Genomic DNA, 144,179 nt, shown 5'->3' on the forward strand with positions numbered 1-144,179 from the left:
ATATGATGCCTGGGATACTAAAGAAGCAGGAATCAAGCTAGTACAGCAGCCCTATATGAGTGTTGGGGAGAAAGGCAAGTCGCATCCTGCCCCCCATCCCTCTAGCCATCTTTTTTTAACCAGATGGCAAAGATGGTCTCTGAGTTCTTGGTAGTCTGAAAACGTACAGTACTAAGTCTTCTGTTTAAAATTCAACCCAGCTTTCTACACTAATAGGAAAAATGATAGATTTAGAACCGAACACGATCTTACAGGTCATTCCTCTAGCCCAGAACTGTCCATCGCTGGGCTTGCCGCTGAAACAGATTGGGACATATTTAACAAAATAATAAAAAAAACACAATAAAACAGATTAGGTTGCATTTAAAAAAAACATATCAATATTCAGTCTTCTGAAAGCCTTACATACGGATTAATGGCTTCCATTTCCATTTAATTTTGACATCACTGATCTAGTCCAACGCTTTCATTTTGCAGATAAGGAAATTAAGGACCAGAGAAGTTAGAGGATTTGCCCAGAGTCACACAAATAGTACTCAAAGGCAGGATTTCTATCTAGGTCCTTTATTCCAAAGCCAGGTTCTTTCCCTTGCACAACTCTGTTTCTCTAATATTTATTTACTGGGCATTTGCTATGTACAAGGCATCACCAGTGAGCATGTATAGTGCTGTAGAATGGTATCCAGTCCTAGTATATGGGTGGAGTTTCTAACATCTATTTAGACCTCTTGGCATGGTGCCCTGTAATAGATTCACATGTAGGGCCTAGGTAAAGAGTTTGTTGGTTTAGGCCACCCCCCCCCCCCACCATGCATGTTCCATATTATCTCACTCCTCTGTTAGGCTTTCTCTCTACTCCATTGTCTTTCTCCATCCCTTTATGTAGGGGCCCTTCAGCTGATCACCCAAAAAGCTGTCTAACCTGTGTATACAAGATGACATTACTGTTAGTAGTGATTATACTTTTCTTATAGTAATGAAATAGCACAGATCTATTTTTATCCAGTACCAGATGAAACAGAGCAAGATGTACTAAACTGTTTGGGGATGAAACCTATGACCCTTAACTCATTGACATAGTGCTGCAACCAAAAACTTCCCACTCTGGGGAGTATCAGCTGGTTTTCCCCTTTGTTGAAATCCCCTTTCTTGCCACACCTATGGAATGCATTTTCCCTGGGAGAAAAGGAGAAAATCAAGTACAGCCTTTCTTGTTCACAGACTGATTTCTTCACCTAAGCTAAGTTTCTCTCCCTTCAGTAAACACTTATGTGCTAGACTCAGCACTAGACCCTGAGATGAAAAATAGGATGGGACCATTCTTTATAGATTGAGAGCTGGAAGGGACCATGGAGACCATTTAGTCCAACTCCCTCCTTTTACAGGGAAGAAACCTAAATTGGGCAGCCTAGAATGGTGGATAGAGCACTAGATTTGGAGTTCAGATGATCTACATTCAAATCCTGCCTCGGTCTCTCTGATCCTGTGATTCTGTGTAAGTCACTGCCTCAGTTTCTTCATATGTAAAATGAGGATAATGATAGAACCTACCTGAAAGGGTTGTTGTGATTCAAATGAGACAAAATATATGAAATGCTTGGTAAACTTTGAAGTGCTACATATATGTTAGCTATCATCAGGAGATGAGGTAGCAGCATATAAACAAGATAGAATGAGATGGGGACCATGGAAAGATGGAAACAAAGTGAAATTTGAAGTAGGGTAGCAGGTTTTCAGGGTGCAAATTTCATGGAGTCACAGCTTCTCTTCTAACAAGGCCCATAGAAATGTGCATGGATTGGACAGAATTAAGCCCTGTGTAGGGCATTTGACAGACATACTAAATGCTGCTTATATTTCCATTAGTCCTAATTAGAGCTGAAATTTTGTAGGGTTAAAAAAATTCAAAATCATTTTTGTTGACCTCTTGCTTCTTAAAAAAATTAATGTTTCTTTTCAATTAGTAAAAATCTACCTTCTTCCTCTCCCCCTCCCAACTGAGAAAGAAAGGAAAAATAAAACCCCTGTTGCAAATACATATAGCCCAACAAAACAAATGATCTCTTTTGTTTTTATATCACCTTCATCTACAAACATCTCGCCCTGGGCTTCCTCATCTAGTGAGCTGACTCTTATAATAAATACTGAAAAAAGAAAAAGGAGGGGAGGGAATAAGGGAGGCATTTAGGCAAAACAAAACAGCCCATCAACAATATCTCCCCTGAAGTTATATGCAATATCCCACACCCCTTGTCACCCACCTCTACAAAGAAGGAAGGTGGTGCAAAATTATTCAATTACAAGGAAATTTTTTGTTGTCTGGAGGACTGAGCAGGAGACACACTACATCCTGGTCCCCACCTTTCCGTGTGACATTGGTTACCTAGGGCACTCTCAAAGTGACCTTTAGCTCTATTTTTAAATGGTCACATATAGCACACTTGTGAAATGAAGCCAACTGACTGCAAGCTTTTTAGTCTGTGGTAAATTAACTAGTTGAGAAGAGGGAAAATAATAAACCACAAACACTGACTGAACATCATGTGCCATTTGAGTTCCAGACCCCGTCACCATCTTGCTATGTGCCTTTGGGGAAATAGCTTCTCCCTTTCACAGTTTTCTCATGGGTAACAAGAAGATACCAATGTAACCTATATCCTACCTATGAGGACAAGTATGAGGATTAAATATGTATGAAAGTCCTTTTTAAAAGTGCTATTATTAATTTGGAAAGAACACTGAATTTAAAGTCAGAGGACCTGGGTTCGCATCCATTTTTTTTAATTAGTACCTTGGGTCAGTCACTTAACCTCCTTTGGCCTCAGTTTCCTCATCTCTAAAATGGTGGGGATGGACTAGGTGACCCCTGAGGGTGCATAGAGCTCTAGATTTATGATCTTATTATCCTACCATTTATTACTTGTTATTGTCATTACCTGTTCTGCACGTAGTTGGTGCAGTGGAAAGAGCCCTGGACTTGGAGTCAGGAAGACTTAAGTTCAAATCCAGTCTCATAGTTTCATTAGCTATGTGACCCTAGGCACTGTCTGCCTCAGTTTCCTCTTCTGTAAATTAGGGATTATAATAGCACCTACTCCCCATGATTGTTGGAAGGATAAAATGAGATGTTTGAAACATGTTTTGTAAACTGTAAAACACTATAAAAACATTAATTATCTTCTTCCTCCTCATTATTATTACTACTGTTGTGGTTTTAACATGGCTTTAATTCATCTGTAATTCACTTTTTCCTGTTGTTTGAATGAATATCATTATGTTCCTGGGTTTTGTTGCTATTGTTCACTCATTTCAGTCTTGTTAGACTCTTCTTGACCCTATTTGGAGTTTTCTTGGCAAAGATACTGTGGGAGTTTGCCATTTCTTTCTCCAGCTCATTTTACGGATGAGGAAACCAAGGCAAACAGGGTTAAGTGACTTGCCCAGGATCACACAGCTAGTAAGTGTTTGTGGTCAGATTTGAAGTCAAGAAGATGAGTCTTCTGGACTCCAGGCCTGGCCCTCTATCCGCTGTGCCACCTAGCTGCCCTACAAAATAAAATACAACATATTAAAAGGTAACTTTTAAAATACAGGTATCAAAATATTAAAAAAAAAAACAAGGTCATGAAGGCCACCTTAAGACCCAACCCCTGATCTCTGTTTTCAGGGTGGAGTAGTTGAAGAAGGATCTGAGCTTGATTTGAAAGGGATTTCTCCTTTTGCCCTTGTAAACATTTGTAGTAAAGTAGCTTCGGGCTGATGAATTCACCAAAGAAAGAGTTAGGAATCCTCCCTCTGTCAGGCTCTCAGTCTTAGGATCACCATTCCAGAGCTGGAAGGGACCTGGGAGACTCTCCAGTGAGCACAACTCCCTCATTAGACCAAAGAAGCATTTAGTGGTCAACTGCCCAAAGTCACATAGGTAATATCAGAGGTCACATTTGAACCCAAAGCCAGTGGGTTTTTCCCCCACTATATCTCACTGCTTCTGTCTTGCTTAGCTCTAGCAGATTATCCAGTGATTGAGGCCCTTGAATGGGGACTTGGTTCTGAAGACTCATCCAGATCCTTAACATTTGGGTGCTTGTTGCCACCCTCTGCTTTCCATGCCCTGTTGTTCATTAATTTCCGCATTGTGTGTGCTGGGATTGGCCATACAGTATGTTAGCCCAAGGGGTGGGTATATCAGAAGGCCAGACAGCAAATGCCTGGGTATAACCTGGGGATTACTTTTGCCCTTTCTGGCTGTATTTATGGTGACTCAAGCTAAGCAGTCTTCATTTCATCATTAAAAAATAAAAACATTCATATTTTTTTGGAAACTAAGCAAATTAACTATTATTTAAAGTCTTCTTTGGGGCCCTTCAGCTTCCCTCTTTTCAAAAACAGATTAAGATCAACAAATGCTTTTTATAGCTGCCACTATGTACAAGGCCCTGAGCCAGGCACTATGGGAATATATTTTTTAAAAATTGAGAAAGCCACAGTATGTGTCATCACAAAACTTAATAGGAGGATGATTAAGACTTATGCACATGTCAGTTTACTAGCTGTGTGACCCTGGGCAAGTCACTGAACCTGTTTGCCTCAGTTTACCTATCTGTAAAATGAGCTGGAGAAGAAAATGGCAAACTACTCCTGTATCTCTGCCAAGAAAATTCCAAATGGGGTCACTAAGAGTCAGAGATGATTGAAAAGGAACAAAACAATGACAGCATGTCAATTTAGTACAGAATAGAATAATAGCTACAATTTATATAATGCTTTAAGGCTTATAAAACCCTTTACAAATATTAACTCATTTCATTCTCACATTCTCACATTATTATCTCCATTTTACAGACGAGGGACCTAAGGCTGACATGAAATGATTTGACAAGACTCACACATTATTAAGTGTCTGATACTGGATTTGAACTCAGGTCTTTCTGAGTCCACATCCAGTACTGTGCCATCAAACTGCATGAGAAATATATAGAAAGGCTATGACAACTGAAAAGAGGGAAGAGTTATGTTTGGTTAGAAGATCAGGAAAAGCTATGTGTAGCTGGTTAGCATTTTGTCTTGAAAAAATGGGTGATGGAAAAGAGGGAGGAAATTTAAGGATGGATATATTCTAATATTGAGGTAGGAAAGTGTAGGACCACTTCAAAAATGCTGCATCAGGTGGTTTGGCTGGTGCACGAGAGGGGCCTAGTGAGAGATAGATCCAGAAAGAAGGTAAGGGTAAGATTATGGAAGGCCTTCTCTTCCAGGCTGAGGAAGTTGAATTTTTCTTAATAGTCCAGGGAGAGCCAGGGCAACTAGTTGGCCCAGTGGAAAGAGTGCCAGGCCTAGAGTCAGGAAGACTTCTCTTCCTGAGTTCAAATCTGACCCTCGGACACAGATGCCTAGCTGTGTGACTGTAGACAAGTCACTTCACCCTATTTGCCTCAGTGCCTCATCTATAAAATGAGCTGGAGAAGGAAATGGCAAACCACTCCAATATCTTTGCCAAGAAAACCCCAAATAGGGTCATGAAGAGTCAGACATAACTGAACAACACCTCAACAACCATGGAGAGCCACTGAAAACTTTTAAGGAGGAGAGTGATATGATCTCAGTTTTACATTAGGAAGTTTGAGAGAGAGAGAGAGAGAGAGGTGGGAGGCAGGGAGAGTTGTTAGGATGCTGTTGCAATAATCCAGGGAGAAGTCTAAGTGACAGATAAAGAGGGCCTTGCACCTCTAAGTTAACTTAGTGACTCTGGTCATTGGGTATGCTTGAACAAACAAATCATTAACATTCAACAGCCGCTTCAGGTGCTTGCCTGCCCTGGTATTGCTGGGAGCAAGATGTAAACCAGAAGAGCTCATAAGGCAATTCTTGGTCATTGGCATCATTTCAGCATCTGCTCGGCATTTATGATTTATACATTTAATATAATTTAATATATATGATATATATAATATTATGTATTATATATAACATAACATATTATATAATTTATACATATAATAGTATAATTTACATATACGATATATAATATGAATGCTCAGCATTTATAATTACACCAATTTTAACTTTTATATACAAAGATGACACACATGACTCTAACCCTCAACCCCCCATCAGAGGGTTGTTTTAACTTTTATATACAAAGATGACACATATGAGTCATCTCCCCGACCTTGACCTCAACCCCCAGTCAGAGGGACACATGCTTTTTCTTCATTTCCTGGTAGTGGGGACTTGTGGTCCCTCACAGTCCATACTCTCTTCCCTTAGTTCTATTTGCAAGACAGGTGAGTCAGTAAGTCAATAAACATTTACCAAACTCCCAATTTATACTAGACACTGTGCTGAGTAGTATAAAGGAGGAATCGCTAAAAGACCTAAGGTCTAGCCCTGGCTTGCCACAAACTGTGTGACCTTGGAGAAGTGACTCAGCCTATCTCAGTTTTCCAACCGGACTGCATGAACTCTAAGGTCCCATCCCGCTGTAACATTCTAGTTTTCAAAGCCGACACAAGAATTAAACTGATGAGTTGGCCTTTAGCATCATGCTTTATCCTAACCTACCGCACAACTGCTCACATTACGCAGCCCTGCTAGAAAACTCTCATCAGCACAGAATTTATTCATTCATGCGTTGCTGTATGTCCTTTTCCTATGTGTCTTCCTTGTTTCCTAGTCATCTTATGTAGTTCTTAAGGCTAGGGATTTTAAATTACAATTTATATTTTTAAAATTAATTTATTTTTCATTTTCAACATTCACTTTTATAAGAGTTTGAGTTCTAAATTTTTCCCACTCTCCCCCCACGCCCCAGCCATGGCATGCAATCTTGTAGAGGCTATACATCCATGTACAATCATATTAAACACATTTCCACATTAGTCATGTTGTGAAAGAAGAATCAGAACAAAAGGGAAAAGCCATGAGAAAGAAAAAAAAGAGAAAATAGTATGCTTTGATCTGCATTCAGACTCCATAGCTCTTTCTCTGGATGTGGATAGCATTTTCCATCATCAGTCTTTTGGACTTGTCTTAGATCATTGCATTGCTGAGAAGAGCTAAGTCTATCAGAGTTGGTCATTGTACGATATTGCTGTTACTGTGTACAGTGTTCTCCTGGTTCTGCTCATTTCACTCGGCATCAGTTCATGTAAGTCCTTCCAGGTTTTTCTGAAATCCACCTGCTCATTATTTCTTATGGAACAATAGTATTCCATTACATTCATCACCACAACTTGTTTAGCTATTCCCCAATTGATGGGAATCCCCTCAATTTCCAATTCTTTGCCTCCACAAAAGGCCTGTTGTCAATATTTTTGTACATGTGGGTCCTTTCCCCATTTGTATGATCTCTTTGGGACATAGACCTAGAAGTGGTATTGCCAGATCAAAGAGTATGCACAGCTTCATAGCCCTTTGGACATAGTTCCAAATTGCTCTACACAGGCATTTATTAAGCACCTATTATGTTCTAAAGGGGAAGCTAGTTGGTACACTGGAAGGAACACTGAGCTTAGGATCAGGAAGACTCCTCTTGAGTTCAAATCTAACCTCAGACACTTACTAGCTGTGTGACCCTGGGCAAGTCCCAACCCTGTTTGACTTAGTTTCCTCATCTGTAAAATGAGCTGAAGAAGGAAATGGCAAATGACCCCAGTAGCTTTGCAAAACAAACAAACCCAAATAGGGTCACAGAGAGTTGGACCTGACTGAAATGGCTGAACACAAGTTACATTCTAAACTCTGAGGATAGAAAGATTACCTAGGAAATGGTCCTTGAGCTCATGAAGCATACTTCTAGAATGACTGATTTTTTAAAAATTTCCCATCAGGGTAGATCATTTGAAGTGGAATGGGAAAGCATATTTTAAATGCTTACTATGTCACAAGCACAGCACTGAGCACTTGAGACACAAATAGAAAATCCAGCCAGTCCATGGTCCTAAAGAGTTCCTCTCTTGTTTCCTACTTGGTACTCCACTTTTCTGTTTGATGTTAAAGAGGTGGGTTAAAAAAAAACTTGTGAAGAAAATGTATAAAGGAGAGTTTGTGCGAATATTTAGTACAAGATGCAGACATCAAGGGAGAAGGGACCTTAGGGGCCAACTAAAGTAACTTTCTCATTTTTACAGTGGAGGCAACATGCCTAGAGAGGCAAAATGACTCAGCTGATGTCATACTTATAATAAGTGGCAAAGATGGACTTTGAAGTGGGGTCCTGTAACCCTTAGTTCAGCATCCTTTCCACTGCAACATAGATTATAGGATCATAGATTTAGGACTGGGAGACTTCAGAGGCTGTCTAGTTCAACCCCACACTTTATAGATTAAAAAAAATAAGCTGGTGCCCACATAAGTAATTTATCAAAAGAAACACAGGTAGTCAGTAGCAAAGACAGGATTAGAACACAGACTCCTTGACTCTATATCCAGGCCTATTTTCTCTGTATTATGGAGATAAATTAGAATATCCCTCCTCCCCAAGCCCTATTTTTTTTGTTTCACTGCAGCCTAGAAATTTCTATTTGATAGTAGTAAAAGCTATAGATCAAGGTAACCATCTGTGATATGGCGTAGGCTGCCAAATCAAGTCAGTTGAGTTGGACGTCACCATCAACCAGTTGGAAATCCTTGTCATAGTGGACTCCACCCTTGAGAAAATCCAATATAGGAAAAGCTCCACATTTACAAGAATGATAAATTGGGGAGGGGAGAGGAGAGGAAAGATGTGATTTGATTTCATAAAAGGAGCCTTTCATTTACAAAAAAAAAGTTTTATTTTATTATTCCTTTAAATTGCTAGACCCACTGGCTCATCATCGCTGCCACTTACACAAGCTGTTTACTACAGGTTTTCTGAAACATACCTCTTGCATAAATCAAGGCACACCCACAGAGAAGTTAAGAAGTGGATGGTAATTAAGTTGCCCATTGGGTGTCTTGTCTGTGAATGATTGCTACCTTTCTGCATTTGGTCTATTAAATCCAGACCTTACAAGGCAGTTAGCTATCCCCATGACTTGTTGGAAAATTTGAGTAGCATTTTAATTGATCCAGACCCTCTAAATCAGAAGGTCTTAACTTTTTCTTTATCATTATCCCTTTTGGTAGTCTGCTACAGCCTGTATGGACCCCTGCTTAGACTGTTTTTAAATGCATAAGATAAAATATATAGGATTACAAAGGAAGCGAATTATATTAAAAGTTTATAAGGACACACACATACACTTTCACAGAACTCCTGCCTAGGATATCATTTAGTAAATTTTTAGTATTCAACAGAGGTAAATGGTACCTTTAGCTCCCAAATGTGGGTTACAAGGAAGATGTGTATGAATTTATATGTATGTATGGATGTGTGTATATTTGTGTAATTTTTTTAAAAGAGTGAATCCTCTCTTGTTTCCTATTTGGTGTTCCACTTTTCTGTTTGATGTTGAAGAGATGGGTTAAAAAAAAACCTGCTGATGTGTCTCTAGTTGTTATGAATGTGCCAGATGCTGGTTCTCTTAACACTTATCCTGTAGCATCTCCCCCACTTCCCCTTCACCTCTCATCATGGAAATACACAATGCTGGAGCACATGAGATATGTGATTTCCCCATCTCCCTCAAAACAAACAAGTCCAGAAAAAAAGCCACCCTACGATTTTTCTACGCTGCCACCACCACCAAATAGCTGTTTGAGGGTCTGTAAGCTCCATATTCTGAAATACTTTCAGATCTACTTGGTGATGAGGATCACACACCCCTCTCTCCCCTCTTAGTGAGGGAGCAATCTGGCACCTGGAAGGCTAACAAGTACAGATGCCCAGGTGGCATCGGGAATCTTTGCATTGTTTTGTAAACGTTAAAAGTCTTCCAGTTGTCATTGCTCACGCCTTAGAAACTTTTAAAGTTAAAGTGTGCTTTGGTAGTTTGAGTTTAGAGGATTATCTGATTAGATTTTTGTTTTGCCCCAGATTTGCTCTGTAGAGCTAGGTTAACTGGGGAGGGAAGACAGGGTGGGGTGTAAAGGATGGGGACAGGAGTGTGCTGGAGTTAGCTCAAACCAGTTTGAGAGCTGATGGTTACATTTTCAGTTTGAGCATTTACACCCCCTGAAATTGGCAAATGCTACAAATCAAATCTTGATTTATTATTTGGTTGACAATTTAGACTTGAGAAAAACATGGAGAATATGTTAATGATGCAAATTAAACATTAAAGTATATTGTGGGTAGAGAGCTTTTGGTGGTTCTTTTTTTGAGAACCAGCTGTTGAACAATTACCAGCATGCCCATGCTCATGGGTGGAGTTGAGCATAACCCTAGGCACCTTAGGCTAATTGGCACATAATGGCAAACATGGATATTTGAAAACTAAAAGCAAATTGTGTGGCGTCAAGGCAGAAGCCCTGCATCTAGAGTCAGAGGACCTTCTGCTTGCCTTTTATTTCTACAGTGGCAAAACTTCTCATTTTGTTTTTCCTTCCTCCTGTGGTTCTTTGTTATTATTGTTAAGGTTGTAAATATTTTGACAAGCAGCTTTATCTGCTTTCCCACTATAAGATGTCCTAAACTTTTTTCTGTAGAAGTCATCTGAGGATATGTGGGCTAAGTTTCACATAGGCTCATAGTGAGGGGTATGTTAGAAAACAATAACTCACTCTCCTGGGGGTGGGGCAGACTTTTAGATTTATATAAATTTATATAAATAAATAGCATACTTTTAAATTATGTCATATTATAAATTTATTATATGAAATTAATTAAATAATATTATATTAAATTTAAATAAATGGCATACTTTTAAATTATATTATAAATTTATTATATCAAATTAATTAAATTAATATTATATTAAATTTATATAAATAAACGGCATATTTTAAAATTTACTTTAGATGATCAATATTTTCTCCATCACTTTCTTAAGTCTAGATAATCAGGTTAACAATAAATCAAGACCTGATTTGTAGTATCGCTGATTTCTCCGGAGGTGTGCTGAAAAATTTAACCATCTGATTCTCAGGAGCTGCTTTGAGTTTACCCTGCTAAGCCTCTAATTCATAGACCTATAGCTGGAAGGGACCCCAGAGATGGTAGAGCTCAAAATAATGTCATCTATCCATGACTTGGACTATGTTAGCCTTTTCTTTCCTCTTTAGGGTTTCCACATTGGTAAGTGTCAAACAGAAAGGTTAATGTATAAGAGATTTGTAAAAGATAGGGAGCTATAATCATCTTTAGCCCATTCTGAAATAAAGTAATCATGTTTATTGCTAGTGTTCATGGCAGGTCTCCAGGTGCTGGCAACATGAATTTTCTTGGCCATAGCCATGAATGAAGGATTTTTACTAAGGAATGGAGTTGTTGTAATATGTGGTGGTAGAACAGTCACACTGAGGAAATCATAGAGCTTTTGAAAGATTAAAGTTTATTAAAAGAACTACCATGATTACAACAATGTAAAAGGAAAAAGGAAGCCATACTCTGAGTAATTCCAATAGCCAGTCATGGTTCCAGAGATAGATAATGAAGCAGCAACCTCCCTCCTCTTGGCAGAGAGGCGAGGAACAATAGGGACAGAGTGTTGTACACATTGTTACACAATCACTGTGTATTACTTTTGCCAAATTGTTTTCCTTTGTTCCAAGGAAAGTTTCAATTTGTTGGGGGGATGGAGCATGAAGTGTTATATCAGAAAAGACTATTGTAAAAAGACATCAAATGATTTAAAAAATATATCTCTTAGTCCATGAAGCGGACCTGTTTGTTAGACTTTTGGTTATGTCAAAGTCAAATCTCTGCTACCTAGTATCAGAGTCCAAAGAGTCTGAATCCCAAATAGAGACCTGACACCAGATAGACAGGTCTCTGCTGCCTAGGCCAAGACTTCAGAAAGATGAAGGGGAGAGAAGAAGGAAAGGGAGCCTTGGCCATAAGTATACTCTTACGAGGTCTGAACTAGGGGTTTCATTTTCCCTATAAGAAATAGACACTTTATCGTTTAGTCATTTTCAGTTGTGACTCTGGTGACCTCTTTTGGGGCTTTCTTGGCAAAGATACTAGAGTGGTTTGCCATTTCCTTCTCCAGTTCATTTTACAGATGAGGAAACTAAGGCAAACAGGGTTAAGTGATTTGCTCGGGGTTACTCAGCTAATAAGCATCTCAGGCCCAGATCTGAGCTCAGGAAGAGGAGTCTTCCTGACTCCAGACCTAGCCAGCACTCTATCCACTGTGCCATCTAGCAGTACAGTTACACTATTAAAACTTAAAACTTCACTAAGACTTTTGGGGGCACCCTGTATATCAGTGTTTTAGCAACGGATAACATAAAGTTAGTTATTGGGTAATGATGACATTTCATATGAAATGAAGCCAAGATTCAATGAGGAGATCCTATTTAAGAGACTTCAGAGATAAAGGGGATGAAAAATACGAAAATGAACTGGCAATGGTATATGCTAAACTATCAAAGGGTTGAGGGTTTTGCCTTGCTTGGTCATTTTTTAGTCATGTCCAACTTCTTGTGACCCCATTTGGGGTTTTCTTGGCAAAGACACTGAAGTGGTTTGCCATTTTTTAGTTCTGGTTAGCAATGATATCTTAGTGCCATAGATCTAAAGCTTAAAGGAACCTCAGGATGTTTAAGAATTTGTTTTTTATTTTTTGCAGGCAGTTGGGGGTTAAGTTACTTGCATGTTTCACATAGCTGGTAAGTGTCTGAGGCCATATTTGAACTCAGGTCCTCCGGACTCCAGGGCTGGTGCTCTATCCACTGTGCCACCGAGCCATCCCGGGACATTTAATTTAACGTCTTTGACAGATGAATAAACTGAAGTCCAGGAAGATGAACTGACTTGTCCAAACTCACACAAGTAGCAATCATCAAAGGTAGGATTTGAACTCTAGAGCCAGTGACCTGTCTACTGTACTAAGATACCCACCAACAATATCTTCTTGGTCATTCAGAATAACATTCCTTCTTATAATCAGTGCAGACCACATTAAGGGGTTAACAATCTCACTTTAATCCAGCATACAAATGTCATTCACTTAGTTCAGGAGGAAAAGCCAGCACCCTGAACTTCAGAGCAAATACAAATGAATTACAAACATACACTATAAACAGACAAAATACAAACCAACATCTGGGTTAGCAAAGCCGGGGGGGGGGGGGGAGCAGTTACTACGGCTTGCCCAGAGTCACTTGCCACTCTTCCAGTGAGTGAGAGCCCCCAAACAAAACGCCTGAGTTTCTTCAAAGCTAGGGGGCTCTTACCAATGGCTGCCCAGAGTCTCCACATCAACACTTCTCCATGAGTGGGCCCCAGACAGAATGCTAACCTTTAAGTTTTTATATCTTGTTTAGGGCCCAAAGGATTCGCACCTAATCAGCAAGAGGGTGTGAGCCTGGGGCTTTGCACTTAGTAAGGCTTAATCAAAGGCATTTGATTACTTTAGCATTTCTAAAAGAGAAAACAGTAAAAAAAAGTCCCATCTTAACTACCAATACAATCAGTTATATTAACATTTTGTTGTTGATGGTGACTTTTCCATTATATAACACGTGTTCTTTTATGAAGCTTTATGACATGTGTGCCTGCTAATTTTTAGTGCTATCTTTGCCCCTTAACATATGAAAGAAAAATCAAGGCTTAGGGGATCCATTTCAGTGCATTTTCTAAAGATTATTGTATCAAATATGCCAAAATGAGAATTGTATTAACTTCCCAAGTTTTGGTTGCTTTTTTAAAAAAAAATTATTTATACTGTAGACATAGGTTCAAAGATCTAGACCTCAGAGACTATCTAGTGTAACCTCTTGATTTTTATAGTTAAGGAAACTGAGATGCATCAAGGTTTAGTGACTTGTCCAGGTTATACAAGGAATAAATGTCAGAGGCAGTATCTGAACCTAGGACTGCTGGCTCCCAGAGCCAGTCTTCTTTCCAGGCATCTGAATTGTCCAAATCCATAAATCTCTTTACAGGCACTCAGACTCTTCAGTGTTCCAACCTTCTCATTAAAAATAAATTTGTAATTGCCTTATGAGGCTGGTAAAAGTTTGGCAGAGGGCTATAACTTTTCTTCTAAGGAAAAGAAAGCCAACATTTAAGATTCCTTGTCTCTTAGGTCTTAGAGTTCAAGTCTGGAAATGCTAATTAGTAACTTCTCCCCAGAGATCTTAATTGCCCATATAACAAAGGAAGGTGGAATCTAAGGAAACAAGCATCTCTGACAATTTATAATAGAGCTTTGGTATGGAGTTTAGTCTCTCATTTGCATAAAATGGGAGGTGTTTAGTTAGGAGGCATTGCCTGGTCTCAGGGCACTGTGAAAATGAAAAAATGTGGTTAGAGACATTGTGTATTTCCTCAAACACTTTATAGTTTAGTTGGTTGAGGGTGGGGTGGGGGAAGATAATATAAAAATCAACTTGAGGAAATTTACATTGATAAATGTTTATGTGCGAGGAGTAGTCAGACCTAGGATTTCATCACCATCCTCCCCAGTGGAAACTCCTGATCCATAGATTAGTCTCATAGAATTGACTGGGGCATCAAATGGGCCAGTTTGTGTCAGAGGCTGCATTTAAACTCTGATCTTCTGCAGTCCCAGGCTTACCCTCTCTACCCTCTGTGAGCCTGTCTCTGCGAAATCATATATACTCAGCAATACTATGGAACACTTTTTTTTTCTTTTTTCGGCCTGGACCTATGATTTCCTTGATGAGAGAACTCCCTTTCCCAAAGTACATTGACAACAATTCTGCAACTCTTGGTCTCAAGTGTTGCGTTGAGAAATTAAGTGATGTCCAGCCAGGTAAGTGAAAGAGGCTGCACTTGAACCTTGAGGTTCCTGGCTATGAGGTGAGCTCTCTGTCTACTTCAAAACACTGCCTCTCTTTAGGGAAGAGACTCAGGGAAATCTCTGAGACAGGAAGAAAGGACAAGACCCCTAAAGGGCAGCGCTAAAAGCTTTTTTCCAGAGGAGCTCCTGCCTGTTCTATATTTTTCCATAAAAGTATGCTTTCAGGGCATCATTGGTAAGACTGAAAGCAGGCATTACAAGTTTATCAGGAGAGTAACACTGTAGATAGTTGCTGGGAGCAAAGTCATAATTGCACCTTGTACAGGGTGTCCCAAAAATCGTAGTGCAGTTTTTTAGCCTTAATAACTTAGAAGAAAAGACTCTGTTAAGCTTTGATAACTTAAAACTACACTAAGACTCTTGGGACAACCTGTAGCCTAGGAAACAAATATTTATTAGGTATCTGTTCCAATGTACTATACAGAGGTGAGAGACAGATATGTACCAGTCACTGTGCTAAGCACTTTTCAAATATTATCCCATTTGATCCTCTTACCAACCCTGGGAGGCAGATGCTATTTATTATGATCCCTATTTTACAGTTAAGGAAACTGAGGTAGCCAGAGATTAATTGACTTGCCCAGGCTCACGCAGCTAGTAAGTTCTGAGGTCAGATCTGTACTCAGGATTTCTCAGCTCCAAGTCCAGCACTCTATCTACTGTGCCACCTAATTGCTTCTAAAGGGAGAGCAAATGGTCACAAAGCAGGAATTCAATAAAGACTTGATCATCTCTCCAGCTCTGCCTTGGGCACACCAACTTTGGTGGGTAGAAGCATGCTCAAATAGATGCCATGACACAGAAGTGTGTCCTGGATCCTCTTCTGAGCTGTTTGGAAATGTTGATCAAGGCAGAAGAAGAAAGTTGAGGGGAAGGGAAGAAAATACATTAAGTTTACACCCTAACATAATACATTGGCCTGAATTACCATTCCTAGACAAATATTGTGGTCAAGATATTTTTTAAAAATGCTTCGTCGTGTGCTCTATTTCCACCCCCTCTCGATACCTATAGCATTTGACCTTATTCTTACAACCAGTCAAGAAGTCAGTAAGTATTTTTAGGTGCTTAATATGTACCAAGCACCATGCTAAGTGCTAGGGATAAAAAAGAAAAAGAAAGAAAGGCAAAGTCAAACTTCCAAAGGCTGAGGGGTTTTAATTCCCAACCTTTTTTGTTTGTCTGAATTTTTGTCCTAATCTCCCAGGGAAAGGTTTCTAAAACCCTATCTATGCTCCCAAGCATGGGAACTGCAGCTGATATTTCATTGGCAAATGGCTGAGTTTCAGATTGAATTCCTCTGGTTAGTTGCTTTCATTTCTTCTTCTTCTTGGGGTTGTTATTGTATTTTTCTTGTTATTGTTATTTATTTTGCTTTTTGTAACCACTATCACTACCCCCCCCATGATTTTTCTGCACTACCCCCAAAATAAAAGCCCTTTCTTGTAAAAGAGAAGTATAATCAAACAAAAAAAATCCCATATTGACAATATTTGAAAATGTATTCCTCATCCTCCACCTCTACTCTGTCATCTCTCTGCCAACAGGAGGAAGAGATCCTTCATCATTAATCTTCTGGAATTGTGATCATTCGTTGCTTTAATCAGACAGTCACTTTCTTGATATCCAGTCCAAGAAACGTTTCTTTAAAATGCCTTCAGTGTGCTAGGCACTGTGAATAGAAAGATAAAATGAGAAGTAGTTTATGCCTTCTATTCTTCCCGGTGGAACTGAAGGATAAGCTTAAGTGATCATTTGAGGTAGACAAGGGAAGATTAACAGTTAAAGGAATCAGCATAGCCTGAGAGCTTGAAACTTGAAAAAAAAACAACCTAGGGATTCTTTTTTCCCCCACATTTATTTTATTTTATTTCATTTATTTATGGAATAAAAGAAGCATTTCCATAACATAGTATAATAAATGAAAGAGATTACACATGAAACTGCAAAACTATTTTGTACAACTTGCTATTCCTTTAAAATATATACTAAAATTAGCATTTAATTTTTTTCTTTTTTTTCCCTCCCCATCCTAGAGAGGGCTACCATTAGACATAAGTAGGTGTATGTACATAAAATTATTCTATACATGCTTCTAGGGAGTCTAAGTGGTGGAAGTGAAGGTAGAATGCATTACACACATGGAAGATACTATGTGCAAAGGTATTATACAGAGGTGAGAGACAGAGGACAACTTCAGGTATTAGTAAGTAGAGTAGTTTGGCTGGAATTGAGAGAAGAACCTGGAAAGATAGACTGGGGTGAGGTTGTAAAGAGTTTTAAATATCAAGCCGAGAGTTTGTATTTTATCCTAGAGACAATCAGTAGCCACTGAAGAAGGTCCTTGAGTATGGAAGCCCATGTCATGGTCAGGAAGCAGAGAATGGAACAAAATGGAACTGAGACCAAAAGAACCAAGCTAAGAACAAGCCAAACAACTGAGACCAAAACCCAAGGAAACACACTGATATTCAGGTGGTGAGCCCTCCACTGAAGTGAATCCAAGTAATAAGTTTCTTTTTTGTTTTGTTTTAACAGAGTCATAAACCAAAGCAGAGTTCTAGAGTGGGAGTGTAGGCATTGAGTGAAAATGATTGTCATAGAAAAACAAAAGGCAATTTTAAAGTTTAAAAAAACTTTTAAAAAAAGAGCTTGCTTTGTTCTTCATTTGGGAAGGGAGAGAGGAGAGTGAAAGAAAGCAGATTTTCATTCATTGAAAAAAACCCTTAGTTTTTCTTTTAAAAAGAGCCTACCCCTGCAAGTCCAAATTCAAATGCTGCTTCTTTGATTTGCTCTCTTTCCTTCCCATACTCAGAAACTCTCTTTCCTTTCTTGAGCCTCACAGAGCCCTATCTTATGCTCTCATATACTATTTTACATTCTAGTTGTTGCATACTTATTTTGTAGAATTCTATATTTTTCCATATCACTTGCTAAATTGTAAACTATGAGGGTGAAGACTTTTGTCTTAATTTTATTTAAATCTGCCTTAACTTCTTTGCAGATATCAGGCATGTTCTTTGAATGAATGTGTGATTTGCAATAAGCCAGATAATTTAGCTACAATTCTAATAATAACTAAAATCAATGAAAGAGTCTTTCAATGAAGATAAGTGAGACAGTGGAGAGGATAGAGGGGTTGATCTTCTAGAGAACATGGGATGGAATGTGGTCATTTTGCATGTAGAGGACTTTGTCTTGGCAAGTAAAAAGGCTGCGTCTTCATACGGAATGAAGGAAGAGAAAGAAGTAAAAGACATTGGAGCGATGTGAGATGAGAGGGAGGATGAAAGAGAGAGCTCTTGTTGAGTGGCCTCAGTTGTTTGGTTTTGTTTTTTTTTCAGTGAAAAGTTGAGGAAAAAAATCAGGCCTCAGACATCTGACACACTTACTTGGTGTGTGACATTGGGCAAGTCACTTAACCCCAATTGCCCTGCCTTCCCCCTCAAAAAAAAAGTAAAAATAAAAGTTGAGGAAAGGTTTGCCACTGCAAAGGTGGGAGCTGGAGGGAGCCACAGGAGGTTTCAGGAGTGATTAAAAGGCGTCAAACAGACACTATGGTTAACATGGGATAGTGAATCAATCAGGCAAGTATAAAATTATTGACTTGTCTTGAAGTTGTAGTGGACCCAATCACAAGGTATTATGATTTTTCGCCAACTTTGTCAGCAGCTCATGTGAAGAAACAAAGATGGCACACGGTGGGAATAATCCAGGATTGAGGCTTGGTAGAACAAGATTGTCAACGGGATAAGGGGAGCAAAGGAGTAAAGAGAAGATGGTATAAATTTGAACTAGTTTACTGAGGAATCAAGATGGGGAAGTGAGGAGAGTGTAGCCAGTGTAGGAGTAATGGCCTGGGAAAGAAACAGAATGGTGAAGGGATTAGAGGTTGTGGTGAGGACAAAGAACAGGGTTTTAGGGTTGCAAAGCAGAGGGAATGGTGGAATGGTATCAGATTATGATCAGATGAAGGAGTTTCAGAGTTTATGAATACAGGAAGTGATGGATTTGTGGCCCATGATAAAATCAAAGGTATGACCATCTTCATGTGTGGCTGAAGTTGGGGTGGGGAAGAGGTGGTCAAAGGAAATGAGTTGAGAAATCAGGAGTTTAGGGTGTTTGAGGTAGCATCAGTATGTATGTTGAAGTCCTCTAGTATAAGGGTAGGAGTTGGGGATGGGAGAAAGACTGAGAACCAGGTACTGAGTTCACTGAGGAAAGATGGAAGCTAAGGTCTATAGATAATAGCTACCAGAATCTTTTTGGGTGATCAATATGGGTGATATGAGGCAGGAGGTATAAATCTCAAAAGAAAAGAGGCTACTGAATGATGTTGCTAGAGGGAGATCCATGAAGTGGAGATGTGTCACAAGTGAAGGGATATGGTATGAGTAAAGAAGCAATAAAGGTTGCCTTGGCTCAGGCAAGCTAACTGCTGTGCCCTTTGGGTGTCTGGAGGGAAGGCTTAGAAGGCCCTTAGGTAAGGTGCCTGCTGTCACCCTTTATTCTTTGGACTTTGTCACCATGTCCTTTCTAGGGGCCCCTTTTCAGTCTCCTTTTATGTATTATCCTATTAGAATGTAAGCTCTCTAAGGGCAGAGACTGCCTTTTAGCTCCTGTTTCTATTCCTAGAACTTAGCATTGTATCTGGCATTTAGTAAAAGCCTAATAAATGCTTCTTGACTAGACACAGGATTTTTTTTTCAAAACATGGTTTTACTGGAAAAAAAATAAAGTAAGCTATACTAAATCTTTGTTCCTCCTCACTTTCCACATGACACTTATGGTTCAGACCATAAAACCCCAACATCACATGCCTGTGTCATTGCTGCCACATTAGGTGAACTTGGTCCCCTTTACCCTCCTACTTTCTTGAATGATCCCACGACCAGGGACTTCCCTTTCTGAGATAAGGCAGAGAACCATCAAAATAACATAACAAGTACTTGAGAGTGGAAAGAACCCTCTAGCCTGCACTGTTTTAATTTTTTAAAAAAAGTCACACCAAGTTTTGTTTTTTCTCCTTTTTCTCTTCTTTCTTGGCATCACCCTTTTTCCTTATCTTTGTCTTTCTCCATGTCATCTCTCCTCTCCTTTTTGCTCTCCTTTTCCTGCCACCTCTTTCTTCTTTGCATCCACATTGGCAATCTGTTTGTTGATAAGGCTATGCCAGGCAACCACTAGGAACATCAGTGAGGCCAAGTCCACCACCACCATTCGGTCATTGGTCTTCAGGGAAAATGCCTTGACAAATACTTTCAGATCGACATCAGGCAACAGATGGAAGACATCCTGCAGCTGGCAGATTATCAGGTGATTGGTCAATAACTTGTCCGTTGCCACTTTCTCCAGGTAGCACCTGATGTCCAGAAGCTTGGAGTTCAGTCCCTTTGAGCCATGAACCTGATTCATGATATGCTGAGAAAGGGTGCCCACTGTGGTATCTTTGATGCCTTTAATGACAGTAACACTGATCATGGACATCTGGAAACTGAGTCACGAAGAATAGCGTGGGAGCTGAAGCTGGAGCTGAAGATAAAGGGCTTGGATTAGGGCCTTGGCTTTGCTACTTAAAATTTTTATCACCTCCGCAAGTCCCTTAACCTCCCCAAATCTCAGTTTCCTCTTTTGTAAAATGAGATTGAACTAGATAATTTATTTCTAAGGTCTCTTTCAGCCCTAAATTCTAGGATCATGATAATACTTGCATGACGTACTTCAAAGTACTGTTGTGAAGAAAGTATTTTGCAAAGTTAAAGATAATACATGTAAAAGTTAATTTTTATCTAAAGGTCATATGACTTATCTGATAAGAAGCAAATCAAATTCAGTAACTCATTATCTCCCACTTCTAAAAAGTGCTGCATCAGTGGGATGCCGAAGCTTAATTAGGTAATAGAATTACAACCAGCCAAAAGGAGTCTTAACAATTGTAGCTTTTCAAACATAAGAGCCACACAAATATGAAGTATTCAAATCAGACTCGCTAGGCTACAAAATAAACAAATGACTCCTAGAAAAAGAAAAATACATGGAGAAACATGGCTATGCTGTGTTTCAGGCAAATGGTAAGAAGCAGGGGGCATAGTGGAAAGGAGATGGGGCTCAATCCTGTCTTGTGATCTCGAGCAAGTCCTTCACCTCCCTGAGCCTCAGTTTCCCCTCTGGAAAGCACAGGCTTGAGCCAGATGGCTTCTGAGGCACCTTCCTTTCAATGTTCAGTCTGCGCCTCTCTGATAGTCACAACCTTGTTCTGCCCTGCAGCAGCCATGACCCGACAGAACCTGGTTTCAGGTGCTCTTCTACTCTCACTTCTGCTTCCTCTGCTCTGAGTTCACTGGTCATGTGCTCAAATGTCTTGGAGGTCCGAGTTCCCTCATCATGAACTTCTTCAAGGGAAATACATGCTTCTGCGGGCAGCCCCAGGTCCTTTCACTTCACATCAGTGATCAACAGTACTGAGTTAGGACAGTATCTTTTCATGAGTTCATTGATGGCAGTGCCATTCTTGTGTAGCTTTGTGCCTATATGGTATCTCCTAACTATTCTTTCTCTGGCATTGACCTACTCAAACATGCCATACATATTTTCCAAATAATGGTGATCAAGAAACCAAACTGAGTCATCTTTGTCATCTTCATCAAAAGGGACAGCAAAATTGTTGGATACACGGAGTACTTTTTTCTGCCGTGACCCCAAGAGCACACCGACAACATGTTTTTAATTTCCCACCTTTCCTATTAGCATGCACATCAATAACCATGTGAGGTAGGTGCTATGAGTGTGACCACCCTCTCAGACAGAGGTTGAAAGACTGGCCCAGGGTCACACAGCCAGCAAGTTTAGCAGTCGGAATTTGAACCTAATACCCTTTCCTCCTAGGTAGGGGCTCTGGGGATGGGGGTGTGTGTGTCGCAGAAATGCAAAAAACTTTCTGGGGCAGAAGGCTGTGGGCCATAGGAAGCAGCCTGGGACAAAGTGGCTCCTGAGGCCAGGCAGGCCAAGTGGCCTACATGATTCAGTCTCAGCCACCGCTGCCACCAGCCTAGGCCTCAGCCCTTCCATCTGTCTGCCTGCAAGCTGGACTGGTTCAAGTGACCCAACACACTGAGCAGCACCAGGGGATGAACCACAAGCTTCTGTACCACCAGCTCCTGCATTATGCTGTCCCTAATCCCATCTCCCGGCAAAGGTTGACAGAACTCAGAGCTTCCCCTCAGGTTGGCAAACTCCTGACTCTGACTCCTGACATAGGATTCTTAAATTTGTGTTCCTTCAGTGGTGAAAGCAAATTTTCAAGTCACTAGGATATATACTAACAACCATTCTGAAATATTATATGATTTGTACATATAGAAGGTATAGCTCTAATACTCCCCCTTCCTTTAGAAAAACCCATAAAAACCTCCAACTAAAGAGTGGCTTGAGAGTTCTTACTTTCACTGTTCAAGCTCTCCCTTCCTTCCTTCTTCCCATCCTTCCTCCCTTCCTCCCTTCCTTCCTCCCTTCCTTCCTTCCTTCCTCCCTCCCTCCCTTGCTTCTGTGTGGGTCAAAAGACCACAGACTCAAGTAAAAAAAAAACAGAGGTGTCTCGGCTTTTCAAGGCAGAAAAAAAACAAACCAGAAACTTTATTTGATCAAGTCTCAGAGAATTGGGCATCTCTCACTACCAGGTCAGAGATAGCAGTGAAGAGAGGCGAGGAAGAGAAGGCAAGTAGGGAGATATATACTCTTGTACAAACAATTCTAAGAAATCCCACCCCAGAGGCTGGACCCCCGTCCCCATTTGCGGAGACAAGTAGCCTCACAATCTAACCAGGAATAAGTTTTTACCCAATACAAGCACAGAAACTAAAGAATTACCTTATAGGGAAACTTTAATGCTAAGGTGGCCATTTTTAAGTAGGCTAGGGGAGGGGGAAGAGGGGAATATCACCTGGTTTCCCCGAAATCATATGATTTACAGGAAAACAAAACTTAGGCCTGGTGAGGTTCGCATCCTAACTAAATTTGTACTATTTCTATTTGAATATTGCCTTGCATGAGTTATTCATAGGGAAGCTTTCACAATCTTGTATTCCATTCACAGCTGAGGTGACATCTATAAATCTAAAGAAGGGGGAGAAAGACATTCCTAAAGGCTAAATAATCAGATTCCCACAGACTCAAATTTATCCCACTTCCCTTTTCTCTAAATATTGATTCTCAAACATTTTAGATATAAATACATATATACATATTCTCTGTGAAGTCTTCACACTTTATTCTCTCACTACCTCACATCCTTCCTTCCTTCCTTCTTTTCTTCCTTCCTTCCTTCCTTCCTTCCTTCCTTCCTTCCTTTCTTCCTTCCTTCTTTTCTTCCTTCTTTCCTTTTTTCCTTTCTTCCTAACCTCTCTTCATTCCAGTGCTTTCCCTCTTTAAATTATTTCCTAACTTTTGTGGGCATCTAGGTGGTACAGTGCAGTGGATAGAGCACCGGGCCTAGAGTCAAGAAGCTCTGAGTTCAAGTCTGGCCTCAGACACTTACTAGCTTATGTGACCCTGAGCAACTCAACCTCTTTTTGCCTCAGTTCCTCATCTGTAAAGTGGGGACACAGTGGAGAAAGAAATGGCAAACCACTCCAGTATCTTAGCCAGGAAAAGCCCATGGGCGAAGTCCACAGAGTCTTGTACACTTGGACACAACTCAAAAACAAGAACAAATTATCCTGTACATAGCTTGCTTTGTATATATGTGTTTGCATGCTGTCTTCTCCATTAGATTGTGAGCTCCTTGAGGGCAGGGATTATCTTTTGCCTCTTTTGGTATCCCCAGCCCTTAGTACAATGCTTGGCACATGGTAGGTGCTTAATAAATGATTGATATGAGGCATTCTGAAATTCACGGACTCACAGAATTTCAGAATAAGAAGGGACCTCAGCAGCCATCCAGTCTGATGCTCACTATAATATACAGGACAAATTGTCATCCAGCCTCTACTTGAAGACTTCTAAGGAGTAGGGAACTCACCACCTTTCCAGGTAGCCTATTCCTCTTTTGTGTAGCCCTTAATGATTAGGAAGCTTTTCTCTGACATCAAGCCTTAATTAGCCTCTATACAGCTTTTACACATTGCTCCTGGATCCAAACAGAACACACTGTCAAAGCTGCTTTGAGCAATCAAATATCTTTTCAACACCTATTATGGGGCTACAAATAGAAAAATACAATAGAAAAATAAACATAAATAGAAAATAAATAGAAATAGAAAAGAAGAAACAATTCCACTTTGGGGGTTTAAGGTATTACCACTCCAAAATGCCCATGTTCTAAAGTACATTTACATGGAAGCAGAGGGAGACCTCATTAATGTACAGTTATTAATGGCCTTCCTTAGTTTATCAGATTATGCAGCTGTCTTTTTAGAAAGTAAAATAAGTGAGGCTCATGAGGGAAGGAAGACAAGGAAATGTCTAAAAGGCAGGCCTGAATAAGGCACTGAAATACATATATGCAAGTGTCAAGCTGCCTGTAATGGCAGGCAGAGCGGGACTTTTTGCTGTTTTTTTCTTTTGGAGTGCTTTTCAGCACTAAGACAATCAAGGGCCTTTGAATCAAGAGTCTTTGATGACCTACTTAAGTCACAAGAAAGTCTAAGTCACATGAGTTTGAGTCACATAGTTGTGACACCCTCTGTGAGCTGACCCTGCAGAAGTGTATATATACTCTGAGGTTAGTGTTTTGCTTTAGTGGCTCACTCTTTGGAAAAGTGTGTGATTTGGCCTGATGAGAGTCTGGGTAGCTGTTAAGGAGCCCCCTTGGCTTTGAAAACCCAGATGTTGGTGTTCCTCTCTCTGGTAACTATGTTATGAATTGCTACAGACAGACAATTAGAAGCCCTGTCTGCTGATTTGTGTTATTTGCTCTGTTTATATAATTTCTGCTTGTAATTTCTGTTTGTGTTTGCTCTGAAGTTCAGGGTGCTGACTTTTCTCCGTGAACTAAGTGAATGATATATGTATGTTTAATTAAAGTGAGATTGTAAACCCCTTAAAGTTGCTTTCTGTAGAAAAGCAGATCAAAGAACCCATGCAAGCAGCCCTCCTGTGTGTTGGTATTATTGGCCTTACACCTCCACAGCAGCTGGTAGTAACGTCGTTGTTACAGTGTCTGCTGGGATGACATATTTGGAGGAGGAAAAGGAGGGGCCAAGGTGAATTTCATCTGCCTTCATGAGCCCCAGGTTAGCTTAGAAATGAGAGAAACATTATGGGTCCAAATCATAGGTATTAGGGTAATTCTTAGACCCTAATGATAAACATGAAACCACCCTCAGCAATCATATCTTAGATCAGGGCTGTCCAAAATGCAGCCCACAGTCAATTCATGCTGCCCGCCTACAAGCATAGAAATGTACATAAATGCTTTCTAGTGTATATATTGGACACTCATACACACAATTGTGTGTGTATACATTTTATACACACACACACAAATATATACATTATTAGCAATTACTAAAATTGCTGATATTAAAGTTCCTCCTACATGCTGTTAACCCCTCTAATTATTCCCATCTGTCTCCAACAATGCCACAAGTTGAGAGGGAACAGTGACCGTGGTGACAGTAACTTCAGCCATACTACCCTAGGTCAGAAGAGCCATAATGTAGTGCTGGGTGAGCCTTTTCTCACAGCTGCCTTGTCATCCTTGGGAATGGCCAGGACCCTGTGTTTTGGGGCTCATTGTTTGGCTTCTTCACGCTACAGGCCAAGAGGCTGCATGAGAACTGTGTGACCACAAGCAAGTTGCTTAACTTCTGAAGAGTGGTTCCCAAGCAACTCCTTGTTATGCAAGAGTTGCTGATAGTCACTGTAGAAGAGGAAATTTCAAAACCAGGGAGTTCTTCAAACCGACAGAAATTCAGGAGGGTGGCTATTCACAACACGGTTGTCATACGTTATAGGGGTGAACGAAAGATTACTAAGGAGCTATGAAAAATATGTTCTCTGTCTTTGACTTGTTTTTCTCAAAATTATCTTTTGGTCTTGTTACATGTTTTTTATTGGTCTTTTCTCCTTAGTGTTGCCCTCCATCCTTTTCTTCTCCATGCCCAGAGGCCCTTGAGGAGGCTGAATGATACTTTCTTACCCAGGCCTAAGCTACAAGACTGCTATCCGTTACACCAATAGGGGTAAGGACAGTCCATTACACTGACCTCTGTAAATAGCCAACAGGGGAGAAGTCACTGAGAAGAGTGACTATTCATGAAGCAGATTAGCCTAAGCCAATCAATTCACTCTGAGAGACTCTAACCCATTCATATTCAAATAATTGCAGCAAGTTGCTCTGCATTCACAGGCAGCATTTTGTTTTCCCCTTAATTCTACTGCCTCCCCTTTAAAGTACTCCAATTCATCCTGTCTATATCTTGTTTGTATATAGTTGTTTGCTTGTTGTCTCTGCCATTAGACTGAGCTCTTGGAGAGCTGGGACTAACCACCTTTGTATCTCCGGGAATTAGCATAGTGCATGTAGTTGTTTGGTCCTTTTGGTCATGTCAGACTCTTCATGACCCCATTTGGGGTTTTCTTGGCAAAGATACTGGAGTGGTTTGCCGTTTCCTTCTCCAACTCATTTTACAGATGAGGAAACTGAGGAAAACAGGGTGAAATGACTTGCCCAGGGTCACACAGCTAGTAAGTGTCTGAGGCCAGATTTGAACTCAGGAAAGTGAGTCTTTCTGACTCCAGGCCTGGCACACTATCCTAGCATAGTATATGGTGCTTAATAAATGCTTGTGGATTTGACTTCCCCATGCAAATGCAGTGTATTTTACAGGCTGGAATAGAGGGCAAGTATAAAAAGCCAATTTTTTCTCCTTTTAAAGAACAGTGCTCTGCTTTGTCAATTTTATTGGTCCAGGATCAGATTCTATGAATAGCTTTTGAGTTTTGAAAATGTTCTGCAGTCACTTAGCTTGGGCAGATGCAGTCCACAGAGAACAGGGCATGGCATTGTTGGTGACCTATTCAACTTGGTGTGAAAATTTTCCAGAAACTTGATTTCCTTTTAATTTTATTCTATGTGCATTCTTGGCTTCCCGTGATCTTTCCCCTCCCTCCTTTTAATACAGCTTCTTTTCAGTGACAAAGTTTCTTGGTTCAGCTACGGGGCAGAACTGTTCCTTTCTGCAACTATAACTTCTTTTTAAGTGAAATGCTCAGGAAATGGGAAGTGGAGCTAACTGATTTAATTGGGTATTAACAAAAAAACCCACAAAAACCTTTTTTGGCTTCATTCTTGCTTGCCGAAAGATGTTTCCAAAATTCTCAAATTCACTTTCCTGTCCTACTAAGTTAGTCTAAGTGACCATAATTGAATATTTAAAGGCCAAAGGTCACTACTTGGAGCTTCAGTTCTCACTGTATAGGACTGTAGGTAGAGATGTAGGAGATTGGGCTGCATTGCTGTGATGGTCAGGATGTTCCCTTTTAGATTTTAAACTAAATCCCTGATTGAGTGTGTGTGTGTGTGTGTGTGTGTGTGTGTGTGTGTGTGTGTGTTTTATCTCTTTCTCCTAAAAGTGAGCACTGCAGAATTTATGCTTTCAAACTGTGGTTGGAGAATACTTTTCATAGCAAGATCAAATCAGTCCATATTTTAAAAAAAATTTATTTAGGCTGTTCACTGGAAGGTCAAATATTGACACTGAAGCTTAAATATTTTGGCCACTTAATGAGAAGATGTGACTCATCGGAAAAGACCCTGATGTTGGGAAAGATTGAAGGCAGAAAGAAAAGGGGGTGGCAGAGGATGAGATGGAGAGATAATATAATGGAAAAAGTTAATATGAACTTGTCCAGACTTCAGAGGTAGTAAAGGATAGAAAGGCCTGGCATGCCGTGGTCCATGGGGGTATCAAAGAGTTAAACACAACCGAACAAGTAAACAATGAGCAACCTAAAAGTGAAACACAAGGGCAAAGAAATCTGGTTAAGTCAAGGGATCTCGTTAATCAAGACTTAATTGTACACTTGTAAGCTAGGTGGTATAGTGAATAGAGAGCTGGACCTGAGATCAGGAAGAGCTCAGTTCAGTCTAGGACCCTTAGCAGCTATGTAACCCCCCAAAAGTCCCTTACTCTCTGTCTGCCTCAGTTTCCTTGTTTAGAAAACAAGGATAATAAAAGCACTTGTGTCTCAGGGCTGTTGTGAAGAGCAAACAAGATAAAATTAGTAAAGCATTTTGCAAACCCTAAAGCATCATGCAAATGATAGTTATTATTATCATCATCATTATTATGGGACCAGCTGATGAGTGACTAGTCCTTGGAGCACTGAGATTCTTGAATAAAACATGGAAAGTTAAAATGTACTATTAAGAATAATATAACAATGGGACAGCTAAATGGTGGAGTGGAGCACCAGCCCTGGAGTGTCGAAAACCTGATCTCAAATCTGGCCTCAGACGGTTACTAGCTGTGTGACACTGGGCAAGTTACTTAACCGTTAAGAAGAAAGAAGAAAGAAAGGAGGAAGGAAGGAAGGAAGGAATAAAGAAAGAAGAAAGAAAGAAAGAAAGAAAAGAAAGAAAGAAAGAAGTAAGGAAGGAAGGAAGGAGGAAGAAATAAAGAGAAAAGAAGAGGAAGAAGGAAAGAAGGAAAAAGGAAGAAAGAAAGAAAGAAAGGAAGGAAGGAAGGAAGGAAGGAAGAAAGAAGAAAGAAAAGAAAGAAAGAAAGAAAGGGAAGGAAGGAAGGAAGAAAGAAATAAGGAAGGAAGGAAGGAAAGAAAGAAAGAAAAAAAAGAAAGAAAGAAAGAAAGAAAAGAAGGAAGGAAGAAGGAAGAAGGAAAGAAAGAAAGAAAGGAAGGAAGGAGGAAGGAAGAAAGAAATGAAAAGAACGAAAGAAAGAAAGAAAGAAAGAAAGAAAGGAAGCAAGGAAGGAAGAAAGAAATAAAGGAAGTAAGGAAGGAAGTAAGGAAGGAAGAAATAAAGGAAGGAAGGAAGGAAGGAAAGAAAGAAAAAAAGAAAGAAAGAAAAAGAAATTTAATCCCCTTAAATCCTCCCATCACCGTTTTCAAATGTGAGAGCATTTTAGAGGTAAAAGGAATATTAAGAGATGATCAATGCCTACATTTTGGATAGATGAAGAAGTTGAACAAATAAAGCCCTTCTTGAACACCTTGCTGTCACATGAAGGTGATGCTGGTTATGTTAGCCACATTCAAGTTCTGGCAAATTATCTAATCATAAAGGTCCCAAGAAAAGGCAACAATCTTCTCTGCATCCCAGAATTGACATTTGTGATTTTTTTCCTCCGGGATCATTTAAGGTGCCTCATGTTGACATATCCCCAGAGAATAGTGGATGTAAAGAAAAGTTATTTATGGGCATTTCCAGCAATTATTCCTCTTTCTTCTGGTTCAGATGTATGTCACTCCTGTTGGTTACCTCAGTGTCCTGAAAGATTAATTTATTAATTAACATTAATTAGTCAATGTTAATTAGTACCCTTTGGTGCCAGGAGGAGAAGTCATTGGAAATCTAAGCAAGTAGGCCTTTGTTTGTAATAGCAAACATTAGGAAATAATCTATATGGCCATTAAACATTTTAGTTGCTGTCTATTAATTGATTTTTCAGTCTGTCAAATTTCATGGATTTGTTCATTATTCTGTATGTTAATTTTTATTCTTTATTGTTTTATTATAAAATTATTCCTTATTTTGTATGTTTAGTTGGCTTAATGATTTTAAATTTTATAATAATTTATAATAGTTTTTTCAAGTCAAAAAGCCTTTATCAAATGTCTAGTTTGTGCCAAGCACTGTGCTAAGTGCTTGTGCACTGAGGATATCCTTAATGAAAATAAGAGAACATAATTAGATCATATCTTTAATAGTTACACAGCCAACTCAGATGTAAAGAAAAGAGAAAATTTGTTTCAGTACATTACATACTGATTTTTTTTTACAGAAGTACATTTGATAAATCAAAATACAACCTTACACTCCCGAAAAAGATATCCTCTTACCTTCATAGCCCTACCCCTCAAAAAAGTATTTCCCACATGTACATGATAAATATAGTCATGGAGATAATTTTGTTCATTAATCTGCCAAATTTTGCTATCAATTGAAGCATTAAATGGGAAGGCACACTCACCTATCATATTCATCTATGCCTTGGAAGATAGCAGACACAGATCCCAAACAGAAAGATTTAGCAAGATGCAGGAGATTGGACATTGGAGTTGGCATAAGGAAGACCTGGGTTCTGATGACACCTGAGATACTTATTAGCAAAGTGACCCTGGGCAAGTAGATGTAAAATGAAAGAGTTGGACTAGGAGAGCTTCTAAGATCTTTCCCAACTCTAAATCTAAGATTCTATAATCCTTACTGATAACAAAGTTCTCCAAATGCTCCAAATTTGTATATGTCCTTATACTAACGATTCTATCAAGTGCCTCCTCAGGGATGTAAATGCACAGTGAAAGCCTCTTTAGTGTCTAAATCCCAACATAATGTCACTGCCTATGTGGAGTGATATGAATGTTCCTGAAATTAACAGAATTAGTCAAGTACTGCATCTCTTTGGTCTATATACAACAGAAAAAGTAAAGTGGATAAATGCTATATTGCCCAAAGTATGATGCAGCTATATGGATATCCTATTGAATTATAAAATATATTTATAAGGCAATCAAGCTGAATCACATTTGCAAAATTACATAGTGCTTTCAGGATCCTTAAATTGCTTATTGCTATAAAAATCTACCTTTTCATTTTAATTTAACACTAAAACACCTTTCAATGTTGCCATAAGACTGTGACTCATGGAACAACCACATTCTCAAAAGACTTAAAATTACAAGTAATCCAAGGAACAAGGTGCATAGTAACCAGCTTGTGATGACTTTTACATGGGAAGTATCATAAACTGAGGAGGATATATGTAAAGTACTTTGTAAAATCCTACATAAATTCAGCTGTTATCATTATTAGTATTAGAAAAGATATCATTGAAGAAGATGAGATGGGGTGGTCATGTATTAAGACTGAAAACATATATATATATATATATATATATATATATATATATATATATAGCCCTTGCCTTCGAGAGAAAACCAAAAGGAAAATCTCTAATACAACCATTAGGTAAATCTTCTAACGGCTTTATAGGAAATATAAACAAACATTGTATGCAAGAAAACTTGCAGGGGCTGACATCTGTATTACTAATAAAAGGATAATGACATGAGTTTTTAATATAAAATTGAGTTTTATTTCCTAAATACTCAAATTTAAGAACAATGTTTTTTTAATAGATGGGACTATACCAAATACTCATAACATCTGTATCAGAAAATATCAACTATGGGGACAGCTAGGTGGTGCAGTGAGTAGAGCACCGGCGCTGGAGTCAGGAGGACCTGAGTTCAAATCTGGCCCCAGACACTTGACACACTTACTAGCTGTGTGATCTTGGGCAAGTCACTTAACCCTAATTGCCCTGCCTTCTCCCCTCCAAAAAAAAAATATATCAACTATCAGAAAGAAACTAAAGTCCACAGAAACCAAGTGGCTTACCCAAAATTATACATATGATTAAGGGGAAAGGAACAAGCATTTATTAAGTGCCTGCTATATACCAGCCACTGTGCTAAGCATTTTACAAATACTATCTCATTTGATTCTCACAACACTCTGGGAGGTAGCTATTATCCCCATTTTACAATTGAGGAAATGGAGAAAGACAGAAATTAAGTGATTTGCGCAGACTCATTCAGCTAGTCTGAGGCCAGATTTCTACCCAGGTCTTTCTGACTCTAGGCACAAATGATGCAATGACCAATTCTGGTTTAAAAGTACAGAGAATGAAATATACGTCTGTTGCCAATGTTGAATATACTGACATATGCTGTAGATTGGTTAGTTTTGCAAAAATGTTGGTCTTTGTCCAAAGGGGCAGGAGGTGGGGGAGTAACATGGGAAAATGACTCCCCTATAAAAAAACAAAATCCATCAATAAGGCTTTTTAAAAATGACAGTACTATAAAAATCCTAAGAAAGTCAGAGGAAATTTCTGCCCTAGATCAACGGAATTTGAAATGTTCTCAGTGATGGAACCAACAGCATGACAAGAAATGTAGGATTAGATCTCCATTTGTAGTAGTTTCTGTTCATTGGAAGGCAGAAATGTGGTTATTTAATGTGTTCTTGAGATATGGATTCTGATTATCAGTATCAGCTAGTGTTTACCATTTCCCTTCCCCCTTCCCACTTCCTAGTGCCATTTTGATGGATCCAGGAGTATGTTGGCCAGCTTAATAGCCTAGTAAATGCTTCAAGTCAGGGTTTGATTTATTGTTTTTTGATTTATTGATTTCCACCTTATTTTATTGTCTTAAATTCATTTTACTAAAAGAAAATCCAAGTATTTCCACATTTTTTGGATAATTTAAAATCCAAAGTCTCTGTGACCCTTAATGAGTGAAACTAAGTCATTATTATCTCTTTTTATCTATTTAAATGTTCTTTGTGTATGTGGGTTTTTTTTAAAATTTCGTTATTATTTTTGACAAAGGTTAAACTGAAACAGCTGCTGTGACCAAGATGACACCATACAAATTACCTGTGATTTTCTGTCTCTGCGGTTGTTTGGTGCAGGTCCATCCCTTTGTCTGGTCAGACCTAGATCCAGTTAAGCATATAAAATCAACAGGTAAGAAGCGGTTTCCTTTAGCAGCCTTAGATGCCAACAGGGACCCAAATATGAGTCTCAATTTGGCAGGCATCATTGACTATGTTCATTACCCTGGACAGTTCACTTGAGCTCTGAAAGCCCCAGCTTTCTCAGCCTCTTTAAAATGAAGCATCTGTTTGGAGGAAGAATTAAACAATACACATCTCCCTTTTGACTTTGCAGAGGTGGGAGGCTAGGAGTATAGAACGTTACATATACTGTCTGACTCAATTGATCATAATCTCTAAATCTATTGAACTAGCTAAATCATTGTCATCTGACCCTATGGTGTGCCTTACTGACCCCTGGTCATTTGGTCAGCCAATATCCTCTTCTCAATAATGAGCTTTTCCATTCACCTGCAACTGAAATCTTTTACATGTATTGTCTGCCCCCATTAAAGTGTCTGAGTCTCTGAGAGAAGGAACTATCTTGGTTTTTTATTTCTGTCTATTAGTATCCTCAGTGCAAAGGACAATTCTTGTCACATGGGATGTGCTTAATAAGTGGCGTTTTCATTCACTGGAGGTTATCCAGTCCAACTCCCTCATTTTTTCGGATGAGAAAACTAAGACCCAGAGAAGTTAAATGACAGAAGGAGCGGGATATAAAGCCCAGGGCCTCTGACTCTGGTGTCAGGGTCCTTTCTTACTGCCAAATGTTTTTGCTGAGCTGTTTTTTTTAATATTTCTTAATCCTCTTTACATGGTATGTCATTAAAAATAGAATTTTTATAAAATAGAGGGGTTGGACTAGGCCAGTTTTGGGTCATGAACTCTCTTGGTAGTCTGGTGAAACCTATGGACCTCTTCTCAGAATTCTTTTAAATGTATAAAACAAACTACAGGGTATAAACAAAAAATAAAATAAAATACATGGTGTTAAAATTTCACTAAGACTTTTGGGATATCCTGTATACCCTATTTTAAGCTTTAGAGTTGCTTAAAACTACACTAAGATTTTAGGGACACTATGTATATATGATTATAAAGTTAACGTTGAAATAAAGATGTAATTTTCCCCTTCCAAGTTCATGGAACGCCGAAATCTCTCCTTGGGGGAAATCTGTGTACTTCAGGTTAAGAATGTCTGGACTAGAGATGCTCTCTAATGCCCCTTCATCTCTGAACCCTCTGATCCAATAAATTCCTGGAGTGAAAGTACCTCCCTCCAAAGATGCTGGAACATCAATCCTAAAAAAAGTCATATAGAAATACAGCCAACCCACTGTCCATTTAGGTGGCCTGAATTTTGCACAGTATCAGGGAGTAGCCCAACTTCTAAAGAGGCAGTCTGGTGGTAGGACAGGACCAAGGGGAAAGCTGTATAGAAAGACGTTGCATTGGGATTTTTGTATGCTCTTCCTCAAGGGTTCTCCTCTCCATCTCTTTCCTACTGCATCCTCTGGCCTTTTATTCCACCGCACCCAAAACCTTCTTTGTGATATCAGGAGGAACAGTTAGGGAATCATATTGTCTTTTCTAGCTAGAAGGTAATCTTCCTGTGAAGAAGGATTATTTCATTGTATTTATACCCTCAGCACCTAGCACAGTACCTAGCACATTTTAGGTACTTAATGATACATGTTGATTGATCTTGTTGGATGTATAGAGGGTTTGAAAAGGCTGTCCTCACTTGGGAGATCAGAGAGGGTAAGGTGTAGAGTAGTAAAATCTTTCCTACTTAGTCATTGAATGGATGAATCATAGGACCACAGATTTAGAGTTGTCATCAAGGTCAACACTCTTCATTTTGCAGGTAAGGAAACTGAAGTCCAGAGAAGTTGTGAAATGCCCGAAGTCATATAGGTAGAAAGAAGCAAGGATAAGATTTGATCACAGGTCCTCTAATGCCAAATCTAGTACACTTTACATGTAAAATAGTTCTGCTGCTTAAGGGAATCTTTGACACCAAAGATAGGGATATATTTGCCTTCTTTCTATTTTACTATGGAGGTGGGAGAGAGAAGACTCTAGGAGCAAGAGTGAGATAAGGAAGTAGATAGGGGAGTATCTGGAGAGATCATCCTGGGAATGGTGAGACCAGGCATGGATAGGCAGAAAGGCCCCTGGTTTCACAACTGAAGGTCCTTTGCCTGAGGCCTTTGGGATAAGGGCCTATCTCCATGGGCCCATCCAACCCTGACTCATAAATTTCAACATGCTATCTCCTAATATAGGTGGTTCAGGTTCCCCAGGTGTTGTAATGCTGCCTCCACCCAAGGCTCCAAGAAACACAATGGAGTATTTGGAGCTGCCCTGGTGTGCTCCTGAATTGTTACATCTTTATGGTAATTCATGTGCTTTATAAACAGGAACTGCCCTGCTGGACTTCCTAGTCTGGGAAATTAATGCATAAAAAGATTAGCTGTAATCTACATCCACCCTGTGGCCATGGGTCAAATTGCCATTTTTTTTCATATCTAACATTACTCCTGTAATGTTAGATATGAAGCAGGAGCTAGAACCTCATTATTTATTTGTGCTGGCCTTTATGTTTCTTCTTCTTAAAAAAGAAAGAAAGAAAAAAGAAATACAGTAAAGATGAAAGGTATCAACAAAACAATAAGTAAGAAAATTTAAAATAATGAGGAAGTCCTAAAATTTGTAAAATACTGCTGGCAAATACTTTATAAAGTGAAGTAACAATAGCTAGCATTTACATGATGCTTTAATAAGGCTTGTAAAGTGATTTACATCTGTTACCTCATTGGGTCCTCCCAGGTCTGTGAGGTAAGTTCTATTATCCCCACTTTGCAGAGGAGGAAACTGAAGCTCTCAGAGATTAAGTTGTTTTGCCCAGGGTCCATGGCTAATAAATGTCTGGACAGGATTTGCATTCAGGTTTATCCAGATTGCAAGTCCAGTGCTCTATGTCATGCTTTTAAGGACTGAAATGATTTGGAAGCTGCTCATAATAAACCTGTCATTCTCAGCAGAGAGATAAATGGTAAATAATCTGAATAAGTAAATTCAGAAGACCAGTATTCCATCTCCATATTTGTCTACTTAATACTTGTGTACCTCTTCATTTGTTTCTTCTATAAGATGATAAAGGCATTACACTTGATGAATGCTAAGGCCCCTTGGGACACTAAAGCCTATAATGCTATGAAATGGGAATATGTATGGTACATTACTGAAATTGAAGAAAGCAAGGAAAACCATCAGCCCATGTAGGTATGACCTTAAATAATATCCCTTATGAATATGAAGTAGAGGGGATGAATAGATTTAAGGAATTAGATCTAGTAGATGGAGTGCCTGAAGAACTATGGACAGAGATTTGAAATATTGTAGGGGAGGCAGCAGCAACAACAACAACAACAAAGCATTCCAAAGAAGAGGGACTTTCAGGTGCCAAGATGGCAGATTAAGCAGTAAATAGTCACAACTTTCCCATATTCACCTCCAAACAACCATAAAATAGTACCCCAAAACAAATCTTGGAACAGCAGAACAATAAAAAGACTGGGTAAAACAATCTTTTAACCCAAGAAACCTGGAAGAACAGCAGGAAAGGTGTGTCTCACTCAAGTGAAAGAAGAGTGCAGTCCAGGAGAGGAAGCATCCCAGTAAGCCAGAAGCAAGCCATACCTCAACAAACCAGTGGTAGATCCTGAGCCCAGTGTGGAGGAGCAGCAAACGCCAGCACCAGGACCCCTCATGTGCCTCAGTATAGCCCTGGGCAAACAGGCATTCTCCAGCAGCCAGACTGCCAAGTGCTTCAGTAAACCCCAGGAAAATGTAGAAACACCCCAGCAGCCTCAGCACACACCAGACACCGGCACTAGGACCCTGGCTCACACGTTGGTAAGTTGCCAGAACACTACAACCTCCAGCAGCATAGCCACTCTCTCAGCATAGCACCAGACACCAGTGTCCCCTGTGGGCCTCAGGGCAATATCGGTGTAGCACCAGGTAAATGGCCAGGGCCCACAGTCCCTGGCACAAGAAGCCTGAGACAGTGCCCCTTCCACCCCAGGAGCAGAGTTCAAATTTAAAAGAAAGGAAAAAAAAGATGAGCAAAAAACAATAAAAGAATCTGACCATAGAGAGTTATTATGGTGACGGGAAGATCAAGACACAAACTCAGAAGAAGACAACATTGTCAAAAGGCCTATAGGCAAAGCCCCAAACAAAAGCGGGAAGTGGTCTCAAGCCCAGAAAGAACTCATTGAAGAGCTCGAAAAGGAGCTTAAAACCATATAAGAGAGATAGAAAAAAAAAATTGGGAAAAGAAATGAGAGTGATGCAAAATAATTATGAAAAAAGTGTCAACAGCTTGGAAAAAGAAACCAACAACTGAAAAAGTAGAATTGGCCAAATGGAAAAAGGAGATACAGAAATCCACTGAAGAAAGCAACTCCTTGAAAAGTACAATTAGCCAAATGGAAAAGGAAGCATAAAAGCTAACTGAGGAAAAGAACTCCTTAAATGTTAGAATTGGACAAGTGGAAGTTAATGGCTCTATGAGACATCAAGAATCAATCAAACAAATTCAAAAGGATGAAAAAATGGAAAATACCTCATTGGAAAAACAAGTGACGTAGAAAAATATATCTAGGAGACACAATGTTAGAATCATTGGACTACCTGAAAGCCATAATCAAAAGAAGGATCTGGACATCATCTTTCAAGAAATTATCAAGGAAAATTAACCTAATGTCCTAGAACCAGAGGGCAGAATAGACATTGAAAGAATATAATGATCACCTCAAGAAAGAGATCCCAAAATAAAAAGTCCAAGGAACATTATAACAAAAATACTGAATTATCAGGTCAAGGAAAAATTACTGCAAGTGACCAGAAAGAAACAATTCAAAATTGGGGAGGCACAATCAGGATTACACAGGACTTAGCAGCTGCAATATTAAAGGATCAGAGTTCATGGAACATGATAGTCTGCAAGGCAAAGGAGCTAGGACTACAACCAAGAATCACCTGCTCAGCAAAATCAAACATAATACTTCAGTGGAAAAAAATGGTCATACAGTGAAAGAGAAGGATTTCAAGCTTTCATAAGGAGAAGCCCAGAACTGAACACAAAATATCTCCCATATCAAGATCCAAGAAAAGGCTAAAAAGGTAAAAAGAGAAAAGAAAACATAAGAGATTCAATGGAGCTGAACTGCTTATATCCCTACATGGGAAGATTATACTTGTAATTCTTAAATATTGTACCACTAATTGTTTTCAAGCTGCCATGTTGGCTCTCTCCCCCACTCCCCACCCCCAACAGACCACTAATTGTATAGCTAGAAGGAATATACAGAGACATGAGGGTCTGGATATAAGGTGAATTTGAGGGAATGACAAAAAAAATTAAGGGATGAGAAAGAGGAGTACAATGGGTGCAGGGGGAAGGAAGAGATAGAATGGCATAAATTATTTCACATGAAGAGGCTCAAAAGACCTATTACAGTGGAGGGAAAGATAGGAGGGTGGGTGATGGGCATTGCTTGAACCTTACTCTCATCAGTATTGTCTCAAAGAGGGAATAATATACACAATCAGTTGAATATAGAAATCTATCTCACCCGACAGGAAAGTCGGAGGGGAGAAGATTAAGGATAGGGGGAGGAGACTGACAGAAGAGAGGGCAGACTGGGTGAGGTGGTAGACAGAAGCAAAACACTGTCAAGGAGGGAAAGGGTAAAAGGAAAGAGCAGACAAACAGGGAAGCAAAAGGGTTAGATTAGTTGGTCTCTGAGGTCTTTTCCATCTCTAAAACTCTAACTCCATGAATGTAAAAAGCTTCAATAAAGCATACAATTTTTAAAATGGAAATTATAGTCAAGCTCTGAAATTTGAAAAGGTTATGCCGATGGTTATTTTTTAGAGAGATATTGTCTTGGGTTATTATCTAGGTAGATAAGATCATAGATCTGGAACAAAACAAAAAGAAAGAAAATAGTACTAAATTGCCAGCTGATTGCATTGTTTATTTTTTATCCAAGACCATTAAATAATGCAGAAAATAGAAAATGACTTTCATAAACTCTCATCCTCTGGACTGAAAATCTTACAAAGGTCCTTCCTCTTCGAGTTGGTTTCTCTTCATGAAATGCTTCAGGTCTTGATGTGTTCCTATATATGCCTTTTTTGTTATGTAACTCTATAGGGTTTACCAGCAGAATAGTTTATCATTCTCTAAGAAGGCAGTATTTAACTCCATCAAAAGTAAAGTATAAATGAAGCTTAGAGACATGCAGGATTATTGGCTTAATAAGAAGGCAGATGAAATTCAGTTTTATGCTGATAGTAACAATCCAAAGCGCTTTTATGGTGCCCCGAAGGCTATTTATGGGCCCAAGACATATGGTGTATTTTAATTACTCAGTGCTGATGGAGCTGCATTAATTAGTGATAAGGACATGATCCTGGAGAGATGGGCTGAACACTTCCATAGGGTTCTCAACAGACCATCAATCAATGCCGAAGCAATTGACCATACCTCAGGTTGAAGTTAATCCCTCTCTAGCCAGATTTCCAACTGAAGAGGATTAGACTCCTCTCCTGTGGCAAAGCACCTGCTTCTGATTTTATTCCAGCTGAGATTTACAAGGTGTGTGTGTGGGGGGGTGGGGGTTCATTGCTCATACAAAAGCTAACTGGGTTATATGACAGGAGAAGATTATCCCCCAGGAGTTCAAGGATGCCTCCATTCTCCAACTCTAGAAAGGTAAAGGAAATAGATTATCCTATGACAATCACAGGTGGGTCTCTCTGTTAATTATTGCTGGCAAGATTCTTGCCAGAGTCCTCCTTAATTGGCTGATCCTTCATCTAGAAGATGATCATCTACCTGAGAGCCAGTGTGGTTTTAGAAAAGGCCAAGGAACAATTGATATGGTGTTTGCTGCCTGACTACTCCAGGAGAAATGCCAGGAGTAGAACATAGGTCTGTACGCAACTTTATCAATCTAACCAAGGCTTTTGATACTGTCAGTCCTGAGGGTTTATGGAAAATTATGTCGGAATTTGGTTGCCCAGAGAAGTTCATCAGCATTATACATTAGTTTCATGACGGCATGCTTGCCTGGGTTCTGGGTAATAGATGATGTTCTCATGCTTTCCCAGTCAATGGAGTAAAACAAGGTTGTGTGCTTGCTTCCATGCTTTTTAGCATGCTGTTTTAAGCCATGTTGTCAGACACCTTCAACAAGGATGAACAACATGCCATCAAGGTCAGCTACAGCATTGATGGTAAATTATTTAACTTGAAAAGGAAAGGTACAAGCCAAGACTAAAGTGGAGGGAGAGTTGGTGCACGATTTTGTTGTTTGAACATGATTGTGCATTCAATGCAGCCTCTGAAGCCAAGATGCAAAAAAGTCTGGATCCATTATCTGCTGCTTATGCTAATTTTGGCCTAACATTTAACACCAAGAAAAGACAGGTGCTTCACCAACTAGCACCACATCATCCATACATAGAACCATTGGTTGCAGCAAGTGGAGAAGTTTTGAATACTGTGAATAAGTTCACTTACCTTGGCATTATACGTGCTAGGAATGTACGCATTGACAATGAGGTTGACACAAGTATTGCCAGAGCTAGCTCACTGTGTGGGAGGCTTTGAAGGAAAGCATGAGAGACAAGAGATATTAGAATGACTATCAGGCTAGAGGTTTAAACAGCTGGAATGCTGACCTCATTGCTGTATGCCTATGAAACCTGGACAGTCTATCAGCTCCAAGCCAGGAAACTGAATCACTTCCATTTGAATTGTCTTAGGAAGATTCTGAAAATCACCTGGCAGGATAAGGTACTAGGTACTAGACACTGAAGTTCTTTCTCAAACTGCCAAGCATTCAGACTCTACTTCAGAGAGCACAACTAGGAGGGGCTGGCCACATTGTTTGGATGCCGAATGTGTGCTTGCCTAAAAGACTATTTTATGGAGAACTCACACAAGGCAAGCGCTCACATGGAGGTCTCAAGGTTTCTCTGAAGAACTTTAGAATTGATTGTGTGACATGGGAGACACTGGCACAGTGCATGCAGCCTGGCGTGCCCATATCAGAGAAGGTGCTATGCTCTATGAGCAAAGCAGAACTGAAATAGCCCGAAAAAGATGTAGGATGTGCAAATTTAGAGAATCCACCTGAAATGTTCACACGGACTATTTGTGCCTGACCTGTGGTAGAACATTCTAAACTTGTATTGGTCTGATCAGTCACAGTAGGACACACTGTAACTTGACTCTAACATAGCGATGTCATTTTGGTCCTCTTTGAGAATGAAGGACAACAAACGAACAAACAAACAAATCCCAAATGATTACCAATGAATAATCAACTAAACATTAAGTTTAACAACTATTTGGCAAGTCCTAAAATTTGGGAAAGATTGCTAGCCAATTGTTATGAAGCAAAAGACTGAAGTGATTTAAAAGTTGTCCTCAATAGTATAATAGTATTTTCAGCACTGTAACAGTTGGGCATTATTATGTCAGAGGACATCTTGTGCCCCAGCCCAGTGGGGCAAGCACAATCATAGGCTGCTAAGGCCCTCCTGAAGCCAAATGGGCACTGGTTGGCCACAGTGCCCTTTTGGCCTTTATGCCTCTTCACCCTGGGCCTAAAGATCCAAGGAGAGAACTCCTCTTCCAACTTGGCCTAGCAGTGGAGGACTTGGGGACCTATGAACTAAAAGGGCGGGTCCAGAGTTTTTCCCTCGAAGACCTTTCCCAAATCACTGAGAACTTAGGATCTGAGGTCATTAGAACTGGGATTTCTCAAGGCCATTGTCAGAGAGATTTGGAATCCTCATGATTTGCTCACCTAATGGGAGGAGACCAGTGAAGAAACAGAGCTCCTTGGCAGCTGTGGGTTCCCTAAGGCTTCCCTGGACGAGGGTGTATGAGCTGGAGGTTTTCTGAAGTATGATGTCACCGTGGGTATTCAAAATTTGGGGTGAGAGTTGTGTGGACATAGCCACTGGGCCTCTTTGGACCCCAAACTACAGGGAGAAGCAGTAGGCAGCTAGACACCTAACAGTCATCTGGTCCTGAAGGCAATTTGTTGTTATGAAGATGATTCACCTATTGAATTTTCTCTGGAAGGAAGCTAATTTGATTCAAAATAGAGTGTACAACTACGATTCTCTTACAAGGGCAAGTGAAATTTTCGAAGGGTTCTGAAGACAAATCCCGACAGAGGATTTTCTGTAAATTCATCTACAGGGGTAGCTATGTGTCCAGGCTGAATTCACCTAGCTCTACTGAGGGCTTCACCAAGAGTTCAGGCAGCTTGAGACAACAGAGTTTGAGGACATTTCTAGGTGCTGGCATCACCCATTTGGCTCACTGTTGTTGAATGATCAGACAAAATGATTTCTTGCTTTATAGAAGATAGATTGAAAGGCATGAGTCAGTGAAGGATGAGTCACAAACTGGTCACCTTGTGGAGGAAATTGATGGACATTTTTCCACTGAAAAGAACTGGAATTACTACCAATGACTACATCCGTGTCATATACCACATAGTTCTCCACAATTAGCCTCAACGTGCTGACAAAGCAGTGAGTCCGATGTCTTGCACATGATTATTGCTTAAGGGATTTTTAAAATTGAATTTGTTGTTGAATTGATTACAGAGGATGGGGTTAAATGGCCTCCAAGTTTCCCTTTAGCTATAGATCTAGGATCCTGTGATCCTGTAAGATATTAATGAGCTAATTAGTTCCCTATAGGAGGTTAGGCCAAATAATGGGATTCACTTTGACAAATATCTCTGATACCTTGATATATATGAGGCAGGGTCCTATGTTGTAAGGGGATCGTGTGTGTGTGTGTGTGTGTGTGTGTGTATGTGAGTGTGTGTATATGTATGTATATATTGCATATGCATATATATGTATGACGTGAGCATGTGTAAGTATGTATTGCATGTGCATATATATGTGTGATGTATGTATCTATACATATGTACATACACACATGTTATATATTATATATGCACATGGACATATATATGAATTTTTTTTTGGAAGGGAGGTTAGATCTGATTTGGATTTAAAGCAAATGCAACAAGGGAGGAGTTTTAGGATATGTGTGGGGTGAATCCTCTAAGCGCATAAAGGAAGGAATATACATTGGTGGGAATGATTGTGGTTTGTCCTTCATTCTCAAAGAGGACCATGATATCAGGGAGATGATGACATGACTTGCAATTGAATTGGGCTTGAGTGAGGGAGGGCTGTGCAAAGTCACCAGCCTCACTTTCTCCTCCAAAGCCATCTGGGTCCAATGGCCAGATATCGATCAGAATAACTGGAGATGGCTCAGGATGCAGTGGAAGACCTTGGCCTTTTTTAAACTAAGGTCTTTTCAAGTTTGGCAACACCCATTCAGTGAATAGGCCTCTGTAAGAAGTGAGTCAAGGGATGGCCCCTTTAATAAAAAAAAAATCAAACTGGGAGGGGAAAATCCTCAGGGTTGCTGGCCAAAAGGAAAACAGGCAACATATATTCTCTTTGAGCAAGGAGGGACCCAAAATCACCATTAAGTGATGGGTGGGAATGAAAGGGAAAAGTAAAGGAAGCCAGTGAAAAGGTTGGCCTGAGTGGGAATATTAATGAGGTAGGTAAGGGAATAGTCAGAGATGAGAGAAATAAAGTGCCAGAAAACTGTGTCTTCATATAATTTTTGTAAGTCTCTCTGAACCTGGCAAGGTTTCTTTTATTTGTTGGAGGATATTGTCCCCAGGGTGGGGAAGGCTTAGTGATGGGGGAGGAGGAAACATAAAAGGTTTGAAACTATGGTTAGATATCTTGCTTGTTAAGGACCTGCTGTACATAACAAGTGACAAGTGAAATGAGCTTGCCGTGTTTTTCAGGGTGGTATCATAAAATACGGAACCTAATGAGTTCTGTGTTCTGTGACAAACATCAGATCCCTAAAGGAAAAGGGTCTTACTCCGTGGGATGCACAGACTTGATGTTTGACTTTACTGCTCAGGTAAGGCCTTAGAATTGGACAATTATTGATGTTTTCCCTTATCAGACTCTTTTTACTAGTTTATTGATCTCCAGGACAGCTATAGTAGAGTAGAAAAACATCTATAGTTAGAGAACCTGAGTTCAAATTCTGGCTCTGCTAATTACTACCTGTGTGACCTTGGCAAAAGTACTTTCATCACCCTAAACCTCAGTTTCTTCATGTGGAAAATAAAGGGGTTGAACTAGATGGCCTTCAACATCCTTTTCCAGCTGGAACGTTATGATTCTAAGTTTCCTTTAGACATGCGATTTTTGGGTTTTTTTAAATTAAAACTGAACATTAATACAAATAGCTAAACCTACTTGGTTATTATTTATCTACACTTACAATAGTTACATCCATATGTAAAGTATAGGGGCGGCTTGGTGGTGCAGTGTAGATAGAAGAGTGTAAGACCTGGAGTTGGAAAGACCTGAGCTCAGATCCTGCCTCAGACACTACCAGTTGTGTGACCCTGGGCAAGTCACTTAACTCTGGTTTGCCTCAGTTTCCTCACTTGTAAAATGAGGGAAATAATCTCATCTACTTCCAGGGGTTGTTGTGAGCATCGAATGAGATAATAATTGTAAAGCACTTAGCACAGTGCCTGGCTCATAGTAAGTGGTATACACATGTTGGCTATTATCATAGAGTATCCTGACACGGTTTTAACCATTCTCTCTAAGTCCCTAGCACCTCAATTTTGTCCCTTCGTTCTCTCACTTTTTGTTATGTATGTAGTCCATTCTTCTAGTTTGCTTTTTCACTTTGCATTATTTCCTGGTGGTCTTTCCACCAGTTTGTTTACATTTCTCATATACTTTATCAGTCTTAATAGCATTATAATCTTCTTTCCCAGTAGCAATATCCCCTAACTGGGCTTTAGTTGGTTTCCACCTTTTTTTTTAAATTAAATACTCATTCCCTTCCTTTCCCAACAGGGCAGCTTACTACGTCTCTATTACCCTTCCAAAGATGGTGAATATCACAGCACTGTGTGGATCCCCAATAAAGAATATTTTTTAGGTCTTAGTAATTTTCTTGGATTGCACAGGCTCATGGGCAAATTCATCGCCTACTGCTTTGGTAAGATTTGTTGGTTCTGCTTTACATTCTTTTCATGCTCCTCTCTCCTGTTCTCTCCTCCCCTCCCAACCCACCCCCCAGCAAACATAGGAGAGCCTAAAAAACAGGCAGGTAGGCTCACCTGTCTTGTTGCTGATCTAGTCAACAAGAGTTTCTGCCAATAAGAGAGCAAGACAGGTTTTCAGATTTGAAAATGTCAGACCTAAGCATTTCATAGGATCATATATTTATATCCGGGAAAGACCTGAGTGCATCCTCTCTCTTCCCTCCTGCCCCCAACTCCTTCATTATACAACAGAGGAAACTGTGGCTCAGAGACAAGGTCTTGTGGGTAGAAAGTGGCCGAGACAAGATTGGATCCCAGGGGCTCTTTCCACTTTTCTAGAGTTCTAAGACTTGAGAACATCTAAAAATTTCTGGACACTGCATGAGTTCTTAGAAGCACAATGAGTGATCAGAGTTGGGCTTTCACTGCCCCCACTCACTCAGAGGTTTAAAAAGATGCCCCAGTTAGTTAGACATCTGTACCAGACGATGGTCCCTAACTGATTTCTGCTTTCCTTGGTGGTACCTCTTATGTTTCTACATTAAATTCCCAATGCATCTGCTTGCACAATGAAGGGATCATAGGATTAAAGAGCTAGAGAAGGCCGAGACCTTAAGGGCTAAGTGAGTCTAACACCCTCATTTGACAGAGAGGGAGCTGAGCCCCACACAAATCAAATGACTTGCCCAGGGTCACAAAATTAGAATGTTCCAAAGTGGAATTTGAACACAGGTCTTTTGGACTCCTGAGCTAGCACTAACCACTATGCTAACGTTAAAACACACTCTATGTTTTAGCTATGCTAAAAAGTAAAGCTGATTTAATTCATGGCTTTGTTTGGTGTTGCTATTTTGGGGGAGCATTACAGTATACTTTAGGGTCAAATGAAGGGAGGAGAACAGAAGGGAGACAAATCTGTCTTCCCTGTAGCAGGCCATCCATACTTCAACCTAAGGGATTAAGAAAACCTATCCCCTAAACTCAGGTATGTCATTCCAGTACTGCCAAAAAATTTGCTTTTTTTTTCTTTCTCTACCAAAGCTACATTTGCCCCACCATGAGAGCCAGCATTATAACAGGGTAAGGAGCAATGGACAAGTAAGGGGACCTGGGTTTGAATCCCTACTGTGTGATCTTGGCTATTTTGTCTCTAACTCTCTGAGCCTCAGCCTTCTTACCTTTGTTAATAGGGATAAAACAGTATTGCCTGGGTGACCTGGTGCAAAGCATCTTTTATAATCCTCTCCTGCCTCAGTTTACTAAATCTGTGTAAAACAAATATGTTGAATTTGATGCTCTTGGTGGTCCCTCTCAGCTCTAAGACCTAGGAAACTTATGCTATTTTTCACCACAAAATTCGAAGGGGGATCAAATGAGATAATGTTTGTAAAGAACTACTATGTAAATGTCAGTCTCTTTATACCAGTCAGTTCTACTATGACAATCTTTTTTTTTTCCCCTTGCCTAGCTTTACCTTCTCCTTTTGGGGTTGGAGGCACAAGGAGTGTGATTTCATTGGTATAAGGAACTCACAGTGAAGAAATTTGTTGTTTTCCCAGCACTGATTGACACCTATTGTGCAGTTTTTTAGGTGTATAACTTAAGAGAGTCACCTGGGGCATTGAGTGATTAAATGACTTCCACGGGACCATAACAGCCACAAGGCGTCAGAGGCAGGATTTGAACCCAGGCCTTCTGGACTCCAAAGCCTGCTGTCTCTCCCTTAGACACATTTCCCTCTAAAGTAGTCAAAACATTTCTTGTTGGGCTGATATTAACCATCTTCTCAGATCTCACACTCCTGATTATTGCCACCCCCCCACCTTAAAAAACATTTTCCAAATTTAATTTCGATTTGACCTGGAGTTCTTTAGAAATTAAAAATAGAGATAAAAATAAACTTATAAGTTATCTGGCAGTGTAGCAGAGAAACTGCTTTCTCCAAATTATCATAACCCCCAAACTTCATAAAAGTAAATGATATGCATTAAAATAGTTACAACCCAGTCTATGAGATAAGAAGACACAGCCCTGGCTAAAGTTTAAAAAAAGAAACAACTCATGAGAGGATATCGGAGATGTATTCTAATACTTGAAGTGTCCACACATCGTTCCTCCTCCCCCACCCACTCTGTGCCCAGGTGCAGTGGGCATAGGAAAACTCATAGGCTTGTGACTTAGGGTTCAACTGTAAGAATCTCCCATGACTGACTGATCCTGATTCCATGCCCCCAACCCCACAAAAAAATAATAGGCACCAATTTTGCCCAGCCATGCAAAGGAACGAGAAAGGAAGTGAGGGAGGAAAGCAGCAGAAGACTCAAGCTGTGGCCCAGAGCTACAGGTTAGAGGAGAAAAGAACATAAGGCCTGAGGGAAAGGAGACTCCAAGCCCAGATGCGGCCATTCCACTCCCTGTTGGGTTTACTGGGACCACAGCCACAGCCCATACCCACCAAAGGAAGGAACCTGAAGATGACCGGGGGTCTGTATATCAATTGAAGGTAGAGGGACCAAAGAGTAAGGAAGCAACCCAGAGGGTATTGTCAAGGAATCCATACAAGAGAGAGGTCAAAAGGCCAAAAGTTTGAGAGAAAAAGCTGAAATAAAAACCTAGCTTACAAGCAGAAAAATCGATAGAAAGGATGATCATAAAAATGGAAAAATGAGTAAAACCTTAAAGAGAAACCAAAACACACTAAGTATTATAATGCAAGGAATACAGAGCTTAATAAAGTCCCTGGCACAAACTAGGTGCTTCATGCTAATTGACCGAATGATCCAAAATGACCTGATAAAAGATCAAATCCTCTGGAGATCATGAAATGAATAGATAATGGTTCAAAAGGTAACAATACAAATTTTAAAACCTTACATTTTTTTAGCCCATGATGCTTTGCAAGATCACTTCTACAATCATGATTTAAAATACTCATATAATTCTGCAGTCTCAACAATGTGGGTTTTGCTTCCAAAGATGGAGATGACAATCAGTTCGACTAGTATTTATTGAGCACCCACTTAGTGTTGCTCTGGTGCCAAACATGGTACCTTACCAAGATGAAGAATCTTTTATTTCAAGGAACTTAAGAGTCTAAAAGAGTGATAGAGCATGAATATAATGAGGCATACAATAGAAGCTGTGATAAGGGCAAAAAAGGGACCAGGATGAAGTGCTCCAGGAAAATTCGAGGATGGTAAACAAACAGCTATTGTGGGCACCTTTATATCATGACTTGCCCTCTATAGTTAGCCAAGGCTTGGAAATAATTAACTGCAGCACATTTATAGGCTTTGTACCAACTCTCCCAATCCACGCTGCTAAATCTGGTTCCCAAACCAAGGCTCCTTATAGCTCTATCTTCCTTTAGGGTTCCAGGCTACTTCTAAAGGGCTCTGGGTTTTTTTCTTTTTTGTTTAAAAACAATGTAAGTGATTGCTTAGTTTTTCCAATTAAAAATTTGACTTTTCTCTCTCCTACCCTTACCCAATTGAAAAAGAAAAAGGAAAGATGTGTAACAAATATGCATAGTCAAGCAAAACACGTAACCACATTGGCCGTGTCTAAAAAGATTAATTTTTTCAAGCTCCCACTGCTCTATTAATTGAATATTTTTTTTAAAAAATGAAATTGAATTCTCATACAAATATACATGGTCCAGCCAAACATTCTGCGGGTCCTTCTACACTGTCGCTCTCAAGCACCCATCCAGTATTCCATCCAATATCATCCACTCAATTAATAACTCCTCAACATCATTTAGCCAGTGATTAGTGCCCCTATATACATTCTGAACAGTTGATAACTTCAGTGTTAATGATAACCAATTGACAAATTAGATTTTGCAAAGGGATATTTTTTTTTTTACTATACCAAGACATGAAGTACACAAATGGCCAAAACCAGGAGCACACTCTCCTAATCTACTTCCTTGATCTCTGGGGAGAGTGGGCTCAGACTTAAAGCAGCTACTATAAATATTCTTCCTTCCACCAAGTTAACCTCTGGGTGCAGTGCAGCCAATGGACAAATTACTCCCTGGCTCGCAGGCCCCAGTGTGTTGACTGCCATGTTGACTCAGGGCTGGCTACAAAGTTCACCCCTCAGGGCTGGTTCTTTCCCTAGCTTGATGGCTGTAGTCACTGGCAGACTCTGCTATAGATTCTTATTGCTAGATCTCTGACAGCTCATCTAACCAACCTTTCCAAGCTAACAGAATCGTGGCCTGGTCTATTCTGTCTCTGCGACTCATTCACCTGAGGGAATAATAAACACAACAGAGACAGAAAATTAACCACAATTATCATTCCAGGCTACATGGTGGTAACCAGGTAAGGAAAGGAGAGGGTCCAACCCACCATTAGCCACCATTGGCTTTTGAAGGGAGAGAGACAGATTCCTTCTGTTCTTTCTTTCCTTCTGTATGTGTACGCAATTCCAGCTCAGGAGCTAGTTAAAAGACTTTTCATCACCATGAAGTAAGATGACAGCAAACAGAGAATGTACTGTTCATGCTTTGAGTCAGGATATCTTTCTCTCCATTATATGTCATCATGCATTTCTGGAAGAGGTTCCCCAAGCCTGTCTGTGAGTTGTCAGCAGGCATAGCACACAGCACATGCTCCAAGAGTCAGACTCCATTGGCCCATCCTCCATTACATAATAATGGTCAGTCTTCCATATAATAACTCACCTTCCATCTAGTGAGCTATCTGCCCTGCTATGTACCTTGTAAAAATTACCAATGATTAATAATGTGACCTCAGCAAAGAACATGAGACTCAATTATTCTGCCTATCTGTGAAAAGTCCCTTATTTCTGGGTTTATAAATATTAATAGACATAACAGTAACACAAGAAAAAATATCAGTGCATCATAATTTGTGCTAAGGAAATACAAATTAAATCAATGATAACTATCACACAGTAAAGTTGAAAGTGACTCTCTCTACACACTTTGTGTCTTACTTTTTTGTGTTTTTAGGTTCAGTGACAACTCCTGCAAATTGGAATGCACCTTTGAGGATTGGAGAAAAATACCCACTTATTATTTTTTCTCATGGACTTGGAGCGTTCAGGTAATGCTTGGGCAATAGTCTGGCCTCTTTTAGGAGCAACCATTTGCTTCTTTCCACTCCATAAAAGAGCAGCAAGGTTTTAAGCTCAATCCTGTTCCAATTCAATCAGTAATCCTTTACCATTTGACTGTGAAGTCTTCTCTATTGAGTTCAGTAAAACATTTATTAAATATGTCTTAAGCTCAAGGGCCAAGTGTTAAGTGATAGCAAGGCAATAAATGTACTTGAGGATGCATTCTACAAGTATGATGTAGCATGTACACAGATAAGTGTAAAATGTGGCATTTTGAAGAGGGATTGAAATCAGCAAGTATTTATTAGGTTCTCACTCTGTTCCAAGCACTATGTTATGTGCTTGGAATAGAAATAGACACAGAAAGAAAGACAGTTCCTAATCTCTAGAAGCTTACATTCTAATTTGCTTGTTCAGTCATTTTTCAGTCATGTCTGACTCTTCATGACCCCATTTGGGATTTTCTTGGCGGTGGTTTACCATTTCCATAGATGAGGAAAGTGAAGAAAAAAGGATTAAATGACTTGTCTAGGGTCACACAGCTAAGAAGTGTCTGAGGCCAAATTTGAACTCAGGAAGAGGAGTCTTCCTGACTTGAGGCCCAGCAGTCCATCCACTGGACCACCTAGAGAATTACTATACATAAAGGGGAACTTAAAAGGCTGAAAGTGCAGTGGGAGAAGGGAGAAAGGTACACACAGAGAAGTGTAGTGGCAAAGTCCTGAGACACAGAAAAGGAAACCGGGAAGGAGTGAAGGATGGCTGGCCTGGGAACTTCCTCTAAATGAAAGTTCCAGGAGGAACTTACCAGTGGGAGGCGAAGCCATGAGAGTGGAGGGGATTTTCTAGGAGGAGAAGTGTTAGAAGTCTGGAGAATCAAGAGGAGAGGGGGATTCATAAGAAAGCATAAACAGTTAGGTGTCTGTCTGTGCTAAGGGCGATGAGGAGATGATCAGGGAAGGCTTCACAGAGGTAGCACCTGACCTGAATCTTGAAGGAAGACAAGAACCCTAGAAAAGTAGAATTGAGAAGACAATACATTCCATTTGTTGGGGAAGACTTCCTGTTGCAGGTGCTTAGCAGGGTTCAAGGAGGAATTTTGAGTTCAAGAACAACAGTTGTATAGCTTAGCTAGAATGCAGGGTTTATGAAGGAGAGTAGTATAAGACTGGAAAGGCAGATAGGAACCATTTTATAATATTTGAGAAAAAGGCTTTTAATGCCAGGGTGAGTTTGTATTTTATCCAAAATACAATGGGCAATTACTAATGGTTTTTTAGTTGGGGCCCAAGTCAGTTCTACCATCTTACTCCCCTCCCCCTGGCATCAAGAGATTCCCTTACTGGGAATCTTGGTTCTAGAGGACTGATGATGCTGTAAGCCTCAAATAAGATAATGGATGTAAAGCTCTTTATAAACTTAAAGCAACATATGTTAGGTTTTTTTCATATTTTTTTAAAAATATTTTTATGGAGGGAGGTGGGCAATCATACATTGATGCAAGGAATTCCTCTTGTAGATAATTCCTCTATCCCTTCCAGTCAGCTATCCTTTTGTAACTTGAGAGATTTAAAAAGTTGTTTGGCTACTAAGAGGTTAAGTGACTTGCATAGGATCATGTGACACATATGCATTCTCTATGCATCAGGAGCAGGACTGACTCCAAGGCTGGTCTTATTCATTACACCATATTAAGCCTCTCCAACTTCAACTATAATTATTCTTATGCTTTGCTTTGTATGTTGTTGTTCAGTCATGTCCAACCCTTCATGACCCCATACACTATATCATATCGACACTGTCCATGGGGTTTTCTTGGCAAAGATACTGGAATGGCTTGCCATTTCCTTCTCCAGTATATGATTTCTGTAAGATATGCTATGCTCTTGGATTTCCTCTTAATAAAGCCATCTGACATATTTTAAAGAAATGCTAAAGCTAACGAATGTCAGAGCTTGGCTGCTAACTTGAAGAGAATGGAAACATTTGGAATGACTATTATGGAAATGTAAGTAGGGAGAAAATAGAATGATTTTTTAAAATGTTTAGCAGCAGAAGGTGGTCCAGTTGACGTTTAGAAGCATAAACTTTTCACGGAGACTGTTGTCTCATTTTTTTTTTACGTTTACTGGCAATGTCAGAATCCCCTGTAGCAGAGAAATAACACAGTATGGGTAACTCAGTCAGGGTTAGGAATTGATCAAATTGGGTAACATGGAAACTTCAGGAGGCAAAATGATCTAAGGCATCGGCGATTAAATAGGGAATTCTAGGTGAAAAAACAACCCTCTGCCAATGAAGATCAGTGCATTCTCTGCAATTCATAGTCTTGAAGAGTTACCCAGGACACTAAGAGATTAAGTAAGTTACTCAGGGTCATATAGCCAGTATGTATCAGAGGTGGGACTTGAACCAAGACTTCTTGGCTGGCTCCCTATCCACTACGCCATGCCGCCCCTCTTAACCCACCAGTGAGTGCACCCAGGCTGAGTTGGGCTGAAGAGAACCCAAAGGTCATTGATACAATTGGAGAATAAAAAGGGTAGGAGGTGCTAATGAAGACGGCCATGAGCAGATTAAGTAGGGGTGAAGGGGACATTATACAGATGGATGGGAGGTTTTGGTCAAAGAGGGGGATTTTCAGAGTTTGAGACCTCAATGTACAATACTTTCCAGTGATGGCAAGGCTGAGGATGTGGCCTTGGTGGTGAGTGTCTAAAGTGGGGTGGAAATGAAAGATCATGAGAGCTGAGGAGGCCAAGGAGCTTTTAGGCCAGGGTACAGTAAGGGTTAGGAATGATGCCAAGGGTAATGGTTAGGGACAGAGAAGGGGAGTGAGCCAGACAACAATGCTGTATGGAAGGTTCTTGGGTATCATGGCTATCAGTAAACTGAGACTAGGTTAGGGAAGAGTATAAACTGAAGACACAGATTCCCAAAAAGTGACCTGGGCAGGGCAGTGGTCTGAAAGAGGCAGTGAACAGCAAGGAATATATCAACTCTCCTACTCCCTGTGAATTTAGTCAAGCACTTACAGGAGTGGCCTCCATTGGAAAGAGTTGCAAATGGTGTCATCCTTTAATGGGAAAAAAAGAGCAAATAAACAAATACATAACACACACATATACAAACACACATACGTATGTGTATATGTATATTATATAGACATATAAGCATTAAAAGATAACTTGGTGTTATTTTTTATCACAGGGTGACCACCTAACCACCTAACTCTAAGTCAAACAATTAAATGAGGCCTCAGAGTGTGTCTGGAGTAGATTGCCCAGGGCTATGTGCCTTGGTATTTAGAAGAATTCTTCTATTTATGCCAAGCATAATTGGTTCTTTGTCAACTTTCTATTTTTAAGGACAATTTATTCTGCTATTGGGATTGAACTGGCATCTCACGGGTTTATAGTTGCTGCTGTAGAACACAGGTATGTATGTGAATTTCCTTTGTTGTGTGGGATTTCTTTTTTAGCCAACTCAAAAAGGCATTTTTGATGTGCATTTTTCTTATGGGTTGCATTGATTTTTCTGTGCGTAAAACTTCTTAAAATTTCATGTAATCAGAAATATTAAAAAAACATATTTAGTGTTTATATCCATACCACTGACTTTTGGTGAACCTTAGAAAGGAATTTTCAACTCTGGTTTAAAATGTGTGTGTAGTGGATGGAGCCCAAAGTACTGGACTTGGAGTCAGGAGAAATTGAGTTCAAATTCTGCCTTGGACACTTCATAGCCTTGTGACCCTGGGCAAATCATTTAACTCTGTTTGTCTCAGTTTTCTCCTCTGTGAAATGGGAATGATAATAATAGCACAGCACCTAACATTCAGGGTTTTCAGAGGATCAAATGAAATACTAAGAGTTGAAAAGAGCTTTGCAAACCTAACATGCTGTATAAATGCTAGGTACCTATTAGTTAGATACAAAAAAAGTATTAGCTTATCCTGGAAGATCAGAAGATCGTTGATTTAGAGCTGAGGAGAAGAGAATGTTTCTAAAGTGTTTTGTAAATCTTAGAACATCGTATAAATGTATTACTGCTGTTGTCATTGTGGTTCAGTTGTTTTCAGTCGTGTCTGACTGTTCATGACCCCGTTTGGGGTTTTCTTGGCAGAGATACTGGAGTGGTTTCCCATTCCCTTCTCCAGCTCATTTTACAGAGGAGGAAACTGAGGCAGTCACACAGCTAGGAAGTATCTGAGGCCAGATTTGAACTCATGAAGATGAGTCTTCCTCACTCCAGGCCTGGCACTCTATTCACTGTGCCACCTAGCTGCCCCATCTACCCATCAGAAAGCTATAAAGCATGATGAGATTGTACTAGAAGATAAGATCGTAGATTTAGAGCGGGAAGGGTGCTTAGAGGTCATCTAAACCAACCCTCCACATTTTATGGGTGAGGAAACTAAGGCCAAAGCGATTAAGCCTAAGGTCACTCAGAAAGTAATTATCAGAGCTAGAATTTGAATCCTACGTCCTCTGACTCTGAAACCAATGTTACTGCTACTTCACCCCCAACTAATAGTCTGAGAGGACATAGAAGGTTTTCACTATCTAATTTAAAGTCATGTATTCTACATAATACTGCCACTCACAAGCATGTTTTCTAATAATGTCACTAAAACATTATAACCACAGCCCAACTTCACGTCCACTATCCTACTATGCCATAGTTAGGCACATTTCAGCTTAGTAGTACCCTATTCTACTCCACTGCTACCGTGGGTGGCTTTTGCTGTGCCTGAACTTGCTTCCACACCCAGGAGGTTGCTATGCTATTAGACCTATCCCCCCACTCCCTCACCCCCACTCCCACCCCCTATCATTGTTTTGTGTAACAATGTGTTTGCACAGAAATACTAGTCCTCACGCTGGTATGCCAACGTTCCTTTAGAGAAGATGTTTCCAAACTTATTTGGCCTACCAGCCCCTTAAAAAATCAGTCAGCACCCCCCTGGAAATCTACTTTCTTTTACCCTTTAATGGTATTTTTTTTAAATTTGCATCATTTCAAAAAATACATAAGATATATAATTTTTAAATGATGCATCTTACATTTAATGATTTATTGTAAATTTGTGGGATTTTTCCTGCATTGAAATTTTGATGATGCAATATTGTGTCATGTAACTATATAGTATCATATTGTAAATAAGTCATTACATGCACACATTCCTCAGAATGCATGCTAGACTTCCTGACGATGCTCAATAGGTTCAGCTGCCAACACTTGTTTGCTAAGGAATGTTGGCTGACTTGACCACTGATGGGTTATAACTTGCATTTTGTGTGTTTATTTGGAAAATAATGTAATCACCACAACTTTACCTCTGTTACACAACAGATGAAATGTACAAATGTTTTTTCTAAATTTTCTTCTCTTCTTTCATTATGTTCGCACTGCCCCCTTATTTTTTATTCAATGCCCTGCAACTGTACCCTAGGCTACTACCACACCCTCTGGATCGTTCCAGCGCCCCCCAGAGGGCAGTATTGCCCACTTTGGGAACCTCTTCTAGGGACCTTTTTTTATTATTACCATTTTAAAGTCAAAGCATTAGAATAAAAAAAGAGCTGGAAGGTTGGGATGGAGGTAAGAAAAATTGCTATGAAGGGAAAGGAAGAAAAAGCAAATGGAGTGATGCTTTTTCCATATCCTAGAGATGAATCGGCGTCAGCAACTTTTTACTATGAAAATGAATTTGCTGCAGAAAGAGATAATAAGTCCTGGCTTCCCTACAAGCATCTCCAAACACAAAGTACGGAGTACATTCAACGTCATAGACAGGTATGGTCCGGGGAGGAGCTGAATAAGGGGAATGTAGTTGTGCATGTAGTATACATGCAATTTAATTTAATATAATTTAATTAATTAATATAATTTAAATTAATTTAATTTAATATTTAACATGCTATATCCAAGCTACGGTCTTATATCCTGTTCTCCATGGCCAAATTCTCAAGACTGTTCCTTATAAAATTTCCATTTCATAATATAAACAAAAAGAACCAAAATCGTAGCAGATGGTACCATATTTGTTGGGAGTTTTCTGCTTGGAGTCCAGACCTGTGATGTCATCTATGTGTGGAAACTCTGTCCCCAATGCAGACCAGTAATGAATCTGTACCTTACTTAGCTTTAGAGAGTTGCCTGGGATGCTAAGAGGAGAAATGACTTGACTTTGGTTATGCAGCCAGTATGTGTAAGAGAGAGGATTCGAATTCAGGTTTTCTTGACTCTGAGATTGGCTCTCTCTGCAATAAGCCACATTGCTTCTTATTTGTTGCACCAGGCACTATGATTTGATTTGATTTTTAATACTATTTTTTTCTAATTACATGTAAAGATAATTTTTATAAGATAATTTTTTATATTCGAGTTCCAAATTTTTCCCCCTCCCTTTTTCCCCCTCCCCCTCCTCCCTAAGATGGTATGCAATTTTATATAGGTTGTATATGAGGCACTCTAATTTTAGAAGTTTAATTGTTAGACAATAATTTGATAGGCTCCCAAAAGCTAGCCTTTTCTCTATTGTTAAACAAACAACCACACATTATTTAGAAAATATCAGCTTGGTGTCTCCATTTTTTTTCCTGTATCTCAAACAAAGAATTAAAGCTTTTATATTGTTCTTTTAATGTGCAATGGTGCTGTTTACTTCTTATAACCATGCCCAGGTACTTCAAAGAGCAGAGGAATGCTCTAAAGCTCTTAATTTGATCCTTGATATTAACGGGGGGAAAACAGTGAAGAATGTTTTGGATTCCACATTTGACTTACGGCAACTAAAGGTGAGTCAGTAACGCTAACTTTCCTTTAAAAAAAATTCAACGAGTCTATAAACACTCATTAAGTGCCTACTGTGTGCCAGGCACTCAGCTAAGTACTGGGGAAGCAAAAAGAGGCAAAAGACAGTAAAACTATGGGGTCTTGTCCTCAGGGAGCTCACAATCTAATGAGGGAGGCAAAAGGCAAACAAATATATACAGACAAGCTACATACAGGATAAGAAGCAAGTAATTAAAAGAGGGAAGGCATTAGAATTTAGAGGGGTTGGGAATGGCTTCCTGTAGAAGATGGGATTTTATTTGTGACTTGAAAGAAGCCAGGGAATCCTCTTGGCAGAGATGAGGGAGGCAGAATGTTCCAAGCATGGAAGCCTGAGAAGAGCCAGAAAAGAGCCAGAGAAAATGCCCAGAGCCGAAAGATGGAGTGTCTTGTTTGTGGAATGTCAAGGAGGCTAGTGTCACATACATGTAGTTTTGTCATGTTACCGGAATAGAGGTTAGAGATGGGACCTGTGATTTCACTGGTACAGTGAGTCAGTAAGTCAACAAGCATTTATTAAACACCTTCTGTATGTCAGATACCACGCTAAGTGCTGGGGATACAAAGAAGAACAAACGATAAGCCCTACTTTCAAGGAACTCACAGCATAGAAAATTTCCTCTATTAATGCAGGTCAGTACCTTCTCTGCAGTTTATCATCTTAGAGAATTACCACAAGCACCAAGAGGTTAAGTGATTAGGTCAGGGTCAGTGTCACCCATCCAGCACCAGAAGTAAGACTTGAATCTGGGTCTTCATGTTTTTGAGGGGACAGCTAGGTGGCACAATGGACCGAGCACTGGGCCTAGAGTCAGGAAGACTGATCTTCCTGATTTCAAATCTGGCTCCAAACATTTACCAGGTACATGACCCGGGGCAATTCACTTAACCCTCTTTGCCTCAGTTTCCTCATCTGTAAAATGAGCTGGAGAGGGAAATGACAAACTGTAATTGCAAGCAAAATGGTACTTTTCACTGTTCTTTGTTGGAATGGCACAGTGGGATCTTTTTTGTCTTGGAATGTTTCTCAGCACCAATTCACTAGTCATTGAATTGTATGTGATGTGGTACTGATGGTTGGAGCTTTCCCACACCCTAAATAGTGAGCCTCGAGCCCTCAGGGCCCTGAGATGGGTATACAAGATCTGAGGTTAGCGTTTGACTTTTGGGAGTACACTCATTGAAAGAGTATGAGTGACAAAACTCTTGGCAAGCCATTGAACCTGTCCCCCCACCTCCCCCCCACCCCCCACCCTGCCCGGCTTTATAATCCAGACACATAGATTTTGGCACTTCTCTGGTAACTATGAGTTGTGTCTATTGCTGTTTGTAATTTTTGTTTATATTTGCCCTGAAGTTCAGGGGGCTGATCTTCCCCCCCTGAACTAATTGAATGATATATACATGTATATATATATATATGTATATGTTTGATTAAACTGAGATTGTTAACCCCTTAAAGTTACTTTCCTTAGTAAAGCAGATTAAAAAAAACCTGTGCTAGCAGCCTTCTGTGTGCTGGTTGTTGGTCTTACACAGCCAAGGTAGCTGCTAGCCACATTGTTGCTACACACAAACCCCTCCGTATCTTCGCCAAGAAAACCCCGATTAGAGTCACAAAGAGTTGGACATGACCGAAATGACTAAGCAGCAATAACAAAGGTTTGGGTTTTTTTTGAGGTTAGGCTTTCTATCCAGTATTCCACATTGCCTCTCATAATAGGTATTTAAACAGTGCTTACACACTAGGTATACACTAGGTGTTTAATGAATACTTGTTGGACTGAATCAGAAGTGAGTATATTATAGGCATGGATGAGGCTTGTGAAAATGCAGTGGTAGCAAATGGAATCCTGGAAACAGCTAGCAATTCAGTTTGGCTGTAAACTGTGTGAAGGGGAAACTGTGTGAAAGCTGGAAGTCAGACTGTGATTGATGGGCCTTGAATTCCATGCTGAAGATTTTGTGGGGTTTTTTCCCATTCGAGGCAGTAGTGAGTAACTGAAGATTTCTGAAGTGACATGATCAGACCTGTGTCTTAGGAAGGTGATTTTGGCGGCTGTGTGAAGGACAGAGTAGAATGCATGGGACTTCAAAATTGGGGGGCTAATTAAGGAGAATCAAGGGAAGAGTTGATGACATCCTGAATCAAGGTTCAAATGTGACCTTTGTATGTAGACATGCAGATGGAGAGAAGGCAATATTACTTATAAAAGTAAAAATCTAAGGTTTTGGCAAGTAATTAAATTGGGAAGGAGGAGGGGTAGAAGGGAGATGGGAAAGGGAAAGTCTGAAGATGTAACCTTGGAATTATCCTTGAATTTGGCTGCCACATCTGTATGCAAAGGTTCATGTCTGAACCCTGAGCCAAGGCCCTGGGAACACAAAGGCGAGACCAAAAAATCGGTTCCTGTTCTCATAGAGCTTGCACTGAACATTTACACAGAGAAGTCAAGACAAGATCATTTGAGGAAGGAAAGAGCTCTAACAGCTAGCAGGATGGAGAAAGGTGTCTTCTAGAAGGTAGCACCTGAGCTGAGCCTTGAATAAAAGCCAAGGGCACTGAGAGGTGGAGTGAGGAGGAGGGTGAGTACTCCCAGGCACAGGGGACATGGAATTATAGAAGGGGGAGATAGGGTCTGTGTTCAAAGAACAGCCAGTGAAACAGGAGAATGCATTAAGGGGAGTAATGTGAAATACATTGAGAAAAGTAGGCTGGAGGAAGATTGTGAAGGGTTTTAAATTCCAAAGTGAGGAATTTTTCTTTGAGCCTAGAAGCAATTAAAGGCTACTGAAGATTTTTGAATAGAGATGGGAGGGTTGCATAGTCACACCAGTGCTTTATGAAAATGATTTTGGCATCTGAATGCAGGATAGATTGGTGAGCTATTGTCCATTCATTTTCAGTCATGTTTGACTCTTTCTGACGCCATTTGGAGTTTTCTTGGCAAAGATAATGAAATAGTTTGTCATTTCCCTCTCCAGTTCATTTTACAGATGAGGAAACTGAGGCAAACAGGGTTAAGTGACTTGCCCAGGGTCACAGAGTGTCTGAGGCCAGGTTTTAATTCATTAAGAGGAGTCCTCCTGACTCCAGGCCTGGGACTATATCCACTCAGCCACCTAACTGCCTAGATTGGCGAGGGAAGGGAATCAGAGCAGGGAGTTTGGAATAATGTGGTGACAGTGACTGAAGAACAAGGGTTGGAAGTGAAAGATGTGGAGACAGACTCAATAAGCCTTGGAAACATTAGATATGGTGGTGAGAGAGAATAAACTTTTCCTTATTTCTGTTGTAGGTATCCACCTTCCATCTGGTGCCCAGGTTCAAAACTCTGGGTAACTAGATATGGATGTTGGTAACTTCAACAAAAAATAAGGAAATATGTGAAAAGGGAAAAGGAAGTGTGTGTGTGTGTCTGTGTGTCTGTGTGTTTGTGTGTCTGTGTGTGCATGTGTGTGTGTTTTGAGGGGTGTATGAGGAATAGGTGGGATCAGTATGTAATAGAATGAGTTCTTCTGTTGAGTTTCAAAGTTAGATGTAAGACTGGAGAGTAGGAGAGATCAGGGCTGATTATACACATTTGGAGATGATAATTGAACTCAAGGGAACAGATGAGATTATTCAATATATCGAGGTAAGTAAAAGCAAATCAGATATTCTCACAAGTCTTCAATGTATTTTTTCTAAGAAATCAAGTTGATTGAAAAAACTCTTATTGAATGAATGTGTGAATATGAATAATGAAACTATTTCATACTCTTTTCTATACTTCAAATGATATCTTATAAAAGCTGTGAGTTTATCATGCTTTTTACACAGGATGCTATTGATAATAAGAAAATAGCAGTAATGGGACATTCCTTTGGTGGAGCCACAGCTATTCAGTCTCTTAGTGAAGATAAGAGATTCCAGTGAGTAAAATAAAGCAAGAAGACTGTAATTTTTTTAATGGTGTGATTGAATTTTGATTTACTTATGACATGCAGGGGAGCTCATGAAGTTTTATAGTCTATCCTAAGTCTTTTATTAAGTGCTCCTTGGAAAGCATCTGGAGCAGGGGGTTCTCTATGCACCCCATTCTTATGCACCCTAAAACACTGTTATTCAACATCCTTTCTTAACTTGTTCTGCTTTTTAACATGGGAAGTAGTTCATCCTTATGCTATTTGTTTTACGGAGTTAGTGCCTATAGTGGGTGAGAAATAGTAATGTAATGATCATCTTGTAAATGAATAAATATTTAAACTTTTAATTTAAATCACTTTAGTTTTTAAAGTTGGGGAGGCATGGGTGTAATAGGGCACTAGACTTAACAGTCAAGAAGAACTAGGTTCCAATCCTGCTTCAGGCACTTACTAGTTAACTAGCTAGCTAACTAACTAGCAACCGTGGGGAAGTAATTTAACCTACTTCTGCCTCAGTTTCTTCATCTATAAAATGAGAAGGTTGGACTTTTGTAGCCTCTATGGGGCCCCTTCAAAGCTCTATAATCTACGATAGTAGGTTGGGTTTGTGTTTGTAGCATCCATGGAGACCTCTCACTCTGGTCTCAGTCTGGTCCACCACATCTGGTCCATCACAGCTGGCCCATCTCCAGGTTCCAGGCACTTTGTATAGGTCAGAATCTTTTCTAAACTATAGTTGATGAGTCCTTCTCCCCCAATGTGTTTTACTTTTTTATCAGTCAGCTAAGTCACACTCAGTTCATAATAATGGGATTTAAAAAGCAATGCAAATAAATAATATAGCATTTCATTCCCTCTTCTGCCCCGCCCCCAGACTTTCAGCTCCATCTCCCACAGGTATACACATACAGTAAAGAATATACTTTTATAGCCATCATATATAGGACATACACACATGGCCAGGGCATTTGCATTGAAGGGGACAACTTATACCTCCAAAACTGCAAAGCTATGGGCATCTTCCACTGAAGTTGCTGGCACTTCTGTGTACTTAATATTGCTTCCCTCACTGCCCTCCACCAAGTGTTGAGCTCTGTTACTCTCTACCAAGCATTGCTTTTCACTTTTCTTCTCCGAATGTTGCTCTCCATGGCCCTCTGCCAGCTTCAGCTGGCCATCAACTCTAATTTTGGTCACCTAATACCTTGTAAAACATAAGTAGGGATTCTGTGGTTACAGCTCTTTCATCACCTTTTTTTTTTAAGACAACTCCAACATCCAGTTGCCTTTCCTCTGGATGAGAGAGGCTATCTCTCTCAGTCTCCTTTTTTTCTACCTCCTTGTGTGCTTCAGCTCTAGTCCCTAGGAGATTACTTCAGAGCCATCTGCAACTCAATTCAGGCCTTCGGTCTACTGGAGGTGCTGTGATTGGTAAGCCTCATCCCTGCAAGGAAGGCGGCAATTATCCTAAATCAGCATGCTCAATAATTGTGAAGCTTGCTTCAATGAGTTTCTCAACTACGTTCCTCTCAGCCATTGGCTAATGAAAATCTCTTCTACTCAGCCTGAGGGTCATATGCTGAGGATCAGGTCTGCTTTTTGGCCTTTTCTTAGACTTTTCTGTTACCTGCTTTTCATTATCAGAAGTCTGCTCAGCCCTGTTATGTCACCTCCTTAGATGAGGTAAATCTCACCAGTGCTCCATTTTTTAAATAGGGAAGGGATTGAGAAACAGCCAGGTAAGAAAACTTTTCATTTCAGTCCAGCTGCCATGTGACATGCTGGCCAGAAAATTCTAAAGGGTTGTTCAGTGCAGATAGCACTACAGTGCTTGACTGTAGAATTACAAGAAGGTCCATGACTTTTGTCTCTCTTCTCCCAGCAATATATCACAGCTCTTCCATCTGACCTCCTTCTATATTAGTCCTATTTTGCAAGTGAGGAAAGTGAGACTCGGGTCTCAATTAGCCAAAGCTGGGATCATAGCTCTGATCTTAATTTCATGCTCCTTTCTGTCACACCATTCCATCCAGATAGAGAGATGAGTCTTCTACAGAGTCAACTGCACATTTTGTGTATGTAAACTGAACAACATATACAACTATTTCTCATTCCTTAAGTGTCATCTCAATGTCCATGAATTCTCCCTCTGGATAGCTTTTAAACATTAAAGTCTCTACCAGCTATTTCATTTCAATTCTGTCATGGTTTCTCAATGACTATTACCTATTTTACACTGGAAGGCATTTTCTAAAATTGCATCTAAAGATCATTGTGAACTGGGAATCAAGATATTGGGTTCTTGCTTCCAACTCTGCTACTAACTAACCTTGGATCAAATCCTTGGACAAATCACGAAAGTGCTCTATGTGCTTCAATGTCCTCTATAAAATAGGGAGGGTGAGAGGATCTCTAAGGTCCTTTCTAGCTCTTTAACGTGTTATGAACGTTAATTATGAATAATTATGAATTCTATGAATGTTAATGATTCATAATTCTGTGAAATCATGATTTGAGTTAACCTGTGGAGGGAGGCAAGCTCCTATTTCATATTTACACAGTAAATAATGATATATCTTGCTAAATGTACCACCAGAGTCATTTAGATGACTCCTTTTATCCTTGTCTCCTAACATTAGGACTATAATGGAATTCTGAACCAACTCTGATGTCAATTAAGGTATAAGATCTTTTTCCTTTTTTTATTGTCAATGAAATGTTCCCAGATGTGGTATTGCCCTGGATGCATGGATGGTCCCTTTAAGTGACGAGCTGTATAGTAGAGTTCCCCAGCCACTCTTCTTTATCAACTCTGAAAGATTCCAGACTGCAGAAAATGTCATGAAAATGAGGCAATTCTACTTAGGTGGTAAAGAAAGAAAAATGATCACTATCAAGTAAGTATTACAGAACAGTTCTGGTTGATTTCCTGTTACAGAAAACTTTAAGCTTAGGGGAAAAATACAACAGAACTTTTGAGATCCATTGGTGCGCCATAGCAGAGTTCTAATGTTGTAGTAGTTTTTAAGACTTCCTCTTTTGTTGATCATGGGGAAAGACACTGGAAAAAGATTCAGTGTCTGGATAGATTTAGAAGTGAATAAAAATCACGCAATTCATGCAATTATATTTTGCATTAGGATACATGCTATTTTTGTTGTTTTATGTGACAACCAGATTAGTTAGGCATCAAGATATGGTTGTTTTGTCATTTCTTCAGTCGTCTGACTCTTCATTACCCATTTTGGAGGTTTTCTTGGCAAAGGTACTGGAGTGGTTTGCTATATCCTTCTCTGGCTCATTTTACAAATGAGGAAACTGAGGCAAACAGGGTTAAGTGACTTGCCCAAGGTCACACAGCTAGCAAGTATCTAAGGTTTGATTTGAACCAAGGCCTTCTTGACTCCAGGCCCAGCATTTGACCCCACTGCACCACTTAGCTGCCACCTAGCTATCCACCTAGCTGTCTAGATACTAGCTATCATGTTATATTAGGCACTTATTTAGGTTTTATCAAATCTAATGCATAGTATCATTTTATAGTTTCAAAGCAAAACAGATGTGAGATTTAAGGAACCTATTTTCCCCAATTAAAGTTGGTATTAATGGGTATTAATAATGTTAAGCAAGCCTGCAAAAATAAAACCTACTTAATGTATCAGAACATGGGATGAAAGGTCACATGGTATATTGGGCAGAGAACCAGCCTTGGAATTAAGAAAACCTGGTTTAAGTACAGCTGGTATTATGTATTAGTAACCATAAACAGAACCTCTTGGTATCACCAGGAAACTCTTTTAAGACCACCCAGAACAAATGCTATTCAGCATTAGGAATTTTCCTCAGCTCTGTGTACCAATTAAATCACAGACCAAAGAAGGAAAGAATTAAAAATGCACAAAATAATAGATTTTCAGAAATGAGAGGATGCTTAGAAATCATTAAGTATTCTTCCCTCCTCTCCCTCCACCACCTCTATTTTACAGATAAGGAGACTGAGTCCCAGAGAAATTAATTGAACTGTCCAAGGTCATATAGCTAGTTATGGGGCAAATTAGAACTAGACACCAAGTTCAGTGCTTTCCTACAATACCACACTGACTATCCAGGCAGAAGTAGATTTACCAGAGAGAATCCATTGTCTTTTTTTCATATGTGGCATAGTCGTACTCTCACTTGGCTCTATTTCCTAGTTCAATTATACCTCATTTTAAAAATTGCTGTTAAAGAAATATCTCTATTGTAATCCACAGAAACAGAGACCTTTTTAAATTGAACAGTTGGATTAGAGGAAGGATGCCAGGATGAATCCTGATTATAGAAGTAGTGAATAACTCTAAGGGCCAATTTAGCTTTAATCTTCATCTCTTAGTGACTCTATAGCATGCTCTGAGACCTAGGGTTGAGATCAACGAGGAAATAGATGGCTGAGGTGAGCCAGGATTCTTGGTGAAATGCTAAGACTACGTAATAACATCTGGCAAAAGTACAAGCAAATATCCATGTGACAGCTTAGACAATTTTCAAAGTAGGAAGATTCCTATTCAGGAATGAGACGGAGTAGAGGCCTCTTACTTGGGTTCTGTGAGTCTCAGTGTTGCTAGGAAACAGAGACACACTAACACCTAACTGAGCAGGTCAAGAGACCGCCTTCAATGTACGAGCCTGCATTTCGGTGACAAAACAATGTTAAGTGTGGAGACAAAATTCTTTTTGAAACTATCAAACCCAAGGGTCACATTTTGAGACATCAAATAGACAACTATAGGATGAAGACATCCTGTGGTTTAAATACAATAATTTAATTAAAATATTTCCCTTTTGGCATAAAGTTGCCTTCTATGGATCCAAGTGAAGGCTTGAGATAGGAAGTTTTTTTTTTCCCTCCTAATTTACATGGTAAGGTGATCTTTGAAATGAATTTTGGAGAAACCTAAAAAGTACTAAATTATTTGTACATCCTCTCAAAAGCTGAGCAAGTTGTAGATCATTAGAAACGACCTCCCTTTTGTCAGCATCTTCCTGGTTATCATTTAGATTTCTCCAAAATTCATTTCAAAGATCACCTTGACACACAAATTAGAATGGAGAAAAAACTTTTTACCTCAAGCCTTCGCTTGGACTCATGAGAGGCAACTTTATACCAAAAGGGAAGAATGTTATTTTCCAGGGAAAATTAATTATTTTGCTTCTTTCCAGGGCCAGGGCTAGAAACGATGTCTCCTAAATTCTAGTCTCTATCGTACAGTGCTACCCACACACTTTCATCATTGCATGTACCTTGTCAGTATGCCACTGAATAGATTTACAGTACAAGTTGGAGTATTCCAGTTCTTTTAGAGGGTGACATTTTCTTGCAACACATATCTGCAGGGCAGGGCATTTTGAGTTTTCCCAGAGGGGAGATGAGATTTACTTTCAGCCACTCTAATTTTCTCATCCCTTGTGATCAAAGGCATCTATTATCTATCTATATGTATTTCTATATCTATATCTATCTGTCTGTCTGTCTATCCATCCATTCATCCATCCATCCATCCATTTATCCATCCATCCATCTACCCATCCATCTGCCTATGTATCTGTCTGTGTATCTATCCATCCATTCATCCATCTATCCATTCATCCATCCATCCATCCATCTATCCATCCATCTACCTATGTATCTGTCTGTGTATCTATCCATCCATTCATCCATCCATCTCTCCATTTATCCAGCCATCCATCTGCCTACCTATCTCTATCTATCTATCTATCTATCTATCTATCTACCTATCCATCTATCTATCCATCCATCCGGCTGTCTGGTCCCCCCATTAGCAGCTAGGTGGCACAATGGATAGAATGCTGGGCCTGAAGTCAGGAAGGCCTGAGTTAAATCCTGCCTCAGACACTTTCTAGTTGTGTGTTCCTGGGTAAGTCACTTAACTTCTGTCTGCCTCAGTTTTCTCAACTCTAAAATGGGGATAACAGTAGCACCTACCTCCCAAGGTTGTTGTGAGGATCATATGAAGTATTTGTAAAGCACTTGGCACAGTGCCTGGCATATTGTAGGTGCTTAATAAATGCTTGTCACTCCCCCTCCCCCTCTCCCACAGCCTCCAACTTATCAAGACTGAATCTTCCTATCTTGCCCTGGCTAGATGTGTAGAGTTCATTCATTAGCCCTCTACTGATTGACACAGTAGCTTTGATTGGCTCCATTTCTCTACAGACATTTGATAAGTTTAAGCCCAGAACAGCTCAGAACTCATAGACTCAAGAGATCTGCCATCCCTGGCAGATTACATGCAGGTACTACTATACCCAACCAACCAAAGGCACTTATTTATGAGACAACTGTGAGAGTGAAATACAATAGCTGAGGAGATCAAATCTATAACTTGCATCTTATTCATACCATGCTGTCAATCATGGAGCAAATCATGGTGGACCCAGAGACCTATAGCATCCTTTATATTACCTTAACATGCTCCACCATTAACACATATGTACTTTTAGTCCATCATGTAATCATTTCTGTCTTTTTTCTTTGCAGGGGATCAGTCCATCAGAACTTTCCTGACTTTACTTTTGTGACTGGTAACATACTTGGATATATATTCTCATTAAAAGGACATATTGATTCAGATGTAGCCATTGATTTAAGCAACAAAGCATCATTAGCTTTCTTGCAAAAGCACCTAGGTAAGAAACTATTATGGGTTCTTTCATAAAATAGTCACTACTTAACACCAAGCTAGGGTGACCTATTTTCAAGTTTTAGTTCTTTTTGAGAACCCCATGATATTTAGTTTATAATTTCAAAATACGACTTTCTTCTAAATTGAAAGAACTAGCAAATCAAGGTAGAAATGAATATGAAATTATTTTAGCAATACAATAAAATTTTACATGCCATGATTCAGTTTACTGTGCATATCTGTCACTGACGTATGTGACCTGTATAGCTTATATACACATATTAAATTTTATTATGCCATAAAATGGTATATTATACACAACACACACACACACACACACACACACACACACACACACACACACACACACGCACACTCACCAGAAGCATTGACATCAAATAGTTTCCTATGCAGATGAAATCACAGGTCTGGAAAGGCACAGATAGACAAATAGACCAACATATGTTCACAGTATAGCAGCAATATATGCTTTATCTCATAGCATATACATTAATCTCTTAAGGCTAAAATTTATATTGGGGTTGATTGGGTCTACTGAAAGCTGAGTCCCTTAAACCCCATATCCCTGTAGAGCAGCAGCTATCCACAGACATAATTTCTTAACCCCACTTCCCTTGTGAGGCTTTTTGAAACAGTTCCTCCCTTAAGATTTTCAGAGCATTTCTACTTAAAATTGCTAGTCACTAATTAATGCCTTCAACTCCCTAATCCAAAAAAATGTGCACATTTGTATTTTTTTCCCTAGGTCTTCAGAGAAATTTTAATCAATGGGACCATTTAATTGAAGGTGAAGATATAAACCTCATTCGAGATAGCAATGCTGATTCAGTTTACATTTCTGAGTGCCTGGAATAAAGAAATGTGCAGTGTTGACCAACCCATTTTTCTAAAAAAACTAAATTATGTTTCTCCGAGCCCATAGTTTTTTTTTTTTAACTATTGCCCACATACTTCTTAAAATATAGACTATGCTATAATCATTAGTTAAGATTCATCTTGATTAAAGTGGCTGAAGTTTATTATTGCTTAAATTCAAAGGAGTTCGGTATACAGAATTCATAGCAGCCTGTATTTTTATTATCCTCATATTTTGAAGTGTTAATGTTTATAAGACATTTCTATATTGTCAGCATTTTCTTTTCTGATGAAAGGCTAATTCAAGTGGTGATTGGGGCCCCTCTCATAGTACAGTGAAGCAGCAGGAAAGACCTATGAGCAAAAATAATTGGGTTGATACTATCTTGATTATCAGGAGACAAAGAGGAAGTAAGGGATAGCAGCGGAAGTTGTTGTCACACTTACTTCCTTTTACGTTTCAGATATGAGGCACTAAACACCCTTGATCCAAGGAAAGAAGGATCAGGGAGAAAGTGCCATTCTGGGTACTGATTGGTCTCTGCCCCAGGTACCCCAGGTGGTATCACTGTCCCCAAACTAATGACTACCAGACACTTAACAGTCCATAGGAGATAGGAATATGAAAAGTACAAGGAAAGACAGCTAGATGGGAAAAGGAAGCAGCCAGATGCTGCTAGTTGCCCCTTCAACATAATCCTTTGTCTAGCAAGGAAGAAAAACAAAACACATTCCATTTTCTGAGCAAAGAATTCCGTAAAGGAAAAAAGATTTAACAAGGAAATATCTATCAGGATAATTATAGTACATATTCAAGAATTTTATGAGAATATTTTCTCTTGTTTTTAATTTTAAAATAAAAATTAAAAGATTGTATATAAAATTGTTATGGGTTAAAAACACAAATACATTATTCACTGGAGCCCAGATTCTTGACAGAAAACTGCTTTTTTGAGATCTTAACCAAACAGTTTCATTTTCACATCAGTATTTTTATCAATGATATTCTGATTCCAATTAGATAGGAAGGGTCTAAGAAAATTGAGGGTGGTGTGGAGTGTGGGAATATAGAAAAATACATACATTGGATCATCAATGCAGAAGGAAACTTGGACATCCTGTAGTCCAATCTGCTCCTTTTTAAAATAAGAGCCAGAAAATAAAGATACCCATTGATTGGGAATAGCTTAAACAAGTACATGAATGAAATGAAATGTGACTGTACTACACAAAACAATGAATGATGAATACAGAGAAGCACGGGAAGATGTGTATGAACTGATGCAAACTGAATAAGTAGAACCAGGACCAACATACACAATGTAATGACTACAATGAAGTAAATAGAAAACAAATGAGGGTGAATGTTGTGAAATTTTAATCTCCAAGACTGAACCCCCAAAAGACATGAGAAGCCATGTCTTCCCCTCTACCATCTTTTTCTTTTTAAGCAGTGGAAGATTGCAGGTTTGGAACACCACAGAAGTCAACTTTCAATGTATTGTGGACCTGTTTTTTTCTTCTCTTTTTTGTTATAAGAGATGGTTCCCTGGGAGGGGCAGGGATACATGGGGAAATGTAAGTGATGTAAAAATGATAAAAATCAATAAAAATCCCTCATATTTTTTCAAAATGAGGTACAGGAAGCACGAGTGACTTTGTCCATATCTTATACAACCCAAGTCTACTGATTACCAACTCCAGTATTCTTTCACCACCAAATTGTGTTTCCTTCAAGAGTCTTCTCCAAGACTCCAAGAGTCCTGAAGCTTGTTAGATTGGACTTCTCCGTTTGTTTCCATGCATCCTGATGCCATATGCTTATTGAGTTATTCAACAGATATTCAGTCTCAATTTTGTTTATTTCCAATACTGGTACAGATGACAAGTCATTCACACCTCCTTATTCAGTACTGCTATTGTCTTTGTTCTTCCATAGAACCGAATTTGCTGGATATCCTCTGGGTCTCTGGTTCTTCCTTTTTTGCTATTTGACCTACCCACCTCCTTTTCTGCTTATCCATTGCTCAGGCAGCCTTTATTCCATTTCTTGAACCCAGATTATTGGAAATACTTATCACCTATACCCAGCATACTTTCTCCGTTACCATTTGGGTCACCCATTATTGTCAATTAAATGCACTGATAATGCAAGTCATTACAATTCCCATTTGAAAAGTAGTTTAAGGTTGATATATTTTCCTCATGAGCATATATTACTGCTTCATTTTTATAAATGAGTACACAGAATGAGGAAGGCTAGTCTGGCCGGATTTACACAAGAAGAAAGTATGGGAAGCGAGGACTTAAATAGTGAGTCTAATGCCCTTCTTCTTTTCCCCACGCTTTTACAAATGTTATTCTACAACAAAGTATATTTCCATAGTCTTGCAATTGACTTAAAGGGGCAGAGAATATAAGACACCGCTGTAGTTATTTGTTGACTGTAAGAAAATATTGGATTTGGTAAAGGAAAATGCTGTTTTAATGGTTCTCAGCCACAAAGTATCTCCCAAGCACATGTGAAAAATTATACAAAATTCCTTGATAAATTCCAAGGCCAGATGGAACAAGCATTTTTAAAGCACCTACTATGTGCCAGGCACTATGTAAATGCTTTACAAATATTATCTCATTTGATCCTCAGAACAAATCTGGTAGATGCTGTTATTATCATCCCGAGTTCACAGTTGAAGAAATTGAGGCCGATGGAGGTTTTAAGAGATATGCCTAAGGGTCCCTCAGCTAGAAAATGTTTATCTATTGTCCCACCCAGATGTCTCAATATTATCTCATTTAATCCTCACAACAAAGTTGTTAGGTAATATTATGATCCCCATCTTACAGATGAGGAAACTGAGGCAGACAGACGATAAATGACTTGCCCATGGTCATAGAGCTAGTTGGCATCTGAGGCAAAATTTGAACTCAAGTCCAATAGCTTCTTCTATCTTCTAGATTCTCTATTTACTGCACCACTTAATAGATAAAGAGAGATGTTGGAGACCAGTGTCCAATGCTTATTTAATGAGTCTGGGAACCCTTCCTTATTCCTTTTTTAAATCTACTGCATTTCTTTCATTTTTAAAAATAATTATTAACATTCATTATATTTTGAGTTCCAGATTCTCTCTCTCCCATTGCTCCTCCATCCACTGAGAATTCAAACAGTATGATAACAATTATGTGAAATTACGCAAACCATATTTCCGTATTAACCATATCACCAAAAAAAGCAAAAGATAAAATAAAATTATACTTCAATTTATACTCATAGTTCTCTCTCTGTAGGTGGATAGCATTTTTTTTTTATCACGAGTCCTTTGGAATTGTCTTGGATGACTATTGATCAAATTAGTCCTAAGTCTTTCACAGTTGATCACAACTGTGCGTTACAGTTAGAGACAAAATGTAGTTTTTGTGATCTTAAGTAAGAACCTCTTTTAAGCCTCTTCTGTTATAGTAGATCTAATGTACCTTTCCATCAGGTCATGAGAACCATGCATAGTAAAGATCCTAAATTGCCATTTAATCAAAGGAAAATCACTTAATGTTAACTATAGTATCTTAATTTTTGAAGGGTATACCTATCGAACAAAATGTGATTAACCCACCATGCTGGAGGAAGTCCAATTAATATTTCTGACCTCTGGCTATATTACTGTCTTATTTGGAGCTTCCCTCCTAATTACAAGTGTATATGTGACTAAAATGAATTTACAACTAGAGGATGATCAGAGAGAAGCACTAGTATTAAAGGGGACTGGGAAAGACTTCTTGCACATGGGATTTTTGATGAAGGCATGAAGGAAGCCAGGAGATGGAGATGGATGAGAGCATTCCAGGAATGCGAGAGAGCCAAGGAGCAGTAAGTCAGGAGATGGAGTGTGTTGTGGAATACATTATACATCATAAAGTAGGTGGAAGAGTGTAAGGTTTAAAAAGACTGGATAGGTAGGGTATTTCTTTCAATTCCATAGAAGCACACCTAAGATTTAATGGTCTTGCAGCTGTAGAGGCCAAAACTCCCTGCTCCATTTATTACCTAGAGCCTCTCTGAACTTACCTAGGCTCTTGACAAGTCTATCACTGGACCCTCACACAAAACCTTTCCAACTTAGTATGCACCCAACTTGACGGCTAAATGTCAAGGAAGACAGTAGAGAACTAGAAGCTTAACATGCCTTCAAAAACTCAATCTCCTTTAAACTACAAAGTTTACAGATTCTCAAGATTAGCGTGCCCAGAAGGCAAAATTTGTAGCAAACATTTAGGCTAGATGTAAAGAAAAACTTCCTAACAATCAGAACTACCCAAAGGTGAAATTGACTGCCTCCCAAATGACCACTGTAGTGGGAATTGTCACACTATGCTGTTGGTGTGGAGAGGCAGGATAGTTTCAGAAATAAGTTGAATATCAGATGATCAAATCCACCCAACCACCATCTTTCAAGGGTAAATGTTATTCAGTCTTGTCCTGTTACACATACTCAAATTCAAACAAGTGGGCAATTATTTATTCACCAGAAAGATAAAACTTTAAACAAAGCAGAGCTATTACTAACAAATGAGACCCTTCTGAAGTAGTGAGCATCACATAATATATACAGGTCATGTATAACATTTTCTGTCATAAAGATTTTTTCCCCTAATTTATATATACTATATTTACATATATTCACTTTCTGAATTTTGACTAATATGCAAGACACAAATATTCCATATCAAAGGTAAGAACTATTATTCAGATTTAAAGAGAGATGTTGAAAATTCTTTATTTACATAGACAGCGCCACAAAATACCATAGATATATTTAACCTGAGATTTGTTTTTTTTTAAATCATTTTCCAAAATGGTAAGTTCTTCTCGAGGATATGAACCCACAATTTTTCTGCTGATCTGAATCTTGTAAACAAGATGCCACACATTCAGGAACTATTTCATGATTTCTGGGCAACATCTAAGGCTCCATGTTTAAATCACCTCCAGATTGTTTTTCTAAAACCAGAGGGGTAAAGCCTAAAGCCGAGAGAGCAGAAATAAAGAAAATATTATTTGGACAGATACTGCTTCATTCCTAGATCAATATTAGGGGCAGTTATTTTAATTGCAGGAATTATACAGATCTGGAGAAATTTTAATTTTTGGTTCTAATCTTTGTGGTAAAAGTTTGGGATGTAAGATAGATAAAAGTCATTAAGATTTATGTGACTGTCCTAATTATGTCTTTTGAGAATAAACAAGCCAGAACACCCCAAAATTTACCAAGTTTAATTATTCAAACTACCTACCCCTTGTTCTCAATCAACTTAATGTTGTCTAACATCTATAAAATGAAATTGAAAAAAAATCCAGTGGAACATGGACTTGGTTACTACTAAGCCCTTTCTGGTTAAAGTATTTACTCTTTAGTATTAAGACCAAGAAAACTGACCATTTTACCTTTTCTTTGGAGGCAAGAGTGATATCAGTTGTGTTTAAGATTACCACTCAAAATCTGTCTCAAAATTACCTTTAATAGCAGTGTCATCTGTTGAGCTTAAGTAAAAATCTTTTTCCAATGCTTGATATACACCCTACCAAAAGAAAGTCCAGAGTTACTACCTACACCGTGATACGTATAAAGTGCCTAAAATAAGATAGGGGTGGAGATGGAGTGAAGGGGAAGAAATAAGAAAAGGAAAATGCTACAAAAAACCTGACAGTATTAAAATGAAATTAAAGAGTAGTGTTCAATTTCCCAGTTTTCTAAATACACTTATACATCCAATCTAGCAGAATTAAACTGAGTAGCTTTTTTGTCTAGTTTTAAAGAATTACGATGAGGTTAGGTGGAGAGAACCATCTCTAAAGATATAACAGATTTCAGGACGGTGGGGGAAGATCATCAAATGTAAGTATTGCGTCCACCTAAAAAGGTGAACTTTAAATTAATGGGTCAATAGAGGTTAGGCGAGAACACACACCAGATGAGGGGGACCTCCTTAAACACACACTTTTAGCCCAAATGGCTTCCCCATAAGATGACTTGCCAAAAATATGTGCCTTTAATCAATATTGACGACTTTTAAAATGAAACCTGGAAAATTTTATTCTGATAATCAAAGTGTCAAGACAACCCACTAAAACACCTCGAACACTGTGCATTATACAGGTTTATAGCCACAAAGGGAGAAACCCATCTATTTGCTGATAGAAATGGGTTTTCTTCCCCAGAATGGGGATGGCAGGGTTAAGTAATCAACCTGCTAAGCCAAGTCCCCAGATGTTGTACCTCACCAGATTTTTCTCCTTGGTTAGTTAGCTATGTTGTTTCCTTTAAGTCTTCTTCCCAAATGTGTTGAGCACTCATTTGGTTTGAGGTGCTAAGACAAAAACCTGGTTTAGCAAAACCAAAGGTTATTATTATTTTAAATCTAGGTATTAAGAACATCAGTTTTCTAAAGCCAAATTTGCTTTCAAGATTTCCTTTATAATGATCTGTATAATGTCAGTTTTAAATTATACTCAATTAAAAAAATCTAAGACTGGGGACTAAAATATGAAGCTTAAAAAATGGAGATAAAACATGCTATACTTTAATGTATTGTTAAGGCACCTTTTGATAACTTTACAATAGTAAAATTTTATAATTCTGTACCTCAGATGGACTGTTATTCAATTTAGGTATTCCATTCCAGACATTTTCTGGGTTCACTATTTCTTCCATACCATTTGAAAGGTTCAGAACCTTAAAAAAAACCACAATGAGCTTTTTTCAGACAAGAGATTGTAACACAAATTAAAATTTAATTTGCAATAAAACAGATCTCATGACACCTAGAATGATCAGATCCAAACTTTAAAGTGTATTACTATTTGCTAATTTAAAAGGAGGTATCAATTTAATTAAGCCTCCAATTTGTTAGTAATAAAAAATAAACCACTTCAGTGAGGTTAATAGACCATATTCCAAGTAAAACAAATTAAATACTCAAGGAGATTTTTTTGGTTGTATTTTTACTGTTATATGAATTGGCAGACAGTGTAAAAATCTTGGAAATGCTTTTTTTTCCTTTAGTAACAGGAAAGCAAGTTAGAACAATTTTATTGCTAGAGCAACTTCTTAAAGCCATTTTAGGGTAGTTGTGCCAGCATAGTTAGCCTGAAAAATAAACAGCTACTGATATTTCATATACTATTAACAAAAGACATTTTCTAGTGGAAGAAGTCCTCTTTTAATGACACCAAACTTTTCTTAACATTCCAATCACTATTTAATACCACGCTTTTAATACCACTAAATTTTTCTTAACACTTCAATAATTATTTGACCTGGAACACTTAAATTCAATTTACCTTGGTACCTTCATCGGCTATTTCCAAAATCTGGCACTCAGACCATGTATTCCTTAGGCTTGACCAGACAACACATTTCGAACCAATGGTGAATCCTTCTAGAGTATAGGTATTCTCAATTTGAGCTATAAAATTCAAAAAGAGTTAAGCTTTCTTGTCCATACCTTCCTTCCCAAATTCTTTAGATCCTGGATTTTCAAAGCATTCTCCAAAGCTGCCTTTACTCTATTCCTTGGTGGATTTTTTTAATAGAACCAATAAATTTGTTCCTACCCTTCCTTCTTCTACTTTTATTCTCCCATCAGCCATTGATACCTTTTCCCATCACAATGGGAGAATTGTCACCAAAGAGCCAATCAGAGAATAGGAGTATACTCAAGAGTATGTAGTATGACTCTCAGACAAAATAATCGCAGCACTTCCAAAATCCAAATGACAACAAAAGTTAGATGCTTGCCATTTTCTATAACTATGCCACCAGCCTAACCACAATAGAAAAATGGCAGATTATCTTAAAGGCAAGGATGAGCAGAGTTTTTAATTTTTATATTTCTGATTTTTATAAATTTTTTTCTTATTTACCTCTTTTATTCAAGACAATTTCTCTAAAACAGAATTCTGGGCTTTCTAAGTTCATAGGAAAACTAAAAACACAATAGTTTTGCTAAGAAACTTGTAAGCATCATAAAATAATGGCAAATGTGGAAAAATGTTAAAAATTATCCTTGTATATAAGATGAAGCTGCTAGAAATGTCAAATATTTAGGACACCATAACACTTAAGAAATTTTAAAATCACTGATTCAGGAAATTGAGCCTCCGTACATCAGTGCATAAAGGAAATATTATAAGCAGTTTTAAAATGTCTTTATAAATAAATGACAAATATATATTCTGATGTAAGATACTGTATCAAGATATGAGAGGGTTTAATCTTAATCCATCTTTAGAAATTAAGATAACTTCAATTCCATAAATCTCTATTTTATTAAGTTACCTAATAGCTTAGCTAAATCTTGCCCACCCCCACCCTTATAAATCTGCCATTTCTTGGTGTCTTCCACACAAATTAAAACACACACACATAACACAAAAAACAAAAAATTCTTTTGAGATCCAACATTTCCTAATTTAAGAAATTCAATCCTTAAAGGGTTGAATTTTATATATCACTAACTTACTTCAATAAAAACTAGTGGGGAAGGAAAAAAATCCATACCTGAAGCATGGTCTGTTAAAGTACTCCCATGGTTTTCTTCTGCCTTTATTTCTTCTTCAGGAAGCAGGTGAGTCAAAGACTCAACAGAAAGTCTGTTTTTGTACTCTGTAAATACTTCTTTGTACAAGTTATGTGTTGCCTCTATTTTGGAATGTATTTTGCATCTGCTAAAGGGTTTTAGATGATTTGGTTCTCCAGGATCCTCTGGACACAGATTTTCCTGGGACTTCTGACTCACCTTTGAAAAGGGATGATTCTCCTTATCTAGAGACAGAGCCACTATTGGAGATTCTAGTTCTACCTGTTCTGATTTAGAATCGTTTGAGAACTGGATTGTAAACTGTTCCAGGGTTACTTTTGAGTCACGTCCCTGGGAAAGCTGAGCCATGGCAGGTTCCTGGGCCAGCTCTTTTGCCTCCTCACCAGCTAGGGGAAGCTGTAATTCAGTGGACTCCAGTTCCAAGAATTCTTTTGATTCTTCCAGTGAGAGGGGTACTTCGAGGGAATTTAGTTCTAACATTTCCTTTGTCTCAATTCCTGGCAGCAGAGTTTCTAATCCAGTAATCAGATTTTTGTCACTATCGAACTTTACCTTTTCAGCCAAAGAACACTCTACCCTATCTCCAGTGTTGTCTTTGCTAGGCTGCCCCACTGCAGGCACAAAAGCAGTGATGGCTTCACTATCAGAAACAGGACTTGGCTTGGTTTCAACATGGTTTAATCCGCTGCTTACACGGAAAATATCTTCTTGTGGTTCCACACAAAGCAAGCCATCTTGTACAACTTTGTTTGGCTTATTTCCAACATCAAGACTGAGTGGCATAGGAGTATCTGCTTCCCTCAGTTTGTTTTCACATAAAGTCTTTGGGAATTCCTTATCAGTTTTAAAGAACTGATTGGAAAATTTCAGCATTTTCTCATTAAGATTTTCACCTTTATACTTTAATTGAACCACAGCCAGTGGTATATCACAGACATCCTTTTTGACCTCTAAAATCGTAAGCTCTAAAACACCTTCTGTAGCCATTTCATAAAAATAGTCGTTTTCTTCAAAAGAACATATACCTCCTAAAACGTTATATCCCGATAGACAACAGGGAAAACACTGCATATTAATATTCAGGAGGTCACCAGGGATACTCCAGAGGGCACGTCTGCCAAAATTTACAGCATTCCCGAAGTCTACAAAGCGGACCGATACAAGGTCTCCCTCTAGCACATCAGTAACAAGTCCCCTATAAAAACGTCCATCTTCACTGTATTTAACAATACAGACAACACCTGACTGAATAACTGAAATGCAATCTGCACAGACTGCTGCACGTTCTCCAGCAGCCTGTACCTGGGGGTCCAAGCGGTCAAGGATTTTTGTGTCAGCAAACTGACACCAAAAATACTCTGGTCCATCAATCACAGTAGCATAGACTTTTATCTTACTTACTTCTGGAAGGTACCAGTTGAGCAATTTAAAATTTGTTTTGCCAGGATCTTTAAGGGACTCCTCAAGGGGAAGAAGGGAAGGAATAGGAGGAGGGAAAGGAACAGGGGGAGAGGGAGGGGGAGGGGGAGGAGCAGGGTCCAATAGCAACTGTAGATTGGTACCTGTATTTATCTGGGCAGAAGTTTCTACTTGTGATTTCGCACTACATATAAACTTGCTCATCATATCTTCGGATATTACACCCTGCTCATCCGTAAGCAAAACATCCCACTTATCTTCAGATTTCATAACAAATTCACAATTTATCTGAGCCTCACCTGTTCTCTCTGAAAAGTAAAGCTCTTGACGTTGGTTTTTAATTGGCAGGATATGAAGCCCACCCAGGGTACAATGAATACTCATCCCTGGAACTAACGTGTTAACTTTCTGAAGCTTGCTTAGTTTGCTAATGTTGACCACTGAAGTGTTCCCATAGTCTATGAATTGTACAGTGATGAGGTCGCCAGACTGCTCTTTAACTACAGCCCGATACCTTAAGTCATCCTCTGGAAAAACCGCACATATCAAGTCTCCCTTTTCTAGAGGTTGTCCAGCGAGACCTTCATGTCTTACTTTATTGTCATTTAACTTCTCCGAAATACTCGCAAGTTCATCCTCATCATCCGCTAATTGAATATAGAAGTCTGTTAGATCATTAATATGGGAAACGTATATCTTAGTTTTAAAACCAGGCACAATACTTTTCTTGGGTAGATCACAAAATTTAAGTGATAAGTCCTTATTTCTCTCTAAGTTAACTTGTGCAGAAGGCTTGTCTCCTATTTGATCAGGTGGGTGGGACATGTGATAATTTTGACTTCCCACAGATTCCTGATAATTGGTTAACAAGCCCATCCTAGTTGAACTTTGTAAGTTTTTTAATTCCTTACATGCTAAACTGATTTTAGGTTTGCATGATTCTCCCTGGATCTCTAACGTGCATAATGTGTTTGCTGTTTTGCTGGAATATCCAGCAAGTAATTTCCTATTTTCACTTTTTCCTTCTTTGAGGGTTTCAGCTGAAGAGAGCAACTCTTCATTTTCTACTTTCTTTGGCCCTTTGTAACCTAGTAAACCCAACTTCTCATTTATTTTAGCATTAATCTGAACACCACCATCATACAATTCAATAATCAACCTTCCATCTGCATCTTTTGCTACAACTAAAGCCTTCAGTGATTTGTCTAGCACAGCCTCTTCAAACCAACTTGCAATTTCTTTAGGGGTATTATCATAGACATCAGACAAAGAACATTTCACAGCTTGCATGGGCAAAAGTAAGAGATCATAGGCATCCCCTGGGATGGGAAGCAAGTCTTCATCCGTAACCACATGAACGTTCCCAAAGTCAACAAAGAAAACTTTGTTTGGTTCTTTGCTGGTCACTATTCCTCTGTACCAATTCTGGTCACTGTATTTTGCGAGGCACAAGATCCCAGGGCTTAATGAAGATGTTTTTGAATGTTGTAAGACTTTGCTGAATCGACAGATATCTCTTGACAGCTGCTCTAGAACACCTGAGCTCCTTGCAAGCTGGCAATAAAAGGTCCAAGGTCCATCCACGTGGGTTACAAAAACGGCTTCTTCACTTCCAATTTTGATATCGTGTGTGGAATAATAGTAGGAATGGAGTCGCATGGAGGATGCTAGAGGTTTCTGAAGTCTAACTTGTCTTGCAAAGCCAATTTCTGTCAGGTAACAGCAAGCACTTTGAAAAGGAGTCAGTAAGTCTACCACATTAAAGAGTTCATTGTCATTTATTGCTGCGAGGGCAAAAATCGTGCATTTCAACTCCAGATTATCTTCCCAGGTATTATCTACAAATTCTTTAAAAGCTTGAATGGCTCTTTCATCCCAAATAAAGGGATTTTGACCAGCTGGCTGAATTAAATTGTAAAGGCTGCATCTAAAAGCCTGTGCCTTCAACTTTAAAAATTCATCATTGATTGAATAGATATTCTTCATAGAGACTACTTCTTTATTTCCATAGTCAACAAATATTACTTGGGCCCTGTCAGCAGAAGAGGTTCCACTAATAATCAAAGCTCTGGACCATTTCCCATTAATAGTACGCTTCGCCAAGCAAGCTGCACTGATTCCCTGGTATGGAGTGGCAGAATCCTTGCAAAAATCCTGAATTTTACACATTAGGGTTCTGAGACCTTGAAGGTTTCTGGTCAGTTGGCACCAGAAATATCCAGGGCTTTCAACATAAGACACATTAACTTCTACTGTGCTCCCAACTTCTAATTGACCTTTACAGGGAGAGTCCTGCTCTATTTCCAAATAATTTTGTACTAGTGGAGAATAGATGGGCATATTCCTAGTGTTCCCTGTTGACTGCACAACTGATTCACTCAAAGAGCTTATGGTGACAATTGTTCTGTCGGTCACAACCTCTGAAACCGGAGGCTTGTCACTGCTCTTTCTCCACTGTCCTACTCCAATATTCCTGGCAGGAGACACTTGGTTACAATCAGTACTCGGTTGATTTGGAATTTGCTCCTGGGGATGGGCAGGTGGCCTTACGTCCATCATCTCAAATTCTTGGTATTTGGCGTATCCAGCTTGGGCAATCAATTTGCTCACATTTTCTTCTCCCATCCTTGATTCGTCAAGAATTTCAATGACATACTGGCCATCTTGCTTATCAAGGACATGGATGACCAACTCCTTGTGCAACACTGTTTTTTTGAAATACGAAACTGCTTCTCGGCTCCAGCTCTCCCCCAGGGGCCAGATATCTGCTAGACAGCACTTCAGTGCCACTGCTGGGAGCTGTTGGAACTGGGGAAGCAGCATTTTTACATCACAGCAGCCCACTGTCTCTGTATTGCCCCGATCTACCAAATGCACCTCCACGCTTTTGTCCCCTACCAATCTAGTGACTACAGCCCGATAATACCCGTGCTCCTTCCATTTGGCACAGCAGAGGTGGTCGGGCACGGGCTGCAGGGCTAACCCCTCCAGCTTCCTCGATGAGTAGAAGTTACACATACTCCTCACTAACTTGCCGAAGGGGCAACTATGTTTTCTCAATCGGATCCAAAACTCCGAGGGATCTTTAACAAATTCCACCTGGGCATCATAGAAAGAATTAGCCTTCAGGCGCACAGTTTTCAGGATTGGGGGGGACCGGTCATTTTCCAATCCTTCCTCAGGTTCAGACTCCTCCTTCCCTTCCTCTTCTTCTAGGCTCGGGCTCTGGAGAAGTCTGTCCGCCAGACAGCAGGACTGGACACCGAAAGCGCAGTTGAGATTAATCCCATCCTCTCCATATAAGGTTACATAATACACGTGTTCAAAGGAGCTATAAAATTCAATTTTGGCATTCACCGCCTGACCTAGGATCAGGGCCTTGAGGTCTCCCACTTGGGAACGAGACCAGCCTCGCCCACCATCCCAGAGTCCATACAAGGCACAGGGATAAGTGACTACAGGCATCCGAAAATATTCAGGAAGCAAGTACCTCAGACTACCACAGCTCACTAACTCTTTCCTCCCATAGTCTACGTGCAGCACTTGCGCGCAGCGCTGCGGTCGGAAATTCTCCAGCAGCTGCGCACGGTACCACTGTCCGTCCAGGCCAAAAGCAGCACAAGGGGAGCCGGGCTTGTCGGGGCTCTCCTCCCTCTCCTCCCAGCCGCTGCTTCTCCCACTTTCGTCCCCGGTACCTGCGGCCCGATAGGCATGGGCCATGCTGTCGGACAGCCGGCGGATCTCCTGGGAAAGGCTGCGGAGCTGGCAGTGGATGCGGTGGGGGTGGCACACCTGGGTCACCACCACGGGCTCCGTGACGCCCAGCTGCAGCTGGGGGTAGAAGTAATCCAAGAGCTGCGGGGGGTCCTGCTTGGGCAGGGCCCGTGGAAGGAGCACTGAGGCCCCCGCCGCGTTGATGTAGCGCTTCAGCAGGGATCGAAAGAGGCTGTCGGGCACCTGTCGAGCCAGGCCCAGGTCTTGCATCTGCTGGAACACGCTGGGCACGTCCAGCAGCACCAAGCGCTGGGGAAGCAGCACATCCTGCACGCGGCCCTGCACCTCCTTGCCCTGGAGGTGGCCGAGGAAATCCACAGCCCCGCGGGACCACTGCTGGGGCTCCCCGCCTCCACTTCCCCCGAGCGGCACCAGGCCAGTCAACAGGCAGCCCAGCACCTCCGACGGCAGGTGGAAGAACTCGTTGCGGCCCGGGGCCAGGGCTGCCGAGTTGACCGTCACCGTGCGACCTTCATCCAGGAGGAAGACCCGGCACTCCTGCGCTTGGCGGCTGACCACGCGGCAGCGATGCCAGCGGGGCCCCAGCTGCACGAGGCACAGTTCCCCGGGGCTGGCAGCCGGCATGGCCCGGGTCCGGGCCGCCACTGCCGCGGTGGCCGCCTGGATGTTGTGGCCCAGGCGCACGTACTCCTCCCGCCGGTCGCCCACTAGCCCCCACAGCTGCACGGGGATCACCTCCGGGTGCACGTCCACGAAGGAGACGCGCAGCGTGATGGGGGCGCCAGGGCTGGGCAGGCCGGGCGTGGAGCACATGGTGAAGGTGGGAAGCGAAGGAGACCAGAGCGGGCGAGGGAGGAGAAGCTGGAGAATAGGTGAAGAAGGCGGTGAGGTTGGAGAGGGAGGGCCAGGGCCGGAGGCGAGGGCTGCCAGCAAGCAGAGTCTCGGAGCTGGGAGGCTGGCTTCCCCCAATACGGGCGGTCCCTGGACCCTGGGCAGAACACGCGCAGAGTTGGGTCCTCCCACGACTAAGTCCCCGGGAAGAACGCGCTGCGAACCTCGACGGCCGGTGGGCGACCTAATCCCAAAAGCGGAGAAAGGAAACCTTGTTTAAAAACCGACGGGGAACCGCTTCCCTCGCGCGTCACCTCGCCTCCCCTACCCCCGCGCCTGCCTCAGGTCGCCTTCTCGCGGGTGGCCCTCCCGAGCCCGGCAGCTACACGCTGGACGTGAACGGAACTGCTAGAACGCAGTCTAACCGTTCCGGCCCCAGTAGCCCTTTACATAGTGGCCGAGTCTGGGCGTGAATGTGTGCCCGGCTTCTGGCGCCCGCGTGTGCGAGGCCCTGATTGGCCAGTGCTCGGGGAGGAGGGTTGCGGGCTGGCGAGGTAGGGGGAAGGGGAGAGGAGAATGCAGTTCTGTGCGAGGCGGGGGTTTAGGCCTAGCCGCTAGGGGCGCTGAAGGCTTCTGGAGAATGGGCGGGGTCGTGCGATTGAGGCATAACCTACACAAGTATGCACAATTTCAGCCTAGACAACTTCAGGTCCGGCCTTAATGCTTGGGTTCTGGTTGGGGTCCTGCCACTTACAAGTTTGGTAACCTGGGGCAACCATTCATCTCTCTTGAGCATGGGGTTTATTATCCGTTAGGGTGGGGATGAGTAATCAGTGCATGTAGGTGAGCCTGGTTCTGAAAGGCTAGAAGAGAAGCTGTGGCAGGGGCTACCAACATTTACTATTAAACATTAATTGTCTGATAGATGTCAGGTACTAACCTTATGAGCTACAGCCTGAGGCTACAAAGAATAAAAAACCCAAATAGTCCCTGCCCCTCAAGGAGCTTACTTTCAACTGAACAAATAAATACCAGCTGGGAGAAGCTCTTAAAGTACAGGACTCCAGGGATTCAGACTATTTCTGTTGTCTCAGGAACTTCTCCTGAAATGGGGCAAATTTCAAGTCCAGAAAAAAAAAAAATCCTAGTCAGGACTAGGATTGTAGGATTTAGAATTTGAAAAAGCTGTGTAAGTCATCCAGTCCAAATGTTTCATGTTTCAGTTGAGGAAATACATGTAACTGGATGAGGAAACTCATTTCACCCACAAGATTAAATACCTTGCCCAAGGTTACATGGGTAACATTTTGGGGCCAAGATACCACGCCAAGATATGGACCAGAAGACCTTGGACTCAAAGGTCATGTATTTAATACCATCCTCTTATTTTATTGATGAGGAAACTGGGCAGCCGGGTGGTGCAGTGGATGGAGCACCACAGGCCTGGAGTCAGAAAGACCTCTCTTCCTGATTTCAAATCCGGCCTCAGACACTAGTTCTGCAACCCTGGGCAAGTCATTTAACCCTGTTTACCTCAGTTTCCTCATCTGTAAAATGAGCTAGAAAAGGAAATGGCAAACCAGTCCAGGGTCTTTGCCAAGGGAACCCCCAACGGGGCCACAAAGAGTCAGACCCAACAGAAAAATAGCAACTCTTCTACTTTAGCATGCAGCCGAAGGCGTTGTATATACTCCTCAGTGAGGTCACAAAGGGTTGGAGGTGACTGAGCAACAATAACCCCTCACCATTTCTGTGAATGAACTGCTTTGGTGAAACGGTAATGTAAATGGGAAGATCTTTCCCATCCATTAATAGGCTCATGTGACCTGCTTCAGTCACATGGAAGCCTAAGTCACATGAGTTCAAGTCACATGAAGCCTATGGTGCGAGGAGCTTGCTGAAGTGGTGACGCAGGAAGGGAAGGGTGGGGCAGAGCCTCCAGAGGAAGTTGGACAGAGCTGCCAGAGCTCAGAGAGAGAGACCCAGTCAGAGAGCAGGTAGAGGAGCTAGCTGAGGGAGGGAGTGATTTTTCCTTGAGAATGTTTGTTTATGGGAAGGCTTGGGGTTGGCTGTGCCCCCCCCCCCCCCCCCCCCCCCCCCCCCCCCCCCGCTTGCTGATGTGTATAGATTTCTCTGTGGCTGTGATGGGTTTGGCTTTCTGGTGTATGAATAAATGTTTTGGCTCTGTCTTCCATTTTGCAATTCAGAACTATACTGGGGTATCCATAGCCTCCGTAGGCACTGCGGGTATCACATTGGCGCTACATTTGGTCAAAACGTATTGCTCTGGTACCAGGCAGCCAGATGGCCAGCATTTGGAGTCAGAAGACTTGGGATGGACTCCATACTCTTGTTACTCACATGACAACCTACTAAACCACCCTGGGTCTCATTTGGTTGTTCTGTCCGTGTGGGACTATCACCCCATTTGGGGTTTTCTTGGCAAAGATCCTGGAGTGGTTTGCCCTTTCCTTCTCTAGCCCATTTTACAGATGAGGAAACTGAGGCAAGCCGAGTTAAGGGACTTGCCCAGGGTCACCGAGCTAGGAAGTGTCTGAGGCTATATTTGAACTCAGGAAGATGAGTTTTCCTGACTCCAAACCTGGTGCTGTATCTACTGTACCACCTAACGTCCTGCTTTTCAGAAATACTGCTATAACAGTCTGTAAATACAGGTGCATTTTATACACAATGAAATAGACTGTAAATTTTCAGTGTAAACACTTGGTAAATGATACAAATTAGGGCTCAATTTATTGTTTTGTTTCTTGCCTAGTCTTAAGAAATTGATGGAGAAAATGTTACCAATGCCAATTAAATTTAAAGGTATGTCTTTTTTTTCAGAGAGCTAGTTATTAAATATTTACCAGTATGCCATTATTTATCATTGAGTTGGTAAATTCCTATTCAGTTTTGTATAAAATTGGCAAAATTATTGGACAGTACAGCTTGGCTCCATAACAATTTAGCTTTTAACACAAACTGATGAAAATTAAATAGAAAACTGCATAGCTTGTTAGCTCATAAAATTTCCTAAATTCCTATAGTAGACCTCTCAGAAGTGTGTGAAAAGGGGACAGGTAGGAGGTGCAGTGAATAGAGCACTGGCCCTGGAGGTAGGAGGATCTGAGTTCAATTCTAGCCTCAGACACTTAACACTTACTAGCTGTGTGACCCTGGGCAAGTCACTTCACCCCAATTGCCTCCGATAAAAAAGAAGCATGTGAAAACTACATTTCCCATCATTCTTCTCCCAAACTCAAAGTTTATTAATTGATTTGCTTTATTTGTTAATATTATTATTAATTCATTTATTCAATAATTTACTGAGAATGTAAAATTATAATAAAATATGTGATATGATGTATATAATAATAAATGTAATAATAATAAAATGTATAATATGGATATATCATGAAAGAAGTTCAGACAAATACTATGGGATTTCAGTTATTGACCTTGGCCCTCAATTTGGGAATTAGATTTTGGGACCTTTACCCCACTATGCAGATTTTACTTCTAGAAGTATGATCAGGTAAGAATTTTCAATGGATAATGTAAATTGCAAAAGAGGAGAGATGGTAGAGAGGTGAGCATAGAACACTAGTCTGAAGTGGCAGTGCGGAATGACAAATATATTGTCCCCTCAGCATGGACCTATAAGTTGGGAGAAGTTGGAAGCAGAGATTTCCACTAGAAGAGGCTTCAAAGTAGTCTTAGGAGTTAAGGAATAGAGAAAGGTGAAGGATAGGTGGGAGTTTGTTGGAAAGTAGAGGGGAAATGGAATGAGTCTAGGGAAGGTTAGGGCTGATCTGGACACAAATGAGGTGGAAGCACTCAGAGGGATCTGGTGAATGAGAGATCATCACAAACAGATGGCTGTTTGTGAATAACAGCTTAATGTTGGATGGATGGATGGATGGATGGATGGATGGATGGATGGATGGATGAACTGACCAAATGAGAAGAGATATTGAGAAGGGGGCTTGAGGGAAATAGGTGGATAGTGGAGAGGTGGAATCAGGTGAAAGAAGGTAAAATAATTATTAAGTAGGCTTAACTTTATTATTGGAAGAGTTTGCAGAACTAACAAACCTTATAATTCCAACTGGAATATTGGTTTAAGTCCTTAAAAATTTGCCTCTTTATGTCTTATACTAAGAACAAAGAGGTAGAGAAATACACACATATGTATATATATTAAGAATATGCACACACATACACATTTGCTCCTAAAATATATCATTGTTGCTGATAATTGGATGAACTAACACTTTCTAGTCGTTTGGGAGCAGGTAGTGCAGTGGATTAAGTGCTGAGCATCAGCAATTAGCATAGTGCTTGGCACATAGTAAGTGCTTACTAAATGTTTATTGAATTAAGTCAGGAAGACCTGAGTTCAAATGCTGCCTCAGATTGGTTGCTGTCTTTCGTGCTCAGAGGACCAAAATGACATCGCTATGTTGGGGTCAAGGTACAGAGTGTCTGACTGTGGCTGATCAGACCATCACAAGTTTGGAAGGTTCTACCACAAATCGTCCATATGAACATCTGGAGTGGAGATGTCTCTAAATTTGTGCATCTCATATTTCTTTTGAGTGTCTGCAATTCTACTTTGCTCAAAGAGCACAATGCCTTCTTTCATGGAGACACGCCATGCTGGGTGGTCCTGGAACAGTGTCTCCCTTGTCTCACAGTCAATTCCAAAGTTCTTCAGAGAGACCTTGAGAGTGAGTGTCCTTGTACTGCTTCTTCTGACCTCCATGTGAGCACCTGCCTTATATGAGTTCTCCATAAAATAGTCTTTTAGGCAAACGTACTTTTAGCATTCAAAAAAAGTCTGGAAGGGACCTCAAAGGCCATTTGAGTCCAGTCCCCTCACTTTACAGATGAGGAAACTGAGGCTGAGAAACGTTGTTACATGACATCCAGTTTCTGACTCCAAGTCCAGGGCCCTATCCACTATGTCACACTGCTCTCACCCTCCATTTCCATATCTGTAATACAGGCCAGAGGCTAGATTTGAATTCGGGCCTTCATGACTCTAGGCCCAGCATTTTATCCACTGAGCCACCTAGTTACCCACACTTAGTAGCTGTGTGACCTTGGGCAAGTCACTTAGCCTGTTTGTCTAGGGAGCAGCCAGGTGATTCAGTGGATAGAGCTCTGGGTCTGGAGTCAGAAAGATGAGTTCAAATCTGGCCTCAGACATTTGCTAGCTGTGTGACCCTGGGCAAGTCACTTAACCTCTATTTGCCTTATTCCATTGGAGGAGGAAATAGCAAACCAGTCCAGTATCTTTGCCAAGAAAACACCATGGACTGTATGGTCTGTGGGGTCACAAAGAGTCAGACACGACTAAACAAGTGAATAAATATAGGACTAATCCTTCACACTTACCTCACAGGGTTATTGTCAGGACCAAATAAGACTGTGTATCAAGTGAGATGTTTGCTTTGCAAACCCTAAAAGTCTCTCATTATTTCATACATTCCACGGCTGACAAGTTCATCAATTAGTTTCCGGCTTTCTAGAGATGACTTCCTATACTTAACTGGGTTGATCCTCATGTAAAGCCACATTATGTCATAGTGGTTTCAAGGGGTGTGTTGTGGGGTTATCTTGAAACAATTCACAGACCCAGACCATCTCCAACCCAAGTAAAGGCATTTATTGAGAATTACGCTAGGATCCTTAAAGGAACGAAAAGCTTAGCAAAGCAAGACAGGGATTTTTATAGAGCAAATGATGCAATTATATCATTACAGAATATGTAAATATTAAAATATAGCAGGGGGTTATTGACATGGGTAGAGGTCCTAGACTTGGCAGAATTGCACATGCAGTTACTCAGAATGCATACAGAACAGCCCACTTGAGGGGTATTAATGTATGATAATGATGTTGTAATAAGGCTGTCTACATCATAAATTCTCTTTAAGACAGGTCTTTGCTATTACTGTGCAGGCATCCACTTAGACTGTGATTTAGTGGTCAAACATCCTGCTCAGGATCCTGTTGGGGCTGCATTTTTATTGGCTGGCTGTTGTGGCCCTATCTGGATGTGGTCGGGCCATGCCTGCTGCTCAGCGGGGCATATGAGGAAGTTAATTTAAAATATTGAGTCTGGGGGCAGTGGCTAGGATCCCATAAACAGGAGCATAGTTTTAAACATGGAAGGAATCTTCAAGGTCATCTAGTCTAACCCCTTCATTTTATCATTGAGGAAACAGAGAAGGGAAAGGACTTGCTCAAGGTCACCCAGGAAGAAAGTAAACAGAGCTGTATTTTGAACCCAGGTCCTCTTGACTACAAATCCAGTACTCTGTGTACATCACAGTCTCTGTACTCAGAAACATAATTTAAGACTATTAGAGTTTAGCCATTGTTAGCATAGCTTTTAATGCTACAACAAGGTATCATGGTAGGATGAATGAAAGAGCAAGTTGTCATATAATGCATATTGTTTTTTAATGTACAGTGTCAGTCTAAAAAAATCAGGGGACACCGAGTTTTAACACTGAACATCAAAAAAAACCTGAGTTTTACCTAGGTAGAACAGAAAGAACAAGAACACTTTAAGGGGAGATGAAAAATGTAGAATAGGTAGGTGGGAAGAATAAGTTACAGGTAAACCCCAAAGTCTAAAGCTTGGCCCCCCAAGTCAGTTTAGATGACACTGGGTAACATTGTCTCTCATCCCCCCTTTAGAGAGGGACTGCTGACAATGCCACATGGACCAAATAAAAGGTCAAGACTTCTTGAATCCAATGAGGCGTTTGCTGTTGGACAACATTTCTACCATGTCCTCTGCACCCCTTCCCAAGGGAGCTTCTAAAGAAAGGCTTGATTGATACAAACACTTGAGTCAGTACTTCAAGCTTATCTTCCTTTTCCTATCACTCAACAACATAGTGTAAAACCAAACCTTTACAGTGACTCTTACTGCTGTTGATCTTCTGCTGATGTGTATGTATGAAAGTGTGAATGAGAGAGGGAGGGAGGGAGAGAGAGAGATGGAGAGAGAGAGAGAGATGGAGAGAGAGAGAGAGAGAGAGATGAAGAGAGAGAAAGAGAGATGGAGAGAGAGAGAGGGAGAGAGGGAGAGAGAGAGACTTATTATTTAAAATTGGGGGAAGAAAGAAAAGACAGAAAGGAAAACAGGCAACAAGTACTGAATTTATTATAAGGACAAAGTATGGAGACACTTTTCATACAAAATCTGAAGGGCAAAACTTCTCAAACAGATTGTGTATAATTACCAATTAGGTTAAATATATTAAACATCACTCATTTTAATTTAGTTCTATTTAAAACAAGCAGAAAAATAAAAGTATCAGTCTCACAGCATGGGTATGTTAACTGCTAAACTTCATGCCCCATTAAAATGACATACGATGTCATTGTATTCTGTCCCTTATAATATAATGCCATAAAAATGACTGGGACAAGAGCATGATTAATATCATAAAACCATTATATTTATTTATTTATTTTTTAACATTTAGATAGTGCTTTTTTATGTTTTTTCTTTTTTTATTTAATATATTTAATTTTCAGCACTGATTTTCCCAAGAGTTTGAATTACAAATTTTCTCCCCATTTCTACCCTCCCCCCCACTCCAAGATGGCATATATTCTGGTTGCCCTGTTACCCAGTCAGCCTTCCCTTCTGTCGCCCCAATCCCCTCCCATCCCCTTTTCTCTTCCTTTCTTGTAGGGCAAGATAAATTTCTACACCCCATTGCCTGTGTATCTTATTTTCTAGCTGCATGCAAAAACTTTTTTTGTTTTTGAACATCTGTTTTTAAAACTTTGAGTTCCAAATTCTCTCCCCTTTTCCCTTCCCACCCACCCTCCCTAAGAAATCAAGCAATTCAACATAGGCCACATGCATATCATTACGTATAACCCTTCCACAATACTCATGTTGTGAAAGACTAATTATATTTTGCTCCTTCCTAACCTATCCCCCTTTATCCAGTTTTCTCCCTTGACCCTGCCCTGTTTCGAAAGTGTTTGGTTTTGATTACCTCCACCCCCATCTGCCTTCCCTTCTATCATCCCCCCTTTTTTATCTTCTTCCTTTTTTCCTGTGGGGTAAGATACCCAATTGAGTATGTATGGTATTCCCTCCTCAGGTCAAATCTGATGAGAGCAAGATTCACTCATTCCCCCTCACCTGCCTTCTCTTCTCTTCCTACAGAACTGCTTTTTCTTGCCACTTTTATGCGAGATAATTTACCCCATTCCATCTCTCCCTATCTCCCTCTCTCAATATATTCCTCTCTCATCCCTTAATTTGATTTCATTTCTTTTAGATATCTTCCCTTCATCATCAACTCACCCTGTGCCCCGCCCCTCTCTCTCTCTCTCTCTGTCTCTCTGTCTCTCTGTCTCTCTCTCTCTCTCTCTCTCTCTCTCTCTCTCTCTCTATATATATATATATATATATATATATATACATATATATACACATACATATATACATACATACCCACTCACATATACATATATATACACATACACACACACTCACGTGTGTGTGTGTGTGTGTGTGTGTGTGAGTGTGTGCATATTCCCTTTAGCTGCCCTAATACTGAGGTCTCATGAATCACACACATCATCTTTCCATGTAGGAATGTAAACAAAACAGTTCAACTTTAGTAAGTCCCTTGCAATTTCTTTTTCCTGTTCTTTTTCTTGATTATCTTTTCAAGCTTCTCTTGATTCTTGTGTTTGAAAGTCAAATTTTCTATTCAGCTCTGGTCTTTTCACTGAGAAAGCTTGAAAGTCCTCTATTTTATTGAAAGTCCATATTTTCCCTTGGAGCATGATACTCAGTTTTGCTGGGTAGGTGATTCTTGGTTTTAATCCTGGCTCCATTGACCTCCAGAATATTGTATTCCAAGCCCTTCGATCTCTTAAAGTAGAAGCTGCTAGATCTTGAATTATTCTGATTGTGTTTCCACAATACTCAAATTGTTTCTTGCTGGCTGCTTGCAGCATTTTCTCCTTGATCTGGGAGCTCTCGAATTTGGCAACAATATTCCTAGGAGATTTCTTTTTGGGATCTATTTGAGGAGGCGATCGACAGATTCTTTCAATTTCTATTTTGCCCTGTGGCTCTAGAATATCAAGGCAGTTCTCCTTGATAATTTCTTGAAAGATGATATCTAGGCTCTTTTTTGATCATGGCTTTCAGGTAGTGCAATAATTTTTAAATTATCTCTCCTGGATCTATTTTCCAGGTCAGTGGTTTTTCCAATGAGATATTTCACATTGCCTTCCATTTTTTCATTCCTTTGGTTCTGTTTTATAGTATCTTGATTTCTCATCAAGTCACTAGCTTCCACTTGCTCCAATCTAATTTTTAAGGTAGTATTTTCTTCAGTGGTCTTTTGGACCTCCTTTTCCATTTGGCTACTTCTGCCTTTCAAGGCATTCTTCTCCTCGTTGGCTTTTTGGAGCTCTTTTGCCACTTGAGTTATTCTATTTTTTAAGGTGTTGTTTTCTTCAGTGTATTTTTCAGCATTTTTTTGGGTCTCCTTTAGCAAGTCATTGACTTGTTTTTCATGGTTTTCTCGCATCCTTCTCATTTCTCTTCCCAATTTTTCCTCTACTTCTCTAACTTTCTTTTCCAAATCCTTTTTGAGCTCTTCCATGGCCTGGGACCAGTTCATGTTTTTCTTGGAGGCTTTTGTTGTAGGCTCTTTGATTTTGTTAACTTCTTCTGTCTGTATGTTTTGGTCTTCTTTGTCACCAAAGAAAGAATGCAAAGTCTGAGACTGAATCTGGGTGCATTTTCGCTGCCTGGCCATATTCCCAGCCAACTAACTTGATGCTTGAGTTTTTCAGCGGGGTATGACTGCTTGTAGAGTTAAGAGAACTATGTTCCAAGCTTGGGGGGATGCGCCAGCTCTGCCACACCACCACTCCTCCTTCCCCAAGAACCCCCAACCTGGACTGGACTTAGATCTTCAGCAGGCTGTGCACTCTTGCTCTGATCCGCCAGTTAATTCCTCCCACCAGGTGGGCCTGGGGCCAGAAGCAACTGCAGGTGTAGTTCCGTAGCTGCCCCACCTCCACTGCCCCAGGGCATTGGCCCAACCTCGAACTCCTTTTTTCACTCTGTCCCCAGCAGCTTTTCCCACTAACCTGCTCTGTTGTCTTTGGTATTTGTGGGTTGAGACGTCTGGTAACTGCTGCAGCTCACTGATTCAGGGTGCTAGGGCGTGCTCTGCCTGGCTCCTGGTCTGGTTGGTCTGCGCTGCCCACGCTGGGCTCTGCTCTACTCTGCTCCCAGCTCTGTACGGGATAGACCTCATCTGGAGACCATCCAGGCTGTCCTGGGCTGGAGCCCTGCTTCCCTCTGCTATTTTGTGGGTTCTGCAGTTCTAGAATTGGTTCAGAGCCATTTTTTATAGGTTTTTGGAGGGACTCGGCGAGGAGCTCATGCTAGTCCCTGCTTTCCAGCTGCCATCTTGGCTCTGCCCCAAAACCATTATATTTAAATAGAGAAAATGAACCTTGAACACAAGAGAAAAATATCCAGCATTGTAATTGTATGCATAAGACAGCAACTGAAACATTTGACCTGTATGTGTGTATATATATATATGTGTGTGTATATATATATGTATACATATACACATACATATGTATGTATATATAATATCTTTATGAGTTGATCACTTTCCTCATATCATGGAATGAATCAGAAAACAATAATCTTAAGTCCCAGGAAAGGAAAAAAGAAAAAGAAATCTCCAAAATTCTAATTAATATAGCACTATGAAGGGCCTTTCAGTTGTAACAAATCAAAGTTCCTAAGGGAGTATAAAGGGTTGAAAATTCAACTTTCTAATATCTACCTAGGACCAAATAATGGCAAGAACTGCTGAATTTATGAAAAAAATTGAATTATTCCACATTTTAAAAGCTTTTTTTTTTAAATCTCAGATCCATGAAATAACTAGGCAACTTGTTCTGGAAGAATTCCTAGGGACCAGGTATATATTAATAGGTGGTAATTTGCCTCTCAGCTATAAATGGATGTATCTTGAAGTGTTTGGAAATTTTAATTTTTTTCTAGCAGTTTAAACATTTCCTTTGCATCTTATTTTGGATTTGCTTAGCTATCTTTGTTCTTCACAAGTTCTACACAATTTGGCTGCTCAACATTTCAGCCCAGGCAGACAGAATTATCACAAATTCTTGAATCAGGGAACACCAAATAAATGAGTTTTAACTAATTAGTCAACAATATCTGCTGAACACTTCCAACTGCACAACCATTTGCAAGGTATAATGAGGGTAAGATGGAGATATTAAAAAAAACCCAAAAAACAGAGGGTCAGTTTCCGTCCTCAAGGAGCTTACAATTAACTGAAGGGACAGAATACAAGCATATCAAATATCTAAAGAAATTTTAAAAAAACCCCAAACATTCTCTTACCAATAGGAAGATTTAAGAAATCTAATTTGTTTATTTGACTATTTGGAGCTGCAAAAGTGAATACATGTTAAAAGATAACTATATTTAAGAGAAGATTCATTGCAATTTTACCAAGTTGGAGAAGAAATTAGAATGGATTAAAAATAAAAATATCATGATAGCTATGATGAACACTTGCTATTATGAAACAGTAGTAAAAATATGAGGTTGTAAAGAATAAAGGACCCTGAACTTGGTTATATCTAGGTGAACATGGATAAGACAATAAAAAGGATGAACATTCTGATTTACTGTGCATCATCTATATTTTAGAGATAGACACTAACCATCACTGTTCGTTCTTGATAATGACCAAAGAATAAAGCTGACTAAATTTTTCATTGCTCATTCAGTAGGCGTGGGATTAAAGTAGCAAAACGTCTGTAGTTTTGACTTAAAAAGTTACAAATCACGAGTTAAAATGCCCCAACTTTTCAAGCTCAGACACTAAGGAATTTGCATGCACACTTTTAAAAATGTTTTTGAACTAACTGTGACAAAAGCCATGAAATTAAGCTCACCTAAAAAAAAGTCTGAATAAAGAAAACTTTCCATTCTGCAAATCTGATGAACTACGTTAGTGAAAAATGTATCTGACTGTATACTTCTAGAAAACCCCAAGAGGCATAAATTTGGAGACCCTAGACAATAGGAAAGACTCCTGTTGAAAAGCACTGATTGCATATAAATGCTATCATTACAAAATTGGTAAATTTTTTAGCGTTTAACTGATCCTATGATCCTAAACATGGTCAGTCTCATACAAGCTTATCATCATTATGGCTGATTAGCTCAGATGTTTACAGAGCCATCGTAACAAGGCTAGGGTTGAGACTTGGATCCCATTTTAGATTTTTTTTTGTTTGTTTGTTTCATGGTTATGACATTATTACATAAGGGGTGATGGGTAAAAGAGGATTACATAAGTGGGCACAAATCCACTGAAAAAGAGAGTGTGCCATTGTGGGTTTTTAGTCATCTATAAAGGCCAGTTTATATACTACACTTTACTATTTTATAAGACTAAAAGACCTGGCCAAATTATGAGACCCCAGCTAGAAGGATAGCTAACGTGTTTTTTTTTTTTTTTGGTAAGCTATGGTGTCTCTGAGTAGAAGTCGATATAAAGAAGGCAGCCTGCCAACTCCTATTTCCAATAGCAGCCTGAGTTTGTAAATACCTTTGAAAGGTTGATCAGAATAGAAGGAGAAAAAAAGAATGTATACCAAAAAGCTTTAGTTAACACATAAAAATTCAGTAATTATCTGTAAAGAATAAAATGTCTTAGAGTTATAGAACAGTTAAAACTTTAAACAGAGCCATGTGCCAGAGTGGCCTTTCATCTGTTTTCCCTGAAGACTTTTTTAATGTGTTTGTTACTTCTGTGTTTGCTACACTTTATCAGCCTTTGACCTGGAGTTCTGGCTAATCAAGGCAGGTCTGTTTGCTGCTGAAGTACTAGTAGATTCTGTTTTCAGCCATATCTTTCTTTTGGAAGGAAGACATTCATCAACTCCATCCTACAATTTAAAAAAAAAAAACTCGACATCTCTATTCATCACTTTTTTTTTCATTCATTTCATTTTTTTAGTTAATTTTTAAACTTTCATTGCAAAGACTAACTTCCCTGGATCCATACATTTCAGGCAAGGCATAGGTTTTCTTTTGTGTTCCTAGCATATATTTCAGGACTGAGCAGCTGTTTCATCACGGAGACTCCTTGAAGTTGCCTTGTAATATCCATCTGAGTGTTCCAGGGACTAGATCCCAGGTTACAGAGTGATCAGGATCACTCTTTAGAAAATGGTGCATTGGATCTCGTTAGGTAACACAGACAGCCTTTCCTGGACAAGAGAAGGAGCCAAAGGAGACTTGGATCTTGAGAATGAAAATTTGGGGCTGCCATCCAACAAGGCACATTCTTGATAAAATAGTGCCTTTCTGAAGAGGTGGAAATAGGAGGAGGTATACTCTGTGAATGCCCACATTTTAATGATTTCGAATGTATATTTTTTAAAAAGTCTTAAAATGGATTGACTCCACTCATATATCTGATTTTTTCATAAGTAAGTAATCCAGAATACTAATGACCAAGGAATCTGGAAAATTAACCCCAAAAGTTAGTACATATTGAAGAAGGGTTATCTCATCTCACACACACACACACACACACACACACATATTTGAAAAATGACAGTGTCTATTGCTATATTTTCCATCATAATCTTACTTTCTAGTAATAAAACATGAAAATCTCCAGGTTAATTCTATGGTATAATTCAGATCACCAACAACATAGTTTTCAAATATGACGGCATATTTGCAGTGACACGGCTAGTACCTTAAACCTAATTACTAAATTATTGCATACTTTCTAAATCCATAATTCAGCTACTCCTATTTAACTTGCCACCATTACCCCCCCCCCCCCGCCCCAACCTCTTTAGAAAGAGATTTAGGAAACAAGGACATATAATGGAGGAAGGAATGAAAATGGGCTACAGTAAGAAGCTACTACAGAGAAAAGAAAGAATGCATGAAAATCATTTATTAAACATTTACTATGTGCCAGACACTGTACTGAGCACTGGGTTTCCAAATACAAAAAAACAGTTCCCACCCTTAAGGAACTTACATTCTTATAACACAACCCAACACCTTTAAGAGAATGGTGACCACGGAAGTAACTAAGATGAAAATTGAGATAGGAAAAATTGGGAAGGAGGGAAAACAATCCTCTTCCTTAATGCGAAGGGATTACCTTGTTTCCCTCCCTCTAGTGCAGTCAACGTAAAACTGATAACTGATATTGGTGGATACATTAAAAGAATTATATATATTTTTAAAAAACAAGGAAAATTGGAGGGAAGGCTTTTTTTGGCTGGGAAATGTAGGTTGGAAGACCAGCACCTCTGAACTCTTTGGAGACCCTGCTTCCCTACATGATAAATGCTTTGAGAGCAGGGAATGTTTGGTTTTTGTCTGGGTATTCCTGGAGCCTAGCACCCAGTACTAATATATAGCACATAATAAGCACCGAGTAAATGATTCCTTGATTAATTGATTAGGAGGTGACTTTTATTTCTGGTTCCAGGTCTAAGTTGGAGGGAAAATAGTCTCCTTCTAGGTTGCCAAGACCAGTTATAGAGAACAGATAAGGCAATAACAATTCATAGTATTCTTTTCTTGGGAATAAAGATTGTGGGGGGGAGTTTCATTTGCAGTCTCTCTCTCTCTCTCTCTCTCTCTCTCTCTCTCTCTCTCTCTCTTTCTCTCTCTCAGGAAGGTAACAAGTATTTTTAAGTGCTTAGTATGTGCCGGGCCCTGTGCTTCACTGAGGATACAAAGAGAAGAAAAAAAGAGACAATCTTGCCCTCGAGCAGTTTACATTCTGTTGGGGGAAGACAACACAAAAAAGGGGGAGGTTTGGAGTAAAGGGTACCCAGATGAAGACATGATGGCAAAGTCTACCAAGGAGTAGAGAGGATGGAATGCTAATGAATCAAGAACCCTAATGTTATTTACATATTTTCTTTAACTTATAAAGGCTGTATTCCATCCCTAACACTGATGTGCTCTCTTGCTCTTCCCAACTCTGGATAGGGAATCAGGGGATGTGGGTTAAGAGAGACTCTGTTCTACCACTGTTCTAACCAACAATGGGTTAACCTTGTAAAAGTCACCTCTCTTCCATGAACCTCAATTTTGTCATCCGCAAAACATGTGAATTGAGTAGATAATCCTTAATGCCCTAACTCTAGGATCCTATCTCTTTTTATTGGTCTCTCAGTTCACCTACTGAAAACTAAATAAGCCAAAAAAGATATGATTATTAGTACAAACAAAGTTTGCATCAATCATAGGGATTTATGCTATGGGTTACAAGTAATATATTTGGCTTTTAGTTAGAAACTTTCATTCTAGAACACTTGCTCTTTGGTTGTTTATAGCTACCCCATTTCAAAGGGATATGCTCCAATAGGATTTGTTTTGTGAAATTTGGATTCGGTCAAAGGGCCACAACCTAGAGGGCCACATGTGACTTCAAGGCTGCAGCATCCCCACCCGGGCTCAGAACACTAGTACCCAAATACTAGTCTATCATAATCTAGAGACCTAGATTTGGTCCCATCTCTGATACTTACTGGGTGTATGAACGTGACCAGAGGACCACTGAATTTCTGTGAGCCTCAGTCTCTTCTTCTGTAAAATGGGAGATAATAACTATTTAACCCTAGTGAAAGTGCTTTATAAATCTTAAAGGGGTTTAGAGGCAAATATGGGTTATTGTTATTATTCTGTTTATTTCTGGGCATAAATAAATACAAGGAAGAAAATGTAGTTCAGATGGAATGAAAGGGAACTTTAAAAGACCTAGAAGGCAAAAGCGAATACAGTTAGAATTTATAGGTAAAATAATTCAAATATGAGAATTATGAGATGGAAGAAAAACAATTTTTACTATTCGCAGCCAAAGACTCAGAAATCCTTCCCCTTGTACAGTCTGAATCAAGCAGTCAATTGAGAATTCATACAGCAGCCCCCTAAAAAGAAAACAAGATACTTTTGCTGACTTTCCTTTGCATAAATGGTCGCACAAGATGTAAATATTCATTACGCACCAGGATAGAGCCCGGGAAAAATAAATTAGAGAACCACCAATTCACAGATGAATGTGCAGTTTTTGTTTTTCTGCTCATTTCTAGCAAATAATCTTTGAGACAATGCCAATCTAGAGCAATGGTGGGACCTAGCAAAGTAAGCACTGGATTTTTGAGTCAGATGACCTGGACTCACACTCTCATTTTTGCTATTTATAATTCATTTTTCCATTAATGTAAAATATAAATGTGACCCTAGGCAAATGATAGACTCTCTGGATCTCAGTTTTGTTGTGTGTAAAATGAACATGAGTTGATCCTGAAGGTCCCTCCCAGCGCTAAGTAATCGGTTCCTAGACAACTACATTTCTCCTTGATCAAAGTCATACCCAAAGTTGCCTACCCTGATTTTTCTCCATACAAACTTTCACTTAGAAAGCCCACTAACAACCTGATTCATATAGGGTCTTAGTAGCTTAGTAATAAAAACCTACTTTACTACGTTTTTTTTTCTTCCAAGGAGCAAGAACAACAGGTAAAATTAAATTTTATAGTTTATGAACCAACGAACACAGTACTCTATAAATTACCAGGACTGAAAATAAAGTAAAACTTCACAATGCTTTAGAAACAGTTCTCAGAGAAGGTTTAAGATCTAGGTAACATAAACGGGCATGCTTTCTCTAAGTTATATTTCTACCAGTTAAAAAAAAGGGTTAGATAGTTTCGTGTTAAGTTACTGAGTTTAGTATAATTTATCGCCTCCAAAATAACTGACACTGAAAATAGACAAAAAGCATTAGTTCTACAGACATTAGTATACGCAGACAATAAGGACTTTCTACCGACCTTCCTTTTTATCTGTTGGCTGATTCATCGCTCGGCTTTTGATGACATCAGCTGGTGCTCCCAGGAGAAAAGCTACTAGTCTAGAACATATACTAGAAAAGTAGGGAAAGATGAATGGACATACAATTACAAAGAAGAGAGAAACCTGATATTTAGGAGAAAAACCCAATATACCACAATATTGTAATGATCGCCATGTTTAATGTTCTCTTTCCACCTTTAAATTAACCATTTACTTTCTTTTTCTAGATAGGTAATAAATTATGCTAAATGAATACGAAAGAATCTCAACAGCATTCTTTGAAAATCTGGGTTTTTCCCACTGGGGAGAGTATAGAGGTAATACTGAAAAATACACTGAAGAAAACAACACCTTAAAAAATAGACTAACTCAAATGGCAAAAGAGCTCCAAAAAGCCAATGAGGAGAAGAATGCCTTGAAAGGCAGCATTAGCCAAATGGAAAAGGAGGTCCAAAAGACCACTGAAGAAAATACTACCTTAAAAATTAGATTGGAGCAAGTGGAAGCTAGTGACTTTATGAGAAATCAGGATATTATAAAATAGAACCAAAGGAATGAAAAAATGGAAGACAATGTGAAATATCTCCTTGGAAAAACCACTGACCTGGAAAATAGATCCAGGAGAGATAATTTAAAAATTATTGGACTACCTGAAAGCCATGATCAAAAAAAGAGCCTAGATACCATCTTTCAAGAAATTGTCAAGGAGAACTGCCCTGATATTCTAGAGCCACAGGGCAAAATAGAAATTGAAAGAATCCATCGATCGCCTCCTCAAATAGATCCCAAAAAGAAATCTCCTAGGAATACTGTCGGCAAATTCCAGAGCTCCCAGATCAAGGAGAAAATAGTGCAAGCAGCCAGAAAGAAACAATTTGAATTTTGTGGAAACCCAATCAGAATAATCCAAGATCTGGCAGCTTCTACATTAAGAGATCGAAGGGCTTGGAATACGATATTCCGGAGGTCAATGGAGCTAGGATTAAAACCTAGAATCACCCTCCCAGCAAAACTGAGTATCATGCTCCAAGGCAAAATATGGATTTTCAATAAAATAGAGGACTTTCAAGCTTTCTCAGTGAAAAGACCAGAGCTGAATAGAAAATTTGACTTTCAAACACAAGAATCAAGAGAAGCATGAAAAGGTAATCAAGAAACAGAAATTGCAAGGGACTTACTAAAGTTGAACTGTCTTGTTTACATTCCTACATGGAAAGATGATGTGTATGATTCATGAGACCTCAGTATTAGGGTAGTTGAAGGGAATATGCATATATATGTATATATATATATGTTTATGTATATATATAAGTGAATGTGTATGTATGTATATATCTATGTGTATATGTATGTATGTACATGTATATATATATATATGTGTGTGTGTGTTTTTATATATGTGTGTGTATATATATATATATACATATGTAAAAGAGAGAGAGTAGACACAGGGTGAGTTGAAGATGAAGGGAAGATATCTAAAAGAAATAAAATGAAATTAAGGGATGAGAGAGCAACATACTGAGAGAGGGAGTTAGGGAAAGATAGAATGGGGTGGATTATCTCACATAAAGGTGGCAAGAGGAAGCAGTTCTGTGGGAGGAGGGGAGAGGGCAGGTGAGGGGGGAATGAGTGAACCTTGCTCTCATCAGATTTGGCCTGAGGAGGGAATACCATACATACTCAGTTGGGTATCTTACCCCACAGGAAAGAAGAGGGAGGAAGATAAAAAAAATAAGAGGGGGGGGATGATGGAGGGGAGGGCAGATGGGGGTGGAGGTAATCAAAACAAACACTTTGGAAAGGGGACAGGGTCAAGGGAGAAAATTCAATAAAGCAGGATGGGTTGGGAAGGAGCAAAATGTAGTTAGCCTTTCACAACATGAGGATTGTGGAAGGGTTATACGCGTGTGGCCTAGGTTGAATTGCTCGACTTCTTAAGGAGGGTGGGTGGGAAGGGAAGAGGAGAGAGAATTTGGAACTCAAAGTTTTAAAAACAGATGTTCAAAAAAAAAGTTTTTGCATGCAACTAAAAAATAAGATACACAGGCAATGGGGCGTAGAAATTTATCTTGCCCTACAAGAAAGGAAGGGAAAAGGGGATGAGAGGGGAGAGGGTTGATAGAGGGGAGGGCTGACTGGGGAACAGGGCAACCAGAATATATGCCATCTTGGAGTGGGGGGGAGGGTAGAAATGGGGAGAAAATTTGTAATCCAAACTGTTGTGAAAATCAATGTTGAAAACCAAATATGTTAAATAAATAAATTTAAATTAAAAAAATGTTAGATAGATAACGTTGTTGTGTTTTATTTGAAAATTACAAAAATTGTATATTTTGTTTCACGTGCTAAGTCCTTGGGCATGAGTAACCTTCAAGATTGAGAACTGTACTAGCAGATAGTTGTTGCTTTTTTCCTTTTAAATGTGTTGCATTAATGACTTTTGTTTTTGTATCAAACATTTCTGAATATTGGCCATTGCTTTTAAAATTGGTTTTGCTTTATTCAGTTCAATCATATGGCACAGTGAAAAAAACGGTTGAAGCTGAAAGAAATGTGCTAAGAAGTCACATAACCAAACTGACAGGTTACATTATAAGCTCAAGTTATCAAAAATCAATTGGGCACTTATTAAAGCAAGATAATCTTTTTCTTCCCTGATTGATTTTATGTGTGACTCCCCACAAAAGCTTTTCTGAGCCTTCTTTTCTCAAGCTTTTCATAATTCCCTTCCCCAATCACTGTCAGCTGAGGAACGCACCTCTTACCTTACAAAGAAAATTGAGGTAATTTGAAATGAGCTCTTTATCTCAAAACCACTTAACATCATACCCCTCCCTCCACTCTCTTGTCCCTCTCCCCAGCCTCTGAAAATGAGATGACCCTTTTTGGTAGGGCCAACCCCTCTACATGTATCCTTGATCTCATCCCTGTCTTCTCCAGCACATTAAAACCTGTCATTTTTTCTTAAATCTTCAACCTCTGCCTATCCTGATTCCTTCTCCATCACTTTCAAACATGCCCAAATCTCTCCATCCTTCAGGTTTGGGGCTGAGATAGGAGTGGGAAGGAAGGATAGAAATTTTCACTAAACTTCCAAGTTATAATCTTTTCTCTGCTGCCTTTCTCAGCAAAATTCTTGGGGGAAAATATTCTTACATTTTCTGCCTTGACTAAATGCTCTCTTCTCAATCACTCCCCAACCTTGCAATCTCTTTCTCTCTCTCTCTCTCTCTCTCTCTCTCTCTCTCTCTCACTCTCGCGCTTGCTCCCGCACTCCCCTGCTCTCGCTCCCCTCTCTCTCTTTCCCTCCCTCCCTTCTCTTCTGTTTCTCTTCCCCTTCTTGTCCTCTCTCTCTTCCTCTTTACTCTTTCCCTCCCTCCTTCCCCGTCTCTCTATATCCCTCTCTTCCATCCCTCCCCTTCTATTTCCCCTGTTCTCCTCTCACTTCTTCCCCCTTCTTTCTTTCTCTTATATCATCCTCATCATAATCATCATCATCGTCATCATCATCTCTGTGAGGATGACTCCCAGGACTAGCCCCAGTCTCTCTAAGCTTCAGTCTCAAATGACCAACTGCCTATTGGGCATTTCAAATTGGATGTCCTAGAGACATCTCAGGCTCAAATATGCCACAAAACAGAACTTATTATCTTTCCCCATAACCTGCTCCTTTTCCAAACTTCCCTATTTCCATCAAAGGAATAATCACCATTTTCCCAGTCTCTCGTTTGCAACCTCGGTATTATCTTTGACTCATTCTCCCACAGTCACATCAGTGACCAGATCTCGCCTTTTCTACCCACATAACATCTCTCACCTTTTATTCCTTCTCTCTATTCACACAATATTTCAGTTCCAGACCTTATCGCCTCTCATCTCTATTGACTGATCTGTCTAAATGCTTATTTATAGTCCTCATTTGAGCCTTAGACAGGTAAAGTGACCTTCATCTAAGTGGCAATGCTGGGACCTGAACTGAAGTGTTCCGATTAGAAATTCATGGCTCTTCCAACTTCTGTGATTCTAGTCATTCCCCCGGGACCTTCCAATCATGCTAATGCTGATGAAACGAACAGAAGTGGTCAGCCACTGAGTTAGATTAGAGTTTGTGTAGAAGCCAAAAAGCTGGTACTATACCTAAAGGTTTGGGAGATACAGGTGAGAGGTGATGAGGGACAGAACTAGAATAATAGCCATGTGATTGAAGAGGAGATGTTGTGAAGGAAACACATAGCTGGAGTTAGAATCTATAATTTCCTTTTATCATGGTGGAATATAGGTTGGAGTCACATTATGGAAGACCCTGAATGCCAGATATGGTAGGGAGAAAGCAGCAGTCATCTGATAGAAATGAAACCTTATCTACAACTGGACAAAAGACAAGTAAACAAAAAGGAATGTGTTCTAGATAAATGGGGCCTACTGATCCTCTCTGTACCTGCATTCCATATTCCTTCCCCATGCTTTCACACAGGCTATCTTCTATGCCAGTTGGTAACTCCTTTGGGAAGCTTTCCCCAATACCCCAGCTCCCCATTTGTTAGAGCTCCTTCATACTTCAAATTACTTTGTTTTCACTTATCTAGGTTCATAGTTTATCTTGCCTCATCCCTGCCTCCTCATAGAATAGAAGCTGTTGGAAGGCAAGGACTGTTTGGCTTTTGTCTTTGTATCTCTAGCACTTAGCACAGGGCTTTTCATGAGTAAATATTTGATAAATGTTTATTGAACTGAATTGAATTCTAAAATCCTAGTTATTTATTTATTGATTCATTTATTAAGTATATGCTAGGTCATGGAGATACAAAGACAAAAACAAATCCTGAGGCCTCTGACACATACAGGCTGTGTCACCCTAGATAAGTCACTTATCTTCTCCATTTCCCAAACAACTCTCAAGGACAATATTGCCAATCTAGGGGTGTCTCATTAGGATCTTCCCAAAATGATGAAACTGAAAGTCTGCTTTTTAATAAATGGAAGAAAAGTTAATAGAAAGTAGTATAAAAATCAGACTCAAATAATTACCTTCCTAAACCTTGAGTCAGATAGTCTTCAAGTGATATGTTCAGTAATAGCAAGTGCTTCACTGTATCCATAAATCTGGAGATCAAGAGAAAAATCATCAAGAGAAAAAGTAAAAATGAGACTTAATTATCAGAAAAACTTTTAGATTTGTTTTTTAAACCATAAGGTTTTGACAATGGGCTTATTTTCTCCAGTCAAGCTAAGATAATATGAATTAATTAAGCACCATTTTTGTTACAATGTGCCAGGCACTGTGCTAAGCATTGGGGATATAAAAAGAAGCAAAAGACAGTCCCTTCTCTCAAGGAACTCACAGTCTAATGGGCAGAAAGAAAAAAAAACAGCCCCTATTCTCAGTTTAATGGGGTAGATATCACACAAACAACTATGCACAAACAAGAAATACACAGGATAAACTGCAGATTATCAACAAAAGGGAAGGCACTTGAATGAAAGGGGAAAGAGAAAGGCTTTTTGTAGAAGGTGGGATTTTAGCTGGGATGGCCAAAGAAAATGAAATAAATTTATCCATGACTCCACTCGCCATCACTGGGTACTTCTTACTGGACAGGACTCCCTTATATGTGATGCCTTCCCCTATTACAAGGTAAGCTTCTTGAGGGAAAGGATGGTTTTTGCTTTGCTGTATTTGTATCAGCAGCTGTTAGCACAACAGCTGACTCAAAGTAATTATTTAACAAATGTTTTATCATTCATTCATTCATCTGTCCATCCATCCATCCATCTATCCATCCATCCATCCATCCCTCCACTAAAAAAAGCAAGTAATAGCACTTGCTTAAAAATCTTTTAAATAAAATTAGTTTGAAGCAACTAAGTCATGAAGGTGAGCAAATAATTCTTTAAAGAATACTCCTTGACTCGTGATGGAAAGAGCTGTCCACATCCAGAAAAAGAACTACAGAGTCTGAATGCAGATTGAGGCAAACTATTTCCTCTCTCTCTCTCCCTTTTTTCCTCTTTTTTGGTTTTGTTTCTTCTTTCTCATGGTTCATTCCATGGTTATACGTCTTCTTTACAACTTGAATATTGTGAAAATAAGTTTAAAGTGAAGGTATATGTAGAACCTATATCAGATCGCATGCCATCTTGGAGGGGGAAAAGGGAGGGGGGGGGAAATTTGAACTCAAAAACTTGTGGAACTGCTATAAACTAAAAATAAATAAATTTGAAAAAAGAGAAAGAAGTATACTCCTTGGTAGAGTAACAAGACAGCTGAGAAAGAGCAGGGACTCCTTGATTTCTTTTTTCCATATCAAGAAACAAACATCAATGAGCTCCAAAACCCTGGAAAATAACTACTGGGACTATAATCCTTTAGAAACTTAAAGTTTTTAATAAATTTCTTAAGAAAGTGAAGATTATATAATATTTTGAGATTTGAGGGATCAGTTTTATTCTTTTTTTAAAATGGCTACAGGCCAATCAATTCAATGACCAACTCATGATTCCAAAGAGCCAATCATGAATCATGCTACCCATCACCTCACTGAGAGGCACAGAATAAGACATATCTCCAGATATAGTCAATGTAAGATTTTGGCTTGCTTGACGGTATATCTGTAATAAAAATTTTTACTTTCTTTTTTTCTCAGTGACGGGCGGGCAGGGAGTAAGGAGCTAGAAATAGGGAAGCCAAAAAAAAAGGGTCACTGGAATATGTTTTTGAAATGCCCAAAAAAGAACAGAAGGAAGGCCAAGAATAAAACAGGATAGCTTTGAAAGTTAAATGTTGAATTTATTATGTACTTTAAAAGAAAGGCAAACCATACATAATAAAGATTTACAGTTTAATATGCAAGTCTATCTTTCTGTCCTACAAGTACAGATAGGGATACTTAATTGATGTTTAAGTTCAAAATTGAAAGAAATAAAAATAAATTGCTAAAGAAAAAAAGGTAAGCTGTTTTCCTATATCTAGAACTAATTACCTCACTTGGGAGCTGTAAGTAAATGTAGTTACTGGACTGGATTTGTATTTTCAAATGTAAACTCATCTCTTTTCCTACCTGATGGGGTCATTCCCTCCTAAACTGTCTTCACATTCCACCTATTATTTTTCCAGGTTATTTGTGCATACATCTTATTTTCTAAGAAGGTGTGACCACAGTGAGCCTAATCAAGACTGATGAGGTTTAGAGAAGGGGTATCTTCCTACACAAAATGTAACCATCCCTATTTATACAACATTGAATATACTGGAAAGACTGCTAAATTTAAAATCTCAGATCTTAAGACTCTAGAGCAGCTAGGTGGTACAGTGGATAGAGTGTCAGTCCTGGAGTCATGAAGACTCATATTCCTGCATTAAAATCTGGCCTTACACAGTAGCTGTGTGACCCTGGCCAAGTCACTTAACTCTGTCTGCCTCAGTTTCTTTATCTGTAAAATACATTGGAGAAAGAAATGGCAAATCATTCCAGTATCTTTGCCAAGGGAATTCCAAATGAGTGATGAAGAGTCAGACATGACTGAAATGATTGAACAAAAAACCCCATTCAATATTATGGTAATGCCTATAAATGTTAAGTAGTTTTAAGCCTCTTGCATTGTGATACTGTGTTTTCAGTTTATTTCCATTTATGTAGACGATGTGGTACATAGTAGAAGTAGCATCTGACTTGCCAGCAGGAGATAATTACTGCATTCTCCTGATTCTGTTCACTTCACTTTGCATCAGTTCATATAAGTCTCTCTAGATTTTTCTGAAACCATCCCCTTCATCATTTCTTGGAGCATATTATGTATTCTATCACATTCATATATCATAACTTGTTCAGCCATTCCCTAATCGATGGGCATCCCATCAGTTTCCAGTTCTTTGCTACCACAAAAAAGAGCTGCTACAAATATTTTTGAACATATGGGTCCTTTACCTTTTTCTTTGATCTCTTTGGGGTACAGACATAAGAGTGGTATTGCTGGGTCAAAGGATATGTAGTTTTATAGCTTTTGAAACATAATTTCAAATTGCTCTTCAGAATGGTTGGATTAGTTCACAGCCCCACCAGAAGAAATTCACTAGTATACATATTTTCCCACATCCCCCTCCAATATTTGTCATTTTCCTTTCCAATCATCTTGGCCAACCTGATGCATTTGAAGTGGTTAAATGTTATTATATATGTTACTCTAATGATATGACAAAAAATTAAAAGGTGAGGAAGATATGAGATCATTCTGTGTCTACTGTTTGTAGATTATATTTTTAAAATTTTTATCCTAAGAACAAAATATAGTCTTTAAATTTTTAAAAAATTAACAAAAATATTTTATTGTTCTCCCACTTTCCCCCACCTTTGCCGTTGAGGGAAAAAGAAAGAAAAACAAACCCTTTGTAACAAATATGAATAAGCCAAGCCAAAAAAAAATCCTGCATTGGCCACATACAAGAAATATATTTCTCAATCTGTAATCTGAGTCCATAAGCTATCTGTCAAGAGGTGGCAGCAGGATCCATCATGGTTTATTTGGAATTATGGTAAGTAATTGCATTAATCTGAGTTCTGAAGTCTTTTATGGTCATTTGTTTTTAAAGTGTTACTGCATAAATTATTCTCCTGGCTCTGCTTACTCCATTCTGTATCAGCTCACATAAATCTTCCCAGCTTTCTCTGAAACTGTTTAATTCACCATTTCTTACAGCATAATAGTTTACCATTACACTCTTATACATAATTTATGCAAGCATGCCCCAAATGATGGAAACCTTCTTAGTTTCCAGTTCTTTGCCATTTAAAAGAAAGAGTTGCTATGAGAATTTTTTTTTTACATGAATGCTTTTCCTCTTTGTCAGATTAGAGACCTAGTAGTGTAATCGCTAGTTCAAAAAGTATACATAGCTTAATAACTTTTTGAGCATAATTCCCATTTGCTTTCCAGACTGCCCGAATCAATTCATAGCTCCACCAGCAGTGCATCCATTAATGTACCCATTTTCCCATAGCAACTCTAACATTTTTCACTTTCCTTTTTTGTCAACTTTGCCAATCCAGTAGGTGGGAAGTAGAACCTTAAGAGTTGCATTAATTTGCATTTCTCTAACTATTAATGACTTGGCACATCCTTTTAATATGGTTATTGACAGCTTGAATTTTTCCTTCCGAAAAGTACCCATTCAAAACCTTTGACCATTTATCAATTGGGGAATGACTCATTCTTACAAATGTGAATCTATTTCCTAAATATCTTGAAAGTGAGACCATTATCAGAAAAACTTTCTGCAAAGATTTTTTCCTAGTCACCTGTTTCCCTCTTAATTTTAGTTGCATTGTTATTATTCATGCAAAAACTTTTAAATTTTATATAATCCAAGTTGGTCATATTCTCTTCTGTGATTCTCTCTATAGCTTTTTTCTGGTCATGGACTCAACCTTATCCATAAAAGCAATTTCTTCTTTGTTCCTCTAATTTGCTTATAATGTTACCCTTTATGTCTACATCATGTACACATTCAGAGCTTAATGTGGCATATGGTGCGACATGTTGGTTTATATCCAGTTTTTGCCAGATCGTTTTCTAGTTTTTCCCAGCAGTTTTTGTTGAATAAGTTCTTACCACAATAGCAAAATGTAGTCTTAAATGATGCCCTTCCACAAGGTGTCTACAGTGGTGGGATTCAAATGAACTAACAACCAGTTCTTCACGGAACTGAGCCGAGGTGCCATCCCTGCCACTGACGTGGTGGGCACAGGCCCGGCCCCCCCTGCTATCAACCAGTTGGCAGAATTCAACCAAAAATTAGGTACCAGTGCTAACTGGCTTAATTCCACCACTGGTGGTTTTCCATGCATAAGTTAAGATCATAGAAGATTCCTTGGTAGATCTTCAATGATTATCTATCAATATTGAAGGGAGATATATTCGTTCAAGTATAAATGGAAGAAGGCTTCTCTACAGACAATAAGGTTCTGCAGATCTCTTATTTTTAGATTACTTTGTGCTGATTGGTCCAGATATATAGCCTCCTAAATGAAATCCACAAGAATCCAAGAGTTCTGCTTAACCTCTCTCCCTTTTTTGCAGAAATCAGGTTGCACTAGAATATTGCACTAACTGCCATTTGTGGTTGAGGCACTGCTTAGTTTTGTCGAATGGATTTTGTTTCCACCTTTTTTATTCATTGCTACAAAAGATAGCTCACTGGGTACAGGAAGAAGTAAGATAATATTAAAAAGTGAAAATGAGGTGAAAATAAAAGGTATTAATGAAAAAAGAGGTCTACCTAATAATTCACATAAAAAAACAAGTATATGGGGTATGCCTATTTTCCAGTCCAAGATATGCTACCGGACATCCAGCTGATCTGTCTAATTAGTACATACATCATGTAAAGATATGGCAGATGGACAATGAGGTAGGCCCTGAAGCAAATAGGAGTAGTAAATTGGCCTGGGTTTTACTTGGAAAACTGTGAAGCACTGTTAATAGTTCCAAGCTTCTTAATGAAATGAGGATCCACACTGTTAACACAAGTATTCCTCTGGTGATTCTATAAAGCAATGAATCATGAACTACACTTACCTGAAGGATATGAAACTGTAAGTCACTCAAAGGACAACAGAGAGATGTGGTGGGTATAGAGAGATAGTGGTGGGTATAAACAGACTGTAACAAATTACTGATGATGTATACAAGTAGTGGCCTTCTCCTTACCAATGCCTATCCCTCTCTTGTCTTTTTGATACTATCCCCTCTTTCAGGCTGCCCTTATAATCATCCTCTCCATCTCATCTTTAATCTCTTGCCAACTATTGATTCATCCTCTGCTGCCCATAAATACACAGGGAATCCCTCATCCTAAAAACAAAACAAAAAAACCTTACTTGATATATATTTTTTTCAACTAACAAGCATTTATTTTCTTTCCCACCCACCTCCCATCGGCCCATGGCAGGGAGGGGGAAAAACAAAATTCTTCTAACAAATATTCATTGTCAAACAGAAACAAATGCATACATTAACCATGTCCAAAAATATATGGCTTATTCTTCATCTTGAGTTCATCACCTCTCTGTCAAGAGGCAGATAGCATGTTTCATCATCAGTTCTCTGGAATTGTGGTTGGATATTGCTTAGATCCGAGTTCTAAAGTCTTTTTAAAGTCATTTATCATTACAATGTTGTTGCTGTTATGTAACTTATTCTCATGGTTTAGTTCACTTTACTCAGTATTAGTTCTTACGAGTATTTCCATGTTTTTCTGAAATTTTGTTTTTGGTCATTTCTTATGATACAATGGCATTCCATTACATTCACATACTGTAATTTGTTTAGCTGTTCCCCAGTTGATGGACACCCCTTTAGTTTCTAGTTCTTTGCCACTACAAAAGGGACCACTATAAATATTTTTGAACATTTGGGTCTTTTACCTCTTTGTACCATAGGCAGTAGTATTGCCGAGTCAAAGGGTATGCATAGTTTAGCAATTTTTTGGCCACAGTTCCAAATTTTCCCAAATGGCTGGACCAGTTCACAGGCCTACCATCAGTGCATTAATGTCTCTGTTTTCCCATAGTTCCTTCAACATTTGTCCTTTGCCTTTTTTGCCAATTTTGCTGATTTGGGGTACATGGTACAACTTCAGAGATGCTTTAATTTGCCTTCTTCCAATGAGGAAAGTAAAATTGATCTTGTATCATTTTCTTATTGATTCTACTTACAAGTAATTGATTTTGCCCTGTAACTGCTTGTGTCCTATAACTGCTTAAGTCATGGTTCTTTGTCTCTGAACTTAGTTCAGTATTTAGCTCTCTTGTAATGGGTTAAGTTTAAAAATCCAGTTCTTCTGTCTCAAGGAATTTAACTGACTTTGGAGAATGTATATGAACAGAAAGGGAGTTTGGGTCTAATATCTTTATGCCACCAAGCTATCCTTCAAGAATGTCTGGTTTGTGATCCAAAAGTCTAGACCACTGTCTTGTACCTGGACTCAAACAAAAAGAACTTCTTAGTCGTATGAAAAAAGAAGGGTGAGTCATTACCAAACTTCCAACCAGTCATGTTGTTCTCTGTGCCTCAGCTCTATAACCAATCATGCTATCCTTAATTCCACAGTGTCCTTTATTACACTTCTCTGTTCTTTGTTCTGTACTGCTGCCCCCCCGCCCAAACCTGAAATAATGGCAGCTGTCCTCTTACTTGGAGTCTTTGGCATTAAAGAAGGCAGGGTAGCATGCCCCTACTAATACATGTTATCTTGCTCAAAGATCTGCCCCAGTTTAATACTAATTACTAATTGTAGGGAGTTAGTGCCGACCCCAGGGCTGCTCAGACCCTAGCGCTTGGCCTGTTTCCTGGGTAATACCAGACAGGCCTAGTAGGAGTTGGAACGGTAGGCGCCCGGAGGAAAGACTTCCGTTCCTAGCAGCCCCCCTAACAGCACCCCCCTCCTGCTCTGATAGCCATCCTTTCTCATGCAGGCAGAGTCCATCCACCAAGGACTCACAAGCCCAGTAGGAAGAACCCAGCTGGCCACTACCTAATGCTCTTGAACTAGTGCCTAACACAAACATGCTTTAATTAATGGGAACTTCTTGGATACTTTACAAGGGCATCCTGCCCTGTGCCTTACGTAGCTCATACAGTATTGATACCAGTTTGTATCCTGCCCGAGCCTTCCCATGCCTCTTTAGATACTATAGAAACAGCACTCCCCTCCTGTTCCCAGCCTTCCCTGTCACTGTAGAATAGCACTCCCCTCCTGTTCCCGTACTCCTATGGAAACCACCTTACCACAACCCTAGTTTTCCCATACGCTTGTAGGCAATATAGTTTATAATAATCCAGATTCTTCCCACCAGATATCGCTACTTACATCTAAGTACATCTCTTTTTTCCCATGCTTTCATCCCCTTGAACACCTGCTTCTGCTTATGTAGTGCAAAAACCTATAAAAATGGATAATGGCTTCCAATAAATCGGAGTTATAACCATCGTTCCTCCTGCCTCATCATTGGGTACTGAGATAGGGCAACTTGCTGGTCAAGACCCTAACAACTAATAATTATTGTTTGTTTCTTTTCCTATTCATAGAGAGGAAAGACAATTTCTTCCTTGCTTTTCTAACTGGCTTATAATGTCATCTTTTATATTTAAGGCATGGAGATTGGAGATTATCCTTATAGATGATGTAAGGTGTTGATCTAAATTGAATTTCTCTCAGGCTGCTTTTCAGTTTTCCAATGAATTTGTTCAATACAATTCAATATAGTGAGTTCTTACCTCAGTACCTGGGGTCCTCACTGAGTACAAATAAATACCCTATCTTTCTCCTCCTTCATATAATCAAATTCTTAAAAAAAGTTGCCTATTCTTATTACCTCCACATCTCTTACTTCTCAAACCTTTGGAACCTGGCTTCTGATTTCATTACCCTACTGAAACTGCTCAATACAAAGTTAAGGCCAAATCCAGTGGCCTTTTCTATCTTCATCTTTTTTCTCATGTCTGCATCATCTGAAACCACCTACCACCTAATCCTCCTGAATCCTTTCTTTTCTTGGGGTTTTTGCAATACTGCTCTCTCTTTGTTTTCCTATTTTCTTGACCACTCCTCAATCATTCTTTGCTGTATCATTATTCATATCCTACTTGTGTGGATGTAACCCAAGTCTTGGTCCTACAACTGTCTTTTTTGGGTAGTGATATCACTTCTCTTTGGATCAATTATAATCCTTAATCAAATGACTCCTAGATCTCGCATTAGCCATAGACTCTCTCTTGGGCATCTCTGCATCACCAAAGTCCTTGACACTGTCAAGTGTTTGGTTCAAAGTCAGAAATACATCTGGTTTTATCAAGAAAAATGACACTGAGGAAGATGCATTACCAACTGCCTTGCTGATGCATCTTGTAGAATGCTTTCCCTTTGTCTTGCAGCTGAATCCTCCAGTATATGTTGTCTCCACTTATTAGAATATTAGCTCCTTGAGAGTATGGACTATATTTCTTCTCTATTTGTATCCCTAGTGCTTTGCATATAGTAAGTGCTTAATACATTTTTTTTCATTCATTCATCCATTCATTTATCCACTCATCACCAACAGTCTATATTTTAAACTGGATGGTCAATAGGTATTTCAAACTCAACATTTCTAAAACAGAACTCATTATCTTTCCCCCTAAACCTACCCATCTTCTGAATTTTCCTATTTCTGTTAAGAGCACCAATCCTTTTCTGGTTGTACAAGTTCAGAATCTTAGAGGCATCCTTGACTTGTCATTTTCCTTTCCCCCATTTATCTAATTAATTACCAAGTTTTGTAATTAATTTGGAATTTACTTTCATATTTGGAATTTACCTTCATAAAATCTTTCACATCTATTCTTTTCTCTTTATTTACATGGCCACAATCCTAATTCAGGCCCTTATTACCTCTCTCATGGACAAATATAATAACATCTTGATTGGTCTCCCTGCTCCAAGTCCCTCCCCACTGCCAAAGTGACATTCTAAAGTACAGGTCTGACCATATCATTCTCCTACTCAATAAACTCCAGTGCTTCCATATTACCCTCAGGATAAAATATAAACTCCTCTGTTTGGTATTTAAAGCTCCTGACAACTCCTTTTTCTTACTTCCCTTTATGTACCACCAAACTGACCTTGTTGTTCTTAGCATTCTATCCCCTATCTTTGTGTAGTTATGCAAGTTATCTCTCATGCCTGGAATACACTCGCCATGTCCCTTAGAATACCTGACCCCATCCCTAGTTGCTAGAGCACTGACCCCAATTGTGTTGTACTTATTTGTATATATTTTATATGTACTTATTTCTGAACATATTGCCTTTCCTTATAAAATGTAAGCTCCATAAGCTTCATTGACTACTTGAATGATTGCTTCATTCCATTTTCATCTATAGGGCCTACTACATGCTTAATAAATGCTTGTGTATTGATAGAAGATATTGAGGAAATTAAAACAAGTGGATTTGTCATATAGCAAGAGCAAAAGATAGCAAAATGACAGCCTACTTGCTAACCTGGTATCCAAATAACATTAAAAAAAGTGCTAGGGAAAGGCCACCAGCACACTGGATGGACCCATTATGGAGGATTTACATAAGGATATGGATAAGAATTGCATAGGATGATAAAGTACAGATAGATCGTGATCTGCCTGGCTGGATAGAGTATCAGTCACATCATGAGCCTAATGAAGTATGGGAATATGTATTAGTATGCATATGTTTGTCTGTCAACTGGATGCTTTCTCTTAAGCATATTATATTTATATATTATATATATTATATAGGTATGTTATGAACTGCAGTGTTTTTACTTTACATACAAAATTGTTAAATGAATTTTGGCTTGGAATTAGGACAGAATTTCCAACAATTTCTGAAATGGCCCTAAACATACTTATGCCATTTTGTACTAAGTATTTATGCAAAGCAGCATTCTCAGCATTGATGGTTAAAAAATCAAAATATCGATCAACTCTGAAAAACAATGAAGATGGTCTATGTCTTGTAGTATTAAATATTCTGCCAAGATTTAATTCTTTATGTAAAAATAAACAAGCACATTCTTCTCATTAGTATGTAAATTTGTTTTCATCTTTAATAAATGGTAAAATTATATGTATACCAAAGAATTGTTTTAAAATAAATTTCTTTATGATTTATTATCAGTAAATGTTTGATTTGTATACCTATTTTATATACCTATATACTCAAACTTGAATTAAAATTTCTCAGGCTAAAAGGGGTCATGAGTGGGAAAAATTTAAGAAGCCCTGAATGGTAGACCACCTTGTCATAATCTCACAGTTGGCTGAAAGGTGGAGAGAATATAAAATCCCAGTATGCCTATTGTATGTTGCCTATGAAAAGTATCTAATTTCGGGCAGCTAGGTGGCTCAGTGAATAAAGTACCAGCTCTAGAGTCAGGAGGACCTGAGTTCAAACCCAGGCTCAGACACTTGACACTTACTAGTGAATTTGGGCAAGTCATTCAATCCCAACTGCCTTGCTTCCCCTCTCCAAATAAAAGTATCTAATTTAGTATAACAAAATTCAACCTTAGGAGAATTTATTACCAAACAAGAGATAGAGAACAGTATAAAATGCAAAATGGATAATTTTGATTAAATTAACTTAAAAAGTTTTTGCACAAACAAAACCAATGCAACAAAGATTAGAAGGAAAGGAGAAAGCTGGGAATGTTTACAGCAGTGTCTCTAATAAAGGCTTCATTTCTCAAATATATAGAGAACTGAGTCTAATTTATAAGAATACAAATCATTCCCCCATTGAGAAATGGTCAAAGGATATGAACAGGCAGTATGCAGATGAAAAAAAAATGAAAAAAATCATATGAAAAAATGCTCTAAATCATTATTGATTAGAGAATTGCAAATTAAAACAACTCTGAGGTACCACTTATTAGATTGGCCAATATGACAAAAAAGGAAAATGAAAAATGCTGGAGATGCGGTAAAATTGGAAAACTAATGCATTGTTGGTGGATTTATGAACCAATCCAACCATTCTAGAGAGCAATCTGGAACTATGCCCAAGGGCTATAAAACTGTGCATTCCCTTTGATCTAGAAATACTACTACCAGGTCTGTATCCCAAAGAGATCAGAGAATAGGGCAAAGGACTTACATATACAAAAATATTTATAGCAGTCCTTTTTGTGGTAGCAAAATAGTGGAAATTGAGGTGATGCTACCAATTGGGGAGTGGCTAAACAAGTTCAGGTATATGAATGTAATGGAATACTATTGTTCTGTAAGAAATGATGAGCAGGCAGGTTTCAGAAAAACCTGGAAAGACTTAGATGAACTGATGCTAAATGAAGTGAGCAGAACCAGGAGAACATTGTTCCCAGTAACCTCAACATTGTGTGATGATCAACTATGACAGACTTAGCTCTTCTCATTAATACAATGATCCAAGACAATTTCAAAAGACTCGTGAAGGAAAATGCCATCCATATCCAGAGAAAGAACTATGGAGTCTGAATGCAAGTGAAGCACACGATTTTCATTATTTTTGTTTTTTCTTATTTTTTTTTCCTTTTGTTCTGATTCTTTTTTCATAATATGACTAATGTGGAACTATGTTTAACATGATTATATATGTATAACCTATATCAGATTGCTTTCTGTCTTGGGGAGATGTGAGGGAAGAGGAGCGAGAAAAATTTTGAACTCAAAATCTCACAGAAATGAATGTTGCAAACTATCTTTACATGTAACTGGAAAAAAATAAAATACTGTAAAGTACAAAATGCAACCTTAAAGGCTGTCTCCTCCAACAAGGCAAAAATCATATAAGATTCTTTAATTGACACAACATAATATTTTTGTTCAACAATTCTCTGATTATTAATGTCAAGTAAGGTATAGATAGGGAGAAACATACTCACCAAAGGTGTTTACCACTGTAGTGGAGGATGAAAGGAACAGAATCCAAATGGAAGAGGTAACGTTCTCCAGATCACCCTGTTTATGGATAGCTCTGGGCTAATTGCATAAAGTCTGGAACAATGCAGAGCCTCATAAATGAGATCCATGAGAGCTCAAAAGTGTTTGATCTGGCTATCCACACAGGGAAAATTAGGCAGATAAAGAATGCCTATTGCTCAAACTGTGACGTGTAAGTTGGCTGCATAGGTAATAAAAGCTGTATATACTTTGGAACAGCATTGCATACAGACAAGGAACTGAGTCCAGAATTGAATAGGAAGAAGACAGTGGACTTGATTTTAATTGTTAAACTGCTCTTTCAATGATACCAAGCTTCTCCCTGAAATAAAGACCTGTCTTTTTAATAGCAATATTCTTCCAGTTTTGCTACACAGCTATGAGTGACAGAAAACCACAGTTTCTCAAGAATTAATATTGGAAGTCATCCAAATGGCAATGGAGAAGTATATGGTAAGCAAGTATACGGTAAGCATATTACCAACATATTACTAACAAGAAATTGTATGGAGGCATAAAGGATTTCATCTGAGAGAGGTGGGCTGGTCACATAGGGAGAGCAAGAGGTAAAAGAAGATCAGCAATTGTGCTGTACTTGTATCCATTTAATGTTAAGAGACCAAGAGGAGGACCCTCGGAATGTTGGATTGACCACCTGTGGCAATTTCTCCCTCCTCTTCCTCCTCCTTCTCCTCCTCCTCTTTCTCCTTCTCCTCCTCCTGCTCCTCCGCACTTTGCTACCACTAGAGTGAATATCTGCATTGATGAACCCAAAGATTTATTGAAGGACTAAGGCTAGAAAGAAATGTGTTTTTGAAACATTTCCCGCAAAGGGTTAAAATGATTAAAACATTTTCTGAACATTCTAGTTAATGGCAGAATTACAGGTCTTACTGTATGTGTAAAAACAGAGCAGCATTTCTCTGCCCACTTTTCCATTTAGCCAATTCTGGTGGATGGGGTTCTTTGAAAGCATGTCACTATGTTGCCGTTCTAATAACACTGATTAGAGCAAATGATTTGTAACTATGGCATTCCTAGAGAAGTGAATTTTACATATTCTAATTATATGACATTGGGCTTTCAGTCTACATTGCTATTTTAGACAAATAGTTTGTGTTTGTCTTTTTTTGTTGCTTTTGGCTAAAATCTTCACAGACTTCTAACGCAGATAAAAATCTCCTTATATACAAATTCCAAGAATGCATTTAATTTTACATTTTAAACTGTGCCCAGGGCTTGAGATGCTGGCATTAGAATGGTTCTTCTCTTCCTCCCACTCATACTATCTGTAACTATAGATAAGTCATTTAATTTTTTTCAGCATCCTAGACAACTCTCCAAGACTATGTGAATTATAGATCTGCATCAAGGAGGGAATTTGCTTACCAGGAGATCCCTACCCTGATGAATCAGAGGTCCAGAAAGTCACCCTTTTTCATCCCCTCAAAATCACTTATTTTAAACTTGTACTGTGAGATGTTTTTGTCTCAAAGACACTATTTTATATCAATCTAGTAATTAGCCAACCTTAAAGGTTTTACAGTAACAAGATTATTTTATACTTAACAAAGAGGAAATTGGTTATTTTCACAGAGTCACAAAGATATTCATAGGTGACCTTTTGGAACCCAGAAAACACTATGAAAAATAGACCATTAAAGATAATCAATTTAATCACTTGTACTGTATACTATTAATTCATACATTCAGCCTTCATAAGGCTTAACATGTGAGTGCACTGCATAAGTCAATAAATTAATACATTATCACATTAATACATTATCATTTATATGAAGAGTCAAGACTACATAGATGAAATGAGACTCAATACAATTAGAAACTTATGTCTTTTTAAAAGTGTATAAAACTTAGCAAATTGTCAAAAAATTGTTCATTCTTATGCTTGAAGATAGTCTCTCACAAACTGAACAAATGCTTTGGAGACATTGTATTTCTCTGATTGAAATATTCTTCTGCTTGATTTTGTCCTTTACACCAGAGAAAATATATTCGTTAGTCGCACTGAAGACAGGTGCTTATCCTGGGTGCGTGTGTGTTTGTATGTGTGTACATACACACATGTATATGTATATATACACATATATATGTGTATATATACATATATACACACACACACATATATGTGTGTAAACTTTTTTTTTCTTCTGGAGCTGAGTTATTGTTTTCCTGCAAGTGGCAACAGCAATTCTTTTTTCTTTTCTTTTCCTTTTTTTGTTTGTTTGTTTCTTCCTTCCTTCCTTTCTGTATCTAGGTGGTACCGTGGATAGTATCAGACTTAGAGTCAGGAAGACCTGAGTTCAAATCCTGCCTCAATCACTGGCTAGCTGAGTGTCTGTAGGCAACTCATAGCCTTTGTGCATCATATTCCTCATCTATTAAATGGAGATGAGAATACTAGCACCTAATTCACAGGGCTGTTTTTGAGAATCACACAAAATTTTCATACTTTGCAAACCTTAGAGCCTACATAAATGTTAGCTAGCTCTTTTAGTGCTCTTTGTGTTGCAGGGAATAGAGTGAATCCTGCTATATTCCTGGAAAGACCAGTACACACAGCACAGGGCCTAAGAGTGGCATACTTGGCCACAGTATTATTCTGTTTCTAGAGAGAAGCATCAGGCACTCTTCCCCTGGCACAAGAGAAGTTTAGAGAATCATAGTAATTAACAATTTATTCACAAATCTTTTCATTTCAAAGAAGCTGGCCAGGGGAAAGAAACTTGGACTTCTAGTCCAAAGATCTGGGTTGACCCCCAGCTCTAAAACGTCTGAGCTTCTTTGGCCATGTTACTGAATCTTGTTTCCTCACCTGTGAAATGAGGATAATAAAACTTGTGCAATCTACCCGTGTGACAGATACTTGGTTGTTGGGAGGTAAACATGAACTACTGTTATTATTAATTAATTAATTATTAATTAATATTGTTACTATTAATTTTCAGAGAAAACTAAAACCAGGAATTACTTGATTTGGCCATTTCTGAAATAAGAGAAAAACATTACCAACTGCAAGTTGAATGTCAAATGACTGTTCAATTTCTTTTAAGTTACCAAGTATGCTTACAAATTAATCACACAGATCATCAAACTGACTCTATTCAATACAAAAGCATCAGAGAAAAAATATGGAGTATGTGACTAGCAAGAATCAAGATAAATTCCTGAAGAAGCAGAATTTTTGATACTCAAACTTTTAAATAATCCCAAAATAAAAGGCTTTAATACTATTGTTGAAATAACTAGTTCACTACTTAAGCCATTAACTAGTGACCATAAGATTATTACTTACATAACAAAGGAGTAGAATATGCTAGACTCTCATAACAATATCACAATATGGTGGATAGCCATTCTTAAAGATGCATCCTTGCTGTGTGATCCCGGGCAAGTCATTTAAACCTGTCGGTGCTCTGGACGTCTCTCTAAGACTAAGTTGCAGAGGTGGTGCTGGCTCAGATTGGTAGAGGGATTTCTTCACTTGGGAGCTTCATATAGAAATGAAAATACACATCTTATCCCTATTTCTATTATAGCTATGACGACTTTGTTGTAATAATTTTACAATTCTTTGGACTTCTATAATTCGTAGCACTTTTATGTCACCTTGAAGTCCTTAAAGGATGTGTGTTACTAATTTGTCATGATTTACCCCTTCAAACGTATCTTTGACTTGTTTCCCTTTTGGTTACGTAAGCGCTGCTCTTGGTTTTTAACTTTAGTGTAAAATTCCTTAGAATTTTCCAGAAGCACTTGGGAAAGATAAAAAGCCCACAGACTTTCATTATTTGGGATTTGGGGCTGATGAAGGATAATCTATGCTACCACTACTCCAAATTATTTCTCAATAAATGAATAATTTATTAATATTTGATACTAATAAATCTACATTAGATTTGATCACCAAATACAAAACAAATTTATCTGCTTTCACATACCTGCATGTCTATAAAGCACAGGTATTCCTCCTTGCCAAAACATTAGAAAGCTCTCCTCCCTTGTGATGCCAATGGTTGTCTTTAGTATGCTCAGGTAGGGGGCACTTTCTTTTACCTAAGGGGTAAGTGCAATTTTTCCTTGCATTGGGAGTCCAGTTTTTGTGAGATCAAGAGGAAAGGTTGCTAAAGAAAAATAAAATAAAAGCAAAAACAATACCCAAGACATTCTGAAATACCAACATAGAAATGCTAAACTTAAAGGATTTACATGTCCACACTACATTATGCCAGAAAATCAGAAAATAAGCAAATTTTGATTACACGTGAATCAGTCTTGACATACCTGGAGCACCTACACTGAATTATGTAATTTTTATTTTTAATTTTTATAAGAATGGCTCCTAAGCTATATTTTTTTGGAGCATTACTTACATAGCAAGGTCTCATCTGTGGTCAGTTGCTGCATAGGAAATAGGAAGTCCCAAATTAGAGACTCATGATGGAAAAAGCTATCCACATCCAGAGAAAGAATTATGGAGTCTGAATACAGATTGAGGCAAACTATTTGCTCTTTTCTGGTTTTGTTTCTTCTTTCTCATAGTTCATTCCATTGGTTATAATTCTTCTTTAGAACCTGACTGCAGTGTAAATAAGTTTAATGTGAAGGTATATGTAGAACCTTTATTGGATTACATGCTGTCTTGGGGGGCAGGGGACAGGAGAGGAAAGGGGAGAAAATTTGGAACTCAAAAACTTGTGGAACTGAGTGATGTAAACTAAAAATAAAAAAAAATAAATTTTTAAAAAGGCTAACAGGAAAAAAATACATCTATACAAAAACATTTTTCCTAAAATGGAAAAAAAATTAAGTCAATTAAAATACTAAAATATTAGAATTTGAACTAGGAACCTAGGTTTTCCAGTTTTCAATGAAATAACTAAAAATCTACATTGCTACCTAAATTCTTCCCAATCTAGTGCAACAGAATATTCAGCCCATTGCTGGCAACTTCAAGAACAAACTCTGGCATTCAAAGAAGATAAAGGATCCTGGAGCTTGCAAGGGACTCTTGAAGACTATGTAGGTACAGAGATATGGTGTGCTACACTGGAAGTCCTTTGGGTATGCCTGTTCCTTCCTGAAGCCCTCATGGAAGGATTCATGGATTCAATCCTTGCCTTCATGTTGTTGATGTCGATCCTTCCATTCTATTCTATAGGCATTCCTACACTTGAGTTCATCTTGGATTAGTTTCTATAGAGTCACACAAAATCCTTCAATAGTTATAACACACGCATATCTCTTGGTGGCTGAAGAAAGATTTGTAAGGAGGGTCTCAGCTCATCTGAAATGTCAAAGTAAAGGTTGGCAAGGCAGTTTTATTTTTAGGCTCTCCAGAAACAAGGAAGGTATGATTTCAGAGGAAAAGAAAAAGTAGGGATTTAGGTTCCTATGGCTTCTAATAACATAAAATATGTTTTTCAACAATGTGGAAGTCTCCCACTAATTTTGTGCCTCAGCTTCTTCATTTCAGGGATGGAAGTTCTGTTGTCCCTAAAGTTAATATAAGTAGTTTGAAAAAGGCCTTTCATGCTATCAATATTTTCTAAGATATAGGCACAAAGCTCAGGGTAATAAAAGGCAAATTCATCACGTAATAAATAACTGTTAAGGGAAGTGTGTGTATGAAGCAACAAAGGTACTCAAAGTCGGCAGTCAGAAAGAAGATGAAAAAGTTGCTAAAGGCAGCAAATGAATATGGAGATCAAGACAATAGGGAAACTAAAAAATAGAACATGGCCTGGGGCAACACGGAATCAAAAGAAGCCCTTCCTATGTGACACATTTCTTATATAGTAAAATCTTATTATAATATTATTTCTTTAAAAAGTGGTATTTATGTGAGGTCAGTTTGTAAAAGATTCTGTTCAAGTGTGTTGAATCTTGGAAAACAGAACAAAACAAAACCAGATCAGAGGTACAATGAGAGTCAGGTATTTCAGATTATTCTCTGGGAAGAGAAATTTAGGGAGCTGCAAAACAATCCAACCTATGAACTCCTTTGATAGTAGTATTATAATGCCTAGTCAGCAAGAACATTTAGTCAAAATTTAGAGCAATCAGATGAATCCGTCTGTGACTCCCCATGCTAACTAAATTCCCACTACTACTCAACTGAATTTGTTTTTAATTGCTTCTTATATTATTTTCAAATCATAAAATAGAAAATTGATTTGAGGCAACTTGTGGCCTTCCCGGTACAAAAATAAGTAATTATAGCTCTGCTCCAGAGCACCTCACTATAAAAAATTGTCCTAAAGTGTGTACTCAGAGGGTGATGATAGAAATGATTTGACTGACAAATACACTAACACGGAAAACTGGTTTAAACAGATAAATGATAACATAGCTCATTCAGCAGTCTCACCTCTTTTAGATAGAGTTCATGAGCTCTATCCGCAGGTCCAGAAAATATCCTGGATCCTCTTTTGTTTAAGTCAGTTCCCACACTCTAAGAACCAGCCTTTAAACAATCTCAAAATTTGTCTTTATCACTTCTCCCTTTATTCTTATTTTCTCACCTGTTTGTCATTTGATCTATTCCATGTATTCTTTGTAAAGCAGTCAAAAAAAAAACCCAAAATGAATTCACACTAAGATGTTTGGGGTCTACTGTAAAAACTATTTCAAGTGGATCTAACTTTTAAAAGAAATCCTTACCAAAATGGCTATATAATTTTAGAGCTGAAAGGAACCTTAAAGATCAGTCTGACCCAAGGCCCTCATTGTAATAGGATCATAGAATCACAGATTTAGAGTTGATGGACTTTAGGGTCCATCTTCTCCAACCCCCTCATTTTACAGATAAGACAAGTGACCTGGGGGGCTAAGTTGTCCAGGGACACACAAGTAATATGTGGAAGACTTGGGATTTGAACTCAAATCCTGACTCCAAATCAATGCTCGTAAAAAGAGTTATGTGCCCACTAGCACATAACCAGTTAGAGATAGAAGCCAAATTCAAACTCGGATCTGACTTCAACCTTAGGGCTCTTTTCCTCTGCCGCTATTGATAACAATTACAACTGAAAGGGATCTAGGAAGCCATCAATTTACCAAGGCAACTGAAGAGATTAATTAGAGGTTAAGTAAGGGATTTGCCCACAGTGACAGGGTAGTATATAGTAGATGCAGGTTCAGACCCAAAGTCCCCTAATTCAAATTCAAATTCTCTTTCCACAGTAAGCAGCTGGGATTTAAAACAGGGTTTTCTGATTCCTGGTCTCTCAATCAGAGAACCGCCAGCCCAGGAACACTCTTAAGATCTAGAGCTGGAAGGGCCCTTCCAAGTAACAATCCAGTTAAGAGAAGCCCAGAAAGCTTAACTGACCCGGTCTAGTGCACACCCGTGCTGAGCTGGGATTTGAACTCGTCTTCTCTGGTTCCAAAGCCACACTATGAATGAGAAACAGTAATGCATCAGGTGGGTAATCCAGCCAGGCTTCTCTAGGACTGGCAGTGCATTCTCAGATCAGAACCTCTCCCCTCCACCCCCCATCCCCCATCACCTCAAGCTATCTCGGCCACAATAGCTGAGGAGGGGAGTAGGAATGTACTCCTTCGGGGCCAAATGTGGGCTAGCGTCAAAATTCTCTCTTTGTCCAACCGGCGGGGCATTCAGCAGCAGGACCAGCTTAACCCCTCCACTCCTCCCGCCCTCCCACTTGCTTCCCTGTCTGGGGCAGTCCTAAATCAATCCATTAGAGGCCTAGTTGGAACCATCTCCAGCTTAGTTAAGACCAACAATTCCCCGGAGGGAGCCTGCCTGCTCGCCCACCCTCCGGTTCCGTACTCTCCGCATAGTTGGACCAGAAAACAAGCCCAGGTACTTCCAGCCCACAGCTGGAGGTATCAAAGCCGATACATCAATGGAAAACGAGGGTACTGCGCAGCAGGCAAGCACGAAGGAGGGAGCGCGCGGAGACTTCTGGGAAATGTAGTCTTCTCAACCCCGCCCTCTCTACTTTCCTCTTCACGTGCCTTTCAAGTCCAGCCTCCTGATTGGTCCGAAAGACACTCGTTTCCCTCCCACCGCGCCCGCCCCTTCTCCGAGGCTCCAGCACACTGGAAGCGGCCAGATTTATCAAGTCTCTAGGGCAACGTGCTTCGAGAGTGCAGCCAGGAAGTTGGGAGGTGCAAACTTCCCACCTCCTGTGGAAAAAAAAAAAAAAAAAGATCTAGACGAACACGACGACGACAGCCCTGCTGGTGGCTGAACGGAAAAATGGATCTATTTTTAATGTCTTTTGCCATCATCCTAGGATGCACTGCCTTTTATTTATACCATCAGCAGAGGAACACGCACAGACCCCCTTGCGTAGGTGGCTGGATTCCTTGGATTGGGGCTATGTTCCAGTTTGGAAAAGCCCCTCTGGAATTTATAGAGCAAGCAAGAATTAAGGTAATGGGTGGGGAGGAAGGAGAAGTTGACAAACAAGTTTTATTGCCCAAGTTTCTTCTTCTTTTTTTTTTTTGTATTTATTTGTCTGCGTAAATGTTTTCCTATCTACCCAGTGCCAGTAGAAAGTTTCTTGAAAGGAGGGACTTCGATTTTTCTTTTTATATCCCAGCTCCCTAGCACATCTGCACATAGCAGATGCTCGATAAATGTTTGTAGAGTGGAATTAAATTTATCCTTTCTTCTTTCAGTTCATGTGCATGTGGCATACTTTATGGCCAGCTAGATATATCTATATCTATAGACAACATATATGTGTATAGATGTATGTGTGTATGCATAAACATATATGTGCATATGTATACATGTATGTGTGTATGCATAAACATATATGTGTGTGTACACATGTATGTGTGTGCATTTGTGTATGTGTGTATGTCTCTTTGTGTGTGTGTGTGACTCTGCGGGTGATTTGAGCCATAGCTTGGACCAGAAAAAGTAAAAATGTGATAAGGATGTTTTCGGAAAACTTATAAGCACTGTGATTATTGCTAGTGACAGAATATGCCCTTGTTATTTCTTAAGCTTAGCCAAATTGAGATTTCTTTTTTTTTTTGATTGTTTGGCTGGGGGTGCTGGTAAATATTTAACAGTCTGCCTCCAAAAAAAGTCTAAAGGCCACACCTTATCTGCATTATTAACATTTTCTCTATCACCTACTTAAGGCTAGACAAACAAAAAACCAAAAAAAAAAAAAACCCAAACAAACCCCAAACCCAGGCCGCGATTTGTAGCTTTGCTGCTTTCTTAGGTGTAAATGCCCAGGCTGGAATTTTAAAAATTAGTTTTGAACTAGTTCAAGCTGGTTCCAGCAATCATTGTGTGATTGTAGAAGATGAAGGAGGAAAAAGTATTGTCAAATGGAAGATTTTGTAAGTTTTCAAAGGCTTATTATTATTGCAAAACTTGCTATTCTTTCCAACCCGATCCGTTTTTCTTTTCGTTCTCAGACTAAAATATCAAAAATGAGTCAGAGAATTTCAGAAATTTACTGCATGTTAGAGCTCTGAGGTACCCTAGAGAATGAACATTTGACCCAGCCTCATTAATTGACATACACTCCTGGTATCAGAGGTCCCCTGTAATGAAGAACTAGGGTGCACTGCGTGGAATTTCTCATAAACCACCGTGCCTCTTCTGCACCCCGCCCCCTTACCCCTTGGCTCCCACCCAGTTGAAATAATACGTCTGGCTTCTTCCAAAGGTGGCTGTCAGCTGTATCTTTTTAAAACTCGTTCTAAAATATTTTTCCAAATAGAAAAAGCTAATGTCCTTCAGTTCTAGTGTTCTGGAATTTAGTGAACCAGAAGTATCTGTCCACCTTTGCCTTTCTAAGCTTAAACATTTTTCATTTTGTTTAGCCTGTTCTCATACTTAAATACCTCTCTTTCTTTGATAATTTTAGTTACTCTTCTTTGGACTTCTCCCAGACTCATTGTTTTATGTCTTTGAGGTATGGTGTTCAGAACTAAACTCAATATTGTTTTATGTCTTTGAGGTATGGTGTTCAGAACTAAACTCAATATTATAGGTACCGACCTCAACCCCTTTTACTCCCATTTTTTGGGGTAAAATAACACTTTTTATTTTGTTCCTAATGTGCTTCAGAATGATCCCGGTATTTCTTTGGGCTTTTGAGGTATTTGATTCAGTCATTTATTCAGCACTTATAAATGTGCTAGATATGGGGGAAGATGAGATGATGACATAATGTGCTGATTCTGTCTTCATGGATACTACAGAGGAGGGAAGCCGTATGAAATGAGTCTGAAATGAGAGGCAGGTAAGATGCAGGATATGGAGGTTTATAAATTCCAGGCTAAAGAGTGGACGTTATCAAGTAGGTATGAGCGTTGTTAGTTTTTTAAAAATCAGTTAATTTCCAAAAAAAAAAACTAATAGAAAGGAAGTTTTTTTTTAAATTCAACTATTGTAATTTCTGCATCAAAAAATAGGAATAAATGAGCAACTTTTATTACACTATTCCAAATGGCTTGTCAAAACTGTTTCACAACTGCCAAAATATAACATTCTGTCAGTGATGACTCTGACTTTATTTAAGCAAATACATATATATGTGTATATATATACATACACACATATACATGTATTAAATATAAATCTATAACCTTTTAAATTATAGAATTGATAGTAAAAACAGTTTAAAATAATCTAGTCAGGCCCCTCATTTTGCCAATAAGAAAACTCAAACCTATTTAAGTGACTTTCTGACAAAGATAGAACATAGTAGGATGCTAACCCTATCTTTTTCATCACTATGCCTCCCTTTACATACGTAAATTATTATTAGGATTTTTAATGTTTTTAATGTTTAATGTTTAATGATTTTTAATGTTTTTTCTTTGTTTTTGCTGCCATATTACACTGATGGGTCTTACCAACCTTGTAATCTATCACAGTTACTGAAACTTTTAAGCTGACTTCCTATCTTTTTGTCTTCAATAAATCAACCAATTAAGTATTGAATAGCAACTACATGACTGGCACTGTGTCAGGCCGTGGGGATACAAACACAATGAATGAAATGATGCCTAAGCTGCTTACATTTTAATGGAGGAGACAGCAAGTACTCTACATAAATAAGCATATCCAGAATAAATACAGAGAATACATGCAAATAAATACAATATGGTTAAATTATAAACTAGTTTGAGAAGGGGAGACATCAGAAAAGGCTTCATGTAGGATGTAGTGAGGGGCAGCTAGGCGGTGCAGTGGATAGACTGCTGGGCCTGGAGTCAGAAAGATTCATCTTCTTGGGTTCAAATCTGGCTTCAGATACTTCCTAGTCGTGTGACCCTGGGCAAGTCACTTCACCCTGTTTGCCTCAGTTTCCTCATCTGTAAAATGAGTTGGAGAAGGAAATGGCCAAGAAAACCCCAAGTGGGATCACGGAGTCGGACAGAACTGAAACTGCTGAATGACAACAAAAGGATGTGGTGATCCAAGTTGTGTTTTGAAAGAAGAGAGGGTTTCTGTGAGGCAGTGGTGAGGAGGGAATGCATTCCAGGCCAGTGCTAAGTAAGACAGAGGGACAGGAGATGGATTGTCCTGTGTGAGGAGCAGAGAGATTTCTGAGTAAGGGGAATGGTATCCAATGAGGCTGGAAAGAGAGGTTGTGAAGGTGCATTAAAAGTAAAACAGAGGAGTTCATATTTTATTTCAGCGGCAGTAGGAGGCTGTGGGAATTTATGGGGGTGGGGTTTGTCAAGCTCCTTTCTGCACTCTGCGGTATGAGCAGCATGGTGGGGGATGTTTTGAAGTGGGGGAGATCTGGGTCCTGGAGAGCAGTTAGAGGCCCCTGTTTCATTAATCTAGGCAAACTGTGATGAAGATGTGAACCAAAATGATCGCTGTAAACCTGTAAACGGCGTCATATTGAGGAAATATTGTAGCTATAACAAGTTTTGGCAGCTATCGGTTGTGAGGAATGGGGAAGAGGGAGGAGAAGGGCAGTACGATGCTAAAGTTTATGAGTCTGAGAGACAAGAAGAATGAAGTACTTGTTTACAAATGTCCGTTAGAAAATGTGCCCAGAACTCTTACTCCTCCTGCCCCTCGCATCCTAGACACCAGGGTTTTCATTGTCGTCTTCAAGCTCTAGGGCTATAGTCTGTGTTCACTTTAACTTTCTTAGCTGCCACATCAAATGTTAACATACCTTTTTCAGACGAATCACTATCTGGCTGCCTAACTGCCAGCTTTTGTTAACAAATTTTTAAAAGCTTATACATAATATTGAATATTTACTCAAATTGCGTTTCATCTTATGAGATCCAGCTCCATGTTCCAGACTGTCAGTATCTTTCTGGATCCTAGCTATGCTAGCTATTGTCTTAATTATCTGTTACAGCTTTGTGTCATCTGCAGATTTGGTAAGCATGCCGTCATTCCTTTATTCAAGTCATTAATCAAAGTTTAAGTAAACATTGAATAAATTACAGCACAGATTTGGCCGGTAGGCGGAACAATGTACAGAGTGCTGAGCCTGGAGTCAGGAAGACTCATCTTTGTGAGTTCAAATACGGCCTCAGTCACTTCCTAGCTTTTTGTCCCTGGGCAGCTCAACCCTGTTTGCCTCAGTTTCCTCATCTGTAAAATGAACTGGAGAAGAAAATGGCTAAACCGCTCTAGTATCACTACCAAGAAAACCCCAAATGAGGACTGAAGGATCAGACATGAGAAAAACAGCTTAAAAAAAGGCACAGATTTTTAAGCGACTCCAAGGGACCTTCCAAGTTGACGCTGAATCATTGCATAACAGCTTTTTGTGTCCAGTTACTCAGCTGTATTTGATCCTACCTAACTGTACTGTTAAGTAGACCGACATGTCTCTATCCACAATTATAGCAGGAGTAACTTTACCAAAGGTAAAGTGATATGTAAATGCTAGGTATTATTATTTTATTGTTATTACTGTTATTTATTTCCTGACTTCTAGTCCTGCATCAAGAGCTGCCTGTTGCATGTGTCCACCTGAGTGTCTTTTAGCTTTTGCAAAGAGGTACTTGTTTCGGTGATAATAGCAAGAACCAACATACAGGTATTTCCCCCAACACCTTGGGAGCATACTCTTGCCTACACTGTGTTCTCCTGAGCAAGCTCAGCCTTGCTCATTTCTTATATAATATCGGCCTACCAAGCATACACACAGCGGTGGCATCTCTTTCAGAGCAGTCAGGTTTCATTGGGCTCCCTGGTCCTCATGGCATAGAGCTTGTACCGTCTGTACTTTAGAATATCGATCTGCTCATAAGATCAAAGGTTCCCGTCTCTTTCACCTAAAAGGGAGAAGTACAGAGGCCAAGGACCAAAACCCTTTCACAGGACCACATGGTCTTAAAGGAGAGGAAGCACCACAGCTTACTCCTCTATAGTATTGTCTCCTTCCAGATGCTGTGATCAGAGGAGGCATAAATGAGTCAAGCAGGTGGTATCTCAAATTAAACTTGTCCATGGTGGAACACATTATCTCCTCATCTTCTCTATTTTTGACAAGCCAGTCAGTAAACATTTATTAAAAGCTAACTATTTGCCAGGCCTTGTATTAAGCACTTGGAATAAAAAAGAAGGCAAAAGACAGACCTTACCCTTCAGAAACTCATAATATGTTGGAGGAAAATAACACAGTAAAAGAAACTGAAAAGGAGGCAGGGGAGAGAGAGGATACCATAAGGCTACTAAATTTCTGTTTTCTAAATCTCAGGTCTGCCCATCTCTCTCCATTTTTCCATGGCTTCTTGAACTTCTTTAGAAATATAAACCCCTTCACGATCTAGCCCATCTTTTCTTTCTAGACATATTTCACGTTAGTGGTTGTCACAAATTCTGTATTCCAGCCAAAGTGATTATTTTTTCCCCTTAGGTGGTGTATTTCATCTCCTTACTCCTTGTCACTTCACAGGCCTGGAATTTCCTCTCCTCTTGGAATTCCTACCTCCATTCAGGCTCCCCTTAAATTTATATTTGATTGGAGATATATCTTGATCCCCATAATTATCAGTGTTCATTTGCAAATTAAGATATCCTTAATTTTAATAACTTACATAACTGCATACGTATTATATTATTCCCCAACCCTACACCAGAATGTAAGCTTCTTGTTGGCAGGGACTCTTTGCTTTTTTTTTTTTTTTGTATCCCTTGATACACAGTAGACACTTAAAAGTTGGGACCTTAGAAATCACGTATTCTCTTCCTCTCCTACTAAATTACAGATGAAAAAAATGAGGCTGGAGAAGTTAAGCAATTCACCTAAGGGTGCACTGGTAACAAATAACAAAGTTGGGCTTTCAACCCAGGGCTGTCCTCCAGTGCCCTTTTCATTACATCTTGCTGGGCTGTTTTTCTGGGTCATTTCATTTTGAGAGAGTGTGTGTGTGTGTTTGTTTTTTTTCTCTTTGTTCTGGGTATTGCTTTTTGTTTGTTTGTTTTCTGGGTTTTACTATACAAGAAGGCATAAGTTGTTCTACCACAGTGTTTTAATGAGCCCTTGTAGGACTTGTGTTACAAAGCCCTTGTGAGTCTGTTCTGATAGAGTCGTTAGAAATTTTTAGCAATTTGAGGGTGAAGCACTAGAATTTGGGATTTACAGTATAAATATATTTTTCTTTGCTTTGGAATATTGAGTAAAGAAATGGTCAAAAGGAAAGCTAGTAATAATCAACCTGATAATATTAAACAAATGTTATTAAACTCTTACTATTTGGTGACTGGTGGGGAGGTAAGTGGGCATATAAAGATGAATATAACCCATCCAGGCCTTTGAAAGTAGTTATAATCAGGTTGGGGAGATGATATATGTATGTGTATGCATAATCTTGTATACATAATATGTATACACACATACATATGTATATTCATAATACAGATTATATAAACATGTTACATGTGATATATAATATTATAATATGTCATTATATATTATATATGCACAAATACATATATGTTTTGGAAGTTATGTGACATGGGAGACACTGCCAAAGGACCACCCAGCATGGCATGCCTGCATAAAAGAAGGCACTGTGCTCTGTGAGTGAAGAGAATTATAATAGTTCAAAAGAAACATGAGATGTGCACATTTAAAGACATCTCTCCACATGTTTACATGGACTGTTTGTGCCTGACCAGTAGTAAAGCTTCCCAACCTCACTTTAGTCAGATCAGCCACAGTTGGACACACTTACCTTGATGCCAACATAATGATGTTATTTTGGTTCTTTTCAAGAACAAAGGACAACAACCAACCAATATGTTCATATATAAGTATATATGCAAATAACTATGATACAAATTAATATTTAAGAAATGCATAGAAGAAGTTAAGGCAGGGGTGGGTAACCCGCGGCCTCAAGGCCACATGTGGCCCCTTAAGTCCTCAAGTGCAGCCCTTTGAATGAATCCAGATGGTTTGGATTCAGTCAAAGGGCCACGCTTGGGGACCTAGAGGGCCACATGTAGCCTCGAGGCCACAAGTTCCCCGCCCCTGAGTTAAGGGGTCCCCTGAACTTGTCTTCTTGAGTTGCCATATTTTCCTGACACACTGCACCTGGAGCTTGTAAAAGGCCCTGAATGTATCGAGGGCAAAGACCACCCTAAGGTGACATAATTTGTTGTTTGTGCCCCGCGCTGGACTCCATGTCTGCACCAGATTGAGAAACAGTTTGTGTAGCTGGGACCCTTGTAGATAAGGAGACATCACCAAAATGCATGATCTAAGAAAGAAGAGGAAAACTGTTCCTTGTGTAATCTATAGTTGATTATATTTTAAGAATGTATCTTAATAATGATATTTAATAGAGAATTAATTTGTTAATTAACTTATATCAAAGTAACTGCCATACATTAATAAAGTGATTTATATTTTATAATAAAATTATTACTTGACAAGATCTGCATAATCAGTTTTAAAATTTATAATAAAGTGTAAAATAAACCAGAATAATTATTTTTATGGAACTGTGCTTCAACATTTAAAGCCATATGGGACATTTTAAAAAGACATGCTTGCAAAGTGGATATACTGATAGTAATTTGTCTTTCATAAACTGTTTATGATAAAATTTATTTCTTTCAGTACGGACCAGTATTTACAATTTTTGTTCTGGGTAATCGGATTACTTTTGTAACTGAGGAAGAGGGTTTTGATATATTTTTTAAATCAAAAGAAGTAAATTTTGAACATGCAGTGGAAGACCATGTCTATCGAACAGGTAAAGAATTTTTTCCTACATTTCCCTTGAAATAACAGTATTATGTTGTTGGCTGAGTAGTGAGTAATAGAGTAACTTAGAGCTGCTTTTCTCCCCCCCCCTCCCCGCCCATGGCTTAATTGAAAAAGATAATAATGGTAATATGTAATAACTTGAATTTAACTAGCACTTTAAGATCTACAAAGTGCTTCCCTCGTAATAACGCTGTGAGATAGATAGCACTTTATTTTATAGTTAGGAAACTCAGATTCAAAGAAATTGCCAAGTACCAATTCTAGTTAAGTGTCGGAATCAGAGCTGGGACTTAAACTCAGGCCAATCAGTCAGTAAACACTGAGTAAGCACTTTGTATGTTGCAAGCATTTATTAAATGTCTATGTGCGAAAAACGTAAGTCCTGGGGATACGAAGAAAGATAAGACAGTCTTTGCTCTCAAGGAGTTCACAGTCTAGTGGGGAGAGGATGTGAAAACAGCTATGTACAAATAAGTTACATATAGGTATTACTATGTAAGCTAGAAAATTTCTGAGACGTATTACTTCTGAGATAAAATTGTTTAATAGCATTGCCATCAAGTTACCATTAAATCAGGTCAATTAATTGCTCAGCGAATAGTGACAATTTGACACATTTACAGGGAAAAATGGAACTATATTCATCAGGCTGATTCATCGGATTTACAGAGAAATAGGTAGATTTACAATATTCAGCTGTTGGGCACATCAGGGGCATAATGGGGAGTTTCTAGGATGGGACAGCTGCTAGGCTCACTATTTCATTGGTTTAGAACTCATGTCTATCATTTCTGTAAATTTTTTTGAGAAACAGCTTTCAGTGGTCTCAAGGATTTCTGCTATGGGTCTATGTAGCTCACTGAAAAAGAAGAAGGAACTTATTAAAAGGAGTAACATGTGGTGAGCTGAGAGTCAACACCTACCCCTTAGCTTTCTGAAAAGGGCAATTTGACCTTTAGTAGAGAGTATTGTGATATCTAAGCGTAATCCTATGATTATTTTATTTTATTTTATTTCTCTAAAGATATATTTAGGCTGATTCTAACTTATCTACTGTTAGCTCTTGTTAAAATACTCATTCACTAAATGTATAGGTCACTTACACTTAAAGGAATTTTTGTCCTGGCTTAGCTCTTCTTAAGGAAAGAATGCTTAATCCTAAGATAGATCAAAGTAATTACCATTAACTGATTTAGAGGCCTCATTTTTCATAGGATAAATTTTAGATAATAGAGAGAATGTACTAGCATAAGGGGCATCAGGAAAGGCTTCCTTTAGAAGTAGGGATTTTAGCTGGGATTTGAAGGAAGACAGGGAAGCCAAGTCATGGGGATAAGGAAGGAGAGAATGCCCATGCATGGGAAGAGGCAGCCAGGAAAAATGCTCAGTCAGGAGATGGAGTATATTGTCCAGGAACAACAAGGAAGCCATTGTGACTAGATCACAGAGTATGTTGGGAGTAAGGAGGTATAAAATGTAAGATGATTGGAAAGGTAGGAGAGGAACAGGTTATACAGGGTTTTGCATACCAAACAGAGAATTTTATATTTGATCTTAGAGGTTATGTGGAAGGTCTGAGGTTCTTTGAGTAGGAAGGTTTTCTAATATTGCTTTTTTGATAACACTGTGCTACCTTTCAAGTGATTCCAGAATTAGTTTGAATATAATATTAGTTGATGTAAGGGGGCAGACTATGCTGCCAACTATGCCAAATGTAAGGGGGGCATATCTTTTCTACCTTAATTATGCCAATTGTAGGGTGCATGCCCTCTGAGAGAATACTGAGATACCAAAGAAAGAGGGGCTCATACCAGCTTGGTTATTAATAGGTTTTAGTAGGGCAAATCAGGTGAATTGGAGGAGTTTACTCACAAGAGGCCAGTCATCGTGGATGGTGGCAAGACAGAGTAACATCATGGATCCCCATACCAGCTCCAGGCCAGGTCAGGTATTATACAGAAACAGAACAAAGAAGGCTCAGTGACAAGGAGGGCCCATGGTCACATGCAAATTTTCCCATGGCATAACTGGAACTTCTTTTGCTATTTACATTTACTTAAGGTAGTTTACATTTTTTTCTGAGTCATAGGTCACATTCCCACTCCATCCTACCCCCATATGTTGGTTTTACATATAGTATTTTAGTTTTGCCAGCATTGGACACAGTGTATCTTTAAGCCTGTTGATGTAGTAATTGAGGAACTTTTATTAAGTCCGAAAGCCAAGGCATGGAAATTGAAAGAGACTTAGAATATGTATTGTTTGTTTCTCTTAAATAACTTTATTTGTTGTTTTGTAGATGTATACTGTGGAATTTTTCCTGTAGATCATCGCCAGGAATCATATTTTTAAAAAACATTACTCCTCTCTCCTTTATGTTTTTATCATTTATTTTTTGAAAATGACATAAGTACAGGCATACTTCAGAGATATTGCAGGTTTGGTTTCAGACTGCCACAATAAAGCAAATATTATAAAGTGAGTCACATGAACTTCTTGGTTTTCTGGTGCACCTAAAGTTATGTTTATACTATAGTCTATGAAGTGTGCAATAGTATTATGCCTAAAAAAACCCATTATACATAACTTTGGTGTTAAAAATGCTCATGTCATCTGAGCCTTCAGTAAACTGTAATCTTTTTGCGGGTGGAAGACCTTGCCTTGATGTTGATGGCTGCTGACCAATCAGTGGTGCTTGCTGAAGGTTGGAGTGGCTGTGGCAGTTTCTTAAACTAAGACAACAATGAAGTTTGCTGCATTGATTGACTCTTCCTTTCATTTAAAAACTTAGAGGCCAGTGTAGGGTTATTAACCAAAGTGTGACACAGAGACATGATGTGAGCATATGCAGTTGGAAAAATGGTGCTGATAGACTTGCCTGACACAGAGTTGCCACAAATGTTCAATTTGTAAAAAACACAATATTGGTGAAGCACAATAAAAAGTGAAGCGCAGTAATACAGAGTATGACTGTACCTCTTTTAACGTCAGTCATTTCCTCCCTTGTGACATAGAAAAAACAATTAGGCAAAACCAGCTAATACAGTGATTATTCTGGTGTATACAGCCTTCTTCCTCAGCGGTCCCACATCTCTTTACCAAGAGGAGGAAAGAATGTTTCATGCTTTATTCTCCAGAGCCAATATTAGTCATTATATTTAGTCAGTTTTACTTCTTTTTAATGTTATCATACTATTGTATTCATTATCCATCCATCCATCCATCTATCTATCTTTTTCCCTGGTTCTTCTTACTTCTCTCTGTATCAATTCCTCATATTAACCTTTTCTTACAGCATAATAATATTTCATTATGTTCATATACTACAATTTGTTCAGACATTCTCCAAAAAAAGGATACTTCCATTTTGTTTCTGTTTTTTAAATCTATGAATATTTTGGTGTGTGTGTGTGTGTGTGTGTGTGTGTGTGTGTGTGTATACATACATATATATATATATACTTTTTAATCTTTTGCCCTCTTTCAGATATATACTCAGGAGTCATCTTGATATTTTTATAGCATCCAAAGCAAATAGTTCCAATTTCTGTCCCGCCTCTTTTCCTTTGTCCCCCTAAAAAGGACCAGTTGATGAACACTGTGGTGTACTGAAATGAGCCCTACATTTGAAATCAGAGAATCTGTGTTCATAAACTCACTTAACTACTTACTGTCATGTATGACCTTGAATTACTTTTTTCTAGGCCTCTTTCTCATCTGTAAATTGAAGGGGTTGGCAAAATCAAAAAATAAGGGATAACTCCTAATGGTCTTTCCACCTCTAAGCTACTCATTGAAAAAAAGTCAATGACCTCTAGGACAAACTAAGTAATTTAATAACAATCCTTATTCATTAACAAGTAACTTAAAGCATCAATTATAAAAATCCTTCTTACCCAATTCAAAGAGGATAAAACCTTGTCATATGTCCTTTGCTGATACTCTTCTAGACCAGAATTACAAAATACTTAAAAATAAAATTTTATTTTTGTGACTTTACCTCTACCACCCAGGTCATTACCAATTATATGCTGTAATCACCTAAAGTTGTATACTCAAGTAATGCAAATTATATTTTTCAAAATATTTATTTTTATAAGCATTTATCTTCTTTCCCTTTCTCCTCAACAGAATAGTAATAATGATGTAAATACTGATGATGATGAAAAATGAAAAGCACTCATGACAAAGATGTCCAGGCAAACAAATTATCGCCTTGGCCTTGTCCAAAATGGATGACTCATTTTGTGCTTTAGAGCCATTATCTCCCCAACAGGAGACAGATGATATACAACCTGTGGCACGCCAAAGGATTTTGGGCAGTCTTTGAAAAATCTAGAGAGAATTTTTCCCGGGCCACCCAAAATCCTTTGGTGTGCCACAGGTTGTGCAGGCCTGTTCTAAACTCGTAATTTATCAATTAATTAATTAGAATCTTTCAAAGTTACATTTTTCTATAACGTTGTTGACATTGTATAAATTGTTCTGGATCTGCTCAATTCATTTTTTCATCAGTTTTCTCTAAGACTGTCCATTTCTCTTATGGCATGGTAATATTCTATCGCATTCATATACCACAGTTTATTTAGCCATTCCCCAATAGGTAGGGACCCCTTTAGTTTGCAGTTTAACACTACTACACTAGGGACTGTTAGGAGTGTTTTTGTATATATAGGTCCTTTTCCTCTTTCTTGATCTTTTTGGGTATATGGGACCAATAGTGGTATCATTAACTCAAAGGGCATGCACAGTTTAGTATAATTTTTTTTGGCATAGTTCCGTATTGCTTTCCAAAATGACAGGACAAATTCACAGTTCCACCAAGAATGCATAAAGTGTGCCTGTTTCAGCCCTTCTAATATTTGTTATTTTCCTCCTTTGTCATCTATGTTTATCTTTTATACATGAGGTAAAACCTCAGATTTCCTTTAATTTCTCTAATTATTAGAGATTTGGAGTATTTTTTTTCACATTGTTGTTGATAACTTAGGTTTCTTCCTTTGAAAACTGCCTGTTCATGTCTTTTGGGGAATAGTTTTTAGTCTTATAAATTTGAAGATTTAAGTTATTTATGTATTTTGTTTAAGAGAATTTTATCAGAAGCCTACTATATTTAACATAGTCCTAAACAGAGCATGCTTAGGAAGGTAAATCTGATGTAAAAAAGATTATATAATAAGTTCCAGACATTTCTGCATTGTTTTCAAGATATCTAAGATATTGCTTTCTTCCTTGCTGTGGATAATCAAATTCTAGCTATGAATCATATATACTTTTATATGTTTAAAACAGACATATGTAATATAAAATAATTTTCTGTTTATAGTATCGGTTCCAAAGAGCACCTTTTTAACATTCCATGGACTGTTATATGGCCTGTTAAAAAACAAAATGAAGATTTCCCATCTATATCAGTTTAGTGAAAAGCTGGTAGAAGGATTACACGAAGAATTGCAGAGTTTGGGCACTGATGGAAGTGAGGATCTCTGCAACTTTGTAAGGTAAATAAAGTATTTAATTTCCAAATTCTCTAGTTAAAAAATAAGTATGTAAGTTTGACATAAAGAAAAACTTCCTGATTGTAAGAGGTTGTGTACAGTTATCCTTTCCACATTGCAACTTTCCCGGTTGCAGTTTTGATATATTGCAAATCAGCATAAGAAATTAAATAGGAATTTTGGGGGAGTTTAGATGTTACAGAAAAAAAGTTTAGGAACTCAGAGATGCATAAAATTTATGCATAGTATTATATAATATCAACCCAAATTTTACAATAAGATTTTGTAAACACCCCATAAAACAAAAAGGAAAAAAATCAGACTACGTCTCTGGTATGAGGGGATGGTCAAAAAACTTTGCATAAATTTTCCAGATAGTTTAGTGTCCCTAGTCCCCCTGATGTGGAAGCAATAACTGTACTTTGGCTATACAGATTTTTTCATTCATTCATTCATTCACTTACCTAGTTATCTATTATTGATTTACTCCTCCATTCACCTCTTCATTTATTTTTATTTACTTTTACATGCGCACATGTGTATGTGTGTGTGTGTAAAATCATACTCTGCATACTTCTATTTATCACTTCTTTCTCTGGAGGTAGATAGCATCTTCCTTCATAGGTCCTTTGTAGTTGATTTGAACACGTATGATACTCAGAACAACTTAGTAATTAACATGTATTCTTTAAACAATATTGCCATTATAGTGTCCAACATTCTCTTAGTTCTGCTCATTTCACATTTCATTTTTTCCATGCAAGGGTTTTCTAAAGTCAGCCAGCTCATCATTTCATTACAGCGCAGTAGTATTCCATCATATTTATTTACTTTACAGGGAACTTCCCTAACTGCAATTTATAGTAATAAAAATATTGAATGCAAATATATTCATGTGCTCATCAAGAAGTGTAGCCACCACCATTGCTCTGATGCTTGCCATCATTATTTGGGTAGTCTAAAAGAAAGGCATGGACTGAACTGAGTATGATGGGATGATTCTAAAAAAAGTAAAACTGTATAGGGTATGATTAAAAAGGAGTAATTAGCTCATACAAATGAAGCATACGAGGAAAAATTGATAAGAAGCTAGTAGGGGGGAGGGGGAGGGCAGGTAGTACTGAAACTTTACCCTCATTGGTAATGGGTTAAAGAGGGAACAACATATATATCTAAAAGGGTATAAAAATCTTCTAAATTCAGAAAGAAGTAAGAGAGTGTATGAGTAAGGCAAGATTCATGACCTCGAAGATGACCATGAACATGCCTGTATAGTTCGGAATTGTAAAGTATAAGAGATTCTCCAGGTAGAAGGCAAGGGAAGTATAACATTTATTTAGACACCAGAACCAAAAACCCAAATTCAATATAGAAGTAATTGTATTCCAGAAACCAGTAAATCCACTTCAGTGTGAAAACAAGGAGATTATAACACGCTATTGCAGCAAGAAACCAAGTCATCCTGTAGCCTTCCCGCTTGCTGGGGCCTCCTGGTAAACACTCACAAATCCCACCTGTCTGCTTGCTTGCATTCTCTCCTCCCTCAATTCTCTGGTCTCTAAAGCTCCCTGGTTTCCACTCTCTGCTCCTCAGTCTCTCTGCAGCTCTGTCATCTTGGAGTTCTTCCTTCTCCTCCAGGGGCAGAATTCTGAATTCTCAATGGCTACCTTCTGGGTATATATGCTTTTTAGAGCCCGAGGGCTTCACACCCAGTCAGCGAAAGGGTGTAGGCCTGGGGCTTAATACTTAATAAGTAAAGAGTATAGACCTGGGGCTTAGTGCCTAGTAAGTAAAGGGTGTAGGTCTGCCTACAAACAAACCTCTAATTAAACTTCCCTTAATTAGCCTCACCTGAGGCATATTGAATAGGCAGGGGAAAGATCTTTAATCACTGATTGGCATCACAGAGGGCAAGGGGATAGGGTAGAGGGAGAGGATAAGAGGGGACTCTTAGAGGGGTGAATAGGTTAAGGAATAGGAGGGCAACATAGCAGGTAGAAGTAAATAACAGGAGTGAGGAGGGATAGGGTAAATAGGGTGAGAAGAATAGTGAGGAAAAATAGGAAGGAGGAAAATACACAAAAAGTAATTGCAGCTTAGAATGTGAATGGGACAAATTTACCCATAAAACTGAAATGGATAGCAGATTAAAAATTTGAATTCAATGATATGTTACTTTCTGGAAAAGTTATAAAAATGAGAGGTATACATAAACATAAAATTCAGGAGTAGAATTTAATATGTAAAAAAGCAGGGATAGTAATCATGATCTCAGACAAAGTTAAAGTTAAAATAGATTTAATCAAAAGTGAAAAATGAAACTACACTGTCAGCAATATTGTTCAGTATTGTTTTAGACCATTTAAAATACCCTATACAATATAAAATACCTGAGCATATACCTGCCAAAACACAGTAACTATATGAACATAAACATAAAACACCTTTTGTACAAATAAACTTGGGTCTAAATAATTGACGTAATATTTATTGTTCGTGGGTAGGTAAAGCCATATAATTTTTTAAATGGCAAATTTACCTAACTAATTTGTTCAATGTCATCCCAGTTAAAATACTGAAAGTTATTTTACCAAGTTAGAAAAAATAATAACAAAGTTTATTTGAAGAACAAAAGGTCAGGAACATCAAAGAAACTAGGGAAAAAAAAGATGTAAAGAAAGTAGATTCAGCAGTATCAGACCTTAAACTATATTATAAGGTGAGAGCATTGTTGAAGTGTAAAAAGGATAATTTCAGTTATTTTAAATTAAAAATTTCCTGTATAAATAAGACCTATGTAGCCAAGAACAGAAGGAATGCAGAAAATTGGGGAAAAAACTTTCATAGACAGTCTCTCAGATAGGATATGATTGGATCAGAATATTGCAGTGGTGTAGGAGATAATGAGCTTATTGATTTAGAAAAATATGGAAAGACTTGGACACGTGAAGGAAGATGCTATCCACCTTTAGAGAAACAGATAATACGAGGAAATAAACATTTATTATATTACAGGTATGATTTTACATATATGTGTATGAGTATATACATGTATGTTTACAGATATGTATGTCTATATATCCAAACTTAATTGTAGCCTTCTTTAGGGTCGGGGGAGGAGGGAGAGTGAAAAATAAAGTAAAAAGTGCACAGCAGAGAACAAAAGAAAACCAACAAGGAAGCAAAGATAAGCTGGGCAGCTTTGAAAACAATGTGTTGCATTTATTATATAGGTTTTTTTGAAGTGGAAATTTATTGTTTTTTATGAAATCCTGTCTTATGGTCTGCTATGTACTTGGCAATGTTGTTTTTCCTTTTCTCATTTTGTTTTTAAGTTTAAAATTAAAAAAATATTACCCAAAAAAACAGTGTAGCAGCCTGCAGCCCTCCGTTTGTCTTCATCCTAATAATATCCACTGACATATGTATCCAATGGAGAAATAGTTAGTTCTCCCTAGATCTTCAAGTTGACCGGAGTTTCTTTCTCTCTTCACTCCTGTTCTTCCTAATAGAACATTCCTATTGAGATCTGCTTTACTGATGCACTAGTGTAGAATGAGAAAAAACCCACATAGCTATGAATTATAAATAAGCTAAATAAAAATGCACACTCAGCTTGATACATTTTCTTTGGCACCCAGTGAATATTCCTTGTGGATCCACGATTTACTCTGTTTCTCTCTATTTATCCCTGCCTTTCCTCAGGAAACGAAATCATCTGACAAATCTAACTTATCTGCACAATAGTGGTCAGTACTTATTTGTTAATAATGATGATCTGATTCATTACAGTACTTATAGCTAAAATATTATGATTCTTATAGACTCAATAGGATTTATAGCAGAAAGGGACTTAATATAGAAAGCCACCCATTTTACAAAGGAAGAAGCTGAGGGCCTGTTTTTTTTTAGTGCCCTGTTCCAAATGAATCAGGGTCACACTTGAATTAATAGAAAATCATCGAAGAGAAGAATTAATCAGCACCTTATATTTACATTAATTCTTACATTCAATTGTAGCTGCCCTCTGAAAGAGTGATTTATGATAAAGTCATCACCACACCCAGGGTAGAAACTAGCCATGACATAAAACTTATCTGTAAGGTTTTTGAGGCATATTCTTTATAGCCAGTAGAAGTCTCATGGCAGGTGTAGATAAAATGAGATTCTCAAGTCTGTGTCTTGAACTGGACCTCTACCTGCAATCTGAGATTGCAGAAGGTTGTAGTCTTAATCACCCAGAGGAGAAAGGGGAGTAGAAGAGGTTAGGAGTAACAGCTCCCCAAATTGTAATTGGAGAGGGAGGGTCTGAAGTAGGGCCAAAGGACTAAAGATATGTTTGTATCAACCATCTGGCAGAAAGACCTCAAAATTCTACCACACCCCCCGCATGTTAATGTCCTGATACTAGAGTTGTGAATTAGTCCAGCTATTCTGTGGGACAATATGGCCTTGAAACTTACTAGAAGGTATTATGAATATAATGGAATATTTGTTTCAGTCATGCCAAATTCTTCACGACCCCATTTTGGGGTTTTCTTGGCAAAGATACTAGAGTGGTTGGCCATTTCCTTCTCCAGCTCATTTTACAGATGAGGAAACTGAGGCAAACACTTAAGGGACTTGTCTAGCGTCACACAGTCAGTGTCTGAGGCTGGATTTGAACGCATGTAGAGGAGTCTTCCTGATTCCAAGGCCAATGCTCTACCTTTTGTACCACCTAGTTGCCCAGTGGAATATTATTGTATCATAACTGTTGTTGTTTGTGCTTCGTTCTAAAAGAGGACCATGACATCATGGAGGTGATGCCATGACATGCAAGTGAACTGGATTTAAGTGAGGCTGGGCTGTGCAAAGTCACCAGCCTCACTTTCTCCTCTGGAGCCATCTGGGTCTAGTGGCAAGATAGAAATCAGGATCTGGAGGTAGCCCCTGGACCATAACTAATGTCAAAAGGGATGGTTTTAGAGAAACCTGAGAAAACTTATACAAAGTGAAACAGAACGAAGTGAGCAGAACCACTAGAACAGTTTATAGGACAATAACGTTATAAAGGCAAATAGCTTTGAAAGACTTAAGTATCGGATCAATATAATGACCAACCCCAATTACAGGGAACTGATCATGATTCATATTGCTCATCTCTCGACAGAAAGAGGATGGACTCGGGGTACAGAATGAGACATAAAACTTTTAAAAATCATTTGTGTTTTATTTTCACCTCCAAATTCTCTACAAACATGTATAGTCAAGCAAAACAAATTGCCACATTAGCTGAAAACATAATTATTGGACTTGGGC

The 144,179-nt window shown here is 39.0% G+C and overlaps 4 protein-coding genes and 1 pseudogene across 6 annotated transcripts in view; 2 read left to right on the top strand and 3 right to left on the bottom strand.

The window, feature by feature from the left end:
- The first annotated feature begins 12,814 nt into the window (after nt 1-12,814).
- PLA2G7 (phospholipase A2 group VII) lies at nt 12,815-69,743 on the top strand. 2 transcript variants are annotated; one of them, XM_036768879.1, is made up of 12 exons: nt 12,815-12,875; nt 32,432-32,569; nt 43,434-43,555; nt 44,518-44,662; nt 49,693-49,786; nt 53,168-53,236; nt 55,472-55,598; nt 56,489-56,602; nt 60,463-60,554; nt 63,275-63,445; nt 67,087-67,235; nt 67,998-69,743. In XM_036768879.1, the coding sequence occupies exons 2-12, from the start codon at nt 32,461-32,463 to the stop codon at nt 68,105-68,107; spliced, it is 1,302 nt and encodes a 433-aa protein (XP_036624774.1). In that variant the 5' UTR covers nt 12,815-12,875; nt 32,432-32,460; the 3' UTR covers nt 68,108-69,743. The 2 variants fall into 2 exon arrangements, with proteins under 2 accessions (XP_036624774.1, XP_036624773.1); XM_036768878.1 differs by lacking the exon at nt 12,815-12,875 and adding an exon at nt 25,925-26,035.
- On the bottom strand, nt 19,879-22,018 carry LOC118858376 (annotated as a pseudogene).
- Nucleotides 69,744-72,852: 3,109 nt separating the features above from the next.
- TDRD6 (tudor domain containing 6) lies at nt 72,853-83,033 on the bottom strand. 2 transcript variants are annotated; one of them, XM_036768969.1, is made up of 6 exons: nt 78,268-82,996; nt 76,666-78,153; nt 75,447-75,571; nt 74,749-74,838; nt 73,621-73,684; nt 72,860-73,127 (listed from the first exon to the last, which is right to left on the bottom strand). In XM_036768969.1, exons 1-6 carry the CDS (start codon nt 82,670-82,672, stop codon nt 73,069-73,071), a joined length of 6,231 nt encoding a protein of 2,076 aa, XP_036624864.1. In that variant the 5' UTR covers nt 82,673-82,996; the 3' UTR covers nt 72,860-73,068. The 2 variants fall into 2 exon arrangements, with proteins under 2 accessions (XP_036624863.1, XP_036624864.1); XM_036768968.1 differs by having other exon boundaries at nt 72,853-73,127; nt 76,666-83,033.
- Nucleotides 83,034-96,210: 13,177 nt separating this feature from the next.
- On the bottom strand, nt 96,211-111,713 carry SLC25A27 (solute carrier family 25 member 27). The gene is given in 6 exon segments (XM_036768346.1): nt 96,211-96,258; nt 96,260-96,286; nt 98,650-98,731; nt 99,634-99,729; nt 104,691-104,765; nt 111,637-111,713. Coding segments are annotated over 6 exon segments (405 nt in total).
- A 13,545-nt stretch (nt 111,714-125,258) lies between these two features.
- LOC118857149 (24-hydroxycholesterol 7-alpha-hydroxylase) overlaps nt 125,259-144,179 on the top strand; it is a 127,163-nt gene continuing 108,242 nt past the window's right edge. Inside the window, exons 1-3 of the mRNA XM_036767791.1 lie at nt 125,259-125,576; nt 133,231-133,366; nt 138,707-138,881. Coding sequence (XP_036623686.1) covers nt 125,400-125,576; nt 133,231-133,366; nt 138,707-138,881 — 488 coding nt within the window. The 5' untranslated portion in view covers nt 125,259-125,399. The remainder of the gene's footprint in view (nt 125,577-133,230; nt 133,367-138,706; nt 138,882-144,179) is intronic.

The sequence above is a fragment of the Trichosurus vulpecula genome, chromosome 7 (assembly GCF_011100635.1).
Source record: "Trichosurus vulpecula isolate mTriVul1 chromosome 7, mTriVul1.pri, whole genome shotgun sequence".
NCBI lineage: Eukaryota > Metazoa > Chordata > Mammalia > Diprotodontia > Phalangeridae > Trichosurus > Trichosurus vulpecula.

Bases quoted from the DNA above. Each gene is read 5' to 3' on its own strand.
- PLA2G7 (XM_036768879.1), top strand. From the start codon at position 32,461: ATGACACCATACAAATTACCTGTGATTTTCTGTCTCTGCGGTTGTTTG. The intron at 53,237-55,471 runs GTATGTATGTGA...TCCATATCCTAG, and splicing joins GTTGCTGCTGTAGAACACAG to AGATGAATCGGCGTCAGCAA. The intron at 63,446-67,086 runs GTAAGTATTACA...TTTTCTTTGCAG, and splicing joins AGAAAAATGATCACTATCAA to GGGATCAGTCCATCAGAACT.
- TDRD6 (XM_036768968.1), bottom strand. From the start codon at position 82,672: ATGTGCTCCACGCCCGGCCTGCCCAGCCCTGGCGCCCCCATCACGCTG. The intron at 74,839-75,446 runs GTAAATTGAATT...GTTTTTTTTAAG, and splicing joins TAGCCGATGAAGGTACCAAG to GTTCTGAACCTTTCAAATGG. The intron at 73,128-73,620 runs GTAATTTTGAGA...TCTCGGCTTTAG, and splicing joins AGATGACACTGCTATTAAAG to GCTTTACCCCTCTGGTTTTA.